Consider the following 144,179-nt stretch of genomic DNA (forward strand, 5'->3'; position numbering starts at 1 on the left):
AGCTCCCCTGTGCTCCCCCCATAGTATATAGCCCCCCTGTGCCCCCCATAGTATATAGCTCCCCTGTGCTCCCCCATAGTATATAGCCCCCTGTGCTTCCCCAATAGTATATAGCCCCCTGTGCTCCCCATAGTATATAGCTCCCACTGTGCTCCCCCTAGTATATAGCCCCCCTGTGCTCCCCATAGGTATATAGCCCCCTGTGCTCCCCAATAGTATATAGCTTTCGCCTCCCATATAACAGTGAAAAAAACAAACACTGTTACTCACCTAGGTCCACGCGTTCCTCTTCTCTTCCCTCTTGAGGCCGCACTTCCTGCGGTCACAAGAGGCTGCACTCCCCTTACCCTCGCGCCGACGCTCCAGTGACGTCGGGGCTGCATAGAGGGAGAGTGCGGCCTCTTGTGACCGCAGGAAGTGCGGCCACAAGAGTGACTGACAGGGAGGGAGCCAATGGCTCTCTCTCTGTCAGTGTCGCTGCTGCTGCAGCGCTGAAGCGCCGCAGCGGCAGCAGGCGGGCGGGGGCAGCGGCGGACGTGGGGGGCCCTGCAGGGGGCGCCATGGAGGGGTAAGTAGATTACCCATCCATGGCGCTCCCCCCTGACAGGCTGGTGGCCGGAGCCCTGTGCGACCGCACTGGTCGCACATATCAACGGCCGGCCTGCTCGGGGGGGCCCCTTTAACCAGTGGGCCCGGTGCACGTGCACCATGTGCCCTCTGGTTAAAGCGGCCCTGCCTAGAGTGTGTGTGCCCAAGCCTTGCACCACCTCTACATCCCTCCTCCCCACCCTCCTCACCATTAGGAATGCCCCTGGGCAATTTATTTTCTATTCATCATTTGTCTGAACACTGCACAGGTGCCTTAACAATCAAGCACCTGTGCAGTGTTCAGACAGGTGATGAATAGGCAAAATTCTGCCTGGGGCATTCCTAATGGTGAGGAGGGCAGTGAGGAGGGATGGAGGGGTGGTGCAAGTCTAATCCTCAGATACCCTAGGCCACGCCAATTTGAGACAGGGCTGCGAGTTTAAAAGTGGTTTTTAATACAATAACTGCATCACCTGCCAAGCGGACCCCAGGACAGATCTTGGATTAAAAGCAGCTATCTGAAGGTACAAGTGGTTTGTGGGGGACAGACTGTGGGTACAGAGTCGCTTTAAGCTGTCATGATTATATTCAAGCTCTAAAGCCATTTTCTCTTATTCACAGCACTGAGGAAAAGTTAAAAAAAAAACATTAATAAAAACATATACAAATAAACAACTTTTCATTTTTATTTTTTATTGCAGTTTCATGGTTGCATGAAAAAGTAAAGAAACCATTTGGCGGAGAGCATAACAAACAAGCTATTCTTACCTTCCCGTGCTCCCCTGGTGCCCTCCTACATCATCTTTGGGTCCCTGGCTGAATGATCCTGTCTCCTCTTCCAAGACAGACTTGTCTGGGCACAGCGACAGCCTGCTCTGCCAATCACTGGCGGCAGCACTGTCCCGTTGCAGTGATTGCCTTAGTGGGCTGTCACTGCCAGAAAAGTCGGTTTCAGTAGTGGAAGCATGATTTTTCAGAAGGGGACCCGAAGATGCGGTATGAGGACATCGTGGGAGAACAGAAATGAAAGAAGAGCGTGTTTTTATGTTCTCCACCAGGGCAGCAACATATTAAAAGTTTACAATAAGTGGAATATTCCTGTACATCCCTGGTTTTAGCTTCAAAATTTTAAAAACTTGAATATGTAAGAGCATAATAATTGACTTCTTCAATAGCTAATTGGTAATTGGTGTTTCAATAGGGAGATGAGATGAGAAATGCAGGTTTTACTAGTTCTTTGCCTATTAAATAAAGGTACACAAAGCCTGGCTACTGACAAGTCTGTTCTAATGTGTACCATGCCTCAGGGTGGATTCAAACACAGCTTTTGTGTGCATTTTCCTGGACTACAAAAAAAACACCAGAATAACTGACACATTTTATTTTGGCATTTTTATTTTGACAAATTGTGGGCCCCTTGCTAACCATGCCCCCTGTAGTAGTAGTAGTAGTAGTAGTAGTACTGCAAATCTATAACTCACATCATGAACTGTTAGCAGGACATGAAGGGGTGCTGTAGTTCTAGCGGGTAATCTCACCTCTCCAGGCTTTTCCTCTGGTCAGGTCTGGGTGCTGGTTGAGTACTGTCTGCTCCTAATGGGGGAAGGGCTAATCGCTCTACTCCCATTACACTGTGTGAACCTGGCCTAAGTCTGCAACTGTGACTTAGTAGCCCTGGATCTACCTAGACCCCAAACACGAGTGAAACTGCTACATTGGAAAAGCTCCAAAAATACATAATTATCTCATTTATGGAGTGCAGAGATTTCTCATGTATACAAGTCTAGGGAAGACTACTTCTGTACTTGTATGAATCTAATATAACATGCCCTGATTCTTTATTTCCTGTCTTTGCCCCACAAACCTTACTATCAGCCCCAATACAGTCTTGTACCTGAGGATCGATCTAGTTTTCTCCCAGTTGTAGTATATATTATGTACCTAGAGGTGGCAGTGCAGTCAAGTTAACTGAAGTGATGTATGCACCAATCTCTTCCATAGACTGTTGAAAGGACAGATGACTTCCATGGTAAATTAGACATTAAACTACTTCCTCTACACACCCACTTACAATGGTCACTTAATCTGTCCACCCACCTCTTTTATTTTTGATACTCCAACTATACAGCCACTAAAATGAAGACCTGGTAAGACATTTTAGTTTTTGTGAGGATTTTGCAACCAGTACTCCCCTCGGTGTGGTCAACTGATTGTTACGTGGCCTTGATTATAATATCTGCCTGTAATGGTAAATTATAGGACACCAGGGCAGGTTTGTCTTAACATGGAGGGAGGAGCTGTGACCAGAACACTGTTTATAGTATACTTTGAGTCTCTGACCTAATTTCTCTAGTTTTTAAAGGATACCTATCACTAGATTTCAGAACTCGGCTTAACTTATAGCTCTCGCCTTTTAGGTCCTATGAATAGTTCCAACCCCAGGACTTAAAGGGGTAGTGTGGTGCTACGCATTTATTCACTAAATGCCACACATTACAAAGTTATACAACTTTGTAATGTGTGTTATTTAAGTCAACGGCCCCCTTCCCTGTTTTCCCCCCACCCCCGGAAATGTGGTGCATTATACTCTCCGAATTACTGTCGACCCTGGCCGCCATCTTGGGACAACAACGTAATCTTCAGGAGGCCGGCTGGACCGCTCCAGCCCTCCCTCATGCCGGCCACCCTCCAGCGTGTCAGCTGCTCAGTTGCGATTGGTTATGCTCAGCCAATTGCGGCTGAGCAGCTGATGATGTGCTGGAGGGGGGCCAGCATGAGGGAGGGCCACACTTCCACTGGTGGGGGGAACACAGGGAAGGGGGCCATTCACTTAAATAACACACATTACACAGTTTTATAACTTTGTAATGTGTGTTATTTAGTCAATAAATGTGTAGCACCGCACTACCCCTTTAATAGGATAAAATAGGAAGACCGTCAAGCAGTTTCAAATAAAATCATACAAGCACGTATTAATACCATAAGTAACAAGGATGAAATGGTAACTCATCATTAGATGACTGGAACTGGAGATGATGGTATGAATGATGATGCAAATGTGTGAATAGCCAGAAATAGAACATAAGACGACAATCAACACTGGAATGACCAAACTGACATTTCTAATCTTTCCCTCTCTCTTTCCCTAACCTAAATGGACAATAAACTGAGCTAGCTGTTCCTGTAATATACCTGCTGTAGCCCTAGACTAAAACATGGAAAAGAAACAAACAGAAAAAACAAAGACACAGAAAAACACAACTGAAGCAAAACACAGAAAGTTGAAAGTTAGAGAAAAACACTAAGGGTATGTTCACACTGAGTAAAAGAGGCAGAATTTCATGGCGGAACTTTACGCCACGGAATCCCGCCTGCCTCAGTGTGCCATAACCTGTCTATGGGAGGGCTCGCGCACCTCTGCTGCTGCCAAAGAATTGACAGGTTATTGAAAGGACGATTTGACAGGTTATTGCTTTGTGTAATAAAGGTGCACATTCGAAGAAATGGCCATCAGCTGATCGCTGTCTTTATGCAGCCGGCAGAGGAATGCATAATGTAAAATAATAAACTTTTCTCTATGCCCACCGCAGCTGCCGCTGGCACGCCTGAAGCCTGCGGAGGCAGACTGCACTTTACTATATAGTGGGCCAACACAAGAAAACATATACCACATGGTATCCATCTTTTTTTGGCATTGTGGCCAATGATGTCACTATATGACTATACAGAGTTGTTGGAAAGCTTTGTAAAATATTACTGACATAAACCTAAATCTATTTCACCCACAAAACTAAACTTAGCACCAGAAAAACGTATGTTGAGTTTAGTTTGGCTCAGCACATCTGTGAGGGGTCTGAGTTCTATAAGGATTGCATAGTGCAAGATTGTTATTCATTCATTATAAAATTGAAAATTGTTTGGCTGTAACAAAGAATGGTTTTCAAGCCTGTTCTGCTGACAGTATCACAAACACTAGTGTGTGTAATTGCTACTTTTACAGAATAAGAACTAAGACGTTGTGTACCTTGACTCCAGCTGAGATCAAAGGGAAAAGGGATAGAAAGGTGGGAGAAAGGGAAAAGAATTACTTGAAGTGATCTGAATTTCTTAAGTTGAGCACCAAAAACAATATATGTTTAGGGAGGTATTCAGGGAAGCCGGAGCAAATTCATACTCCAGCATTTCATTTATTAAAACACTGAAATGTTCTTGCAGCACCTATGGGAGCAGGTCTCTCCTGTCTGCTGTGTTCCTGAACAGCAGGCAACTGAGAAAGCTCTGACCCTGGATGTAGACATCATTAGAATGCAAGGTCAGTAACACACGTAACATCTACAGTATTGGAGTGAAATAAAGTGGGGGATATTTTTCCCTTTTCTTCATCCCTGATCATAAAGATTACAGTTTTATATCATGATCTGACATCTAACCACAGTCCCCAGTGACTGTCCAGTGAAAACATTTTTTGTGCAGCGACAATAGTGTATATGATAAAATTTTTATTTTGAGCCCTAAAAAGACAACAAAGACACAGCAAAAGTTTTGTTAGGTTGAGGACTGGGTGTTCAGATCCTCCCCAATTGTTATATAAAACCTGGACAAACAAGTGGCTTAGTGTTCCTTTTCCCATCTCAGGGCAGGAGACTAACTCTTTAATAAGTTTATGGCACCCAAGCTCTTCTTCTGGGTCGCTCCAACAATCGGTGGGAGTCTGAACACCCAGATTTGACTGATCCAAACGTTTGACGTGTCTCTCTCTGACAGTAAGGGGTCATTCACAGATTCGTAGAAATTTTGTCTGTACATGGACGGTGTTCTGCAGACTGGACCTGTTAGTTCCCCTCATCATGATTATGTAAACAAACAGTTTAAAAGTTTGTGCTAGTGTGCTGTGCAGCTGTGTCAGTACACTAGTGTGAACTTTTAAACTGTTTAGGAGCTCCCAACATCATATTTAATCATGATATTGGGAACTCCCAGGTCCAGTCCGCAGGACACCATCCATGTACAGACGCAATTCTACGGACGTGTGAATGACCTCTAACACTTCAAGGAAGCTTGTGTCTTCACAGGAAATGATTCCCCAGTTTCCAGCTTGTTTTATTTTTCTTTAACCTTCATATATTTTATTTGGAATTAGTATTTTGGGGGCTTGGTACTTGCTATTAGCTTTCCATAGAGTTATGCTGGAATGAATTCATACTGTAATGTGTGTGGGAGCACTGTAATGAGAAAATAATGTATAGCAAAAGATGAGTCAAACATTTCCTGTAAGTCGAGCTGCTGTCCCATCAATGGAAACTATTCAGTAGACTTCAGATAATATTGCTAACTTTACAGTGTGAACTATGTACCTATAAGTGGGGATTTACTCTTTGCGGTCAGCTGATCATGATGTCCCTGCAACAAGTACTTATTTCTACACAAACTTCCTCCCACATGGGTAGTAGAAGTATTCTTCCTGCTTCCTGTGAATGAGTGCTGTGTAGGAGTTCACAGACCACTCTACTTCCTACATGCAACTAAACTGCTGTATCAGCCGGGAACCTAAGCATAGGTGAGTGAGATGAATGGCCTACAGAATTAGCTTGCTTATAGGTACCACATTACAGTAACCATATCCTGTGACGGATGGTGTGATTATAATATGTTTTCTTCTTGTATAGAAACTGCACAGTTCCACAATACTACTTAGTGTAAAACACTGGAGTCTGTGATCAGGACTGGTTTTAAAGAAAACAGACCCAGGGCAAAACTGTGAGAGGAGCCCCTACTCAGTCTTGCATGCACAAATACATTGCATGCACATGAACATATACATATACCTGAATGTGTGAATTTGCTTGTCTAGCATTTGCTGAAGGTAGAGATTCAGATATTTTTACTGTCGGCTGGTTTATTTACAGCCCCTGCTGATTATGGTATTTTGCTGTTCTTATGCCAGTAAAATTGCCCAACCCCTGGCCATAGTTTCAAAACTTATCCACAGCTCCGCTACCAAACTGTTGCCTCCTGCTGTAAAAACGTACATTTAGCCTTAACATTTAGTAAATACTGATATATACACTGATCCGCCATAACATTAAAACCACTGACATTGATTATCTTAGGCAGCACCAGGATCTTGACAGCTTTGACAATGACCAAACAGTCTGAGTCCGAGCCTCTCCAAAACAGCAGGTCTGTGGGGTGTTGTAGTTGTGCAGTGATTAGTATTTATCAAAAATGGTCTAAGTTACGCTATTAAATAGTGACTACAAATTTCTAGCAAAAATTTTAGCAACTCGTTTACAGCAAATTCTCCCCTTTCTCATACACCCCCTTCAGCGCGGTTTCATTAGAAACAGCCAGGCTGTCCGTAATATTAGAACTGCAATCTCTTGCTTTGTGGAGGCAGTGACCCTGGACGTGGAAAAGGCCTTTGACAAGGTCTCCTGGCCTTTTCTTTACTCTACACTCCATCGTAGACAAATTGGCCCGATTTTTTTAAATTATATTTCGTACACACAAACAGATGCCACCTCTAAATTGACGATCAATGGACTTAACACCCTACCCTTTGATATTTTCACTTACAGACACTAGACAGGGCTGCCCCCTTTCCCCTCTCCTCTTTAACTTCGCCCTTGACCCTTTACTGTATCACATATCCCCTGTAACTCCCTCAGTAGAGTCCCTATCCTATTGTCAGGACCTTACCATGACTGCATTTGCGGACGACATCCTTCTCATTATCAAAAATTCATTGTGCTCGCTCTCCCCATTGATAGATGACCTCAAGGCTCTAGGTATACTTTTGGGCTACCATAAAAAACTGGATAAATCAGAAGTCCTACTGCTTCGAGGTCCTACTTGTCCCATTAGATGTATGTTTATCCGTTTCGCTGGTGTTCCTGCGAGATCACATATCTGGCCATAACCCTGACAAAATATCCTAACCATCTCTATAAAGCCAATATTAGACCATATATTTCCTCATTGGAAGTCTCTAACTGGCATAATTTGCCGCTGTCTTATGTTGGCAGGGCACACCTTCTTAAAATTATCGAATTCCCACGCCTTCTCTACATCTTACACTGCCTTCCTATATATCTACGTCCTAAGGAAGAACACAAAATTAATTTTCTGTTTTGCTCTTTTATTTGGAAGGGTGGAAGATGCAGAATCCCGTTTCACATCCAAAATTTAACTTCCCAGATGTTCGGGCATACAATATAGCCATTTTGCGTATAGCTATTGACTGGCTATATCAGACTAATCAGTTTACTGATTCAAAACGAGACCAACAGTTCCTTTCACGCCTTTCCTTGGCTTGTTCCCTCCACCAACCTTTTCGCTCTATGCTTGAGTACTGCAGGCTCAACTCTTTGTTAGGGTAGCTTCACACGTACCGACTCGCAGCGTTAATAACGCTCCGAGTCGGCTAGGTACTGGCAGATCACTTTCACTACATACACACAGCGGTCTGAACGCTCACATAAGATAATCAGGTATTTACCTTACAGCCAATACCTGGAAATGCAACTACAAATACTCCATAGATCATACTTGTCATCAGGGGACACAAAATGGGTATTTATCAATCTGACAACTGTTTTAGGTGCCGAGAGGGAGGGACGGGCATCTACCCCTGTCTGTGGGATTGTCCTGTGGTCCGCTCCTTTTGGATTCGCATTCACACATTTGCTACTACTCACTTGATTAATTACATCCCTATAGGCCCGATATAGGCAATATTTGGTTTCATAGACACCTGTGACTTTCCTTGCTCTGCGGGGGACAGAAAACTCTTATATATGCTCTCGGCTGCAAGTGTGAAAACTATACTACACACTTGGAATCACCCATCTGCTCCTCAATTTCAACTATTCTTAGAAAAACTTTCCTTTATTATGAAAATGGATTGGGTGGAGGCCTTGCAGAGGAAGAAGACTCACGTGGACTGTTGGGGGAGTTACATTGTTATATTACCTTTACCGATACAACGTTCCATTAAGGAATGTTTCTACTTAACCATGTGGTATCAGAAAAGGATATTGGCTGAGGATCCTCCTATTGACCTGGGGTGAGCCGGAGTGTCCCGTGCACTTCATCTGGAGGTCCAAACTGGACCTCTTGCGAGAGCTCCAGTTGTTCTGTTTGTTACGTTTATGTATGAGTTTTAACTGAACACTCTGAATATTCTTTATCTACTTGCAATTTGACAGGTATTTTTCCATGTCATAGACAATACCCAGTTTAACAACTGCTTTTCTTATACCTGTTTATATAAAAAGCGATCACTGTTTGATTGCTGTTATATGTTTTGTATGTTTTGGAAAAACTAATAAAAACATAAAAAAAAAAAATGGTCCAAGGAACCAGGTGAACCAGGTTGAGGGGGCACAAGTGCCCAAAGGTCACTGATGCAGAGTGGATGCAAAGCTTAGCTTGTCTAGTCCAGTATAACAGAACTATTGTAGCTTGAGGCGCTAAAATAATTTTAAAAAATGACGGTACACAGCTGGATTGTAGAGCAATGGAGGAAGGTGGCCTGTTTTGATGAATCAGATTTTCTTTTACATCATGGGGGTGGCCAGTACATAGAAGCTGCTTACCTGGGGATGTAATAGCATCAGATCCATTATGGGAAAAAGGCAAGCTGATGGAAGACTGATAGTCAACCGAGCATTCATGTGAATGTGGATTTTATACACACTACTTACCTAGACATTCTTGTACACCAAGTTCTTGACATTTCCTAATGGCAGTGGATTCCACGGCAGAGCTCTCCACCACAGAATCCTGCTGTGTCAGTGTCCTGCAGTATCTGAACAGGAGGGCGTGCGCGCCTGCGCTTCTTTCCCTCTCCGCTCAAAGAATTGACATGTAAATTCTTTGAGCAGAGAGCGACGGGAGCGGAGACAAACGCGCTCTCCCATTCAGACACTGCAGGACACTAAGCACGGCGGTATTCCGCCGTGAAATTCTGCTGTTTTTTCTCAGTGTGTACTGGGCCTTAGAGTATATTCACATGTGGCAAATGCCAAGAGTTTGGCCACATTCACCCATCCTTGATCCTGTCTGTAGCTGTACACAGACAGCTACAGACAAGACTGCAGCAACGTAGATTACAAAATGAACACAACTGCATTGATTTCAGACACGCTGAAAAGTTTTTGGGCATGAACTGCTGGTTATAGCAGGGGTCTGCCACAAGGGTTGAAGGTTGAGAGCCCATATTAGATAGACCTGCAATCTTTGAAAGGGGTTGGCCATTTGTTCATTGTACAGTATTACTGCACTTACTGACAGCAGCTCCCTGTGTAACTCAGAGCTAAACTCATACACCCCTCCTCCAGGCTGGGCATAAGATGAGAGAAGCATGGAGAAGCATGTGACTATGCCCGTTCTCAGTTTCCTTCATAGGCAGGCTCAGTGGTGGACACAGAAGGTGGAGCAGTGTTTCATGCTTCTCCATGTGGGCCATCTTAAAGACAGAATCACCACAGAGCAGAAGGACACTGCCTTAAGGCCCTATTCCACGGGTCGTTTAGAGCAGTGATTTTCAACCTTTTTTGAGCCGCGGCACACTTTTTATACTTAAAAAATCCAGGGGCACACCACCAACCAAAATGGCACAAAATGGCACTAAAACAGTACATATTATGCATTTAGTTAATAATATAGATTCTAAATGTATTTATACTCACTCAGTGTGAAACCTGGGCCTGTTTTCTTCTCCCCCCTGTGCTTCTCTCCACCATACTTCTCCCCCCTACTTCTCTCCTGTGCTTCTCTCCACCATACTTCTCCCCCCTGCTTCTCTCCTGTGCTTATCTTTACCATACTTCTCCCCCCTGCTTCTCTCCTGTGCTTCTCTCCCCCATGCTTCTCTGCACCATACTTCTCCCCACCATACTTCTCCTCCTGCTTCTCTCCTGTGCTTCTCTCCACCATACTTCTCCCCCCTGCTTCTCTCCTGTGCTTCTCTCCACCATACTTCTCCCCCATACTTCTCCCCCCTGCTTCTCTCCACCATACTTCTCCCCTGTGCTTCTCTCCCCCATGCTTCTCTCCACCATACTTCTCCCCCCTGCCACTCTCCACAATACCTCTCCCCCCTGCTTCTCTCCCCCATGCTTCTCTCCATCATACTCCCCCCTGCTTCTCTCCCCAATGCTTCTCTCCCCTATGCTTCTCTCCTGTGCTTCTCTCCACCATACTTCTCCCCCCTGCTTCTGTTCTGTGCTTCTCTCCCCCATGTTTCGCTGCGCATTGCCGGGGAACAAAACACAGGGGCACCATAGTTTGGGGAACTTTCCCCGCGGCACACCCGACCATGTGTCGCGGCACACTAGTGTGCCACGGCACACTGGTTGAAAATCACTGGTTTAGAGGAGCAATATCGTTCGTATTCGGCCGATAACGGCCGCTACGAACGATATTCGTCCCGTGGACATCGTTCATGTCGGCTGATCGTTGCAGTCGCTTGTTTTTCAACATGTTGAAAAACAAGCGACTGATATAGCAGCGATCTGCTGCCGTCGCTCCGTTGAATAGGGCCGTCGGCAGCAGATGCTGCTATATCCTATGGGCTGCCCGGACGATCAGCGATCCCCCGGGCAGCCCCCCCAGCAAATCCCCGCCGCCCCTCCCGCACTCACCCGCTCGCTGACGCCGCGTTGAATAGCGGCGGCAGCAAGCGGGGAACGAGGAGCAAACGAGCGCTAATAGCGCTCGTTTGCTCCTACAAACGACTCGTGGAATAGGGGCATGAAGGAGGGGCCCCAACCCTGCGTATACTTACATCTGTGCTGCTTATGATCTGGGACATTTCCTCCAGTCCAGCTGCCAGCTATATCTTCGGGCCCATTAATTTGTCATTTGCCATTCAAAGGCTAATCAGTGAGATCAGCGCTTATTTGCGGCCCCCACGACCAACAAAACACCACACCTAAAAGTACCCTTAAAATCTAAGAACTTCTGTGGCTGGGTTCACACTACGTATATTTCAGGCAGTATTTGGTCCTCATGTCAGGTCCTCATAGCAATCAAAACCAGGAGTGGATTAAAAACACAGAAAGGATCTGTTCACACGATGTTGAAATTGAGTGGATGGCCGCCATATAACAGTAAATAACTGCCATTATTTCAATATAACAGCCGTTGTTTTCAGATAATAGCAAATATTTGCCATTAAATGGCGGCCATCCACTCAATTACAACATTATGTGAACAGAGCCTTTCTGTGTTTTCAATCCACTCTTGGTTTTGGTTGCTATGAGGACCCGACATGAGGACCAAATACTGCCTGAAATATACTGTGTGTGAACCCAGCCTAAAGGTAATGATTCACATAGCAGGAGCTAGTTGGCCATAAAGTGACCACAATGCAGCTAAACTGTGCCAACATGCACCACCATGGCTGTGTGATTTTTTTAAAAAGCTTTTTACCTGCAAAAGTGTGATTACAGGGTCATAATTATTTAGGATAACAACTTGCAAAACCACACAGCCATCAACCATCAACAGAAAACTACAATGAACAGAATGTCTGCATGGGTTCTTCTACTGCCCCCTGGCCGCATACAACTTGAGACATTACCCATCGCCACTAGTTACGGTGAGGGCTCATCACTCTGCAGCCAGTATCATACGTCTGCTAGTCCAACGTGCAGTCAGGACAATAAGAAGTACAGTATAGCTTGTGTCGCTGCCACTTAATTTAGCAATTAGTATGGTCACACCAGTCAGAACCTGCCCATTAGACATCAGGGTCATTCTGAGAAAACTGCAATTATGGTATAACACATAAACAGATCCTGTGGGAATGTACTCTATAAGTGCCAAAAACAGCAACTTTATTTCACTGCTATATGATGTAACCACAAGATTACATAAAGGTTTACAAGCAGGCGCAACTAATCATGCAGTAGCATGAGTCAATGGAACATTCTAATTAGAATATAAAGTACAGATTATACATGAGAACTGTAAATATTTTTACCTTTATAGACTGTTACATAACCTGTGTATTAGCAGAAGAACAGTTTCTCCAAGGTCAGAGGACAATATTATCTTCTTACAGGACAGAGCTGGACATGAATGGATAATATGAGGATGTACCAATTTGGTCAATCTAGTTATTATTATCTCAGGATAGATATACTGTATGTTTATCCCAGGAATGTTTAAATTGTCTTAATGTGGACTTCCAAGTATATTCCAAGCATCTACTACTATTTCAGTAAAATTACATTTTCTCATGTTGCTTCTTCTTCTCCTCTGTAAAATGTGTATACTCCCTGAAGTCATTACAAGTGAAAGTTCGCATATAATATGTAAGCCAATTGTACAAGAAGATTTTATTTAAAAATATCTATGAATTAATATATCTGTTATAAAACAGGTATTTTTTAGTAGCAGATACAGTTAGTTTTACAACAGCCTCTACTGTTTCCTAGGCAGACTGCTGGCTTTTAAAACTGTTACCTATAACACAAAAATATTTATGGACACACCACCTTTTACAAAGCTACACCTTACCACTATAATTAAAAGTGGATATCACTATTAATACATAGCTTTGAAAAAGAGAGAGGGAGAGAGAATGAGAATGTCAAGCTCACAGTATTAGGCTAGGTTCACACAGCCGTAGTTCTCGCCGCAGAACTACGGCCGTAGTTTTGCGGTGTGTAACATAGCCTTATGTGCAATGGGATCCCGGCCGGAGCGTACGCACATCGTCATGCGGCGCCGAAAAAAACTGACAGGTCAGTTTTATGCGGCCGGAATTCAGTGAATTCCAGCCGCAGAAAGACCTGTTAGTGCACACAGTGAAGCGAGCGGCTCCGGACGCTCGCTTCACTGTGTGCTATGGGAAGCTCTGATGCGGGCGCGCGCTAATGTGCCCGCATCAGAGCTCCACGGCCGGACGGATCATCCGGCCGGTGCTTAAGTACCGGCCGCGATGATCCGGGCACAGAACGGACGGTCTAATAAGCCGTGTGAACATAGCCTTACGGCATTGTTCATTTAGTTGACCTGTCCTTACACTGACATTGCCTGAAGACTGCAGGACCCTTGTGACCAGTAACTTGCATAGCCTTCTGTACTGATGTCATACCAGTCCGCATTTGAGAGGATGGCTGCAAACAGATAAGACCCTATTAGACTAGATTGATCTAGCGATCGTTCCTCCAGCCCTAGATGCAGAATTACAGAGCTGTGTAATAGGCTCAGTAAATAAGCCCTGATTAAACAGATTTGCATTCATTTACCGGGCAGTTCAGGTCATATGACTCTTACAGCTCTGGCAGGCATGGACCCCGCTATTACACCTCAATTTTTAGCTCCATACATTGCTATCAGAAGCTCATAGCAAGGAATATTGCAATGCACCACTTCCCTCAATCAAGTCCCAATTGGACTTCAGGTGCCGCACAATTAAATCAAAACATTTAAATTTCCCAGGTGTGGCAACTGTACAGTAGCGAGGGTTAGGTTGTATTGTTTTAGCACAGAAAGTACAGACCCATGGTACGTCATAACATAGTTACCAATGCATTGAAGAAAAAAAAAACTGTGCTCTGCAAAGGACTCAGTAACATTTAACCAAAAAGTAATTCACATAATGCAGCAATATCAAGTTTTTTTTTGAAAATACATATCAAAACTATTGATGGATTTTTTCTTTAGTACACATGGTCAGACTGTGGAATTTTGCCACTATTTTGGCAACATGGCAGTGTAAACTGGGATTTGATGCACCATGGAAATAGGCTAGTGCTGTCGTATCAGGATGTTATGTGACCCACACAAACTTATCATCCCATTTCTCTAGCACTGCATATCTATCTATCTATCTATCTATCTATCTATCTATCTATCTATCTATCTATCTATCTATCCATACATACATATACATTTATTAAGTCTAGTGCAAGTGGCGCAAAGGGGCCCAATACCAATGAAATATTCGCCAAACAGACGTTTGCATAAATTTATGTGCATCAGCTCCCCTTGGTGGCTATACCAGATAATATGTGTCCCCCTATACATATATACAGATATATTTATATGTGTGTGTGTGTGTGTGTGTACACTATTGAATTTACTTTTTCCAGCTGCTTGGTCTAAGAAGTCTTATTTGTACTAAAATGATCCATTACAGTCCCCAGTTACTATTTAACGGGTTACACATAGATTCCTTTTAGTTTTCTGTACACACATAGGCAGACTTAAATTGCCAGTTTACTAGAAAATTGTTGATGACAAATATAATGTGTAACCGGTTGCTTTTGATAATAGTCTGAGAAGGCTATAACCACACAGATTTATAGAAAAATAAGAGATTTATTACATAGAATTATACTTAGCTGCAGTTACAGATGGTACAGATGCATGGTTGTTCCTTCCACAATGAAATGGGGAGCCCCATTGTATATTATGGACTAATATACACCCATTTTGCTCGATGACAGGGTGCTGGGCACCTTCCATCCATGGTCCCAGCTGAGGCTGACTAGAAGCTACATACCCCCGATCTTTATAGTAAGTTTGGGTGGGGGGTGATGTGCTTCCAGAAATGTCTATGTAGACCACTGATGACCATGAATGGAAGTTTCCCAGGCCCTGTACATGTTTACCAAGCAAAATGTGGTTGTACAATTACAGCTACATGCATTCGGGCAATAACAACAACTGTGTCCTCCAATGTTGACACTACTGGGGAGGTTTATGGCCGAACAGTTGACATAACAATACATCTACCTATTCCCATGCACATAGCTAAATACAAACCAATCCCACTTACACAGCCAGCTAAGATAGATAGATAGATAGATAGATAGATAGATAGATAGATAGATAGATAGATAGATAGATAGATACAAATAAGACATGAAAACACTACATTCCTTCCTATCACATGAATAAGACACTTTAGCAATCTGAAATAAACCCATCCGGTTACACTCCACCCCTTGTCTTATTGATGTGATTTAAGGAAGTTACAAAACATTATTTGTGATGTCATAGATTTGGTATCATCCTCATTTGAACATGTAATTATTCACATACTATTCTCTTCATTTTATACTTCCCCTCCTGTTTCTAAACCTTTGTGTAATAAACTAAATTTGAGACCATGACAAGTACATATAAGTAATGACACTTCCCACCCCTTGGTCCATAATGGACATGAGGTTGCTGTAGGACAATATTTCACTATTTCTTATTTGTCTATCACAGAAATTACCTTGGCACTGACTGGGCTAAAAACCAAAACTGGAAAAGACTGGTGTGCTGGATTATCAGTCATAGCAATGAAAAAATGTCTCTTTAGTTCGTAAATGTCTCTCTTTATAGATGTCTTTGCAAGTTGATTGGTCTGTCTCAGTCCTTCCCCCTCCTCTCTCTCAGGTCAGGGGGGTTGCAGATATGGCTGGAGGTGCAGACTCTAGAGCCCCTTTCTGTGGCAGTGCTGTGCCTGGTGAGGGTCATTTTTCTCCATCATCTTGGCACCTCGGCAGACAGTCATCTCAGGTTGTCGCCTCTTCAGGCTCATCTGCACTTTGCACTTTGCTGAAGATGGAGTTAGAGACAGACCATAGCAGATAAACATTCAAGCTGTATGGGGTGGGCTCAGCAACTCAGTCTCAGTCACACAAGAGCAGAATATCATGACTTGCAGCGTCCTTGATGGCTCTTGTATCTCTTTATGGTGTTTGTTCTTCACCACCCCTTCATTACATGAATGAAACCACAGTAACAAATGTCACACTCTAATTTTGTCAATCCAACACCTTCCTCTAGTAACATTGGCCAGTCAGCACCTGAGGATTTCTGTTATAGAACAAACAAGACAAACACATATTGTCCTCCTATATGTAACGCCTGGAGTAGTGGATCCACTGGACCGACAGCAGCGATGGCACTAACCTCACCAGGGGGCGGAGTCTAAGGGGCCGCTGGTTTTCACCAGAGCCCGCCGCAAGGCGGGATGGACTTGCTGCGGCAGGCGACCCCCAGGTCGCTACCCCTGGCTTGGTTGCTGATGTCGGCAGGCGAGGCGTGGCAGGAGATGGCACAGGCAATGGTCTGCAGGTGAGAGCGCACGTGACAGGCTGACCACGGGAACAGATGGAGTGACAGGGGAACAGGAACCAGGAACAGGGACTTGGGACCAGGTAACGGATAGGACTCAGGAACAGGGACTTGGGACCAGGTAGCGGAATAGGACACAGGAACAACAGGGGGCTGGGCCAACGCTATGGGAAGCATGTAGAGGCTCCAACACTAAGGACAGGGCATGCTGGGATTTATAGGGGAGTGATTGGTGCCACTAACCAATTAGGAGCGCACTGCCCCTTTAAATCTGAGACAGCCGGCGCGCGCGCGCCCTAGGAGGCGGGGACGCGCGCGCCGGCCGGCACAGACCGCGACATGCACGGAGGAGAGGTGAGGTGCCCCAGGGGCCGAAGCAGCAGCAGCGCCGGGTCCCTACACAAGGACCCCGGCGGCTGCACGGGACAGGAGGCGGTCGCGGCGGCCACCCGGGACGCGGGAAGCCGCCGCGGCCGTGACAGTACCCCCCCCTTTGGCCTCCCCCTCTTTCTTGCCTGCAAATGGCACAGGAAGCCACAAAGTCTTTGACATCTTGGGATAGACTGGGCCACCAGTAGTGGCGAGCGATCCGTTGGCCGGTCTTACGGACTCCAGGGTGGCCGGCCTCCAACGAGGAATGTCCCCACTTCAAAATACCTCTTCGAAGCGCAGGGTGAACAAGAGTCTTTCCGGGGGGTACTCTCCGAAGAGTGGAGGTGACGACTGGTACTAGGCGATCAGGCGGTAAAACGTGGCAAGGGAATGTGAGTCTGTGGACGAGGTCCTTCTGTAAGTTCTCCCGGTGGTGAGAGGACATGACCTCAGTCTTGGGTACGGAGAGAGGGTACACCTCGGCAGAGAAGGCATCCGCCGTGTCCTGGTCTTCTGCCGGTAGGCCGGATAGAGGCTTGGCTGGGACAGAAAACGACATAGTACACTTGATCTGAGGTGACTTGAGACACTGGTTGGAACAGTCCTGACCCCAACTGAGAATCTCCCCGGTTCTCCAGTCCAGCTGAGGGGCATTTTCTTGCAGCCACGGGAGTCCCAGGAGGACCGCGGGGGAAGAATGGGGCAGGACGTAGAAGGATATCTCTTCTTGATGTAAAGGACCCACCTGGAGGACTAAAGGTGCGGTCTGGTAGTACACACGGTCGGTAAGAATTTCGCCCGTGACCGAGGAGATAGTCAGGGGCCTGGCTAGTCGGGTCACGGGTAGCCGCCATCTTTGGACCAATGTTGCCGCAATAAAAATGCCTGCTGACCCAGAATCGAGGAAGGCAGTAGTCTGATGATTTTGTCCTGAGGGAGTCTTGATGGAAACTGGCATAGACAGACTTGGAAAGGTGGCATTCACACCTAGGGACACCTGTCCCACCGGACCTAGGTGCGAGCATTTTCCGGATGTTTGGGGACGTAGGGGACATCCCAGCCGGAAGTGATCGGAACCACCGCAATAGAGACAGAGATTCCGCTCCAGGCGCCGGATTCTTTCATCAGGCGTCAGGTGAGCCCGTTCCACCTGCATAGGAATCTCAGGAGAGGGCTGGGACATCGAAAGGTCAGGATTCTGGAAAACCGGCGCCAGCTGGGGATGGCGACGGGAACGGCTTAGTAAATGTTCATGCCGAACCTCCTCCTCCCTCTCCGAAAAACGAGTATCAACTCGGGTGGCCAGTAGAATGAGTTCGTTCAGGGAGGTAGGCAGGTCTCGGGCAGCGAGCACGTCTCTCACTCGACTAGACAGACCCTTCTTGAAGGTGGCCAATAGGGCGGCCTCGTTCCAGTCCAATTCAGCTGCCAGGGTGCGGAACTGGATGGCGTAGTCACCAACAGAGGAGCTGCCTTGAGAGAGGTTGAGGAGAGCAGTCTCAGCTGAAGAAGCACGGGCAGGTTCCTCAAAGACGGAGCAAAACTCGAATAGGAAGGCCCGGAGATTGGCAGCAACAGGATCATCACGGTCCCACAGTGGCGTGGCCCAGGCCAGGGCTCTACCTTCCAATAGGCTGATGATGAAAGCCACTTTAGAGCGCTCGGTGGAAAACTGACTACTCAAAAGTTCAATGTGCATGGTGCACTGAGTCAAGAATCCTCTGCACAACTTAGAGTCCCCAGAGTACTTGCTTGGGAGAGCCAGTCGGAGTGAAGAAGAAGCGTCAGGAGGTGGTGTGCGCTGGGCAGTAGTCTGCTGCTGTAAGGCGGTAGTGAGTTGCTGGATCTGCTGCGACTGTTTCTGGATTTGTTGCACCTGCTGAGTGACCACTCTGGCGACGTCACGGAGATCAGGCACCTCGCCGGGATCCATGGTTGGAGCCTACTGTAACGCCTGGAGTAGTGGATCCACTGGACCGACAGCAGCGATGGCACTAACCTCACCAGGGGGCGGAGTCTAAGGGGCCGCTGGTTTTCACCAGAGCCCGCCGCAAGGCGGGATGGACTTGCTGCGGCAGTCCCCAGAGTACTTGCTTGGGAGAGCCAGTCGGAGTGAAGAAGAAGCGTCAGGAGGTGGTGTGCGCTGGGCAGTAGTCTGCTGCTGTAAGGCGGTAGTGAGTTGCTGGATCTGCTGCGACTGTTTCTGGATTTGTTGCGCCTGCTGAGTGACCACTCTGGCGACGTCACGGAGATCAGGCACCTCGCCGGGATCCATGGTTGGAGCCTACTGTAACGCCTGGAGTAGTGGATCCACTGGACCGACAGCAGCGATGGCACTAACCTCACCAGGGGGCGGAGTCTAAGGGGCCGCTGGTTTTCACCAGAGCCCGCCGCAAGGCGGGATGGACTTGCTGCGGCAGGCGACCCCCAGGTCGCTACCCCTGGCTTGGTTGCTGATGTCGGCAGGCGAGGCGTGGCAGGAGATGGCACAGGCAATGGTCTGCAGGTGAGAGCGCACGTGACAGGCTGACCACGGGAACAGATGGAGTGACAGGGGAACAGGAACCAGGAACAGGGACTTGGGACCAGGTAACGGATAGGACTCAGGAACAGGGACTTGGGACCAGGTAGCGGAATAGGACACAGGAACAACAGGGGGCTGGGCCAACGCTATGGGAAGCATGTAGAGGCTCCAACACTAAGGACAGGGCATGCTGGGATTTATAGGGGAGTGATTGGTGCCACTAACCAATTAGGAGCGCACTGCCCCTTTAAATCTGAGACAGCCGGCGCGCGCGCGCGCCCTAGGAGGCGGGGACGCGCGCGCCGGCCGGCACAGACCGCGACATGCACGGAGGAGAGGTGAGGCGCCCCAGGGGCCGAAGCAGCAGCAGCGCCGGGTCCCTACACAAGGACCCCGGCGGCTGCACGGGACAGGAGGCGGTCGCGGCGGCCACCCGGGACGCGGGAAGCCGCCGCGGCCGTGACACTATATGTCTCTAATCATTCTACCGTTATTGCTAAATACTTTAAGGCTCTCAGGTATCTCATTAATATCAATAAAAGTACATATTTCTGTTATAGCAAGAGGGAGTATAAAACATGTCAACTTTCCTTTACCATCTGTAAAATTTGATAAAATTTAGTACATCACATTTTAGATCGTATCATGTATAAATTTTCACAATGCAGGCAGGTTACTTTTACATTTTATCTGTCATATAACCCCAACATACGACTCATAGAACTATTCATCAGTCTGAGCCATCTATACATACAGGTAATACAACTATACATACAGCTCATAGAATGATCTAAATAGATCACTCTATTGCTTTCAGCTGAGTTTAAAATCGCTGCGCAAACGTTTAGAAACATATAACATATGGCAGTACAGACAAACAATAGACATACATGGGCCCATTCACAACAGTCTCACAGGAAGTGCAAAGTCACTTCCAAAAAACAAAAAAAAAAACAAAAACAAGAGTTCTTATCAACTCTAACTGGAGCTCCAAACAAAAACCAAAAACCTAAATGCGCATTTTTATTCAGTCTGGTGACTCACTGAACTACAATCCCCAGTATAACCAAACAACACATGTGGATAGCACTACAAAAAAAGAACATTAAGTTTTACTCTGGCCAGGACTCAACAGGTGATACCAAACCTGGCTTCTCTGCTAGGATGGCCACTTACTCCTGCAAACAAACAAATCATTAGTTGTAATTAGGGGAAGAAAAACATTAGCAGGAGGTGTCTCTTTACTTCTGTTCTTCTCTCAACAGCTGCAGAATACAAAACAATAAGGAAAACATAACATGTACACAATACAAAAGTACTGACATTTGGCCAATTTGTTACCACGTGGATTTAAATTAATGTTAAAGGATATCCATTACATCCCAGGTTATACACATACTATATATAGCAATACTCCAAGAACCTGCAGATAAAACACAGACATATTAGTTATATCATAGATTAAATAATCCCATGAAGTCATCATGTTCCATCAGATTAACCTTTATCTGACTGGTCCACATACAGAAAATACAAACACTAAAACAATGGACAACACTTTGCACAGGGATTAAGTCTATAAATCTCACCACCAGATATCCATCAACTTTCCTTCAAATGACAAACAGAGTCCCCAACTTATATCATTCTAGCCAATATATTCATGATCTTCATTAGTTTCAAATGTGAATATCTAGTAATATTAGACTTGTTGTCAAAACTCCACCAACTCCATGCTACTAATATAATCCATAGATCAGCTTCAGAGACTGAACAAAGACTTTTACCTGACAAGCTGCTGCTCACTCTGCTCTTCTAGATACAGAGAGAAAAACTTTTCTGCAGTGCAAATACACATGCAACGTCATATACAGGCCATTACAACACAAATATACAAGCCTTCATTTAAGGCTGGAAGTTACACTTCACTATCGCACTGTTACCTTCTACACATTCGCCGTTCCAATACCGGTAATACAATAACATCCATTCTTACCTGCCAATAACACACAACTTCTACTCATCCTCTTTGCAAACACATTACTACAGGTTTCACATCTCTCTTAACTCTTAACATGAGTTACTTCAAACCTATAAAGCAACACACTGCGGCCACTCATTGGCCAAAACCTGGTGAGGAGCCTGCTCCCACCCTACAATCTCCACATCCATGAAGCCCACTTGCTTCACTTCTTTTTCTTGTATGTCTCTCTCAATTCGCGCCAGCAGACAGATCCATCCCACATCTGCTGCGGTCTTCTGCCATTCAAAAGACATAACAAGGCACCACCAGCCGACTGGGGTCTGTCAGCTGAAATGGTGTCACCATCTCGAGTGCTGGGTGCCCAGGGTCGCGAACTATACACCCACCAGGGGACTGGACTCGCTTTGTCATCTACCCCACAACTACACATCTCAGCTAACACATACATTATATTTCTATTATATAGTTATAGCAATTCCTGGACTATTATCCCACTTCTGACACCATTATGTAACCGGTTGCTTTTGATAATAGTCTGAGAAGGCTATAACCACACAGATTTATAGAAAAATAAGAGATTAATTACATAGAATTATACTTAGCTGCAGTTACAGATGGTACAGATGCATGGTTGTTCCTTCCACAATGAAATGGGGAGCCCCATTGTATATTATGGACTAATATACACCCATCTTGCTCGATGACAGGGTGCTGGGCACCTTCCATCCATGGTCCCAGCTGAGGCTGACTAGAAGCTACATACCCCCGATCTTTATAGTAAGTTTGGGTGGGGGGTGATGTGCTTCCAGAAATGTCTATGTAGACCACTGATGACCATGAATGGAAGTTTCCCAGGCCCTGTACATGTTTACCAAGCAAAATGTGGTTGTACAATTACAGCTACATGCATTCGGGCAATAACAACAACTGTGTCCTCCAATGTTGACACTACTGGGGAGGTTTATGGCCGAACAGTTGACATAACAATACATCTACCTATTCCCATGCACATAGCTAAATACAAACCAATCCCACTTACACAGCCAGCTAAGATAGATAGATAGATAGATAGATAGATAGATAGATAGATAGATAGATACAAATAAGACATGAAAACACTACATTCCTTCCTATCACATGAATAAGACACTTTAGCAATCTGAAATAAACCCATCCGGTTACATAATGGTATTCCCATAAGTGTACAACCTGTATGATGAAGGTATTGCATTGTTTAAGTTGATGTGTGAAACAGGTCATAAATATTACTATGAAATTTAGCTATGTTTATGTATCCTGTCTATGAAAATGTAATATAAATTATAATAAAATAAATGTGCTGTGGTGCCAAAAGGCAACTCCCTTGGCAAAGACCAGGAACCCCTTTCATGGGGTAAAAATTAAAAGATTAAGGTCGTATGTATGGAGGCTATATGAAAAAGTTCTTCCGGCCTCTAAGACATAAATTGGTTGCATTCCTAAGTGGTTAAATCATAGAGCAAAGGGAAAAATATATATAAAAATACAAATTGTGGAGTGCTAAAGGGGTGTTACAGCCAAAACATACTGATAAGCTATTCCCAGCATAGCTCATTGGTCACTGATCGGCACCCACACTACACAGTGAACTGGGCAAGTTGCAGTTTGCCTCCATTTACTGTGTGGCAACCAGTAACTACAGGTAGCCTATGCCATACAATGAACAAAGACAAACTCCAAAGATTGTTTTTAATTATTTCCTCACATAGAGGAATGGGAGCTTAAAGTGTACCTCCAATTTATTTTTTAATAAATGACTATTGTTCAGCACTGTGCATGTTGCCCAGAGAACATCACCTGGTACTCTATTCTGGCACCAAATTCAAAATAGATGTACATTACAAAATCGTGTCATTTCTAAAAAATACCCATATCATAACGGTGGTCTCTCACATATTTGGAGGGTACTCTTAATATCAGGAACACCAACTTAAAGCGTAACTATAAAATATTTTGACCATTTAGTTTTAGTTAACTTAGGCCATGATAAGAATCTTTGCAATATACATTAATAAGCTAAAATAAACAGTTTTTTTTAAATACATGAAGCTGAATGTCCTGTCAGCTCTGTGTCTGCTCCTGTGTTATTTCTGCAATCCTGCTGGACACGCCACTCCCTGGAAATCTGTACTGTGCAGCAGCTAGGTACCGACTCTGACAGGAGGATCAGATAACAGCCCTGACAGACAGAAACAAAACCTCCTCCCCTCCTTCTAGCAGCACGTTCTCCACCCTCCCCTCACAGAGGTGACTAAGCAGAGCTGAGGGTGTTGTGTGTGAGGAGCAGCGCAGGGGAAGAGCTGGATGGAAGGACAAGTACTCAGTGCTTCACCCAGGGGGGGCATCCCAGCCATGACTCCAATGTACTGCATGAGGGAGAGTGGGTGAGTCACTGAGGGGAGGACTACAAGTACCAGCACAACACAGCTGTAGTCCTTCCATAGTACATATAACATTCTCTATCAGAGGTCTGCAGCAGGTGCCGCCACCTCCATGGCTGACATTATCCTACAGTGTTATGAGAGCAAATGACTGTATCTAATCCCACTGTGTGTGATACCATCTGCTGGGGCTCTGTATCTAATCTTACATTGTGATACTGTATGCTGGGGCTGTATCTAATCCTGCTATGTGTGATACCATCTGCTGGGGCTCTGTATCTAATCTTACTGTGTCATACTGTATGTTGTGGCTCTGTATTTGATCCCACTGTCCTGCTGCTCAGTGAATGGAAGGACTTTGTCTTATACCAGGGTCTCAAAGACTTGCGCCATGAATCCTCACAGTCCTATTATAAGTCTCTGGGGACTAGCTACACCTTACCACCATTTGCCCCACTTATTTTGTGTTGTTGAACCAGCCTATTCAATACAATGCCCTCATGTCTCCATGAGTGATCACTGCTAGGTCTCATCAGCACAATGGCCCTTGTTGACTGACTCGTAGAGTTCCTGCATCCAGAACCCTAGTTCCTGGTGTTATCAACTTACAACAGTGTACTGCACAACATAACCCAGGACTACTTTTCACACTGCTCTACACACTGCTCTACAGTAGTTCTCATGGTTTTCATCTGAGCTGCATCTCACAGGGGCTGGAGTAAAGACTACTACAGTCATTCCCCCAATATCTCTTTGTAGCTTCATCTGCCCCAAGGCTCCCCCTTTATCTTTTCTGAGATAGTTTCATACTTTAACCCTTCGAGGACCAAGCCCAAAATGACCCAGTGGACCGGGCCAATTCTCAGTTTTGCGCTTTCGTTTTTTCCTCCTCCCCTTCTAGCTCTAGCACTTTCATTTTTCTATCTACAGGGCCACGTAAGGGCTTGTTTTTTTCAGGAATACTTTGTACTTTGTAATGGCGTCTTTTATTCTAACATAACATGCATGACAAAACCCCCAAAATATTATGTATGGAAATATAAATTGGTGATATTGGAAAAAAATGCAATATTGTAACTTTTGGGAGGTTCCTGTGTCTACGTAATGCACTATAGGGTAAAAGTGACATAATACCACTATTCTATAGGTCAGTCCGAACACAACCATATGCTGGTTTACACAGATTCTCTTTTTTTTTTTTGTTTTGTTTATGAAATCCTTTTTTTTTTGCAATTAATTATTAATAAAATGGTCCTATTGTGACTGATAACAGTTTTTGTTTTTCACCTATGGGGCTGTATGGGGTGTCATTTTTTGCACCATGATCTCTAGTTTTTATTAATACCATAATTGTGTAGATCAGACGTTTTGATTACTTTTTATAATTAAAAAAAAATCGGTAATCCTGACGCTTTTTCCCTCTTTTCGTTTACGCTGTTCACTGTACAGGATGACTTTAGTTATATTTTAATAGATCGGACAATAACTCACGTCACGGCATGTAATATGTTTATTTTTATATGTTATATTTATATTATGGGATAGGGGGTGATTTTCATTTTTATTGGGGGAGGGGCTTTGGGGTATATTTTAAAAACCTTTTTACTTTTTTTTTTTACACATTTTAAGTCCCCCTGGAGGACTTTTACATGCAATCATTAGATTGCAAGCACTGTTTCATGCTATGCCATAGTATTGATCAGTGTCATAGGCACTCTGCTCGTTGAGCCTGCCTTTGGCCGATCGGACTGCACAGAGGAAGGTAAGAGAGCTCTAGCGGTCCGGGAGAACGATCGGGACCCCCGCATTCACACTGCTCTTGTCACTTACACTTAAATGGGTTTAAGGGGTTAATGACCACGCGGTCGGTCGCGGTCCAAGCAGCCTTTCATTAACGGTGCGGGCCCGGCTGCTGATTAAAGCCAGCCCCCACCTGCTATAAAGCATGCTCTGCTCAGGAGCGCACTTCATAGCAGGATATACATCCAGAACATACCTGTACGCCCAGGGTTGTATGGTGACAGGCGGCCAGGGCATACAGATATGTCAAGGGTCGTCTAGGGGTTAAGCCTACTTTTTTTTGCTGTACTCTGCCTTACATGTGGCTCAGCCACAGTCTTTCCTTTCAGCTGCCTTTTTATAGCCTTCTCTGCCAGTTAATTATTAGGCCGGTATACATTTAATACATTGAATTACATACCATGTTTCTGACAATCTTTTTTTGGGCTACTAAAGTATTGAAAATGGTATATATTCTGAGCAGAGAGTGGTTACAAGTGGTGGCCACAAGGGTCTGTTCTGGGTCCTATTCTTTTTGTTATGTCTGTAAGTGACATAGGAGAAGGCTTGGTAAGTAGCTTGGTAAGTAAGGTTTGTCTGTTTGTTGATGACACAAAAGTGTGCAATAGGGTTGATATTCCTAAAGGTGTCAGTAATATGGAAAATGATAAAATGGTTTAGCTTTGCTAGATAAGTTGTCCAAACAATGGAAATTGCAGTTTATTGTTTCCAAATGTAAAATAATACACTAAAATGAAAGACTTGAGATTTTTTTTTATTAGAAGTAAATTACAAATCTCTGGCAATTTCCAGCAACTATCACTCCAGTGTTCTAATGGTACAATGTGTTTGCTCATTGTCTCAGAAGGCTAATTGATGATTAGAAAACCCTTGTGCAATCATGTTCACACATCTGAAAACTGTCTAGCTCGTTACAGAAGCTACAAAACTGACCTTCCTTCAGGGTACAAACCCACACACCGTATACACAGCAGATACGCAACAAATACGTAGCAAATACGCAGCAGATTTGTAGGTACAGATTTGATGCTGTGTTCAGTTATTTAGATATAATCTGCTGCGTTTTTGCTGCGTATTTGCTGCGTGTTTGCTGCGTATTTGCTGCGTATCGCAGCAGTAAATACGCTGCTTATACGGTGTGTGGGTTTATACCCTCAAGCAGATTGTGTTTCTGGAGCATCACATTTGTGGGGTCAATTAAACGCTCAAAAGGGCCAGAAAAGAGAACTTTCATCTGAAACTCGACAGTCTATTCTTGTTTTTAGAAATGAAGGCTATTCCATGGGAGAAATTGCTAAGAAATTGAAGATTTCCTACAATGGTGTGTACTACTCCCTTCAGAGGACAGCATAAACAGGCTTTAACCAGAGTAGAAAAAGAAGTGGGAGGCCGCGTTGCACAACTAAGCAAGAAGATAAGCACATTAGAGTCTCTAGTTTGAGAAACAGGCGCCTCACAGGTCCCCAACTGGCATTTTCATTAAATAGTACCCGCAAAACACCACTGTCAACATCTACAGTGAAGAGGTGGCTGCAGGATTTTGGCCTTCAGGGCAGAGTGGCAAAGAAAAAGCCATATCTGAGACTGGCCAATAAAAGAAAAAGATTAAGATGGGCAAAAGAACAGACATTGGACAGAGGAAGACTGGAAAAAAGTGTTGTGGACGCATGAATCCAAGTTTGAGGTGTTTGGATCACAAAGAAGAACGTTTGTGAGACGCAGAACAAATGAAGAGATGCTGGAAGAATGCCTGACGCCATCTGTTAAGCATGGTGGAGGTAATGTGATGGTCTGGGGTTGCTTTGGTGCTGGTAAGGTGGGAGATTTGTACAGGGTAAAAGGGATTCTGAATAAGGAAGGCTATCATTCAATTTTGCAACGCCATGCCATACCCAGTGGCATGATTGGTGCCAATTTCATCCTACAACAGGACAATGACCCTAAACACACCTCCAAATTGTGCAAGAACTATTTACAGCAGAAGCAGGCAGCTGGTATTCTATCGGTAATGGAGTGGCCAGCGCAGTCACCAGATCTGAACCCCATTGAGCTGTTGTGGGAGCAGCTTGACCGTATGGTACGCCAGAAGTGCCCATCCAACCAATCCAACTTGTGGGAGCTTCTTCTAGAAGCTTGGGGTGCAATTTCTCCAGCTTACCTCAACAGATTAATAGCTAGAATGCCAAAGGTGTGCAATGCTGTAATTGCTGCAAAAGGTGGATTCTTTGACGAAAGCAAAGTTTGATGTAAAAACAATGTTATTTCAAATACAAATCATTATTTCTAACCTTGTCAATGTCTTGACTCTATTTTCTATTCATTTCACAACGTATCGTGGTGAATAAGTGTGACTTTTCATGGAAAACACAAAATTGTTTGGGTGACCCCAAACTTTTGAACGGTAATGTATACATGTATATATATATATATATATATATATATATATATACATATACATTTCCTAAGATACTAAGAAAGAAAATACTGGTCTTTTTGTGCCGACAGTCTTCTGTATTTCTATGAAAATTACAGAAATGTATACATAATGGTTGTTGCCAATATAACAATAATATGCATTGTTCTGTTTTCTATTCAGGATTGCAATTAGCGTTGATGCTGATAATGTCTGAGATCAATGAGACTGAAGATGGGGATATATTTTATAAGTTTGTCATCTTACATGCGGCAACTGATGAATTAGAAGCAATACGAGTGAAGAACATGCTACAAGATGAATTTAACATCAAACCAGGCCTAATATTTGCAGAAATGCCCGCAGGTCAACAAATTCTGAAAAACCTTGACGATGCAGTAAATGGGTCTGCTTGGACAATACTATTACTGACCGAAAACTTCCTCAGAGAAACTTGGTGTGAGTTTCAGTCCCACGCAACGTTAATTAATTCCATTCACATGTGCCATAAATATAACTCTGTGATTCCTGTGAGACCAAGAGACAATTACCTTCCGAGAGAGAAGACACCTTTCGCACTGAAGCTCATTAACGCATTAGAAGAAAAGAATCCTGAATTCTCAAAGCAAGTAGAGAGAACCTTCCGAGATAGCTTGTATAAGAAACAATATGACATATGGAAGGCTGAGAAGGAAGGTACGGGACATCAAAGCTACTGAATAGAACTGGACTCTCAAAAGTACTTTGATATGTTAGGCACATTTCACTGCTCCTTTAAAAACTAATGTCATGCCACTAGTGTAAACAGTGCCTTATGTGTATGGTGTAATTTATGTACAAACATACAATACATGGTACATATGTAAGATCCCATTCACATCACGTTTAAGGGTACAGAATTGGTATACATGGGATACTGGCAAAAGGTCTCTACACATATACTGTGGTATACCCATTGACTTAAAGAGAAACCAACAGCAGGTTACATAGTAACCTAGTTAAAGGGACTATCCAGTGCTATAAAAACATGGCCACTTTTGCACCACTCTTGTCTCCAGTTCAGGTCTGGTTTGCAATTAAGCCTAATTTACTTCAAAGAGACTGAGTTTCAAATCCCACCCAATCTGGAGCCATGACAACATCATGTGGCAGAGAGTTCCATAGTCCCACTGCTCTTACAGTAAAGAATCCGCGTCTGTGCTGGTGGTGAAATCTTCTTTCCTCTAGACGTAGAGGATGCCCCCTTGTCATGGTTACAGACCTAGGAGTAAAAAGATTGCTACTAAGATCTCTGTACTGTCCATTCATATATTTTCACATTGTAATAGGATCGCCCCTAAAACATATTTTTTCTAGAGTAAATAACCCCAAGCGTGATAACCTATCCTGGTACTGTAACCCACCCATTCCCTTAATGACCTTTGTTACCCTCCTCTGCACCAGCTCCAGTTCAGCTGTGTCCTTCTTATATACCAGTGCCCAAAACTGTACACAGTATTCCATATGTGGTCTGACCAGTGATTTATAAAAAGGAAAAACTATGTTCTCATCTATAGCATCTATCCCTCTTTTGATGCCTCCCATTATTTTATTAGCCTTGGCAGCTGCTGCCTGGCACTGATCACTAAAGTTGAGTTTACTGTCCACCAATATCCCCAGGTCCTTTTCAGAAGCAGTTTTACCCAGTGTTTTATTATTTAGCACATAACTGTTATTATTTCTACGGCCCAAATGCATAACCTTACATTTATCCACATTATCCTTAATTTTCCATTCTCTGCCCAAGCCTCCAGCTTCTTCAAATCCCTCTGTAATATATTATCCTCCTTTGTGCTGATTTCCTTACCCAGTTTAGTATCATCTGCAAAAATGGAGATTCTACTCTGTAGCCCCTCTACAAGGTCATTAATAAAAATATTAAAAATAAGTGGACCTAACGTTAACCCCTGTGGTATCACACTAGTAACTTAAACCCAATATGTCCCATCAATGACCACCCTCTGTTTTCTATCACTCAACCAGTTATCCATTTGCATATGTTTTCCCCTAGTCCCAGCATCCAAATTTTATAAACCAACCCTTTAAGTGGCACAGTATCAAATGCCTTTGAAAAATCCAGATAAACCACAGCTTCCCCTAGGTCCAGTCCAATACTTTAATAAAAATTTTCACTGGACTTCTCCTTTAATTCCTGCAAAACTCTAGGATGGATACCTTCTGGGCCCGGTTACTTATGGATTTTAATGTTTTTAAGGCGTCACCCAACTTCTTGTTGTGTTAGGCAGGTGAGATTTATGGGAGTATTTACATTATCTCTAGTCATGTCGTCTGTTATGGGATTCCCCCTGTGAATACAATAAAGAAGAATGTATTTAGTAGACTGGCCTTTTCCTCATACTCCTTCACTATTACACCCAGATTAGCAGGTTAGAAGACTGTTATGTTCCTATAATGTAACATTGATCCTCAGCACTGTTTTTGGGAATTCCTTACTTTATTCAATAAGCAAATTAGGTGCTTTGGTGCATTGGTGATGGGACTACCACCCGCTCCGCCGGCCAACCCTTATTATAAATGTTCATCTTGCCATGTTGAGTGCTTTAATGATGTTACTGAGAGTGCCGCCTCTAGAAAGAAAAGATTTTCCAAAATTTCCTTGATCCTCAGCATTCTGTGCCCCATAGGAACATAACAGCAGGTTAGAGTCTTGTAAACCACAATCTTCACTTTTATATATATATATATATATATATATATATATTTTTTTTTTTCCTCACACCTGTTGTAACCCTAAGCAAATCCAAGAAGGTGTCCTGACACTTTTTGTACACTTGATCAACCATATGTACTTAAAACAAATGCAGTATGGAGCTAAAGTGACACAGCAGTTTGCTAGTACCCCAGTAACTTGCTTCTGGCAATGGTCATTGTGATATGTCTTGAATGCCTTTCATGAAACATCCCTTGAAACCATCCAATAAAATATTACACAGCTTTTTAGGGCTCAATTTTCATACAAATGTCTAATAATGAATACAATCTTATTACTGTAATTAGCTTCCCACACTGTATGTCTCCTGTGCTGTCGCCTGGACATGTTACAGATTGTTCCTGAGATATCATTTGGACATTGCATGCATTGCTAAATAATACAGCCAAACTGGTTTCAAACATGTAGTAAGAACCTAGAATGCAGTTTGTATTTGTTCTCATGTCTTGAGATCTGAACCTTACTGGTTTCTATGCAACATCTTATATGAGAATTGTAATATTAAGCAACACATATGCCTTCATCACAAGAGGTAGTTCAGCAAAAAAAAAAAAAAAAATTAATCAAATGGTGCCAGAAAAAGCCAGAGATTTGTAATTTACTTCCTTTAAAAAAAATTTCAAATCGTCCAGTACTTATCAGCTGCTGTATGTCCTACAGACAGTGGTTTTCTTTCCAGTCTGGAGAGCAGGAGAGGTTCTGTATGGTGATTTTCTACTCCTGTGTACAGTTTCTGTCCCGGACAGAGGTGGCATCAGAGAGCACTGTGTCAGACTGCAAAGAATACACCACTTCCTGCAGGACATCCAGCAGCTGATAAGTACTGGAAGATATGACCGTTTTTAACAGAAGTAAATAAGAAATCTGTGGCCCTTTCTAGCACCAGTTGATTTGAAAGAACTTTTTTTTTGCTAATCTACCTTTTCAAAGGGTTTGTACAGAGACATTTATTTTTTTAATAGTTTGCTGATGGGTGTTATTTGACCCCTAGACGACCTTGGACGTACCCGTACGTCCGGGGCCACCTCCACACGTACAGAGCGGGGCTGCGCGGCGGCCGCGCTCTGAACCGCCACGGTCCCCGGTGCCGCTCGCAGCGGTCCGATCGCCGTGCCCGCTAATAAAGTAATCGGATGCAGCTGTCAAAGTTGACAGCTGCATCCGATTACCGAATGCAGCCGTTCCCTAGTGTCTAGTGGGGAGGATCACTCCTCTGGGACGTTGTCTCGGAGGAGCGATCCACACATCTTACACCGGAAGCAATCGATGTGTCTCATCGATGTATGTTGCATATCAGTGCACTTATACTAGAAGTCCCCCAGGGGGGCTTCTAGTATAAGTGTAAAGGTAAAAATGAAAGTGTTATTATTAATAAAAAGCCCTCTCCCCTAATAAAAGTCAGAATCACCCCCCCTTTTCCCATGTTATAAATAAAAATAAATAAATAAACATGTTTGGTATCGCCGCCTGCGTAATCGCCCGAACAATTAATTTATCACATTCCCGATCTCGCACGGTAAATGGCGTAAGCGCCAAAAAATCCCAAAGTGCTAAATTGCACATTTTTGGTGGCATCAAATCCAGAAAAATTTTAATAAAAAGCGATCAAAAAGTCGCATATGCGCAATCAAGATACCGATAGAAAGAACACTTCATGGCGCAAAAAATGACACCTCGCACAGCCCCATAGACCAAAGGATAAAGCGTTATAAGCCTGGGAATGGAGCAATTTTTAGGAACATATATTTGTTAACAATGGTTTGAATTTTTTACAGGCCATCAGATACAATAAAAGTTATACATGTTACATATCGTTGTAATCATAACAACTTGAGGAACATATATAACAAGTCGGTTTTACCCCAGGGCAAACGGCGTAAAAACGAAAAATTTCACACTTTGAATTTTCTAGGTGAAAAAAATGCAAGTGCTATGGCCTTTTAAGCACAAGGAGGAAAAAACGAAAACGCAAAAATTGAAATTGGCCAGGTCCTCTAAGGGTTAAAAAGAAAAGCTATACTCAATTATACCGTGAGCAGTGAAGCTGCGCTGTGAGGACATGGAGATAGGTAAGTAAGTAGAGCGGACAATTGCTCAGCCGCACCGTAACGCTGCTGTAGGAGCTGGGTACGTGATGTACAAAATGCAGGATGACGTCCGGCGGCAGCAAACGGGACCCCGGTGTTAGCACTGCGAGGCACGGGGGACAGGTAAGTTAACTTCTTAGTTATTTTCATACCCACCCCTGCCTGCTTGCAAATTTCAAAGTTGTATTTCCATCTCAACTAATATAGACATATACTTTTACAGTACATTGGCTCTAAAAGCAGTGGCCTGTCTAGTATAAACATAGATATAGTATAGATGTATGCAAAAAGTATTGCAAGCAGCACAGCTTGGAGCTTAAACGTCTTGTGGGTGCCGGCTGGATGATCCTGACCTAGGATCCTGGAGGATATATTCAAAAAATTCTAACAGCACTTCCCGATATCTTCAAAAATGTGAAATATTTATTCAATCACATCAAAAAAACGAACAGTGTGGCATAGCAAAAAATCAAGCGACGTTTCCCCCGTCTCACACGGGCATTTTCAAGCATTTTCGAGCTTGAAAATGCCCGTGTGAGACAGGAGAAAGGTCGCTTGATTTTTTGCTATGCCACACTGTTTGTTTTTTTGATGTGATTGAATAAATATTTCACGTTTTTGAAGATATCGGGAAGTGCTGTTAGAATTTTTTGAATATAGTATAGATGTAGAGATATAGGGGGACTATACTAAGACCAGGGTCTCATGGCCCACACACCGCACGTTGAAATGTACACCAGCTCCCAAGTTCACTATATTTAAATATTTATACTATACCACTGCTTTTAGAGCAGAGCGGTGGTCGGTAACCTGGACAAAAAGCTGTTAACAATGGGAGGAAAAGAGCAGACTATCAGGAGGAGGTAAGTATGCTAAATGAATGTATTTGCAAAAAAAATTAACTTGGCATGCCCTACAGGTTTAACTGTGTTATTTGACATTGACATACCCCTTTAACAAAATAAGGGAGTGTCTGAAGCTTCATGCAAACATCAACACTGTAAAGGTGTCATCATAATTGCTACTGCATTGCACACAGTAGAATTAATATGTGCAAATATGATCGCACCTTTCCTTGTTTCCTCACCAATTACCAAGTAGTAGAACATACCTGGGGGAAAAATAACACCTAATCTGGTCCAAAATGAATACTAGGTAAACAATATAAATTCTATTTATTTGCAGTCACAACAGAATGGAGCAGAATTCTCTTTACAGTATCATCATCTTACAACCAGAATGGAGAAGGGTGACAAAGATCTTTGTCTCTTGCCTTGGAGGATGTGTTCTGTATTTCATTTCATCTGTATTAGATGCGCGGGGAGCTAGAACTCTTATTGCTAGGTTTCCATAAAAAATGACTGCTCATCACTAGGGGTCCAAGCATTGAAGCCAGCATGGAATCTTCTAGCAAGAAGTTTTTTTTTAAACTTAGAACCCTTTTTAAGAATTTAGTAAGGCTAATCTGAACAAGCAAGGCAGACTTTATCTAGATATATGTCTTCTTTGTGACAATTAAATAAGAGCAGTGTCATTTCATTACCTATTTGTTCATTATTGAAACTGTAAACTACAATGTCTGTAGAATCTTGGCAATATGTGCCCTGGTTAATCTGCTATGTTTGTCACTGTTCCAAACCGTCAGCTCATGTTCATCTGGTTGCTTGGCAGTTAGTGTTTTGTTTTTCTGCTTCGCTCTCCAGGCTTGCACTAGGTGTACCCAGCCCAAGCTGGAGCCTATGACTATTTCTGGACAGCTAAAAATATTGTACAGCTTCCCTCTTCAAAACTATGCTTACTGGCCTTATAGCAACCTTTAACCTATGAATAATATACTCCATATAAAAAGGCGTTTATGACATATACTTTGAAGGACAAAGAGAGCCAGAGAAGCAAGTGGGAGTGCAGCCAGGTAATGTATTAGCCCGGCAGCGGTGGGTTAAATGGCAAGGAGCTACAATCTTGCTGCGGAACGAAAAATCCGCTGTGAGAATGTAAAGCAATTTACAGAAATTTACAGTGCCAAGTATAGCAGTAGATTTTGCGATGTGAAATCCACTGCAATGAGGTACATGTGAAGGTACCCTAAGGGGCCTATTCCACGGAGCGATAATCGGCCGAATCGGATCGATAATCGGCCCGATCTGGCCGATTTTCGCTCCGTGGAATAGAGAGAACGATCAGTCGATGATTGTGTCATCAGCTAATCGTTAATTAGGTTCAGACCTAAAATCATCGTTCACCACCAGCGAATAGCGGTGCGCAGCGACCGACGATTTCAGCAGCATCATACATTACCTGTCCGGGCTGCAGGTCTTATTCTTCTCCCAGCGTGGCTGTCTGAACTGACAGACCGCTCAGCCAATCACTGTCTGGGACCGCTGCGGTCAGTGATTGGCTGAGCGGTCTGTCAGTTCAGACAGCCCCGCTCCGAAGCTGCTGCGGCACGGGACCAGGAGAAGGAGAAGACCTGCAGCCCGGAGAGGTAATGTATGAAACAAGGGCTGCAAGGACATCGGTAACGATGTCCCTGCAGCCCTGGCTTAACGATCATCGGGCTGTGGAATAGGCCCAGTAAACGAGCGCCAATCTAGCAGAACGGCGCTCGTTTACATCTTTGATCGAGCCCCCATCGGCCCGTGGAATAGGACCCTAATAAGCCTGTTTTGAAGCCCTCCAATGTTTTTGTGGAGACTGGTCCACATATTAACTGTTCTTAATGTAAAGAAATGCATCTAGGATTTCACTGTATTGAGCGGTTAAGGGGTTTAATTGTATTAAGCGCGTTAGCTGGCAGCCGACAGTGTTATCTTTGTCTGGTCTCCCTGAGATCAGTGATCAATGTAAAGAAGGCTTCTCCCCTCCTGAGATTGAACCTTTTTTTCTCCAGGCGGAGGCAATGCCCCCTTGTCCTTTGAGGTTTTACCTGGAACATCTTTTCCCCATATTTCTTGTAGGGGCCATTTATATATTTAAATAAATTAATCATATCTCCCCTTAAACGTCTCTTCTTGAGACTAAACAAATTTTATTATTTTAATCTCTCCTCATAACTAAGATGTTCCATTCCCCTTATTAGTTTAGTTGTCGTCTTTGTACCTTTTCCATCTTTAGGACATCCTTTTATGGACCAGTGTCCAAAACTGAACAGCATACTCCAGATGAGGCGCACCAAAGCTTTATAAAGCGGCAATACTATAGTTCTGTCCCGAGGGTCCATTCGGTAGTCTATTATCTATAAGTACATCCAAATCCTTTGCTACCGATGACTCTCCCAGTGTAACTGCCCCAAGGACATATGATGCATGTGGGTTATTAGTACCCAGATACATATTTTTACATTTATCCACAACTGCCAGGAAAATTGTTAGGTATACAATATATATATATATATATATATATATATATATATATATATATATATAAAAATATATATAAAAAAAAATATATATATATATATACACTGTATACATATTCCCTGAAAAAAGGACAAGAAAGCAAAAATTCTGCTGGGGGTATGTAAACTTTTGAGCACAACTGTATTGCTGTTAATCAATCCTCAATATCGTTAATAAACAAGTTAAACAAAAGCGGGCCCAGTACTGAACCTTGGAGTACACCACTAATTACAGGGGACCAGAGTAGGAATCATAGACCACCACTCTCTGTGAACAATCATTAACCCCTTCCCGACCAAGAACATAACTGTATGTCGGTCGGGGCCGCGCGGCAACAGCTGGCTGACAGCTGCATCTAAACAGCTACTTATCCCCTGTCCCTGGTGTCTAGTGGCCACAACTAGGCCAAGGGGGACCAGGGAGCCCTAAATCTCAAGAAAGTCATGTTTCACTAATGAACAAGTGCGGTCTCAGTCTCCCACTAGACCAATTTCTGGCTTGGGAGGCCATAATATCAGCATATTTGTATTGATACTGCCTTATTTATTGTGCCCTTTGTATGCCTCATTTTATTTTATCAGGTTGATACCGCACATTTGTATTTTCTCTCAGGTTAATTGAGAATTTTTTTTGAATAGTGAGAATTCATTTTGTGAGGTTAATGGGAGTTATCTTATCTTGGACTGTTGAAGTTACTTTGTTATGCTTTGATGTGCAGCCATTTTTTGCAGGTACTTTGTAGGTGTTTTTTTTGCACAGTATATAGCTCTTATGTGGTACTTATTCTGCAATGAATTTTGTGAATGCTGACAGATTTCCTACTTTTTTTTATTTATTAAGCAATAGGATCTCTTTTAGGCAAGAAGTAGTGCATCAAATATACAATTACAGGGAGAGCAGAAATTGTAGCTATGACAACTGTAAAATCAAAATGTCCTCAAAGAAAAGGTCGCTAAAACTGACAATGAATAAAGGTTTATGTATGGAAGCAGAACTGTATGCACTGAAGCGGAACAGTACTTCATTGCCAGTTTTACTTTTTATATTCTCTTCTTTGAATAAATACAAAATGCCCCACATTTTCACATTAGGGCTTCATTTTAATGTATTTTATCTAATTAGGGGTTTGTATGAACTGGAAAGAAGCTAAAGGGCTGCCATACTTCATGACCAACTACACACTAGAGTACACTACAGTGGATTTTTCTAAATCAGTGCATTTATTATAACATTGTGAGTGAAAACTCCATACATCCACGACTCCCATTGTCCTACATAACTACTGCATTTATTAATATATTAAAGGAGAACTCCGGAAAGGGAGGAACATAATAAACAAGCTCTACTAACCTCTCCCCTGGATCTACTTCTGAAGGGATGTCATGACATGCAGGTGATGGATTGCCTGCTCAGCCAGCCAGTGACTGGGGCGGGACACTGCTGGGAAAAGAGTTCTGGTGTTAGTCTTGAAACCAATATCGGGCGCAGTGGGGGCACAGGGAAAGGTAAGTAGCACTTGTTTATTATGTTTCCTCCCACCTCCAGAAAAAATTATGATTTTCTTCGGAGTTCTCCTTTAAGGGAACCTGCCCCAGGGAAGACCCATGTATGTTTAGAATTAAATGTCCTATCATAGTGTTCATGAGCTCCATTGAACCTAAGTAAGATAATTTCACTACAGGCAGGTCAGCTATGGATTTCTTGTGTGGATCTTCATAGAAAAAATCTCCAGCTGATACAAAGATTGCTTAAAAAAAAAGGATACTCACCTACCAAATTTTCCACTGCGGTGGAAGGGATCACCTGGTGCCTTGGTTTACTTCCACGTTTTGATGATGATGAGATAACACATGACTACTGCAGCCAATCTAAGGCTATAGCTGTCCCATTTATTAATATATCATCGCTGGAGCCACGAGGACAGGAGCCAGGCCGCAGATCAGGAAAACCACAGTGATGTACCTTCACAAACCAAGTATGCTGATTTTTTTTTTATCAGATCATCTTTTTGGTGTTTGCTTTGGCAAATCTGCAACACAATCCACAGTAAGGTTAGCACAATTTGGTGTCGATTTTCTGGGGGATTTGAAGAGAAATGACGCACAGTAATTCAGACCTATAAGCATTACGTAGCATGTGCTTTTATGGCGGAATCAGGGGTAGCTATAGGGTGTGCAGAGCGGTTTCATCTGGGCTCAGAAGCCCGAGGGAGCCATAAAGTCTCTCCTCCCTATATAAGGAGGCTAGTGCTGAAAAGTGGGTCCATATAGATTTAGCACTGGAGCCCACTGGCTGGGCTACATAAAAAAAATCTGCATGAGTTACATATGAAATTACTGATGTAATGGGAATTATATTGGTGTGAAAATCTGCAGTGTACATCATGCAAATGGGTTCTGAAAATCCATTTCACTAGTAATGTACTGTATAAAGCGTTTTCTAATCTACCAAATATGAATGTAGTCTATAGGCTAATACATTCAGCAGTATACACTGAGACTGTCCAGGGCACGGCATGGATCTATATTGGTCGCTGTATCTCATGACATATCAGGCAATCATTATGGGACAAGCTCGGCATTTGTGTCCCACATATAAAACCAATAAACACCCTGTGGTGGACTGAATAGTCACTATTACCTATGTTCTATTTACATTGAGGATGGGGAACCTTTGGCCCTCCAGCTGTTGCTGTTCCATCATGTCGAAGAGTGGCTGTCCATATTGGGAATTGTAGTTCTGCAACAGCTGGATGGCCCAAGATTCCTCATCTCACAATGGAGCTGCACAGGGGCGGAAGTACTGCTGTAGCAGCTGCTGCGGGGCCCGCCACATCAGGGGGCCCAGTACCCTGCAATGCCCATGGTTAGCCATTAAGGACCTTTGTCCTGAATCTGGCTTACCACTACAATGTGTCTGTGTCAGTAGTGCCTGTGTATTTATGTCAGCAGTGTCTCAAGTGATTGACACTTCAGAAGCCACATTCAAAAGTTGGCTAAGGGGCCCAGCCAATTCTAGTTACACCCCTGGATCTGGAGGACACCCCTGGATCGACCCCGATCCACACCTAGACTGCTGAGGCCTGTGTGTGGTTCTGGCGGCCTATCTGTAATACCAGCGCCCGTCTGTAGGTATCCGGCAGGCGGGACGACCACTACTTTACTAGAAGTTTCTCACATTCCGCGTCCCCACATTCCAACACTGTTGTCTCACCGACTCCCCGTGACGTCACTCACAGCAAGCCACGCCCTCCTCACCCCTCCCTTCCCACACCATTGTCCTCTCCCTCCGCCCATCCGCTCGACGCTGTTTGTTCGTTCAACCAAACCTTAGACGCCTCAACGTCATGATGCGAAGGGACAAGAACACGTTTGTCATAGTTCCTCCCCGCCCCTTACTTGTGATTGGCTGAGCTCCGTCTTGTTGATGACTAACGGGCTCTAGCAGGCTAGGTGGAGTTCCTATCAGACGGAGGAGAGCCCCGCCTGCCCCGTCACACCGGCAGCTCGGCTGCGGCGGCTTCTGCGGAGCACCTACCGTCCCGGAAGGAGACCAGGGACAGCCAGCTGTAACCATGGCCGTGGTAAAGATTCAGTCCTGTGCTCAGTCAGTGTGAGGAAGGATACATGTAGGGACGGCTGCGCCCGGCCACATAGTGATTCCTTACGGCGTGATGAATGTGTGTAGTCCCGGTGTGCGGTTGGGCGAGTAACCTAATGCGACACTTGTGTACGTGACCTTCCTTGTTGTGTGCGACTGTTCTTCCTCTTCCTGGGTTCCTCATTTTCACGTCCTGCCTTGTAGTCGTGTGTGGCTGTAGTCTCCATGGCTGTGTGTCAGGTCAATGTCCGCCAGCTCCTGGCTCTAGTGTTCCTGCTGTCCTGGGTACTGTCCTCTCTATGGTTATTATAGCGTAACCCGGCATATAGTCCTCTCTATGGTTATTATAGTGTAACCCTGCATATAGTCCTCTCTATGGTTATAGATATAACCCTGCATATAGTCCTCTCTATGGTTATAGTGTAACCCTGCATGTAGTCCTCTCTATGGTTATAGATATAACCTTGCATGTAGTCCTCTCTATGGTTATAGATATAACCCTGCATGTAGCCCTCTCTATGGTTATAGATATAACCCTGCATATAGTCCTCTCTATGGTTATAGATATGACCCTGCATATAGTCCTCTCTATGGTTATAGCCTAACCCGGCATATAGTCCTCTCTATGGTTATAGTGTAACCCTGCATATAGTCCTCTCTATGGTTATAGTGTAACCCGGCATATAGTCCTCTCTATGGTTATAGATATAACCCTGCATATAGTCCTCTCTATGGTTATAGATATAACCCTGCATATAGTCCTCTCTATGGTTATAGATATAACCCTGCATATAGTCCTCTCTATGGTTATAGTGTAACCCTGCATGTAGTCCTCTCTATGGTTATAGTGTAACCCTGCATGTAGTCCTCTCTATGGTTATAGTGTAACCCTGCATGTAGTCCTCTCTATGGTTATAGATATAACCCTGCATGTAGTCCTCTCTATGGTTATAGATATAACCCTGCATATAGTCCTCTCTATGGTTATAGATATAATATAGGTATAATCTGTCTATTGATATAATCCTTTATATAGCCCTGGATATAATCCTCTCTATGGTTTTAGATATTCTCTGTATTCTCCTGGATATAGACCTCTCTGTAGTTATAGATATAACCTTTTCCATAGTCCTGGGTATTGTCCTCTCTATAGTTATAGAGATAATTTATCATTATAATCCGTTCTATAGTTTTAGATATAAGCCTTTATATAGTCCTGAATATAGTCCTCTCTATAGTCATAGATACAGTATAAACCTTTCTGGAGTCCTGAATATAGTCCTCTCTATAGTCATAGATACAGTATAAACCTTTCTGTAGTCCTGGGTATTGTCCTCTCTATAGTCTTAGATACAGTACAACCCTTTCTGTAGTCCTGGGTATTGTCCTCTCTATAGTCTTAGATACAGTACAACCCTTTCTGTAGTCCTGGGTATTGTCATAGATATTATCTGTATTCTACTGGATGTAGTCATCACTGTAGTTATGGATATAGTTATCTCTGTATTTATGGATATAGTCCTTTCTATATTGTCCTGGATATAGTTCACTCTGTAGGTAGTTTCTCTGTTGTCCATGATATAGTCCTCTCTGTAGTTCTGAATATAGTTTTGTGTTACCGCAATGGAGGTAAGCACTGTACCGCTGCTAACAGGGATATGTGATTAGTATAGCGTTAGCTTTTTTTAACAGATGCTAAGAAGGGGGCATATTTTATTGTCACATAAATAAAAAAAATTGTGAGGACACTTGGCCTTAAACCAGCCCTTCTCAAGGAACCCATGCAGGTCCTGTCCCTTGGATTCCCCTTGGAGAAAGCCACCTGACATTTCTAAAAGGGAATATGTCAGATGTAATACACATTTTATACTGCTGGTATTGTTACATAGTGGTTAGGTTGAGACACATGGTACCTTTCATATATCTGTCTTTGCTTCCATAACATGGAAAAATGTTGTTATTCTCTGGACCAAAATATCAGTGAGGCTTTCCCAAGCCCCTAAAGTGCTAAAGGCCGCCATAGAGAGTCCTGGAAAACATGGATGCAGCCAAAGGCTACATATTCGTGTTCTCCTGGCATCCCTAGAGCCACATACATCTTCTGCAGCCACAGGGATTTGAACGCAGAATGGTCAGTTTTGGATAATGTTGCTGAACCCGATCATTTTGACATATTCGCTCAGTGTTACTTATACATGCTCTGCACTAGAGAATAAAAGCATTTGGGCACAGACAGATTTATGAAAGGTACCATTTGTCTCCTTGACCTAACAGCTATCTAACTGTCAGCAGTTTAAAAAATAAATTGCAGCTGACAGGTTAACTTAAAATTTTCTATAAAATTCTCTATGTTGAGGATATCCTTAAAGGGAACCAATCAGCCCGGTTGGGCTGATATGGTTCCCTTGAGCATTGTATAAAGCACCTGGAGTGGCCCCGGCACGTACCGGCCGCGGCCGCAGCAGGTGCTTTATAACGGAGAAAATGACTTTTATTCCCCGGCTCGTGACTAGATACGAGCGGGGAAGTAGTCATGGTGGGCGGCTCCCCGCTCGTATCTAGTCACTGCGCTCTGCCTGTCAGCGCGCTCAGAGGGGATAATTGACAGGTCCTTTACTGGCCTCTCTGCCTGTCAATCATCCCGCCGCTCCAGGTGCTTTATACAATGCTCAAGGGAACCATATCAGCCCAAACGGGCTGATTGGTTCCCTTTAAAGGACAACTTTGAGTTCCTATAGGGCTAGGGCCCCACACTGCTGTTATTGGGGACTTCATTAATTTCCCATGTGGAGAAATGTCTTGCAGCAATATCTGGATATGGTTGGCGAACTTGCCTGAGAACTCCCTACTCAATTTAGGCAGGAGGGTTAAAGGGCTATTCCTATCTCATGGTGGGGGACCAGTAACGGGCATTGGGGATACTTGAAAGTGTTAGTCATTTATAGTAACTTTGAAGTGAACCAGGTCTTATTGCTAAGTCCAGTGCAATCTGGAGATACAGCAAGGGGTAGTGTGCTCCACTCCCCAGCCGATCAAACAATCGATACCTTTGCCTTGTGATCCTGCTCTATAGAGCTCTAGTGAAACTATATCTGGTAGAAATGTATCAAGCTGTGGCACAGACACAGGGAAAATATTAAATCAGAGTGGTGTGTAAAGTACTGTTACGGCTCCACTTTCATTTTACTGGAGCAAAAAGAGTTGGGCTGTGATTGGTTGCTATGGGCACTGTAAGGCTATGTTCCCACCCAGTAGTTTTGCTCAGTATTTCAGTATTTTTCAGTGTAAACCGGGAGTGGATTGAAAACACAAAGGCTATGTTCACACACTGTTGAAAGTGAGTGGATGACCGTCCTTGAATGGCAAATAATTGTTATTTTAAAACAACGGCCATTATTTGCCATTAAATGGTGGTCATCCCCTCAATTTCAACAGTGTGGAAACAGTCTTTCTGTGTTTTCAATGTACTCCTTTTTAGTTGAAAAATTCTGAGAAAAACTACTGTGTGGGAACATAGCCTAAGGCCATGTTCAAAAGCTTTGAAAACATTGGCCATTTTACAGGGCCGTGTGAAACAGCTGATGTCTGACATACTGCAGTATCGGCCGGATGAACATCACTTTTATTTGAAATGGAATGCGGCACATTCGGGTGTGCCCATGTTTCTATTTGCCATAGACCATACTTTACACTGTGAGTACAGGCTATCTTGTACGGCCACTGTTCACTGAATAGCGAATGCACAAAATAGACCTGTCAATTATTTTGTGCTGCTGCAGAAAAGACCGACCATAGTGTATACAGTGTGTATACACTACGGCTGTGGTTCCATAGACTGCTATTCAATGAAGCATTGCTGTTAAACAATGGCAGTTGTTTAATGGCCAGATACACTGTGTGAATATGGCCTAAACCTGTTTCTATGTGAGACAGTTTGAGAAATCTGGGCCACTATCAAACAGTAGTATTTTATTAAATACATAGTAGATGCTTTAACCCAACTTTGCTGGAAAACCCCAGCAGAGTGAGTTTAAGTGCCTGGGATAAACGCATATATTTTTATTGTGTTTTTTCCCTTTCATTTGTTTCTGTCATCAACCGTCTGTGTTTGTATTGTGGTATCATAACTATTTTTAGTGCCAGGTTGTGCTATTACATAACCTATGACTATAATAAATGTAACAAGTGTATTAATAGCTTTTTTTTTTTTTTTTCCCTTCTCGTTTCAGCTTTATGCATTTGTGAGTCCTTATTTATGCTTCTCCTGAGACATTGGACAGGATCTTGTTCATTCTTTTTGTGTGCCTTTACTGGAAAATTCTGGCTGTCATTGAAACCTATTTGGTCTTTCTTAACACAAACAAGTCTTTCACAGTAGAGCAACCATGGATCTGAAGACAGCAGTGTTTAATGCTGCTCGTGATGGCAAGCTTCGCCTTCTTTCCAAGTTGCTGGAAAACAAGGCCAAAGATGAAGTAGTTATGTTAATGTCAGAGAAAACCAATGGGGCGACACCACTTTTAATGGCGGCTCGATATGGCCACCTGGATATGGTGGATTACCTGCTGGATCAATGCAGTGCCTCTGTGGAAATTGGTGGATCTGTCAATTTTGATGGTGAGACAATAGAAGGAGCACCACCTCTTTGGGCCGCATCTGCAGCCGGTCACCTAAAAGTTGTTCAGTCTCTTCTGGAGCACGGCGCTTCCGTGAACAACACAACCCTTACTAATTCTACTCCGCTAAGGGCAGCTTGCTTTGATGGTCATTTGGAGATTGTGAAGTATTTAGTAGAGCACAAAGCTGACTTGGAAGTAGCCAACCGTCATGGTCACACGTGTCTGATGATCTCCTGCTACAAAGGTCATAAAGAAATAGCTCAATTCCTACTTGAAAAAGGAGCCGATGTTAACAGGAAGAGTGTGAAAGGTAAATGTTACAAACAGCTGTGTAATATATGTGATGTAAATATATGCAGCACCTATAGGGTTATGGTTGTATTATTCTGATATTTGTTCTTTGGGTGAGTGTATCAGTTGTGATTTACTTACAACCACACACCGTTTTTTGCTCTCTTCTTATATTGCTATAATTTGCATGTAATGTGCTCAAATAGCCTGTGGCATCTATGAGTTCTCTATTTTTCTGAAGAATGTCTGGGGGATTCCTGACTTTACACCAACAGATGATGTTGATGCAGGGTTATTTTTTTCTGTGATGTCATTTCTATAGCTGTTTGGCTGCAGCTACTCCCCCCCCCCCCCCCCCCACCCCCCCACCCCATAAAGAAGTTCTGAACATTCGGCTGTCCTCAAAGTTCATGTGTATAAGAAAGCCAGGAGGGACAACTGTTGGCCAAACTGTTGTTATTGCAAGTGTTTGGTCACCTTTAAAGGGAACCTGATATCGCTTTCCTGGTGTTTGAACCGTAGTTCGTCAGGGTGGCCCCCAGTGGCTTCTGCCTGACCAATGGGGTGTTTACACAGACAGATTTATCTGACAGATTATTGAAGCCACAGCCAGGAATGGATTTGAAAAGAGGAGTAATGTCAGTCTTTCCTTTATGACCTGTTTATAACCTGTTCCTAATCTGGCAGATAAATCTTTCCGTGTAAACACACCATTATAGATCACTCTTTATTCCCAATCAAAGCTGGTGGGGCCGGATCTGCTAGTGGCCATCTTTGTGACTTGTGGTTCAGGCAGTATTAAGGTGATGACGGGGTTCTTTTTACAGAAAGACACCGCCTTGAACTCTGTCTTGTGACTGATAACTGGTCAAACAACTAATGTGCAAGGAACACAGAGGAACAAGTTACTATAGTAACAAAACCTAATGTAGATCTGAACCTGTATATACATCTGTGTTTTACCCTTTCTGTTGAACCTCCTGAATGCCAGGGTCCTACACAGGGACATTCCATGGTGTATTGTGCGGCAGGCACAATTGGTCATTGTGTAGTTCTTTTAATTATGGGGTTGGTGGAAGTGGCGATTTGCTGGCATTTCGTAATCTAAAAACTGTGGCGCTCAGGACATTACATTTTTCCTCTTGATGCTTCATTGAAAGATCCAATATAAATATAATAGCGTAGTACCATGCACACAACAGGTGTTTCCATCTAAGAAACCTGTTGTGTACTAAATTTGACACTTTTTTTACTCTGTAGATTTTGACATGACTTCTGATTAAATCTGCCTTTTTTAAGGGCTGTATTACACGGCCCGACGTGGTGGGTAAGTGAGTGCCAATCTGTTAGATCAATGCTTGCTTACAGAGCTTAATATGTGGCTCAGTTATTGTGCAGCAAAGGCTGCACGGACATAGTTAGCAATGTCCATGCAACCCTTCTTTTAAAGGTCTAAAATAATAAAGATGTACTTACCTGCCCACATTCCCCTGGTGCCCTCCAGCCTTGCCTGTAGGATTCCCTGGTCACTGCAACTGCAGCTCACACTCCTGGTCCTGTCTCTAAAGTGAATGGCCGTTCAGCCAATCACAGCCCAAGATGGGACAGTGCCATGGCCAGTGATTGGCTGAGCAGCTTGTCACTTCAGAGACTGGTTTGGAGGTGCAGGAGGCAGCTGTGGTGAATGGGGAATTTTTTTTTGACCCTTAAACAAACCATCACCGATACAGCATTGGTGTCTCTTCCCAAACAACCCATTCTGTACAAGTACACCATAGGGTCCAAAGGGCTCTATGAAGCAAGCTGAGGAGCTGATCAGCAGCCTGCTCTTCACCGTTAATGACGGATCACAGTGATTGTGGCACAATACATCATTAATCCCTTACATGATGTTATTGCTGCATTTAAGTGTGAGTGAAATAAGTCGCCTCTGGCCCGATTTGCTTTCCATGACTGCTGGAGGTATAGTATGTAACTCTGTGCAGTTTTTAAAAAAAATATGCCAAAGCTCCTTCCCCAATAAGTTTAAGTTGCCCCCTTTCCCTTGTTGTCCAAATAAATATAAATGTGTAAAAAAAAAAAAAAATTAAAATATAAGAATATTCCGTACAGTTAGCAGCATAAAGCATAAGGTAGAAAAATGCCAGGATTCTTTTACCATAAAGTGTATCATGCAAACTAGGGAACCCCCAAAAGTTTTCTAAATTTTTACCCCATAAATATTTTAACAAGTAGACGTATAAGCAATATAGGTCTTAGGAGGAAAAAATGGAAATGCAAAAATAAAAATTAGCCTGCTTATTTAGGCCATTTTTGGCTTTGTTATTAGAGGTTTTATATAAGGTTTTACTATTCCACATTGATCTATAGTAACAGCTTTGTGAATGAGATATAAAGAAACCTATCGCTGCAGGAAAAAATCTGCACAAACTTACTACGGAGGCAATATTTAATCCGCAGTATGTCAATTTATGATGCAGACACCTTAACACCCCCCCCCCCCCATCTGCCTGATTCGGCCGATTATCGCTCCGCGTAATAAATACAACGATCAGCCGATGACAACGTTATACATTACCTATCCACGCTCCAGGGCTGCTCCTGCGGTCCACTTCTCCCCGGGTCCTGCGCGCTCTTGCTTTAGTACCGCCCCAGCCAGTGATTGGCTGAGTGGCCTGTCGGCTGACGGGCCGCTCTGAAGCTAGAGTGCGCGGGACCCGGGGAGAAGTGGACCGCAGGAGCAGCCCTGGAGCGTGGATAGGTAATGTATACAGTTTAAGCAAGGGCTGCAAGGATATCGGTTACTATGTCCTTGTAGCCCTTGTTAAACGATTATCGGACCATGTAATAGGCCCAGTAAACAGGTCCAGTTTACACTTGTTATCGGGCCCCTATCGGCCCGTCTAATAGTACCCTAAAGTGGAAAGAGAATACCCCTGTGTTGTTTTATCTTTGAAGTTTAAGAACTTCCTTGCTTGTTGTATAACTGCCTGCAGCTGTATAAGCCTAAAAAATGCCGAGATCACTAAAATTCATGAGCTTTTACCTAGTGCCAGGACTTGTCTCTAACAGTATTGAGAAATCTACCCAGTGTGATGTCCTGCATTCCTGCCTGGTTGGCTGTGGGCTACCTGCCCAACTCCTCCCATAAATACTTAGACATTTCTGAAGTGTCAGAATCCATTTGTAAGAATGGTCTTTGAAACAAGCTTTGGTTTGTTACATATTTAAGATGTTGTTACCCTGCCAGAGGGTAAACTGCTTACAATAAAGCAAGAATTTGTTGCCAACTAGACTCTTTGTGTTCCCCAAAGTCTCTAAGGGTGTGTTTACATACTGAGAATTTACTGCAGAAAATGTGCAGTGTTTCTGCATTTAAACAAAACAATGTATTTAAAATCCATTGCAGATTAACAAAAAATCTGCAGCACATTCATTGTATGTGAGGGTACCCTAAGGCTACATTAACATTTATGCAGATGGTAATGCAAATGTGCCGTGGTTTTTACCCTTTCATACATGTAGAGCATACTGCTGGCCTAAAAAGGCATCCTCATTTCAACAAACTTTGCATGGATCAATAGCACAAAAGTATATAGGAAACTTTGTAATATATCTTATCAGACAAAAACTTCATTTTTCTAATCTCAGGCATGTTCCCTCTCCTCCCTGCCAAACTGCCCTCCACTATGAAAAATTTGTGTTGAGCGGACATGTTGAGCTGTTCAGGGTCGGTAACGTTCTCCGAACCCGACTGCTTGACAGTTGACACCCGTCGGCTGGTGAAGTTGGATGCCCTCGGGCTGCCAGGAAAACATAGATAGTTTTTAATTTATTTTTAATATATATGAATCTGTTGCTTTTAGGTGTGTTTGTATTAGACACAATATGGTAGCACATTAAATCTCACAGGCACTGTATATAAAAAATGATGTTCCATTTATGCTTATCTGCTGTGTGTAGGATTACAGGGATTTTTAGCCAAAATACACTACACCAAGTGCCTGGACTGCACATTGGTCATTGCAGAGAATTTCTAGGAGGAGGATGTTGCGAGTGAGTGGCATACAGCTTGGCTGCTCTGTTACATTGTACTCCAGGGCAGTGATGTCATAAAACACAACTTTTTCCTCTTTCTGATGCTTGCAGGGCCTGTGTTGTGCAGACAGGGGCTGGCTTCAGCTGTCTAGCTTTAGTAGGGAGGTAACTTTCAGAGCTGCAGTGAAATGTCTTCAGGGAGAAGCCAAGATAACATTTATTAAGAGTCCTGTGTTGTAAACGTACGGGCAGCTGCCTGTGCTCACCTGCTCTTTCTGTAGTGCATTGCACACTTGGGTAGTGTAGTGTTTTCCGTAGCACAGAGTCAGAGGCTGGAAGTCGCTGGAAGTTTGAAGGGAATCCAGCAGGGATCAGCTTTTTCTTTTTTTGCATTTTGTTACCAGACATGGATGTCTTCCTTGCATGGTAGCGACCACCTTAAAATAACTACTGACCAGGCATCTATGGATCCTACAAGTTATTTATTTCTGTCCAGCTGGAAGATAGTGACACCTGTAATGTGTGTAACTCTGTGTTCCTATTTCTAAACTGTACAGTTGTCTCACACATCTGTACATGTAGAAGACTGTACAAGATCACACCATATTTTGTCTTACAGTTGATTTTTATTTTATTTTTTTTATTTTTTGTAAGTTCATATATCACATAATTTTGCTGTTGAATCCAGCCTGACAATCTGTCTAAAAAATTAAACAAAAAACAAGACTACATATACAGTATGGAAGTCCAATACACAGAAAACAATAGGGGTCTGTGAACCCTGAATAGGGGTGACCCAGTGGAAGTTTATCGCGTAAATATCACCGAGGAAGAAAATCCACCGTAGGTCAAATAATATTAAAACTTAACAGTTATTTGGTTAAAACTAAAAGAGGTACAAGCCTCAAAAAATCAGATAGCCAATACTTAATGAAAAAGAGACACACACAGACACACACACACACACACACACACACACACACACAGTGCTATACAGAGAAATTAGCGGTGTATGTGGTGTCTACAGATATATTAGGTGGATGGAATGAGACGTAGGGGATGTGTGCCCTGTTCTCATAGGGTATAGTCTTTCCCTACCTTTTGGGGTGCCCACCTCCTTAATAGGGTGGCCCCAATCACGTAGACAGTCCCTACTCTATTTAAAGTACCCAGGAGAAAAAAATAATAAACTGACAGAGAAGGGAAAATACTGTCAAAAATACCAAAACACAAAATATATACACACCTACCAAAGATACTACCATAGTACTATATACAAAAATGCTATACATAAAACATAAGGGATATGTGGATGTCATGTCTGTTGTACCACAATTGCGCTCTTGATACAGTAAAAAAACTGCTACTGTTCCAACGCGTTTCCCCTGAGAAAAGATGCCCCAGGTTCATCAGGGAACATTACATAAATAATGCCAAGGTAGAGCACTATAAGCGTATATGGTAAGTGGGTGCTCGAAATTAGAGGCAGTACCCCAAATAATACAGGCAGATAGTAGTATGATACACTACATACCGGCTGAAAGTATATCTGTTTATGTCACAACACCTGTACTATATCACAGAAAATACACAAATATATATAGCATTAAGTGTAAGGGTGAACTTGACCACACCAAATGTCCTGAACGGCTCAATGGGTCACAATAGACCCTGTATTAATTGAGAAGCCAACTGTCATAATAGACCTACTGTGTGGTCGCTAGCATAACCACATTGCAAATCAATAAGGTAAGTATATCGCAGGTGTCCGCATAGATAGGCAGATCACTTAGCTTTAGTAGTATAAGGACAGATGGCGTCTGTTTAAAGATGAGACTTCAGTAGGTCACATTGCACAATACAGAGGATGAAACCTCCAAGTGACCGACTGTAGGTGGATCCAGGGGCATCTTTTCTCAGGGGAAACGCGTTGGAACAGTAGCAGTTTTTTTACTGTATCAAGAGCGCAATTGTGGTACAACAGACATGACATCCACATATCCATTATGTTTTATGTATAGCATTTTTGTATATAGCACTAATCTTTGGTAGGTGTGTATATATTTTGTGTTTTGGTATTTTTGACACAGTATTTTCCCTTCTCTGTCCGTTTATTATTTTTTTTCTCCTGGGCACTTTAAATAGAGTAGGGACTGTCTACGTGATTGGGGCCACCCTATTAAGGAGGTGGGCACCCCAAAAGGTAGGGAAAGACTATACCCTATGAGAACAGGGCACACATCCTCTACGTCTCATTCCATCCACCTAATATATCTGTAGACACCACATACACCCCTAATTTCTCTGTATAGCACCGTTGTGTGTGTGTGTGTGTGTGTCTCTTTTTCATTGAGTATTGGCTATCTGTGATTTTTTGAGGCTTGTACCTCTTTTAGTTTTAACCAAATAACTGTTCAGTTTTAATATTACATAGTTACATAGTTAATACGGTTGAAAAAAGACACATGTCACAAGTTCAACCAAGGAGGGGATGGATACAGGGAAGGGGGATGGATACAGAGAAGGGGGAGGGGTGATAAGTTCTATACATATGCATTTATATTATTTTGCTCTAAGAACCTGTCTAGCCCTGTTTTGAAGCCCTCTACTGTTGTTGTTGTGACCAGATCCTGTGGTAGACTGTTCCACAGATTCACAGTTCTCATTGTAAAGAAGGCTTGTCGCCTCCGGAGATTAAACCTTTTTTTCTCCAGGCGGAGGCAGTGCCCTCTTGTCCTTTGAGGAGGTTTTACCTGGAACATCTTTTCCCCATATTTCTTGTAGGGGCCATTTATATATTTAAATAAATTAATCATATCTCCCCTTAAACGTCTCTTCTCCAGACTAAACAAATGTAATTCTTTTAATCTCTCCTCATAACTAAGATATTATTTGACATACGGTGGATTTTCTTCCTCGGTGATATTTACATGTACAGTATGCAACAACTTGGACAATTGTTTTTTGGGGGGACTATTTAGGGGCCTATTCCACGGAGCAATAATCGGCCGAATTGGTGTGCTTACCACGCATTGTTTGCTGACTACGCATCGCTACGTGTAATAGCAGTGTGCGGCCGGCGACTAACGATTTACATTACCTATCCATGCTGCAGAGCTCCTCTTGCGGTCTTCTTCTCCCGGGTCCCGCACGCTCTAGCTTCAGAGCGTCCTGTCTGAGCTGACAGGCCACTCAGCCAATCACAGGCCAGGACCGCCGCGGCCAGTGATTGGCTGGGACAGGGCGTTCTGAAGCTGGAGCACATGGGATCCGGGGAGAAGACCACAAGAGGAGCCCTGCAGCCTGGATAGGTAATGTATAAAGTTTAAGCAAGGGCTGCAAGGACATCGGTAACTAATGACATATGAATATACTAATATATATAATATATATATATAATTATTATTTTATTTTTTATTTTTTTTTTTTTTCCATTCTGCCCTGATAAAAAAATAAAAATACACAAATGGTGCGGATAACAGCTTCAACCTCTGTAGCTAAAAAAGGGAGGCCCTATAGAGTCCTGTTATGAGTTAAAATGTTTAAGTTTAACTCGGACACTACTTTTGCGCTGCTTTTATTAGTTATTTTATTTTTTTTTAGGGGGGGGGCATAGGCTAAAAAAGAGCACCACAGAAAACTGCCAGCATTTCCAGTGCCAGTGTAAATTAATCTAGGTGTTTTTCTAACCCCCTTTTTTTTCAGCACCAGTTACATGACTCTTTATCATATCATACCAGGTTTTTACTGGGAGAAATGTGTGGTAGCATGCTTTGCTCCCTGGCCTATCACTATCTCCATCCAGCTGCACTAAATGTCTTCCATTTTAAGTCTTTAGAAATTACGATATCTAGAGGTCAGTCTGGGCCTGAATACTTATTGACAGGGACATGTCAAGTATTTTTATTGTGCAAAACTTATATATTCATATTGAGCCAGATAATATAATTCTCAGGTTATTTCTACCATGAATGTTGTAAATTTTGGAATGCAAACAGTTATATGTAGTTTCCATAAAAAAAAAAAAAAAACATAACTGCAATAAGATATAAACTCATTTGTTGGTTATTTTTAAAAGTCTGGTCAATAAGAGGTTTATTCAGTGTCTGTCTTGAAGTCCCTTGAAATTCAAGGGACTTTTGCCAATTTGTAGGTAACTATTTTTCCTAGATACTAATGCAAGCTACAGGGGTTATGGACTATAAAATACTTGGCAAGATTATGTCATTATCCATGGTACTGCACATTGGGTTCTGGCTTAAGGACAGGCACATTCCTCCGCTGGGCGTATCTGTACAGAGAACATGGAAAGCTTGTACTGTATGTAAGTGTATGCTCGGCAGCAGAGAGTGATCTGGTTGGGGTTAGATGTTTTACTGTAGGCTGTGAGCTACATCAGGGAAAACTGAGAGGACCCCCAAGAATTAGGTGCTAGTAGCTAGCTCTGGGGTGCATTGCTTTAAGTTGTTTTACAAAACCTGGGCCAGTCCTTGCGAATTTTTTTATTTTTTTTTTTAATTCTACATTAAAACAAAATCAAACCTTTTTATATATAGGTCAGTCTGAACACAGCGATATGCTGGTTTACTAGGTTTTCGAACGTTTTACTATTTTTATTAGCAGTAAAACTTTTTTTTTTTTTTGCAAATAGGTGTATTTAAAATGGCCCTATTGTGACTCTTACAGCGCTTTTATTTTTTCACCCACGGGGTTGTATGGGGCATAATTTTTGCGCCATGATCTCTAGCTTTTATTAGTAACATTTTTTTTCTAGATCAAATGTATCGATCACTTTTTTTTTTTTTTTTTTTTTTTTTTTTTTACTTTTTTAATACCTAAAATGTAATTTAAAAAAAGCAATCCTTGCGGGGGTTTTTTACCGCTTTTTGTTCACGTCGTTCACCATGCAGGAACAATATTTTATTTTATTAGATCAGACGATTACACATGCTACGGTATATTATATGTTGATTAACGTTAATATTTTTATGTGTTTTATGTATAAAAAGGAAAGGGGGGGAAATTTTCACTTTTATTAAAATTTTTATTGATTTTTTTTTATTTATTTTACACTTTAAGTCTCTTTAGATCAGTAACACTAATCACTGCTATGCCATAGCATAGCAGGGATCAGTGTTATCTGTGATCTTCTGATACAGCCTGACTGTGGCAGACTGAATCAGGAGATTGAAGACCTGACTGCACGAAGGAAGGTAAGGGACCTCCGGCAGTCAGGCCATGCAATTGGGACCCCTGCAGACACCGGAGATGTTCCGGTCACCTACACTTAAACGCCATAGCAGCTGGTCCTCACCCGCTATGGGGTGAGCTCAGCTTGTGAGCCCGCTCCATAGCCTGGGACCACGCCAGGGCGTACATTTACGCCCTACTGCGTTAAGGCCCAGGCAGTGGGGGCGTACGCCCACAGTCGTTAAGGGGTTAATTTCTCATAGATATCTATCTCACACACACACTGCTGCTGCAGCCATAGCACAATGAAGAAAAGCACACCACATTGAGGACAGAGTTTACCAATTACTGCTACACTACTTATGTCTTCGCCTCCACCTTCTCTATGTTACACAGGATATCTTCATATTACATTGCTGCTTATATACAATTATGCAACATCCAGAAAGAGAAAAGCACAGATCTCCTCAAGCTGCCAACTGTGACTCCAACCAAAACTAGCTCCGAATCCACAGCCCTGAAAAAAATGGTGGCCAGAAATGCAGTGTGAACCCAGCCTAAGGCTGGCTGTATGCATTAATGTTAGCCGCACTTGGGTTTTAGCAGGACTGGCCAACAATTTAATATGAATGGGGTTCCCAACAGATGATGATGGAGTAGGGATGGATTGAGCTGTTGGAGTTCTACATGCACAATCCAAATAATAAGAAATTTCTGCCAGAAGGGTCTGGCAGCAGCTTTTTTTCTCACTCCCTATTCAGATTGCATGCTCTGCCGAGAATACATGTGTATAGAGGGGAGGGGGAGCCATGTTTCTCTTACAGCTATCTAATGTAAAGTGCCAACATTTCTATGTAATAACTGAGCACAGGGTGTGACAGTATGCAGGAAAGTGATAGGTTCCCAGAACACGACTACATATTTCTCTCTAAACAATCAGTAACTAGTCCCAGCAACATGCATGACTATTGGTGAGCGTGTGAGGAGAAGGTTTTAACCACCTGCGTTCATTGGTAGAGATGAGTCAACCAGATTTGTTTTGCTTTATACGATACAAAATGAATCTTTGCTCGTATCCCTGAGGTTGCCTGCTCCGTGCAGGAGGATACTTCCCGGGGACCATCTAGAAAATGCCTGGCAAACATAGATACGGCTTGGGTTGTATCCATGTTTTCCCAGATGGTTCCAGAGCAGTATCCTTCCTCTGCACGGAGTAGGCAGCCTCAGGGATACGAGCACAGATTGGTTTTGCTTTAAAGCAAAACCAATCAGGTTTGCTCATCTCTATTCATAGCTATGTGAAGTCCGTGGCCTAACATTGATAACCTGTTGACAGTGGCACCTGTCAAAGCAAGTGAACAGGTAGGTAGTTTCTTGTGTTGGAACCAGGAGTGGGCCGGTGTAAGGATCCTAGTGACTGAGAGGGACCAAATTGTAATGGCAGTAAGACTAGGTCAGTGTCAAAACAACAAATCTCATGGGATGTTCTCAGTTCGTTGCATTTGGGAAGCAAAGACTTACTGCTCTGCTGGTTACTAAAAGTTAATGCTTACAACTTGCTATATCAGGGTACACATGCTGACCCCAGTGCACTTCCAAAAGTGCTTACAGTGCACATGTGAACACCAGAACTGCTAATAAAGGACCTAGTGTAGTCTATTAGGGCAATATGTTTTATGACCTATATTCAGAAAGCTTGGTAGAGTACTTGGATATATTAGTCAATATCTAAGAATGCACTTGGAAAACAGGTCCATTGTGACATAAACTAGTTAGAAGGATTGAATCATAGTGTGAACCTGTTGCAGCACTCTGTACAGCGACTAGAAACTAGTCACTAAATGGACAGGGCAGTATAAACTGTATACACCCATCCCTCCCTGCCTAACAGTGGAGAAACCACCCTGAGAAGAGTTCCTCTACCTAGAGAATCAACTGGCCCATCTGGTCTCCCTGGTTTATCCTTAGATTCATGTATGAATTTGATATTGGAGCCAGGATTGAAAAGCTTCTCAGTATCCAAGTATAGTCAGTCTCCATACCATTCACCCTATACTCCTCTGCAAGGTTTCTCAGGAGACTGCTTATAGCAATAAGCCGCAGCAAAGTGATCTTTTCTCTGCTAATCGATCTCTGTATGCACTGGTGAAGTGGCATGTGTTCTTAGTGATTGTATATACCCGTACGCAGGGGGAGTAGTCACGAGTCCTATTTCATTGGTTCAAAAGCTAATAAACAGAAGCACTTAGAAAACGTTATGGTCCCAAGATAGCAGATCGGTATAGGCTCTGATGTAAAGGACACAAAGAGATTTCTTTGGAAAGAATTATTAGATGGATAGTATGAATGGCGATTGTATGTCGAGGCTTTCAGGACTGTCTGTGTACTGGGACATTGTGCTGACACATTAGTACATAAAGGGTCTTCATAAGATGCTTAGAAGCATTAAAATGCACATGGTCATATTGTGGATATGTTATTCTCTAAATACTGGGCCTATACTGTATGTTTGTCCCTTTTTCGTTTCAAATTCCTGCTCCATCACAAGACACCGTATAGCAGAACCATGGAGCTGTGTTCAGTCACTTGCAGAGAACTTGAATTTGATCGGTATCCTATTACAGCTTATAGAAGCAACCCAACATCTTGCCTGAGCTGTCTTAGTGGCATTCAGAGCGATGCTTAATAGCAGGGATGGGAAACCTGTGGCCCTCCAGTTGTTACAAATCTACAATTCCATCATGCCTGGACAGTCAAAGCTTTGTAGTTTTGCATCAGTTGGATCCCTACCATTACTTTAAAGCAAGCCCCATGGACATCGACAACGACAAACAAGACCTATCTCATTGACATGAATGGGAGACCTTAATGAGCATACTCCACAGAGACTAGGGGGCTGAGCTATAAGCTTTGGATAATGTCTTCTTTGTCTACTAGTGTTACCTTTCACTGTAATGCTGTACAAACCACTTTATAGCTTTCTCCTCATCACCACAGACAGAAAGGGAAATATCAGCTTAGGGCCAAATTACACAGCCTGACCCTGCACTGTAAGTGAGTGTTCTGATAAATCGGCCCTCACTTACTGAGCCTATTGTACAGCTTGATAAGTGTGCCATGGGGCTGCACGGACATTGTTAGCGATGTCCGTGCAGCCCTTGCTGTAATCAGCAGTCGGCACCTCCCTATTACAAGGGGAGATGTGTGGATGACTGATGATTTCAAAACCTGTTTAAAGACTGCGATCACCTTCACTTACACAGGGCAAAATTGGCCTGATTCAGCAGTTAACCGCTCCGTGCCTTAGTTTTAGGCCTAGTACTAACAATAAAAAGTGCAATCTTTCATAATTAATTTATGGTAAATTGGAAAATGTGGGGAAAAAATCACCAAAAATAAAATGTATTTAGCAAGCCTTGATACAATAGATCAATCTCTGATGACATTCCCTATAGACTATAAAGTCCTGTAGAAGCTCTTTCAATACGGTCATGACTTGTGCTGTCTGTGCTTAAAGGGTTTTTCCTCCTATGAAGTAGTGCATTTCACTAGGATTAGTTATCACTTTGCGATATGTCAAACCACTGGGACTCCTACTGATCCTGAGAATAAACCCTGAATTATTGCTGTGGCCCTTTATTCCATTTCTGTACAGGTGGACAGAAATGTGCGAGTAGTCGGACCCTTACTTTTATTACAGTGATGGCGTATGCTAGCGCTATGTGATGACTTCATGAAGCAGTAATTCTCCTTTAAGTATTTATCCTCTTCGTTAATCAGGATTCTCCTGCTTAGTTCTATTTACAGCATTGGTGTGAAACATGGAGGCGCAAGGTTAGCAATGAATGGAAGAAGAAATGCTTAAGATCATATAATTAGGGAAAGATTTTAGTTCTCGTGGCATTCAGGGTTAACACCTTCTATTCCATTTACGTGGAAAAATATATGGAGTCAATATATCACGTTTATCTTGGTGCTTGCTTGCATAGTGACCATCAATAAAACAAGTGACATTTTCAGTATGCAGAAGGAAATCTTTTGAGTTTCTATAGGTTTTGCAGGAAAAACTTTTAAAGTGATAAAAAATGCATATGGAACTGGCTTGGACACAGTAAGTGGATCTTTGAACATGAAGGCACTATGGGAGCTGCTTGAAAGACACATTGGCCTAGATTTACTATAGTTGTCTACGTGTAATTGGGCTTTGCGTAAGTCTGTCTTTTGTTCAGTGGTTGTGGATTTGCTGTTGTGGTACGTGGGCTATGGTGATTTTGGTGCTACCTTACGGATCTTACTAGTATGAAGTGACACTTGTTTATACCATTTTCAAAGTGTAAGAGTGAGCACACAAATCTGTTGCATATGATGCTCTTGTTTCATATATCTGACCAAAAAGTTGCAGAAAGAAAATACACTTAGAATGCGAGTTATGGCAAGAGGCGGCAGCTGGCCAGAATGACGTTCCTTTTGCCTGTTTCTATTCTTTTCAATGCATTCATTTGTAATTGAGTGTCATGGCAGAAATGAAAAAATAAAATATAATCATTTTTTGATGTCTGTCGTCTTGTATGTCATGCAGCTTTTGCTTTCCACATCCCTTGACTTTCAGTTTAACTTAAGTTGCTCTTCTCTTTTCAGGAAATACTGCTTTGCATGATTGTGCTGAATCGGGAAGCTTGGAAATAATGAAAATGCTTCTAAAGTATGGAGCTCGAATGGAAAAAGATGGATACGGCATGACTCCACTGCTTTCTGCCAGTGTGACAGGCCACACAAATATTGTTGATTTCCTTACTCAACACCCACAGACCAGTAAAACTGAGCGTATCAATGCACTCGAACTACTTGGAGCTACATTTGTTGATAAAAAGCGGGACCTTCTTGGTGCCTTAAAGTATTGGAAGAGAGCTATGGATATGAGATACAGTGATAGGACTAATATCATCAACAAGCCCGTACCGCAGGCATTAATAATGGCTTATGATTACGCCAAGGAGGTTAATACGGCTGAAGAGTTAGACAACCTTATTGCCGACCCCGATGAGATGAGGATGCAAGCACTTTTAATAAGAGAGCGAATCTTGGGCCCATCACATCCAGATACATCCTACTATATTCGGTACCGCGGTGCAGTTTATGCAGACTCTGGGAACTTTAAGCGTTGCATTAATTTATGGAAGTATGCCTTGGACATGCAGCAGAACAACTTGGATCCTTTAAGTCCTATGACAGCTAGTAGTTTGTTATCTTTTGCAGAGCTGTTTTCCTTCATGCTTCAGGACCGAGCTAAAGGCTTGTTTGACACTACAGTTACTTTTGATGACCTTATGGGTGTATTGTGCAAAAGCGTGTTAGAAATAGACAGAGCAGTCAGACATGCAACAACACCGCCTGACCAAATCCAATTGAACAAAGCCCTTTCTATTATTTTGCACTTGATCTGTTTGCTGGAAAAGGTACCCTGCAGCTCAGACCAAGAGCACTTCAAAAAACAGAATATCTATAGATTCCTTAAGCTGCATCCCAAAGGAAAAAACAACTTTAGTCCTCTGCACCTGGCTGTAGACAAAAACACCACGTGTGTTGGCCGCTACCCTGTTTGCAAATTTCCCTCTCTTCAGGTGACCGCTATTTTATTGGAGTGTGGTGCTGATGTTAATGTCAGAGACTCTGAAGAGAACAGCCCGCTACACATCGCAGCGCTCAACAATCATCCAGATATCATGAATCTGCTTGTAAAATCTGGGGCACACTTTGACTCTACAAACGCGCACAACCAAACTGCCTGTGATTTGCTGGATGAGAAGGAAATGGCCAAGAACTTGATCCAGCCCATTAATCACACCACTTTACAGTGTCTGGCTGCACGTGTGATTGTAAAACACAATCTACAGTACAGAAAACAGATCCCCGAAAAGCTGGAAAGCTTTGTGTTGCTTCATAGATGATGCTTTTATGGGACTTGTAGTACAACTGAAGGGTGTGTGCTTGGACTGTTGGTTTCTTACAAAAGCACTGTTAGGGTAAATTCACACAGGATGGAAATGCTGCAGTAAAATACACAGCAGATTGCAGGACCAGATGTGTGGATGAGACTTAACAAATCTCATCCACATGGTGTGAAAATTCCACGTGAAATAACTGACCAGTGGTGCACCGTTTCAGTTCTGTCAGAACATGGATTTTTGGCAAATTTCATTATTAATTTCAATGGGGAGGGGGGAAAATTCACTTTTTTCAGGATTAAAAGAAGCTGCAAATCTGTGCTATTTGGTGCGGAAATTCTGCAGCATATCCGGACTGTGTTGACTTTCCCTTAATTGTAAACCTTAGTTATGCATCGGCTGGTAATGTCACAATCCAAATGTCTAATCTCGCTCCATCAGCATTGAAAGGAATTGTTGCCCATATTTGAAAAATGAAAATTCTATATAAAATTTGTTTTTCGTCATCATAAATTTGAACCCTCTGCACCTTCACCTGTAAAATGTGCTTGATTCTGTCTCCATATGGGTTTGTTTTTGCCTGTTGGGTAGGGGAGAGTGGCAATTTTCTTCTGTTTTCCATCCCTGCTCATGCTGATTTAGTGGATTTTCTTTTTCTCACACATGTCTAAGGTCGTTTTTCTGCTCTTGTAATCTCCAGACCTTTCACTTCCAGTGTGTGGCTGGGTATCTTTTTCTATGGACCATTTTGCTGAGTTGTAAAAGCTTTATGAACATGTTAATGTTTGCAATTACCATAAGTGCTTTATCTCCTCTATGCACTGGCTTAGACATGACTGTTGTGTGTGTTAGCATACTTCTATGCAGCATTTTGCCAGCCCAATTAAAACACAATTTGTAGTTGGTTGAAATCTCAATTTTCTGTTCTGCACCAATCAGCATGGCTATTATTACTGGCGTTCTGCTGTATTTCTGCAGGCAAAACGGCTTCTTTCAATATTGCCTTTCTTTTACCTAATGTTACTGGAGATCTCTATAGGTTGAGAATATTCTGGCTAGTTAAGTGTGTAGAATGAAATTTAACACATAACATGCCTGCGCAGGATGCCTCTTATTCTTTTATGGCTTTTACCTAATAATTTGCTTTAAAGGGACACCATGATACCAAGTTCTTTTCTGGGTTATTCGCTCTAGTCAAGTTATTTATTTTAATAACTTAAAACAGCCCTTTTTGTCTCTAATTGAGCCATACACCATAGTTCAACTTGATACACGTTACTATTAGATTGCAATGTTAAATGGCATCAACTTTTCTCGGTAGGGTCCCTTTTCATGAACCTTTCAACACATGCAGATAGTTGCCTGCGTGGCATGCTGCATCTTCAGTAAGTACTAATACATATTTAGAGTGATTATGAAAAAAAAAAAAAAAAAGGTAGCAAGTTTTGTTTACCAGGGCTTCTCATATATTTTGCATTTAATGTCCTTTCTGTTTTCAAGTAATCAGTGTAGGTAACACGCGCCTTGGTATGGCTTTGCAGAAGCCACAACTTTCATAATTTACATTGCAGTCCATACACTTATTGGATTTTTTGAGTTCACCCATTATATACCCCCATTTTTGATAGGAAGGGCTTGATGTGTTCATAAAGAGTGTAGAGCGCACAAACAAGATTCAGGTGATTACGTTAACAGCACTTTATTGTTCCGGAATAACATTTATATTGGCCCTGCAAATGTCTTACAATAAAACTATTCAATGAAAAAAAAAATGTGCATTGCTTGAAGAAAATGCTTAAACACTTTGGATTTATATATTTAAAGAGGGTTTTCATTCATTTGTTAAAGAGAATCTAGGTTAACTATAAAATTGCACTTTCCCTTTATCTTATATAAAAAAAAAAAGTAAAGTAAAAAAAAAAAAAATGATCAGGAATACCACCAGATTAAAACTTAGAGGACCTGTCACCACTTGAACAGCTGCAAACTAGGAAACTCACCTGCTGCTGCCACCGCCACCGCCTCCTGGTTTCTAATGATTCTGGTCGCATGGTTGTAGGTAGGTCTTATAGATGTCTTTCTGATCTCTAAAATATGGCATACCTACATTTAGTTTCCTCCATGAGGGTGGGTTCAGACTAGGGAATTCTCGCGGATAAATTCCGCGGAATTCTTGCGCCTGTAGGCGCTCACGGCCGTGCGCCTTTCCACCGGCTCCATAGACACTATTGGTGTCTACGGAGCCAGCGGAAAGGCACGTGGCCGTGAGCGCGTACAGGCGACAGAATTCCGCTTTATCCGCAAGAATTCCGTAGTCTGAACCCACCCTATTTCAGTAAGCACTGGCCCTATTAGATAAGGGTGGTCGGGAGAAAGCAGAGGTATAATATGAAGTTATCCTGTGTAATACACAGAAGGAGGGGAAGCCATAAGTAGTGCAGCAGTAGCCTCTGTTATCAGTGTGGTGTTTTTTCCCTGGGAGAACATTATGGGGGAGATTTATCAAAGGGTGTAAAATTTAGACTGGTGCAAACTGTCCACAACAACCAATTACAGCTCAGCTTTCAGCTCTGGTGAAAGGAAAAGAGAAGCTGTGATTGGTTATTGTGGACAGTTCGCACCAGTCTAAATTTCACACCCTTTGAAAAATCTCCCCCCATGTGTTTTTCTTTAGCGTGCTGTGGCTGCAGCAGGCTGTGTGTGTGCGCATGCGCTGTGGCTGCAGCAGGCTGTGTATGTGTGTTTGAGAGGCAGACATTAAAGGAGTATTCTAGGTAACAGTGAGAAATCTAGGAGGGATAGGAGGTGGTGGGATCATAAAAAAAGTGTTCTTTACCTGTCTCCATGCCTCCTGCAGTGGAGGGTCACAGCTCATGGTCCTCCGCCAGGCTCCCCGTCCTGTAAAATGTCCACTCAGCCAATCAGTGGGTGAGGCGAACACAGCATGCGGTCACTGACTGGCTAAGCGGGTGGTTCCTGTGGGGCTGTGATGATTCAGGAGTGCAGATGCTGATATCTGGGCCTATGTTTGACCTCAATATTATAGGTATCTGGCATTTGTTAGCAGTTTTTAAAGTTGCAGTTTTTTTTCTGTCTTTTTTCCGGATTCTCCATAACCATGCAGGAAGAGGAAACTAATGCTACGTTTACACAGACAGATTTATCTGACAGATCTTTGAAGCCAAAGCCAGGAACAGACTATAAACAGAATGGATCATAAAGGAAAGCCTGAGATTTCTCCTATTTTCAAATCCATTCCTGGCTTTGGCTTCCAAAATTTGTCAGATAAATCTCTGTGTAAACACACCATAAGTGGTGGTTTGTACAATGAAACTGCCCTTATCTCATGTTTGATTTTTATGTCACCAGAATTTGGAAAAGGTGGTTATGGAGGAGTAATTATAGTGCTTGAAAAGCACTATATTGTAATCCGTATTCTTCTTCTTCCGTTTCTTCTTCTTCCAACCATTTTTCTGCGCATAATACAGCCCGAACCGCTTTGCACACATACTCCGTTCAAACTGCGTTTTGAAGCCCTCGGCGGTGTGTGGTGTGCTATCTATTTTTTGTTTCGATCAGATTTGTAGTTTTTAAGAAATTTTAGTTTAAAGACCCCAAATTTCCCATAGAAAATAATGGCCCATTGCAAATAGTGGCCACACTCTAATCGCTAACAGCCAATCACAGCACATATGCAAATAGCTGAAATATAGCAGCCAATAGGAACTCTAAGGTCTCGTCAGGCAATGTATCACACCATCCACAGTCACATGTCCACTATTGGCCAATAGAAGATGTAATATATGGAAGGTTCTTAACGATTTTGTCTCACTGACATGAGTAAGATTGTCATGGTAACCGAGCAATGATCTTTACCATTATAAGTACCCAGATCGCCCTTAAAGGAACGCAAGTCGCTCTTAAAGGGACCCAAGTTGCTCTTAAAGGGATGGGAGCCATGTCGCTCTTAAAGGTACCCAAGTCGTTTTTAAAGGGATCTAAGTTGCTCTTAAGCGGACGGGTCGCGTGTTGCTCTTAAAGGGACCCAAGTCACTCCAAAAGGTATGGGAGCCATGTCGCTCTTAAAGAGACCCATGTCACTAGAGCTACCCGGGTCCCTTTAAGAGCGACCTGGGCCCTTTCAAGAGCAAAATATGTCCCTTTAAGAGCGAAATGGGTCCTTTTAAGAGCGACCTGGGACAATTTAAGAGCGAAATGGGTCCCTTTAAGTGTGAAATTGGTCCCTTTTATGAGTGAAATTTGTCCCTTTTAAGAGCGACCTGGGTCCCTTTAAGAGCGACCTGGGTCCCTTTAAGAGCGACCTGGGTCCCTTTAAGATCGTCTTGGGTCCCTTTAAGATAGTCTTGGGTCCCTTTAAGAGTGAAATGGGTCCCTTTAAGAGCAAAATGGGTCCCTTTTAAGCATGAAATGGGTCCCTTTAGAAGTGAAATTGGTCTGTTTAAGAGCAAAATGGGTCCCTTTAAGAGTTACCTGGGTCCCTTTAAGAGCGAAATTTGTCCCTTTTAAGAGCAACCTGGGTCCCTTTAAGAGCAAAATGGGTCTTTATAAGAGCGACCTGGGTCCCTTTAAGAGCAAAATGGGTCCCTTTTAAAAGGCTACCTGGGTCCCTTTAAGAGCGACCTGGGTCCCTTTAAGAGCAAAATGGGTCCCTTTTAAAAGGCTACCTGGGTCCCTTTAAGAGCGAAATGGGTCCCTTGTAAGCGTGAAATTTGGTCCCTTTAACCCCTTAGTGACCGCCGATACGGCTTTCTACGGCGGTCACTAATGGGCCTTATTCTGCTGCCATCAGCTTTTTACGGCGATGGCAGAGAATAAGGCTGCGGGGCCGGGACGGCCCCCACCCCATCCCCCCGGCTACCGGAGGTAGCTGAGGGGTTGGGGCAGTGTGTGAGGTCCGTCCCGGCCCCCCCCCTTACCGACGATCGCCGCTATTAACGTTATAGCGGCGACCGTCGGTAAAGAGGATTACCGGTGCCGCCGCCACCTTTCATCTCCCCCCGCCGTGAATCTACGGCGGGGGGAGATGAAATAAGTGTATATCAGACCCCAGATCAGACCCCCCTAGTGCCCCGATAACTAACCCCCCTCCCCCGGCGGCCATCATTTCCAAGATGGCCGCCGCAATCGCTGTGAACCGACTAACGTCGGTTCACAGCGATTAAAAAGTTAAAATGAATTAAAGCCCCATGCTCTCCGCCACCGGAGGTAGCGGAGAGCATGGGGCAGTCATCGGGGACCCCCCTGTGGGGTCCCGGTACAAGCGATCAGCGGTATATACTATATACCGCTGATCGCTTGTACCATGTGCTCCTGGCACTTTTTATCCCCTGTCACCATAAATGATTGGTGACAGGGGATAAAAAGTGATGTCCCCCCACCCCCCAAGTCGCCCCCCACCCCCCCTGTCACCCCCATCCCCGAGTCACCCTCCCTTCCCCATATACTCACCGGATCCACGGAGCTCCTTCCTCCTCGACGTCCTGGCTGGTTATGAAGTGCGCATGCGCTTCACAACCAGCCAAGCTCTGAAAATTTAAAGTGACAGAGACCAATTTGGTCTCTGTCACTGAACTATGATTACTGTGATAGAAAATATCACAGTAATCATAGTAATACAGTGAAAATGAATGTATAAAGTACAAAAAGTGACAAACATACAAAAAGATAAAACACACACTTTTTATTATAGTAATAATTGCAGTTTACTCCCAAATTACCCCTAACCCCTCCCCAGATTACCCGTAACCACCGCACGTTGCCCGTAACCACCGCACGTTGCCCGTAACCACCGCACGTTGCCCGTAACCACCGCACGTTGCCCGTAACCACCGCACGTTGCCCGTAACCACCGCAAATTGCCAGTGACCCCCTCCAGATTGCCCGTAACCACCCCAAATTACATGTACCCACCCCAGATTACCTATAAGCACTTCAGTTTATCAGTAACAATCCCAGATTGTCTGTAACCCTTCCAGGTTGCACATAACCCCCCCAGGTTCCCCGTAATCATGCCAGATTACATGTAACCCCCCCCCAGATTGCACGTAACCACCGCGCGTTGCCTCTGACCACGCCACGATGCCTCTGACCACGCCACGATGCCTCTGACCACGCCACGATGCCTCTGACCACGCCACGATGCCTCTGACCACCGCACGTCGCCTCTGACCACCGCACGTCGCCTCTGACCACCGCACGTCGCCTCTGACCACCGCACGTCGCCTCTGACCACCGCACGTCGCCTCTGACCACCGCACGTCGCCTCTGACCACCGCACGTCGCCTCTGACCACCGCACGTCGCCTCTGACCACCACACGTCGCCTCTGACCACCCCAAATTGCCAATGACCCCCTCCAGATTGCGGTGCCCATGTCAGATTACAGGTACCCACCCCAGATTGCCTATAAGAACTTCAGTTTATCCATAACCACCCCACATTGCCCGTAACCACCCCACGTTGCCTGTAACCACCCCAGATTGTCTGTAAGCACAGCAGGTTGCCCGTAACCACCCCACGTTGCCCGTATCCACCCCAGATTGTCTGTAAGCACTGCAGGTTGCCCGTAACCACCCCACGTTTCCCGTAACCATCCCAGATTGTCTGTAAGCACAGCAGGTTGCCCGTAACCAGCCCACGTTTCCCGTAACCATCCCAGATTGTCTGTAAGCACAGCAGGTTGCCCGTAACCAGCCCACGTTGCCCGTTACCAGCCCACGTTGCCTGTAACCAGCCCACGTTGCCTGTAACCACCCCACGTTGCCGTAACCACAGCAGGTTGCCCGTGACCACCACACGTTGCCCATAACCACCACACGTTGCCCGTAACCACCCCGCGTTGCCTGTAACCACCCCACGTTGCCTGTAACCACAGCAGGTTGCCCGTGACCACCCCATGTTGTCCGTAACCACCCCAGATTACCTGTAACCACCTCAGGTTGCCCATAACCACCCCTGGTTGCCCGTAACCACCCCACATTACCTGTAATTTCATTTTTTTTATTTTATTTTAGTAACTGCGCTATTCTAATAACCATTACTAGCTGCGGTTTTGCTCCTGTAAATTGGCGCTCCTTCCCTTCTGAGCCCTGCTGTGTGCCCATACAGTGGTTTATGCCCACATATGGGGTACCGTTTTACTCAGGAGAACCTGCGTTACAGATTTTGGGGTGCCTTTTCTCTCCTGTTCCTCGTCAAATTGAGAAATTTCAAACTAAACCAACATATTATTGGAAAAATTCGAGTTTTTCATTTTTACTGGCCAATTTTGAATACTTTCCTCTAATACCTGTGGGGTAAAAATGGTCACCACACACCAAGATGAATTCTTTGAGGGGTGCTCTTTCCAAAATGTGGTGACTTTTGGGGGGGAATCTATTCTGCTGACACTACAGGGGCTCAGCAAACGCACCTGGCGCTCAGAAACTTCTTCAGAAAAATCTGCACTGAAAATGCTAATTGGCGCTCCTTCCCTTCTGAGCCCGGCTGTGTGCCCATGCAGTGGTTTATGCCCACATATGGGGTACCGTTCTACTCAGGAGAACCTGCTTTACATATATTGGGGTGACATTTCTCTCCTGTTCCTCGTGAAATTGAGAAATTTCAAACTAAAGGAACATATTATTGGAAAAATTCGAGTTTTTCATTTTTACTGTCTACTTTTGAATATTTTCCTCAAACACCTGTGGGGTCAAAATGCTCACCACACCCCAAAATAAATTCTTTGAGGGGTGCACTTTCCAAAATGGAGTGACTTATTGGGAGATTTTACTCTGTGGACACTACAGGGGCTCTGCAAACGCACCTGGCACTCGGAAACTTCTTCAGCAAAATCTGCATTGAAAAAGCTAATTGGCGCTCCTTCCCTTTTGAGCCCTCCTGTGTGCCCATACAGTGGTTTACGCCCACATATGGGGTACCATTGTACTCAGGAGAACCTGCGTTACAAATTTTGTGGTACGTTTTTCCTCTTGTTCCTCGTGAAATTGAGAAATTTCAAACTAAAAGAACATAATATTGGAAAAATTTGAGTTTTTCATTTTTACTGTCTACTTTTGAATACTTTCCTCTAATACCTGTGGGGTCAAAATGGTCACCACACACCAAGATGAATACTTTGAGGGGTGCACTTTCCAAAATGGAGTGACTTATGGCGAGATTTTACTCCGCTGGCACTACAGGGGCACTGCAAACGCACCTGGCGCTCGGAAACTTCTGCAGCAAAATCTGCATTGAAAAAGCTAATTGGCGCTCCTTCCCTTCTGAGCCCTCCTGTGTGCCCATGCAGTGGTTTATGCCCACATATGGGGTACCATTGTACTCAGGAGAACCTGCGTTACAAATTTTGGGGTACTTTTTTCCTCTTGTTCCTCGTGAAATTGAGAAATTTCAAACTAAACGAACATATTATTGGAAGAATTCGAGTTTTTCATTTTTACTGTCTTCTTTTGAATACTTTCCTGTAATACCTGTGGGGTCAAAATGGTCACCACACACCAAGATGAATTCTTTGAGGGGTGTACTTTCCAAAATGGGGTGACTTATGGGGGGTTTTCTCTCTGCTGACACTACAGGGGCACTACAAACGCACCTGGCGCTCAGAAACTTCTTCAGCAAAATCTGCATTGGAAAAGCTAATTGGCGCTCCCTTCCTTCTGAGCCCTGCTGTGTGCCCATACAGTGGTTTACGCCCACATATGGGGTACCGTTGTACTCAAGAGAACCTGCATTACAAATTTTGGGGTGCTTTTTGTCTCATATTCCTTTTGAAAATGAGAAACTTTAATCTAAACGTATATATTATTGGAAAATTAAAATTTTCAATTTTTTTACTGCCTAATTGTGAATACTTTCCTCCAGCCCCTGTAGGGTTAAAATGCTCATTATACCCCTAGATTAATTCTTTAAGGTGTTTAGTTTCCAAAATGGGGTCACTTATGGGGGTTTTCAGGATACCAGACTTCTAAATCCATTTAAAAAAAGAACTGGTCCCTAAAAAAATCAGTTTCACGAAAATGTGATAATTTGCTGATAAATTTCTAAGCCCCATAACACCCTAAAAAAGTAAAATATGTTTACCAAATTATGCCAGAATAAAGAAGACATATTGGTAATGTGACTTAGTAACTAATTTATGTGCTACGACTTTCTTTTTTTAGAAGCAGAGAATTTAAAAGTTCATAAAATGCAAATTTTTTTAATTTTTCATGATATTTTGATGTTTTTCACAAAAAACACACAAAGTAGTGACCAAATTTTGCCACTAACATAAAGTGCCATATGTCACGAAAAAACAATCTCAGAATCGCTAGCATACGTTAAAGCATCACTGAGCTATAAGAGCATAAAGTGAGACAGGTCAGATTTTGAAAAATTAGCCTGGTCATTAAGGCCCAAACTAGCTGCAGCACAAAGGGGTTAAGAGGGAAATTGGTCCCTTTAAGAGCGACCTGGGTCCTTTTAAGAGTGAACTGGGTCCCTTTAAGAGCTAAATGGGTGCCTTTAAGAGCGACCTGGGTCCCCTTAAGAGCGAAATATGTCCCTTTAAGAGCAACCCAGGAAGTCACTGGTAAAGGGGCGCTCTTTTCAAGCACTATGTATTTCCCTGGAAATGCAAGTCTAGTTACTAATTGAGAGTATTAATTTAATTAAGGAGCATTCTCATTAGAGATGAGCAAACCTCGAGCATGCTCTAATCCATCTGAACCCGAACTTTCGGCATTTGATTAGCAGTGGCTGCTGAAGTTGGATAAAGCCCTAAGGCTATGTGGAAATCGTGGATATAGTCATTGGCTGTATCCATGTTTTCCAGACAACCTTAGAGCTTTATCCAAGTTCAGCAGCCCCGGGCCCAAATGCCGGCATGCCACTGTGGACTCTCCCCCCGTCGCTGCTGCTAACAACCCTTCTCCCCCCCACCCCCCCCACCCCCGGCCCGCTTGCCGCTGCTGCTGCTCTCCCTTACCGGCCCAGCATAACCATCTCCATCCGACCCCACAGCGCCCGTCCGTCCTCCCGCCAGTCCGCTCACCCGTCCTCTCAACTGTGCGCTCTCCCGTCCGTCCGCCCACTCACCCGGTCCGATTGCCTATCCATCTACATCTGTGACCTGATATATTGTGATGTGGATGGATAGCAGCTTGCTGGGACCTCTAGTTCTACACAATATATCAGGTCCTAGAACTTCTGTAGAACTACAGATTCCAGCAAGCTGCTATCCATCCACATCCCAATATATGAGGTCACAGAGTTCTGATGTGGATGGAAAGCAGATTGCTGGGACCTGATATATTGTGTAGAACTACAGGTCCCAATAAGCTGCTATCCATCCACATCACAATATATCAGGTCCCAGCAAGAAGCACTGCATGCTGGGAAATGTAGTTTCCTGTCCAACGCTATATTGGATATAGACGTCTTTTAGAAAAAAAACATTTTGCCCATAGCAATATACAGCTGTAACTGCAGTTTAGTTCCTATTCACTTGAATGGGAGCTGAGCTGCAGATAAATATCATCACCGCAACAAAATGAATGGAGACAAACTCCCTTCCTTGTGTAGTATGGCACTGAACAGCTTTTCCCCATGTTTCCTGCTCTAAAACCTAGGTGCGTCTTATAAAGCGAAAAATACGGTAATTGATGTCACAATAAGAAATAATAAGACCTCATATGGGTCTGTAGGTAAAAAAAAAAATGTGCAACTATGTGCAAAAGGAAAATTAGCTTGGTCATTAAAGGAGTACTCCAGCGGGGGGGGGTCTTTTTCACTGGGACCGGGGAGGAGGTGGCTGAGAGAGAAGCGACGGTTCCTGCATCGCGGCGCTCTGGTTCCCAGTTCCCGCCCGCTTCCAGGTGTTTGACGCGGGGCCGAGACGTGACGTCTCAGGTCCGCTCAGCCAGTCAGTGACAGAGGCAGGATCTGAGCGAACTTGAAATGGATCCTGCCTCCTTCACTGACTGGCTGAGCGGACCTGAGACGTCACGTCTTGGGCCCACGTCAGACACCAGGAAGCGGACGGGCACTGGAGCGCCGCAATGCGGGACCTGCCGCTGGAATCGGGGAGGTGAGTGGACGTCTTTTCCCTCAGCCACCTCGTCCCCGGTCCCAGCGAAAAAGTGCCCCCCCGCTGGAGTACCCCTTTAAGGGGTCAAAGGAGTTGTCCAGGCACATGCACTCTCCTTCCTGGGCTGTGTACCGCTGCTGGTATATGACTCTAGGGTTCCTGCTGAGCTCCAGCATCCAGGTTAGGGTCCCGAGGTTAGAATCAGTGGCTGAGGTGGGACGTCAAACCTATAAGTGGCCAGAAAGGGGAGTGAGTGTGCATGTGTTTTCCCCCTCCCTGAGCATAAGCAAAAAAAAAGGTTGATGGACAATAAAACTTCTTAGCTGTCAGTATGATTATTTTATTACTTTCTGTGGCCTTGCATAGTTCTGGTGCAAACAGTCTGCTCTGTTGTGCAAATGTCCTGTCTGGTGTACATCCTGTAGTGCACGCTCTGTTCCTCATTATGCTCTAGCCAGGAATTCAGCCAACAATATCTCTCTCCCGTTAGCCTCTGCAATAAAGGTTGTCCCACAACAAATTTCATATGACATAAATTCTTAGTGTGTTAGTACAGCAGCGTAAAGATACAAAGTAAGGGTGGGTTCAGACTACGGAACTCGTGTGGATAAAACCTGGCGGATTCTGTTTCTTGTACGCGCTCACGGCCCCGCCTCCTCCCGCCGGCTCCATAGACACCATTCTATGGGCCAGCCGATTCCGCTATCCACCGAAAGAATTGACGTGTAAATTTTCACGGCGGAATGCGTAATCCGTCTGTGCATAGAATGGTGTCTATGGCACGGGGGGAGAGGCGTGCGTACAAGCAACGAAATCTGCCGGATTTTATCAGCTCGAATTCCATAGTCTGAACTTGCCCTTACACAGCTCACAGCATCACACTGAAAGGCAGCCGCACAAAATACATGTGAGTGTTTTGTGCAGCTGTATATAACAATGGTGGTACTGTATATAGTGTCTATACACGTTGCTCTATTGAAACTGTTATTTCACACTTCAGTAAATAGCCGGTGTTGCAATCTTCAACAATGGCCGTTATATGTTGAAAATATTGTGTGAACATGGCCCAAGGATGCATCCTGTCATGTTTCTTTTAATTCCTAACTCTCAAAAATCTTCAAGGGTAGCAGCAGTAGTATCAGGCACTCCCATTTGCAGTGTCTCAAGATCCCCTTATTTTTACCAAGATAGTTGCCAATTACCATCTGGTGGCACAAACAGAGCCCACTCTCCAGGTTTGTGTAGACATGACTATAGATATTCTAGTAAATCTGTGGTGGTAGATAAATGAAGTGAAATCCTGGGCACCTAGGAATTCTTTTTTATCTGATAGTTCTCCTGTCCTGATTTGGTGCATACTGTACTGCAGTGCCTATGTTTATCAAATTTGATAAAATTACACTTTTTTCCATACACCAATGACGGCATTTGATTTGTTCCCCCCCTCCATCCTGGGCCCATGGAAAACATTATAATTACATCTAATAATGATTTCTGGAATGTTTCTTTTTGAACGTGTAATTTTATGTAAACCTTTCACATTTTTTAATTTCCAAACCTGAGCATGCAGCATTTGCTCGCCAGTGGCTGAAGAAATTGGATGCCGCTCTAGGGAGTTCTGGAAAACACGGATACAACCTATGGCTGTCCAGGCTGTCCTAGGGCTGTTTCCAACTTCTTTAGCTGCCAGTAATCAAATGCCGCATGCTAGGGTTCGGATGTATTGGAGGTTCTCTCATCTCTAATAGACATCTGTTTTTGGCTCCCTTTGCAGTGTACATTCTGCTATATCTTGTCGGGTGCTGGATGTTGCCACTCTGCTGATCAGATATTAGTGGCCTATGTTGACGATAGGGAACTATATTTAAAGTGGTTCTCCAATTCTATATAGTTATGGTCTCATGCCCATCACCTTGTATTCACTCACAGTATTAAATATTAAAGGACAACTCCCACGGGACCTGAAAAAAAAACAAAACACAGACACACACACCATATTCACCATCCCTCCGGAGACAATCGCCACTTGAATCGCCCACCATCCGCGTCTCCGTCATCTCCGGCCTCTGTCTTCGGAACTCCCTCGCTTCCGGGCCCATGGGAGAGAAAAGGCGCAGCGGCAGCCTTTTCATTGGCTGGAGCATATCACATGGCTTCCAGCAAGCTCAGCCAATCAGCAGCCTTTTCTCTCCCATTCACTTTACATGAAGACGGCGAGGAGGAAGAAGACCTGGCCCGCCCCCCGGCTCTGACGTCGTCGTCACAAGATGGCGCCTGGGAAAAGAGGCCGGTGACTACCCTAATTGGTAATGTATATGTCAGGACTGGCAGGCGTAGACAAGACAAGAGACAGTGACCCTAGATCTGAACCCACCCACTGTCACCTGCCTACTTGCCTCGGTCGACCCTAAACGGTCGCGGACAACCACGGAGTCGGTCCCTACACTGCGTAGGTGAATACACAAAACGTAGACAGACAAACAAAACACAATGGAGGATAGTCAACTAGCAGGGTCAAAACCAAACAGACAACGCAGTACAAAATCAGAAGGAGAGCGGATAGTCAAATGTCAAGCAAGAGGTCAGAACACGGGCAGAGCAATAGCAAGGGGATTAGGACAGGGAACGCTGGGAAAGGAGTAGGGGAGCTGGGACTAGTGACAACTAATAGCCAGCGGGGAACTGAGGATCTGACGGCTTTTTATCCAGGGTAAGAGCTTAGGTCCAGCAGCTGATTGGAGCAGCCCTGATTCCAGCACCAAGCTCAGCTGAACAGACCTAGCAGTGCAGTAACCCCTGCACTGCCAGAAGTCTCACAGGCAAGGCAGGTGTGGCTGAAGTAAAACACAGTTCAGACACAATTCATATGAAAACACAGACAAAAATTCAGCGCTTCCTCGGCCGCCTGGCACAGACTGAGGAGCGCAAAGTCACATTCCTAACAGTACCCCCCCTCTTATGAGGGGCCTCCGGACCCTCTTTCAAAGGACTCGGCTTAGAGGGATTGCGAGCATGGAACTGGCGTATGAGGCGAGGAGCATGAATATCTTTGCTCGCCACCCAAGTTCGCTCTTCTGGGCCGAACCCCTTCCAATGGATGAGGTATTGGACAGAGTTCTGCACCCGACGAGAGTCCAGAATCTTTTCCACTTCAAACTCAAGATCCCCCTGAACGATCAGAGGGGCAGGGGGAGTAGATGGCAACACCGGAGTAACATACATCTTTAATAAAGATTTGTGAAACACATTATGAATGCGCATGGTTCTTGGCAGTTGTAACCTGAAAGAAACAGGGTTAATGATTTCAGTAATGGCATATGGACCAATATATTTAGGTGCTAGCTTTCCGGACGGAACCCTAAGCTTCAAGTTTTTGGTGGAAAGCCACACTTTGTCACCCACACAATACTCTGGGCCAGATATGCGTCTTTTGTTGGCTTGTCTTTTAGAAGATTCTTGGGCTTTAACCAAGCTCTCAAGAGCTCGAGCCCAGACTGTGCACAGTCTACTATAGGTCTTTTCAGCGGACGGGTTAACAGATTCAGAAGCATGCGCAGATGAATACCTTGGATGAAAACCATAATTACAGAAAAACGGCGACATTTTGATAGATTGATTTTCCCTATTATTGAGGGCAAATTCTGCCAAGGACAAATACTCCTTCCATTTGTCCTGGGCACCAGAAACAAAGCATCTGAGAAATTGTTCCAATGACTGGTTCACTCTTTCAGTTTGCCCATTGCTCTGAGGGTGAAAGGCAGATGAAAATGATAATAAAGTGCCCAATCGACCACAGAACTCCCTCCAGAACTTAGACACAAACTGCACCCCTCTATCAGATACAATGTTCTCTGGCACCCCATGTAGCCGTAGAATATGATTGATAAACAAAGATGCTAAAGCACGTGAATTAGGGAGTTTCTTAAGGGGAATGAGATGGCACATTTTGGAGAATCTATCAACAACAACCCAGATGACAGTCTTTCCTTTTGATGGCGGCAAGTCAGTGATGAAGTCCATTGAAAGGTGAGTCCAAGGTCTCTCAGGTAAAGGTAGAGGATGTAAAAGACCTTCGGGTAATCTGCGAGGGACCTTGGACCTGGCACAGACCTCACAGGCCTCAACAAACAGTTTAACATCTCTGGCCCAAGTAGGCCACCAATAACAACGTGAGAGCAAATACTTTGTGCCAGCAATGCCCGGGTGACCTGCTAATACAGAACAATGGGTCTCTTCAAGAACCCTGAGTCTAAGATTAGGAGGTACAAAGAGTTTCCCATCTGGAGTATTCCTGGGTGCTAGGGACTGTGAGTTTACCACCTGAGCTGCAAGTTCAGGTTGGAGAGTGGCAATGACCACTCCTGGTGTTAAAATAGTCTCAGGTTCTTCCCTGGGGGCACTGCTGACATCAAAGCTGCGAGACAGGGCATCAGCTCGGACATTTTTAGAACCAGGATGAAAGGTAATCTCAAAATTAAACCGGGTAAAAGAATAATGCCCACCTGGCTTGCCGGGGGGTAAGGCGTTTAGCCTTGTCCAGGTATAATAGGTTCTTATGGTCAGTTAAAACCTTAATCTTATGCTTAGCCCCTTCAAGAAAATGTCTCCATTCATCAAAGGCCCACTTAATGGCCAGTAGTTCTCTGTTGCCGATATCATAATTACACTCTGTTTTAGAGAATTTTCTTGAAAAGTAGGCTACAGGGCTTAAGTTAGTCAGTGTCACAGGACCCTGTGAGAGAACTGCTCCAACCCCTACCTCCGAAGCATCCACCTCAATGATAAATGGTTGCTCAGGATCAGGCTGAATAAGGATTGGAGCTTCAGAGAAACACCTCTTCAACTGTCCAAATGCCTGTACGGCTTCGGGGCTCCAGTTCACCAGATCTGCCCCTTTTCTGGTCAAATCAGTTAATGGTTTAGCAATGACAGAGAACCCCTTAATAAATTTTCTATAGTAATTGGCAAACCCCAAAAACCGTTGCAGGGCCTTGAGGTTAGTTGGGCGTTCCCATTTCTCAATAGCGGTCACTTTAAGGGGGTCCATACAAAAAGAGTTAGGGGTGATAATATAACCAAGAAAAGAGACTTTCTGGATCCCGAACTGGCACTTGGACAATTTAGCGTAGAGGTGATTCTGTCGGAGTAACTCCAATACCTTACGGACGTGACAAACATGAGAGGACCAATCTGGTGAAAAAATTAAGATGTCGTCCAGGTATACTACCAGAAACTGACCAAGATATTTACGAAACACATCATTTACAAAGTGCTGAAAAACTGCCGGCGCGTTACTTAACCCAAAGGGCATGACTAGGTATTCAAAATGCCCTTCAGGGGTATTGAAGGCAGTTTTCCATTCATCCCCTTCTCTTATTCGAATCAGATTGTAGGCCCCACGAAGATCAATCTTGGAGAACCACTGAGCACCCACAATCTGATTAAACAGATCCGGAATAAGAGGAAGGGGGTGCTGATTCTTAATGGTGATCTTATTAAGTTCACGGTAATCTATGCAGGGTCTAAGTCCACCATCTTTCTTCCCCACAAAAAAGAAACCAGCACCTAATGGAGAGCAAGAGGGACGAATATGACCTTTGCGAAGACTATCCTGGATGTATTCTCGCATGGCCTCCCTCTCAGGTCTGCACAAATTAAAAATTCTCCCCTTAGGATATTTGGACCCTGGAATCAAATCAATAGCACAATCGTACGGACGGTGCGGTGGCAGAACTTCCACAGATTTTTCATCAAACACATCGGCAAAGTCAGCTACAAACTCAGGAATCTCTCCCTCCATAGTAGAGTCTGTGACATTTAATGCAATACAGTGAGAAGAACACTTAGAACCCCATTTAATCAACTCCTTAGTGGACCAATCAAATACAGGATTATGTTGTTCCAACCAGGGCAAACCCAAAATTATGTCAGAAGACAAGTTATCTATGACCAGAAAATCAAGAATCTCCTTGTGTACTGACCCAACCTGCACCTCCATAGAAGGAGTAATGTACCTGACTTTACCCTGGGCCAGGGGTGTAAAATCAGCACCAGTAATAGTCAACGGACATCTAAGCTGAAGAGCTGACCAGAATGCAGAGTTAATGAAGTTGGCCGAGGCCCCCGAATCCACATGAGCATAACCAGAAACAGATTTGTCTCCCAAAAACAAAGAAATAGGCAACATTAATTTGTTTTTCTTTTCAAGAGGTACCTGGGCACCTGAGTGACCCCCTCGATCGTCACTCAGGCGCTGGAGTTTTTCCGGAGGTGGTTCTGGTCTGGAGGTACATTCCCTCACCCGGTGTCCGGCCTTTCCACAGTACAAGCAGAGATTATGTTGTAGGCGGTAAGCCCGTCTAATCTTGGCATCCGCAACCCCGAGTTGCATGGGTTCATCTTGCAATCGGGGAACAGAAGGACTTAACTTAGGAGTAGAAACAGCAGAGGACAGGGTTTTAGAAGATTCAGGGGTGTCTTTCTCTCTGCGTCTGTCTCTGAGTCGTCTGTCCACCCGTATGGCTAATGTCATGGTCCCCTCTAAAGTATCAGGGGTAGGGTACACTACCAATAGATCTTTAAGCTGATCCGACAACCCCATCCGGAACTGGCAACGCAGAGCTGGATCGTTCCAGCCGGATGGTACACACCACTGCCAGAACTCAGCACAATATTCTTCTACAGGTCTCTTACCCTGTCTCAGAGAAGTAAGCTGATGCTCTGCTACTGCCACCTGGTCTGGGTCATCATATAATAGCCCTAGGGCAGCAAAAAATTGATTCACGGAGGTCAACTCCATGGATCCAGGGGACAATGAAAAAGCCCACTCCTGAGGAGGACCCTGCAAGAGGGACATAATAATGCCCACCCTTTGGTCCTCGCCCCCAGAGGAGCAGGGGCGCAAACGAAAAAACAACTTGCATCCCTCTCTAAATGTTCGGAAACTCCTCCTGTCTCCCTTAAACTTTTCAGGGAGCTGCACAGGAGGTTCCAGAGGTAGAGGGGTGGTCATGGTCACCTGTAGTGGTGCATTCTCTTGCTCCTGGACGCGCTCAGCAAGGTTCTGAACCAGCGTGTTCAGACCTTGCATCTGGTTAACCAGAGCCTCCATGGCGTCCATGATGCAAGGTGACTGCAAAAAAAATTTTTTTTTTTTTTTTTTTTTTTTTTTTTTAAGGCTGGCTATTCTGTCAGGACTGGCAGGCGTAGACAAGACAAGAGACAGTGACCCTAGATCTGAACCCACCCACTGTCACCTGCCTACTTGCCTCGGTCGACCCTAAACGGTCGCGGACAACCACGGAGTCGGTCCCTACACTGCGTAGGTGAATACACAAAACGTAGACAGACAAACAAAACACAATGGAGGATAGTCAACTAGCAGGGTCAAAACCAAACAGACAACGCAGTACAAAATCAGAAGGAGAGCGGATAGTCAAATGTCAAGCAAGAGGTCAGAACACGGGCAGAGCAATAGCAAGGGTATTAGGACAGGGAACGCTGGGAAAGGAGTAGGGGAGCTGGGACTAGTGACAACTAATAGCCAGCGGGGAACTGAGGATCTGACTGCTTTTTATCCAGGGTAAGAGCTTAGGTCCAGCAGCTGATTGGAGCAGCCCTGATTCCAGCACCAAGCTCAGCTGAACAGACCTAGCAGTGCAGTAACCCCTGCACTGCCAGAAGTCTCACAGGCAAGGCAGGTGTGGCTGAAGTAAAACACAGTTCAGACACAATTCATATGAAAACACAGACAAAAATTCAGCGCTTCCTCGGCCGCCTGGCACAGACCGAGGAGCGCAAAGTCACATTCCTAACAGTATACTTAATTTAACTTCCAGAAGGGGGGGGGCAGACCGCTTATTTAAACACATTACAAAGTTATATAACTTTGTAGTCTGTTAAATAAGCTAAAAAATATTTTGTGGGAGTTGTCCTTTAGGTTTACGCCCCTTTTGATCCTCCAACAGAATTTTCAGACAAACTAGAAACCCACATATATTGGAAATTGAAGGGTGTATTAAGCCGGTGGTGTAATCAGGGCACCTCAGGGCAGCTATTTCATATATAATTTGGGGGGTAGCTACACGTCCAATTTTTCAATGTAACACTTGAACTTACTGAGAACAGCATAAACTTGTTGCAGAGACATTCAATACAGGGCTGTATTACCTACAGGTTTCCTTCATCTGTACAAAGAATTAACATGTTCGTTCTTTGGATGGACGACGGAATCCGCCCATGCATAGAATGGAGTCTATGACACGGGCAGAGACATGCGCGCGCGCCTTAGTCCGCCGGCGGGTGTGAGCTGTGGAATGCGTGACGAGTTATTCGTCGCTATTCCGCAGTGTGCAAGTACTCTAAAACAAAAAAATGGCGCTTCGGTATATTACTTGTATTCTATGCAGTTCAAGAAAAATGACCTTTTCAAGGTAACAATAGCATTCAAAAGCAACTGCATAATAAAACGGAGGTTGTATGTACAGTACTTAACATCATAGACTGTTGCTTAGATACAAGTCATTTCTATTGTAATAGATATGCAGGCAGTAAACCTGGTTCATTGAAATGTTTCCTTTTTTTAATATGTAAAGAGAACAGGCAGTACACAGATTCATGTAGTTATGGTGGACTGTAATTTCTGTACTGATACAATGTATAGTAAATTATTCAGTTAGAGTATTATATGTCCATAGCATAAAAACACCTAATCTGATGAAACAGGGAAGTGAGAATTTTGAGCACTGTCTCCACCCATGTAATTATATGAGGATTATCTAGCTTGTTTAGTGAATGCTGGATGGGACTGACCTATGCAAGGTCCTCCCTATAGTCTTGTAAACCATGGTTTAATTACCTATGTAAAAGGAACAGGTGTAGGATTATGCAAAATGCAATGATCACTTCAATATGTCTTAATCCTCTTCCTCTGACCTCTTCTTGTGTGTGCCGTTTTTTTTTTGTTTGTTTTTTTCATAAATTTTTCCAAGGCACTTCCAGCTGGTTCTTATATTTCTTGTCTAAAATGTAAAACATTATTTGGAACAGTGTGATAACTTGGCCCATAAGCTCATTTACTCCTTCAAGGGAGGGTCCAGCATTGGGTTGTGTTTTTCCTGGTATATTTATGGTCGTCACAGACGGAGTCAGCAGTTAATGAGGTCAGAAGGAAACTATAACTACAAAATTGACTGCCTTACCACCACGGTAGCAAACTAAACTTACCCCATAAGGTTGATAATCGAAAACCGGGTAGGGGGCCATAGTACAGTCTGATTGATTACCAGGTTGTATGCCCATTTGGGCAGGAAGGAAGCATGGGGACATGCCTGCTTCCTACTGGTCAACTCACAACAATTCAACATGAATTTTATTTCTGACATATTAAATAACAGAGTATCTCCCAAAGTAAATAATGGAAATTAAGAAGAGTCCCAACCATTTACCAGGAATTTTTTCAAGCTTCGAGTGCACCGCGTGAGAAATGCACATCGTATCCTGCTTTATAAACATGAATTCCTTATTCTCCAGAGAGGCAGCTACATTGTGCTCGAGTTTTGCTCTAAGTGTGAAGGATGTTGCTAAGAAACTGATTGCTAAGTGTGATCGAGAAATGCTTGCAAAGTTTTTTTTATGGCAGACGCTAAAGATGAGATAAATGAACACAAACAAAGCAATTTCAAAGTCAAGGTGAAAATAGATTTTGGAAGCAGCACAAAGGGCTTTAAAGCCACTAGAGAGTGAAGAAGGCTCACACAGCATTTTCTATTTTAACCAGTGAGCAAACAGGTTTTCCCACCTCCTCCCGCTGGCAACCTTTTGACATTTATTGCAACCAAAATAGAATATGTACCTTACAAATGCTTGAGTAAATGGGTGACAGCTTATGCAACATTTTCCAAAATGATTTTGCCAGTGGCACTATCCATTATCTACCATCCTTGCCTTCTCTATAAGAAGTTTGTTTGATACATTGCTTTCTTATTATTATTAAAACATGAAAATTGTCTTGCCCTGACTATCTTTTGCCTTATTCTATACCTTCCAGCAGCCTACAACTGAAACGGTGAACAGTTAATTGGAGCATAGTTTTTATATAGTTCTCTAAACTTTATTCTTTTGCATTTCCACCTTCCTGTCAGTTATTTCCTTTAGGTCCAAAAACAATAATTGTTGCAATTTTTAACCCACAAAAAAGTCTATTCAACATTAAGTAGGGCCTAGGAAAATTATATACATTATCTCTGATGCTGGGCTTAAAATGGAAAGATAAAACACATTTTATTGCCTTTTTCAGTTCTTAATGTGGAAATAATGGATGAACATAAGATAATGAAAAATAAAAATTGGTAGGTTGGGTTTACACTGGCTTTTCCATCCATCTCACATTTTCTGTTTCAGTATGTGTTGGTTATGTTCCCCCTACGGTAATGTGCTGTGCCGTCTTATTTTGGGGAAAGATAAGATAAGATAATCCTTTAATAGTCCCACCATAGGCAAATTCAGTGTGTTACAGCAGCATAGATATTATACATACAAAAAGCTAAAAAGGTAAAGTAAAGGTATTACGATTAAAGTAGACAAAGAGAAGAAAAAGGTAAAAATTATACAATAAAAATATTAGACTATTTTAGTTCTGGGTAGGTTGTCTGGGTAGGTTGTACAGCCTAACCGCTGCAGGAAGGAAGGACTTCCGATATCACTTCTTCTTGCACTTTGAGTGAATTAAACAGTCACTGATAGTACTGCCCAGTGCTGTCACGGTCTCATGCATAGGATGGGAGTCATTCTCCCATATGGAGCTGACCACTGACAAAATCCTTCGCTCCCCCACCACCTGCACCGGTTCCAGGGGGCTTCCAAGGACAGAGCTGGCCCTTCTGATCAGCTTGTCCAGTTTGTTCCTATCGCTGGTTGATATGCCGCTCCCTCAGCAGGCCACTTCAAAGAAGATGGCTGATGCCACTACAGAGTTAAAGAAGGTCCCAAGAAGTGCCCTCTGGACTCCAAAGGCCCTCAGCCTCTTGAGCAGGTAGAGCCTGCTGTGACCCTTTCTGTACAGTGTGTCCATTTGATCAGCCCAGTCCAGCATATTATTGAGGACCACACCCAGATATTTATACGTGTACACTGTGTCAATGTCCGTCCCCTGGATGTCCACTGGACTTAGAGGAAATTTGCGGTTGCGGAAATCCACCACCATCTCCTTTGTCTTTCCAGCATTAATCCTCAGGTGGTTCCGCTGACACCAATCAATAAAATCCCAGTTTACCTCTCTCTACTCCCTGTCGTCTTCACCTGTGATGAGGCCTACTATTGCAGAGTCATCAGAGTACTTTTGTAAGTAGCAGGTAGGTGAGTTGTACCTGAAGTATGCAGTGTACAGTGTGAAGAGGAAGGGAGCAAGAACTGTACCCTGTGGTGCCCCCGTATTACAGATGACAGAATCTGACACGCAGTCCCAGGCTCTCACATACTGAGGTCGATTTGAGAGGTAGTCTAGGATCCAGTTTGAGAGATAGAGAGCCACTCCAACAAAGGCCAGCTTGTCTCTTAGTAGCCTCGGCTGTATGGTGTTAAAAGCACTGGAGAAATTGAAGAACATTATTCTCACAGTGTTCCCTGGTTTCTCCAGGTGAGAAAGGGCTCTGTGTAGAAGGTGGATGATGGCATCATCCACCCCAATGCCCGGCCGATAAGCAAACTGGAGAGGGTCCATGGCTGGGCTCACTACAGGGCGGAGATGTGTGAGAACAAATCTCTCCAAGACCTTCATCAAGTGGGATGTCAGTGGTACAGGCCTATAGCCATTCAGTTCCCTTGGATGTGGTGTCTTTGGAACTGGTACCACACATGATTGTGATTTCCACAGTTGTGGTACAATTTCTGGCTTTAGGCTCATATTAACCCCTAGACGACCCTGGACGTACAGTTACGCCATGGAAGTCTGTCACCAGACGACCCTGGACGTAACTGTACGTCCTGGGTGTTTTTCCTGCTATGAAGCACGCTCCGGAGCGGAGCGCGCTTCATAGGAGGTGGGGGCCGGCTGCAGTAAGTAGCCGGCACCTCACCGCTAATGAAAGGCTGCAGCGATCGCGCTGCAGCGTGTCATTAACTCCTTAAACGCCGCACGTTTAAGTGTAAGTGACAGGGGGAATCCCCTGTCACTTACCGATGGGAACCCCCGCAGTGTGACAGTGGGGGTCCTGATCATTAAAACGGACCCCCTGGACAGGCAGGCTCAGTGAGCAGATCGCCTAATACACTGATCAATGCTATGCCTATGGCATAGCAATGATAAGTGTATGTAAAAGTCCCCCAAAGGGACTTCAAATGTGTAAAAAAAAAAGTAAAAATCACTATTACACTACCCCAAAGCCCCTCCCCCAATAAAAGTTTAAATCATCCCCCTTTCCCATTATATAAATAAAACATATAAAAATAAATAACTAAACATATAATATACCGTAGCGTGCATAATTGTCCGATCTATTAAAATATAACAAGCGTCATTGAAAACGTCGAACGGCGTACACGAAAAGAGGAAAAAAAGTGCATGGATTACCGATTTTATGTTACATTATATATATATAAAAATAATAAAAAGTGATCAGATCGTCTGATCTTTACAAATATGGTATTAATAAAAACTAGAGATCATGGCAGAAAAAATGACACCCATATATCCCCGTAGGTGAAAAAATAAAACTGTTATAAGCGTCACAATAGGGCTATTTTATTTATAATTAATTGCCAAAAAAAGGATTTCATAAAAAAAAATATATATAACATTAGAGAATCTGTGTAAACCTGCATATGGTTGTGTTCGGGCTGACCTATAGAATAATGGCATCATGTCACTGTTACCATATAGTGCATTACGTAGACACAGGAACCCCCCAAACGTTACCATATTGCATTCTTTTTTACGATTTCACCTATTTATATCTTCATAAATAATAACTTTGGGAATCCGTCATACATGTTATGGTAAAATGAAAGGCGCCATTACACAGTACAACTATTCCTGTAAAAAACAAGCACTTACATGGCCCTGTAGATAGAAAACTGAAAGTGTTAGAACTCTTAGAAGGGGGGGAGGGAAAAACGAAAACACTAAGATCAAAATTTGCGCGGTCCACTGGGTCCTTTTGGGCCTGGTCCTCAAAGGGTTAAACATATATGTAATAATACCACACAGCTGGTCCCCACAAGTCTTAAGTAGCTGGACACTGATGCCATCTGGCCCTGCAGCCTTTCCAACCTTGATCTTTCTGAGTTCCTTTCTCGCCTGGGCACTTGTGAAGATCAGCCTGAAGTCAATGACATTCATTGATCTGGAGGTGAGAGCTCCCAGCAGGATGTGAAGTCCCTGTTGAGGTCCTATTTCACGGGCCGATGGGGGCCCGATCAACGATGTAAACGAGCGCTGATCTGCTAGATCAGCGCTCATTTACTGGGCCTATTCCACGGCCCAATAATCATTGAGCGAGGGCTGCAGGGACATCGTTACCAAAGTCCTTGCAGCCCTTGCACCATACATTACCCGGCAGGACTCCTCCTCGGCTCCGTCTTCTTCCTCGGGTCCCGCAGCATAGCAGCTCAGGAGCGACCTGACTGAGCTGTCAGACCGCTCAGCCAATCACTGGCCGCGGTGGTCCTGGCCTGTGATTGGCTGAGCGGTCTGACTGCTCAGTCAGGCCGCTTCGGAGCTTCTGATGCTGTGCCGCGGGACCCAGGGAGGAAGACGGAGCGGGGAAGAAGTCCTGCCAGGTAATGTATGCTGCTGCTTCTCAAATCGTCGGTCGCCCGCTGCACACCGCTATTCCACCGTAGCGATGCGTGGTGGGGGATCGATGATTTGAGATCTGGCCCTAAATAAACGATCAGCCGTTGACACGATCATTGGCTGATCATTTTCTCTATTCCACCGAGCAATAATCGCCCGAATCGGGCCGATTCGGCCGCTTATCGCGCCCGTGGAATAGACCCCTTAGTGCAGGAGAGGGGACTGATGCTGGGGTGGGAGGTGATGGTATGTGATCAAACCTATTGAAGAATAGATTGCGCTCATTAAGCAACTTTGTATCGCCTTCTACCTGGGAGACAGGCTTTCTGTGTCCAGAAATTGACTTAAGACTTTTCCAGACCTCACTAATGTTTCTGTGTTCCATTTGTTCTTCCATCTTTCTCTTATAATTGGCCTTTCCCTCCCGGATACTGTGTTGTCCACAAAAAAATTAATGTAGTCTTTTATACAGTGTGTGAGGCCTTCCATGTCCCCCCATAGGAATCCTGCAGCTCCTCCCATTCAGTTCTTTCAAAGCAATCCCTCAGAGCCTCATCACTCTCTTCGGTCCATATCCTCACTGTGCGGGTGACAGCTGGTTCTTTACGTACAAGTGGCTTGTATACAGGTTGAAGATGCACCAGGTTGTGATCTGATCTTCCCAGGGGTAGTAGGACTGATGAGTTATATGCCTCCCAAAGAACAAGTCCAATGTCTTGTTGTCTCTTGTGTGGCAGGTTACATACTGTGTAAAACTGGATAGTCTGGATGAAGGAGAAGCATGGTTGAAGTCTCCAGATACCAGAAGGAGGGCTTGGGGGTGTAGCGTCTGCAACTGTCTCACAGTGGGTTGTAGGACCTCACAGGCAGCCTCAGCTTTTGCAGAAGGGGGAACATATGCAGCTATCACAATGGCATGCGATAGTTCCCTTGGTAAATAGAATGGTCTCATGCTCACAGCTAACAGTTCAATATCCATACAGCAAGTTTGCTCCTTTATCACAATGTGCCCCGGGTTACACCATCTATCATTCACAAATATCGCAAGCCCTCCTCCTTTTCTCTTACCGCCTTCCCTTGTCCTGTCCGCCCAAAGGAGTTTGAAGCCATCAAAGGAGATAAGAGGGTCCGGAGTGACCTCGGTAAGCCAAGTTTTTGTAAACAGCATTGTGCTGCACTCCCGAAACTCACGATGATGCCTGGCCAGCACCGCCAGTTCGTCCATCTAAAGGCCCTATTCCACGGAACGATTATCGTCCGTATTCGGCTGATATCGGCAGCTACGGACGATAATCGTCCCGTGGAATAGTGTGCAACGATCAGCCGACATCGTTCATGATGGCTGAACGTTGCAGTCGCTTGTTTTTCAACATGTTGAAAAACAAGCGACTGATATAGCAGCGATCTGCTGCCGTCGCTCCGTTGAATAGGAACATCGGCAGCAGACGCTGCTGTATCCTATGGGCTGCCCGGACGATCAGAGATCACCCGGGCAGTCCCTCCGCCGCCCCTCCCGCACTCACCCGCTCACTGCTGCCGCGGTGAATAGCGGTGGCAGAGAGCGGGGAACGAGGAGCAAATGAGCGCTGAGAGCGCTCGTTTGCTCCTCTAGACGACCCGTGAAATAGGGGCTTAATTCACAAGACATCTGACATTGCCCATAATGATAGAGGGGAGAACAGGTCTATAACATCTCCTCCTAGCCCTGTAAAGGGCTCCAGCTCTACAACCTCTTCTTTTCTTCCTTATTTCCTGGGGGATGTCTGGTCTCGTAGTATGCAGCCCTGCTGTGTTCCTCAGCTGCAGCAGCTGCTCCCTGGTGTAGACAATAGACCCCTGGCTCCATACAGGGTCACTGGACACAATAGTTCCCAGTGAAACCACAATATAAAGTACTGCAAAGGTCCAAGTCCAAGTCCTCATGTAGTTGTTCATAGTAGTAAGACAAAATAAAGAAAGAAAGAAAAAGAAAAAGAAAAGGTATCACCTTCCGAGATTTACTATACAAGGATGGCTTAAAACCATTGGCTGATCTCCCCTACAAGGAAAATAGAGAGGCAGAAGACACTAAATTAATACAAACTCAATACTCTATATTGCAATCATTCATCGACAGACAAACCACAAACCTAAAACTGAACAGAAAATTGATGCCTTTCGAAAGACTCTGCGCCTCTGATTCTCCCATTTCGAAGCCAGTATCGACAATTTATAATTTACTCACGGCTGACGTAGAAGAATCTCCCCCGGACTTTATAAAAAGCTGGGAACAAGAGATAAACACGTCCTTCACTAAAGAAGAGATAGAAACTGCATTTTACCTAACGCACAAAACTTCGGTATCATGCAGTTTACAGGAGAAAAATTACAAAGTTCTATCTAGATGGTACATGGTCCCAGCTAAACTGAAACTCATGTACCTTGATAGAGATGATGCTTGCTGGAGATGTGGAGAATCAGGAGGCACAATGTTACATATTTGGTGGAACTGTCCACGAATCCTTTCTTTCTGGACCCATGTAGTTGGTATCTGTAACCAAATAATGGAACAAAAAATACATAATAGCCCTCAACAAGCCCTACTTATGATGCTGCCTTTTCCTAAACACCATTATAAAAACTCCATAATAGGCTTCCTACTAACCGCAGCAAAAGCAATGATAGCTAAAAAATGGAGGTCCTCATCTTCCCCGACGTTACAAGAATGGATGGAGGAAATTGACACATACGCTAGACTTGAGGAATTAATTTCTGACGACACAAAAACTAGACAAAAACATGCGAATAGATGGGCTGTTTGGTCCACGCTAAAAGAGAACAATCAACTCATGAAAGACATCATCAACAACCCCACAACTGACTAGACGGAAACTGACTTTAACATTTTCCTCAGTCACTTCTCTTTTTCATCTGCTCTTCCAAACACCCATACACCAAAATTCTCACTGTATGCAAGGTTACGGAGGTGCACCCGTGTCGCCAACATATAGAATATGCAGGTAAGCAACAACAAGAACAACAATAAAGACTTTATAAATAAAGTGACTTCGGTCCCAACATATCCTCACTCGACTGCCTAATAGCAATTCTTATATGGATTGAGATGCTCAGCCGTACCCTTCCCTACCACTTTCCTCTAACCCATCCCCTCATTCTTCTTCTTCCCTTCTTTTTCCATTACTTTAGTTATGTTCTTATTTTGTTATTGCTGTTTTCAATAAAATAAAATAATAATAATTATATTTATATAAAAAGAGAAGGTGACGAAGCGTTGTCATAGCCACTTTCATTTTCTCCGAGAACCGTCATAAACCAAATATATATGAAGTTATTCATTTTGTGAACAGGCAAACACACTATCTTCAAGTGGCAATATGACATCTAGTATTAATATGTTATGTTATCTGAAATTATCTTCTCTTCTTCAATAACCTTTAAATTTGTGAGAAAAAGAAAAGAAAGCTCATGGTGAGCAGGAGCTGCTGCAACAGGCTGCCACTCCAGCGGAGCCATCTTGATATCTATAGGTGGTCGTCTGTTCATAATGACAGCCGCTAAGAATGATCATGATCCCTAATAGCGACTATCATTATAAATAGACTGTCGCCTTTTCCTGATATTGTACAAAACTTTTCCGTAGTGGGAACATAACCTTAAACTGTTAACTCTGCATCCAGTGTCAGACTGGGGTACCTTGGGCCCACCAGGGAATTTAATCCTAGTGGCCCACCCTACATATACCAGATATAACCAACATCAAACCTTTCACATTACTCTAGTGACTTTGCACAGAGCTGTGGATGTGACCAGCGATATTAGCTCACTGCTAGTAACTTTTCAGTCACTCTATGCAAACAGCATAGTGTGCCACTTAATTTTCTTGAAAGTAGAAGTGTCATGAAACTAACAAATCTGAGGCAGCAAGGGGGGTGCGGGAACATAATAACGAAAGTATACTTACCTGTCCCCGTGCCCTCATAGCGCTTCCTTAACAATATCCGACAGACGCAGGCCTCCTTCAGCCCCTCCAGCTGCAACGCCACATATTCGGCTGATGGATCATCCACTCAATTTGTGACTGTGACGGGACACCGCTGCAGCCACTGACTGGCTGAGCAGGCAATCCATCAGCCGCCCCGTGACATTGCAGCTGGAGGAGCCAGGGCTGAGATGTACACCGAACCCCGGCAAAAATGACTTCTGGCAGCTGTGAGAGAGACCCGAGAGCAGTGCTATGGGGGCACAGAGACTGGTAAGTATACCTTCTTTATGATCTTCACACACCCTACTGCCTGCCTGTCATTTGTTAGTTTCACAAGACTTATCCTTTAGGGAATCTGTCAGCTGTAATTTATGTTCCAAACTGCTGACACTGTTAGATGCTGTTACATCAAGAAGACACATGGTACCTTACATATATTTGTCTGTGCCTCCATTGCATACAAAATGTTTTTATTCTAAGGTAGAAAGAGTCAAAGAGGCTTCTCCCTGCTTAATTGACAGTTGGACGCTGAGTCCCCAGCAGGTTTGGTTATGGGAGGGCGAGTTACAAATTAGTGAACATAACGTGTACATACATATTACATACAAATATGCACAATATATACACACATCATACACAGATATAAAGAAATGCACATTACCTATATGCATACGTAGTACACAAACACACACGATACGTACATCAAATCCTTAGGGATATTATCAAATCCCTGATTTTATAATTTCCCTGCAAAACATATATATGATGTATATTTATGGAGGTGTCCATGTTACTATAGTATGCTATGATTGGTGTGACCCTGTCACTTGAAAAAACCTTTTGACAAGTGCAGATATATGTATGTTTTTTCTTCAAGATTTGTGTGCCCCTTTAGTCCAGGGATACGCACATACATGCAGGAGTTCTACTATCCACTGCTCCATCCTACTTACGCTCATTGTGCAGGTGATAGATCTGGGTGGATCCCCAACTCCTAAGCATAATAAGTTACACCAAAGAACGCAAAATAAAGACACAACACATTGTAATCAGGTGTCAAAGGGTCCCAATTTTATTTAAAATTACATGACACTGAAAATGGCAGACCCCCGACTCACGAAGAGTCACCCTCCAGCACTCAGGCGAGGAAAAAACCCCTGTGGGGAAAACCTCGAGGGAGCCATGGCTGGAGAATTGCCCCTCCCCTGGGCTTAGAGGGTAATACCATACTGGAAGTGGATATAAACTGGATGAAAGAGAGATCTGGCGGCAATATCTGTCACCTTATTGGCTAGGCGGCTGTATCTCTTCTCCTTCACAGATCCAGGTCCACTCCTCAAAAAGATGGAGACTTGATGAAGTGGTAGTCTAAAGCAGACTACCCCTTTTCCCCTGCTAGAACCTCCAAATTGCATTAAGGGTGGGGGGCAGTAAAGTTGTCAAGCTCAAGGTCCTCTGGGGCATCCAAGATGGCACTGATCAGGGCGCGGTGCATTGCTTTATGGAACCTTCTTTATGACGTAAGCGCTTGTCATCACAGTGCACGGTTGCCATGGTTACTGCAGGCAAACACATCTGAAGCATTAACCCATTAATGGCTGGCAATGTGCTTACTGGCAATACTGCAGAGGTCACTAAACACACTTGTGACCAAGCAAACAGCTTATGGTTAGGCCACACAAAGAACATGGTTTAATGTTGCCCATAGCAACCAATCACAGCCCAGCTTTCATTTCTGAAATTACTCTGGTAAAATAAAAGCTGAACTGTAATTGGTTGCAATGCGCAACTTAGACAGTCTAACTTGCCCATAGCAACCAATCACAGCTCAGCTTTAATTTTTTATAAGAGCTTGTTAACATATGAAAGGTGATTGGTTGCTATATGCGAATGAGACTGTGTTTTGTCTGTGGCAGATTGATAAAGCTGCTCCAGTGCTGTAAAGCTTATGATGATGATGGTGATGATGATGAAAGGCAGTAAGTCACCAGGTGAAAGGCATGTGCAGCAGTGTTGGATGATTATATGTCATCCTGGAGCTGCCAAACAGGGAGGCCGACCTCCTGTTTGGGGGCCCACCAAAGGGCAGGGCCCACCAGGGGATTCCCCTGCTCCCCTGTGAGCCAGTCCGAGCCTGACTGCATCAACTTTTGGCACTAAGGGATGAGACCTATTTTCAAATCTGATTGGTCTCATTTTATATGTTAATACATTTGTGCAACTTAAATGTATTCTGAAATTGTTTTCTCATAACAAAATGTTTGAAATTCTCTGCAACACAAATGAGACAATAATTCACAATTACAATATGTCTTCTCAGTGTTAACATTATTTGGTACTGGTCCTTTTACTTTTTAGGATGTTATTGGGTTTATAAGTTAAGTAGAATTTTTTCTATTTTCAGGTTGTTCATGGAAGTTGCCCAAAAGCAAATGATATTCGTTTATGCCTTTAGAAAAAAGTGTCGATTGCGTACTGAGCCTATTATCCTGCCTGATAATTGTGCAGCAAGGGCTGCACGGACATCATTAATGACATCTGTGAAGCCCTAGTTGTATATAATATATAATAAAGTATATACTTTACCTCTCAACGCTCCCTGGTGTTCTCACTTCTGCCCGCAGCTGCATCTGGAACTTCACAGACTGTCTCTGAAGTGACAGGCCGCTCAGCCAATCTCTGGCTGAGACAGTGATTGGCTGAGCGGCCTGTCATTTTAAAGACCGGTGTAGAAACTTCAGCAGCGTTTAGTGGTAAAAGCGAGAAGAACACCAGGGGGCATGGACTGGTATGTATAACGTTTTATTATGTCTTTTATTTACACAGTAATAAGCTGTCGGCAGCACATCGCTATTACACATAGCAATGCACAGACGGTGACTGATGATTTTTAGGCAGGACCAAAAGATGCAATCAGCTGATAATCGTTGTCATCGGCTGATTGTTATCTTTATTACACAGAAGGATGATCTGTTGAATCGTCCTGAGTCATAATTGGCAGATCATCCCTCCAGAGCAGAGCTGATCACTCGTAAGCAGAGCTGATCACTTGAAGGCTTTTTGCAAAAGTTGGAACCAAGTTGCTGTTGAATATTGTTTATCATTAGTGAAGTGTAGGGGAGCAATGACATACTGAGTCCAAATTTTCTCATTATGATATAATTCAGTGTTCAATGAATTTCCACTCTGAAAAACAATGGAGAGGAGGAACATTCTATATCATTTCTATATAAAAAGAGATTGGTACAACCCCTTTTAATAACCTGCAGTTGCAGACTGTAGTAAATAAGGTATTAATCACCATTAATTTTCCTTTTTGCCACACCACTTCTCATGTGTGAACCTGCACCAATATAAGACACAGTACTTCACACTGTTGCATGTTTGCAGAGTTCTGCTATTTACCTACATTCCTGTATAAGCCAAGAACACGCCTTCCATGGACTGAAACAGATGTCATCTACAGAAAAAAGCACAACACCTGCCCGCATTGGATTATATTGGGAATTTTAAATTACACAACAGCATTAAAATTCCGTCTTGCTGGTCTTTAAAGTGGCATGGATTAACATATAGAAACTAGAGCAAAGTAAATTGGTTTAGGCGGATTAACTTCATATTCCTGATAGTAATCTGTACAGTAAAGTACCTAAGAGAACAAGATTTACAATAGCACTTGACAAGTTTATCCCACTAGCTCATAATAATGTGAAATTGGAATGATTTACTGAATAACATTCTAAAGATTAAAACCAGCATTGGGGACAATTTCCTATGTAAAAGATGGACATTGTTGTGACAGGTATTAACTTCCTTCCAGATGTTGCTTTATGTGACATTTTAACAAAACACAATATGTAAGAAACTAAGTTATTCAATGGTCACATAGGCCATCTAGATAATAAACTCCCACCTTAAATACAATTACAGGTAGTGTGCTGGTATTACAGATCCATACTACGCTGATCATATAATTTTTTGGACCATTCTGGACCACCATATTCCTCTGATACTACAGGTGACATTCTATGTGACCAACAAAAAAGCCAAAAGTCCACTTGGAGCACATTCATTCTCACCTCTGTGTCACATGACCTAGACGGGCTTTCCATGTAAGCCTATGGGGTCCCTCTAGGTTGCAGACACAGAGAGGGGAGAGGGGCAGTGGCAGCAGGGCTGTCTCCCCTCTCGTTCTACTGATCGGTCAGAATGTCAATGATTAAAAAAAAGTTAGACACTGACTCTTTAAATCTAAACCTCAATGTATATTGAACTTTACCATTAGGGCATATAATAATATACTAGATGCTGCTTCATACTCAGGATACATATAACACCAGTCATTTATAAAGCTGCATGCATGAGGCTTTTACAGTTAGCATGTACTAAAAGAAAATTTCAATACAATTTAAAGGGCTATTCCACTCATGTTGAATCACCCCACTCCTGGAGACTAACAATTCATGTCATACATGTCATTACCTTTTCTGTCTCCTTTCCCCAGTTATGAGCCTGCTGCTTTCTGCTGAAGACACAAAAAACTGTGTGTGAGCTGTTCACTCCATCTCCCCCCTCCTCCCTTCCAAGTCAGCTCAGTTTGCCTGGCCGACTGTCTCTGCACTGTGTAATGCATGCGGGAGAGTTAATCTAAGGTCAAGTTACTTGTGACCTTACTGTCATTTACCCTTCTTGTCTCACAGAATGCAGAAACATCTGGCCAGGGCAACTGTTAACTTGAGCCATCTCGGAGTGAACGGCTCACAGTTTTCTGTGTCTTCAGCAATAAGCAGCAGCTTAGAACTGGGGGAAGGAGACAGAAAACTTAATGACATGTATGGAATGAATTGTTAGTGTCCAGGAGGGGGGATGATTTACCATGTATTTTACCTGAGTGGAATACCCCTTTAACTTTACATAAATACATTGCAGGACATTTGATGTAAAATATTTGTAAACCATTATCTATCAAACAGTAATTATATAAATATATATATAAAAAAAAAGACAATGAGGATAATCATTATTAGTGTTTAAAACATGTAACCTTAATACACTGACATATGGCTAAAATCAGTTTGTACAAGGATAGCATTTAAGAAATACAGTTACCTTGGCAGCGGTCTTCTTCTCACAATTGTGATCCCCATGTTGTGAACAACATAAATATCTTGCATGTGTTTCTATGAGTTTTTGCTCATTACTGTTATTAGTTTTATTTTTAAACGTTGAAGAACATTTTACCCGAAAAAGCCAAATGTTAAAATTTGCTCAGTTCTGGGCAATAACCTGATATTTTAGGGGAAGTATTTAGCAGGGGTTAGGAGTACCTATAACATACATGTGACCAAAGGTAGGAAACATTGGGAGAAGGAATAGCACTTACCTTTTTTAACAGGCTTTATGATTTTGCAAGTATGTGTGTCGTCAATACATAAGAGTATGACAGGGAATATAGCATGTCTTCATGCAACATGACACTATGTTCACACTACGTATCTTTCCGGCCATAGTGCGAACCGCGAATATACGCACGTAGTTTTGAGGTTGATGTGTTTGCTTGAAAGTATACGATATACGGCCGCACAATGCACACTACGTATGAGCTTACGGCCGGATCGTATACGGCGCCGTGAAAAATGAACAAGACCATTGTTTAAGGACGGAAATGTTCCAACTCACGGCTGTGGATTTCCATGCGGTCCCGTACGAAGTACTTATTTCACCAAATTGAACGTGATTTTTAGATCCAAAAGGTTCTGTGTGTCTTATTGGGCTGGGCGAAGATTTCCAAGTAAATGACCTGCCTCAGATCGCTTCGAAACAAGCTAGGAAGCATAACTGTACTTCGGGCGTATGTACGCGGTTCGCCCGCATGTTCGCAATCCGGCCGCATGTCTATTTTTCCCACGGCCGTAGTTTCAGCCGCACATGTATGGCTGTATGAACTGCGGCCGGACTCATACGTAGTGTGAACATAGCCTAAATTTGTACAACAAGACAGCAACTTACAGGGAAGCACAAAAAAAAGAAAGAAATGGAGGTTTAAATTTAATAGAAGTAGTAGAGGGGGGCTAACTATGCCCTTTGAGGAACAGACACTTCAACAGTCAGCAGCACACCCACGCATACATACATCATACATACATACATACATACATACATACACCCAGCCTAAACCCTCCTATTCCCAAACCAGGAGCAAAAACCTTTAGGAAAAAAGCATATGCAAAATAGCTCTCACATGTCTTGAGCAAAGAGATGTCCCTTCAAGTCATGTCTCAATCTAGGAGTCTTATGATGCGTTTACACAGGCAGATTTATCTGACCAATTGTGGAAGCCAAAGTCAGGAATGGACTTGAAAAGACAGGGAATCTCAGTCTTCCCTTTATGACCTGCAACCTGTTTATAGTCTGTTCCTGGCTTTGGCTTCAAAAATCTGTCAGATAAATCTCTCTGTGTAAACGCACCATTAGACCATTGACTGGGGATTTTATGCCAAGAAAACAATATGTCCAGAAGGAAAGACTTCCCTTCTGCAGACAGGTGTTTTGGGGTTGTTGCCCTTTTTCAGTGCAGAGTAGGGTGTTGGCTGCATCAGATGGGGCGTCTATCGACTTGGGTCCAAGGCAGGGCCGCTTTAACCAGAGGGCACATGGTGCACGTGCACCGGGCCCCCTGGTTAAAGGGGCCCCCCCGAGCAGGCCGGCCATTGCTATGTGCGACCAGTGCGGTCGCACAGGGCTCCGGCCACCAGCCTGTCAGGGGGGAGCGCCATGGATGGGTAATCTACTTACCCCTCCATGGCGCCCCCTGCAGGGCCCCCCCGTCCGCCGCTGCCCCCGTCCGCTGCTGCTGCGGCGCTTCAGCGCTGCAGCAGCAGCGACACTGACAGAGAGAGAGCCATTGGCTCCCTCCCTGTCAGTCACTCACTCTTGTGGCCGCACTTCCTGCGGTCACAAGAGGCCGCGCTCTCCCTCTAGCGCCCGACGTCACTGGAGCGTCGGCGCGAGGGTAAGGGGAGTGCAGCCTCTTGTGACCGGAGGAAGTGCGGCCACAGGAGGGAAGAGAAGAGGATCGCCTGGACCCAGGTGAGTAACAGTGTTTGTTTTTTTCAATGTTATATGGGAGGGGGAGCTATATACTACGGGGGGGGGGGGGGCACAGGGGGCTATATACTATTGGGGAGCACAGGGGGCTATATACTATGGGGGAGAACAGGGGGCTATATACTATGGGGGAGAACGGGGGCTATATACTATTGGGGAGCACAGGGGAGCTATATACTATGGGGGAGCACAGGGGGCTATATACTATTGGGGAGCACAGGGGAGCTATATACTATGGGGGAGAACAGGGGGCTATATACTATGGGGGAGAACGGGGGCTATATACTATGGGGGAGAACGGGGGCTATATACTATTGGGGAGCACAGGGGGGCTATATACTATGGGGGAGAACGGGGGCTATATACTATTGGGGAGCACAGGGGGCTATATACTATGGGGGAGCACAGGGGAGCTATATACTATGGGGGAGCACAGGGGAGCTATATACTATGGGGAGCACAGGGGGCTATATACTATGGGGGAGAACAGGGGGCTATATACTATGGGGGAGAACGGGGGCTATATACTATTGGGGAGCACAGGGGGGCTATATACTATGGGGGAGAACGGGGGCTATATACTATTGGGGAGCACAGGGGGGCTATATACTATGGGGGAGAACGGGGGCTATATACTATTGGGGAGCACAGGGGAGCTATATACTATTGGGGAGCACAGGGGTCTATATACTATGGGGGAGAGCACAGGGGGCTATATATTATGGAGAGCACAGGGGGGCTATATACTATTGAGGGGGAGCACAGGGGGGCTATATACTATTGGGGGAGAGCACAGGGGGGCTATATACTATTGTGGGAGAGCACAGGGGGGCTATATACTATTGGGGGAGAGCACAGGGGGCTATATACTATTGTGGGAGAGCACAGGGGGGCTATATACTATTGTGGGAGAGCACAGGGGGGCTATATACTATTGTGGGAGAGCATAGGGGGGCTATATACTATTGGGGGAGAGCACAGGGGGGCTATATACTATTGTGGGTGAGCACAGGGGGCTATATACTACTGGGGAGAGTGCACAGGGAGGCTATATACTAATGGGGGAGCGCACAGGAGGGCTGTATATAACTGGAGGAGCACATGAGGGTCTATATACTACAGGGACACCTTAAAACTATGGAGGCACAGAGGGGTGTAACTATGTAGGAGTACAGAGGGGTGTAACTACTGTATAGGGGTACAAGGGACCTAACTACTGTATGTGTTGGAGCCTAAAATATTTGTCTGGCAGATTCTGGAGAGAAGATTCACAGCCAGGAGAAGACTTCAAGGTGGCCCACGCTGGATGGAGAGAAAAAGAAAAGGTGACAGACTCTGATCGGAGAAGACGCCTCCGGTGAGTCACTGGATGTAACTTCACTCTGTTATAGGCTTGTACTGATAGGGGTCATGGTATGGCGGTATTATGTAATGGTATCAATGGTGATATCTTTCTGTTTTGTTTAGTGCAGTTTTTATGTAATATGTAATCACTGAATGGTGGAAATAGTGTTATAAGGTAACTACTGTATGTATTGGGGCTCTTGATACAGTGTGGGGGCAAATTCAGTACATTATACAATGTGCAGAAAGGTAAGGGGGGGCCCACTCTTGAGGGCTGTGCACTGGGCCCACCAATGTATTAAAACGGCCCTGGGAATACTAATTCTCCTGAAGAAGAGTATGTTCTAAAGATGTTTGGAAACTAATGCTGCGTTTACACAGACAGATTTATCTGACAGATTTCTAAAGCCAAAACTAGGAACAGACTATAAACAGAGAACAGGTCATAAAGGAAAGACTGATTTCTCCTCCTTTTCAGATCCATTCCTGGCTTTGGCTTCAAGAATCTGTCAGATAAATCTGTCTGTGTAAATGCACCATTAGGACCCTATTCCACCGAACGATTATCGTTCAAATTATCGTTAAATCGTTCGAATCTAAAAAATAATCGTTCGGTTGAAATGCAGTTAACGATTAACGACCGAACGAGAAATCGTTGATCGCTTTATAAGACCTGAACCTATTTTTATTGTTGCTCGTTCGCAAAACGTTCGCAAATCGTTCGCATTGAATAAGACGTCGTTTGGTCGTTCGCAGTAGATACGAACACAATAGTGAAGAAAAAACTATCGCAAATACAATCATAAGTAACGATTATCGTTCCATGGAAATGAGTGAACGTTTGCAGGTCTTTCGCAATAGCGCTCGTTTGAGTTTGTTAATCGTTAACGATTATGCGAACGATAATTGTCTGGTGGGCCCTTACAGACCATTGCTACTCTACTGGGATGAAAGGATATATCAAATAGCTTTCACACCTCTGGAGCAAAGCGATGTCCCTTCAATTTAAGTCTTATATAATCTAGGAGTCTTCTAAGAATTCCCAGTGGAGCAGCAATGGTCTGTAAGTCACCTTACATCTTTATGATGAAGAAGAATAAGGGTATGTTCACACTAAGAAAATTTGGCGGAATTGTCATGACATGTCAATTCTTTAAGTGGAGAGCGGAGGCATGTGAGCCCTCCCAAAGAGACGCCGTTTGACACCGAGGCAGGTGGGATTCCACGGGTTGGAGCTCTCCACCATGGAATTCCGCCAAATTTGCTCAGTGTGAACATACCCTTAGTATCCCCTGGACCCACATTAGGGGTAATCAGCCAAGTCCCAGGTAGAGGCAGTGGCTGCAAGACCACACCTTATAAAATTTGTGCTGAAATTTCCTGAACATATACAACATCTTATATAAAGGGATTTACTTGTTAGCCAGACTGAGCCAAAAAGAGAGGACAGGTACATTAGGTGGTTTCCATGCTTTAGTAACTATATTTCTAGGTCTTAATATAATGGAAGATGCAAAATAAGAATCTCCTGTGATACCTTGAATTATTTAGTCCAGAATGCCCAAGAGACAGACGTGGTGAAAGGATACTGGAGAAATCTAAATAGGAGTTCATAAACTCCATAATTGTAAAAGTAGTATCTGTGGGTACTTCCATAGATAGGAAAGATACAACCATGGCCACTTCAGTTTATTAACATTGCTCTTTATGAACATGATCAAAGCAATACACACCCTAACAAGCAAAGTAACCCTGGAATCTGGCTTTAGAGTAAATACATGAGGGCCATGGGCAGCCCACAGACCACCCGCTGGCTGCAGCCCTTTCAGTAAACCTCTTCCCTGAATGTAGCCTCATTTGTACTAAAGTTTTTCCTAACCTATCATAGCTGAAAATGGTTCATTAAATTCTACCAAAGGACATAAGCGTGTCATAAAAAAGAAAATAACATACAGTAAGTTGTAAGGATGCTTAAGAAAGCATACTAAATGATTATCATGTTTTGTTTAACATGCAAGCAGACTTAAGTGTTTTTTTTTTTTAATGCAAAATGAAGCAACTTTCTAAATAATCTTTATTAATAAGATGCTGCTACTCAGAGAAAGGTAAGATAAATGTATGGGGTGGGCTTTATGCTCCATTAGTGTTAAATATAGCAGCAGAAGGGGGGCGAGGTTATATACTAGCTCAGGTTGTGGACAGGGGAGACAGAATCCTAGGAGGGCAGCTCACACTGGAGACTGGAGAGCATACATAAGGTAGTTTGCAGGGAAGAATCCTATTAATTGTGTAGAAGTGTAAAGGAAACATAGAGGTCACATACCAAGCTGCAGAGGCGTATAGGCAAAAGAAAGAAACATTTTAATAAAGGCCTATGGAGAAAATGTTCTATGCACCATGTTCTATGTTCTATTCCGCCACGGAATCCCGCTTTTCTCAGTGTGACATAGCCTGACTATGGGAGAGTATGCGCTCCTCCACTGTCATCGCTGTCTGCTCAAAGAAGTGACATAGGAGAAGTGCCGCTCTCCCATAGACAGGCTATGTCACACTGAGACAGGAAATTTCTGCCACGGAATTCCACCTGATTTACTCTGTGTGAACATACCCTAATAAGTACAAAGCAGGAATAATAAATTATTTTGAAACATGTCCATAGACATTAAAGACTATTTTGACCTGATTACCTGTGTCTACTAAAGAACGTTCCTAAGATGCACTGCTCTATGGGTTTACAGCTCTTAAAGTAATTCCTGGACTTGTTCCGCTGAATTTACACATGGAACCAAAGTTCAAATATATTTAAGCTACTTAAATGTTTATGTTGGTTTCAGCATTCCTTCGAAGAACAGGAGCCTTATAGTGTGAAAGCTCATCAGTAGGGAAATGTATGCAGTGAAGGCTGCGAAGCAAGCAAAGGGATGCTCTCTTATCTGAAAGGGGAAGGAACTATAATGCAAGGAACAATACACATCAGTATATTAGGCTTGGCAGACTTTCAAGGAATTTACAGTACTATCAAATATAAACTTTTGTTTAAAAATAGGATCAATAAATCTTTCTGCAGACAACTACTTGAAACCAAGATGGCGGCTAAGGGAAACATTCATCTAGGTCTGCGGCTAGCGCAGACTGTTTGAAGTCGCACGCAAGGGCTTTGTGCGACTTTTCAACAGTAGCCAAGTTGAAGGCTATAGTGGGCAGCAATAAGTAGGAGAAGGCATGTCCCCACCCCATGCACAAGATTTATTACAATTAATGCCTTCACTGGTGCACAGGATTTATCAAGAGGTGAACGCTTCTTCATAAATCCAGTGGAGACAATGGGAATATCAGATTAGAGTATTAAACAACGCTCTTGATCAATTATCCCTAGGTTTTTTCTATGATGTCTTTCACAGGTTGAAAAGTCTAATCCAGGGTGCATGTGGATGCACCCTAAAGTCCCAATTTCACAGCTCGATGTTAAGGATGTTGGCCTGTCAGATAAGCAATCCCTTTCTCATGGTTCCCCACGCACTGTCTGTGCTATTACACGGCCAGACATTAAGCAGGGAAAGGGGCGAGGTAAGCTGTGGGGGGCTGTCGTGACGTCCAGGTGGCCCATAGGAGAGTAGACCACCACTTCTATTATATGGATTAATGTGCATCAGACCATCGCTGTGCTGATCCTTTTGTTTTAGGATTTTGTAAGGTAACGAACAGCTGAGATTGTGCATGTCAGATATAGTAAAAACATAGTCCTTTATTCCATCACCAAACAGGTTACAAGTATCAGATGAAATGAATAGGCATTATATATAGCCATTATATTAGTATATGAGTCATTCATTTTTGATCACACCATTAACTGCATTTACGTACATTTATGTCAAAATGCATATATTGCCTCCGACTTATAATACAAGAAAAAGGTTAAAGCTATATTGTTAAAAACCAGAAAGTTATTCAGTGATGCTAGTAACAGTGGTGGGGCTATAGCAACCAGTGGTGCTTGACAATATTACATAGGTTGACAGTAATACAGATTCACCAACAGTAAGACCTAGTAGGGAGCGTGATAGCACCTTCTGTTATAAGGTACATTGTGCCGAGGTGTTTTTTTAGACTCTAATCCATAAAACTTTAAAGAATCCTACATATTAACTAAAGATTAGATTATGTCTCCATTCTAAGTAGCTTTTGGATTAGTTTATGGCAATAATCCATTTTTCTCTTCGTCAAATCTGATAATAGCCGCTTATAAATCCATCTTAGCAGCGATGAACAGCTGTGGTGGGATCTGCCTGTTGCTGGTGACACTTTTGTAATGTGAAGATTAGGGATGGCATTAAGGCATTCTTAGTCCGTATAAAGAGGAAGTACATGGAGCGGGCCTCATAAACCTCTTTAAGCTACAGTAGTTTATTATATTATATTACTGAGTTTTTGTTTGCTCTTTGTATATAGTGCTTTGTGCCGTATGCAAGGGGATTCACTCTTGGTATTTCATTCTCTCTTTTCAATTAAGGATTTCCCTTAGTTATATTATACTTATTACACTAATTACAACCTGACTTCTACCCAAGAGTTATCCTTTGCCCTGTTCATACAGGACTGGCCTACGTTCAGCCTCTGTCCTCTTTTGAACCCATGTGCTGGTTAGACATCACTAACCAACACATGTTTCTCAATGATTTTCTGTACACAAAAAAGAAAATGAATCTTGTCACAAAGATTTCCCTCTATCACACAAATCGAAGCTTGGTTCACACTACGTATATTTCAGTCAGTATTGTGGTCCTCATATTGCAACCAAAACCAGGAGTGGATTAAAAACACAGAAAGGCTCTGTTCACACAATGTTGAAATTGAGTGGATGGCCGCCATTTAATGGCAAATATTTGCTGTTATTTTAAAACAACGGCTGTTATATTGAAATAATGGCAGTTATTTACTGTTATATGGCGGCCATCCACTCAATTTCACCATTGTGTGAACAGATCCTTTCTGTGTTTTTAATCCACTCCTGGTTTTGGTTGCAATATGAGGACCACAATACTGACTGAAATATACGTAGTGTGAACCAAGCCTTTACTGTAAATGTTATAGATATTAATTGTAAGTGCAAATATTTCTACATATAACCATGTCTCACAGAGTTCTTATGATAATGTTATAACTGGAGCATGGTTGGATCATAGAGAGGGCAAAGTTGCAAATGCCTAGGGTGACCACTATCTAGGAGCATCTGTCACCCAGTTCCCTCAGTGTATTTCTAAATAAGACATAGGGGAGAGGGGAATTCATTTTAACTGTATTGAATATAAAAGTTTTAAGATGTGGCAGTGTATGAATGTTTCCTGCCATAGACAAAAAATTTAAGGTGCAACAGCAACCGCTGCAAGGGCACAGGTGCAAGGGCCTACCGTATATACTCCCCCCGGTACACACGATAAACATTTGATCAAACAGAGCGCACCATGTTAAGGCGTTCTCGAGACATGGTCCTACTCTAGCATTTTCACACTAGCAATGGCCTCTCCTGGGCTGAATAAGGGGCCTATTCCACGTAGTGCTAATTATTGCTCCATGGAATAGAGAAAACGATCAGCCGATGATCGTGTCATCGGCTGATCGTTTATTTAGGTCCAAACCTAAAATCATCGGTCACTTACTGCGCATCGCTGTGTGGAATAGCATTGCACGGCGGGCGACCGACGATTCAAACAGCATACATTACCTAGCAGGGCTTCTCCTCCGCTCCGTCTTCATTAGAGATGAGCAAACCGGCCGAGGTTCGGGTTTGTATGAACCTAAACTCTCGGCTTCTGATTGCTGCTGTCTGCCCGCTCCGTGGAGAGGGTGGATACAGCCGGAGGACCACCTGGAAAACTGGGATACAGCCATAGCCATAGGTTGTATCCCAGTCCCACGTGCAGCAGCAGCTTCGGTGCCGCCTGACTGAGCTGTCAGACCGCTCAGCCAATCACAGGCCGGGACCTTCGTGACCAGTGATTGGCTGAGTGGTTTGACAGCTCAGTCAGGCCGCTCCGGAGTTGATGCTGCGAGCGGGACTGGGATGAAGACGGAGCGGAGGAGAAGCCCTGTTAGGTAATGTATGCTGCAAGGGCTGCAAGGACATCGGTAACGATGTCCCTGCAGCCCTCGCTAAACGATCATCGGGCCGTAAAATAGGCCCAGTAAACCAGCGCCGATCTAGCAGATCGGTGCTCGTTTACATTATTAATCGGTCATGGAATAGGGCCCTAAGTCTACAACTGGGCAGATAGGAGCCACATTATCTCTTTTTATAGCACCCTTGGGACATGGGTGGAGGGCCAGCCAACAGGAGGCAGCTACACCCCCAACATTCAACAGAAAAAAAAGAAAGATTGGCAGCACATCTATGACTGTTCACACTGCAGGTTGCACGCTGCTTATGGCTAAAGTACAGACACTTTCTGTTTTTTTGTTGTTTTTTTTTGTCTGTACTTTAGCCACAAGGAGGGTGCAACCTGCAGTGTGAACAGAGTCATAGGTGTGCTGCCAATCTTTCCTTTTTTTCTGTTTTCTGCCATAGGCATCATTGAGACCTTGAATGAATGAATGATTGCTTGGTTAGGTGATATGGAACAGGTGTTCCATTATAGACAAGGAACATAGGGACAGAGGACACGGGAGATAAGGGAAGAGATGTATCTGCTAATAATTCATGGTGATTATAGGATTCTAATAGAGATGAGCGAACCTCGAGCATGCTCGAGTCCATCCGAACCCAAACGTTCAGCATTTGATTAGCGGTATATATATATATATATTAGCGATATAGTCATTGGCTGTATCCATGTTTTCCAGACAACCTTAGAGCTTTATCCAAGTTCAGCAGCCCCCGCTAATCAAATGGCAAAAGTTTGGGTTCGGATGGACTCGAACCCGAACCCGGTTTGCTCATACTAAATTCTAATAAAGTTTATTTGTTCTGTTTTAAGTGGGAAAATGCCGAGGCCAATGTTGACAGCAAAAATATAAGGATAGCGAAATGCTGTGGCGGGATTAATTTTACTCATCCATTAGAGGAAAATGCCACAGTTTAGTACACAGGATACGGGGCCGGAAACAGTTGACTCCATTCACTGTGTAGTGGTGATGACTTTAACTGCAGCTCAGCTCCTGTTCACATGAGGCTTCTACTGACCAGAGCTGACTGCTTCCAGCCTTGCTCACTGTGTAGTGTGGGTGCCGAACAGCCTATAGGTGGGGGTGCTGAGTGTCAGCACCCCACTGATAACCTATCCCATGGATATTAATGGATATAATTATTTTGACATAGAAAACCCCTTTAGGGTGCGTTCACACCTACAGGATCTGCAGCAGATCTGCAGCAGATTTGATGCTGTGTTCAGTTATTTAACTGAAATCTGCTGCAGAAAATCAGCTGCAGATCCTGTAGGTGTGAACGCACCATTAAAGTGAATCTACCACTAGATACATTGCTTTGTGTTTTTTACATGAACAGACCAACGCCGGGTTGGGGATGCCAGTGCCACTGTACTTTTTTTTAACCGCTCCATTGCCCACATGGCAGGACTAGAACACATCTGTGCATGCTCATCCTGCAAAATAGGAACTACAACAGGACACAAATAGCGGCAATTCTATCCAAACAATGGATTGTTGAAAGATGATGTATTTGTTGAAAGATGATGTATTATGAATGATGCAAAATATGGATAATTGATGTAAATTAGATATATTAATTATTCATGATCTCTATACTAAGACAACATTGCAGGAATGTCCTTTGAAATGCTATCTACAGTGCAGTGACATTTACTTTTTTAATGTATTGTACGTATAATGATTTAAATGCCCATAAATAATGATGATACTGTGTATATAAAAGTTCCTATTTTTCAGCTATATATCTGTAGCATTCAGGCTCTTCTCTACTCTGTATATTAGATGCCTATTTGGTATATACAGTATACATACTGTATATCTTGAAGAATAATGTTGTTGTCACTTTATAATACCATTGTTACTTATTATTTAAAGAATTTTGCAGATCTTAAACCTGTTTTGCTTCCGTCTACTAGTAGAATAACTAATTTAAGGATAAAACACCATGGTACGTGGGCTGTAAATTACACGTTTTCTTTAGATAAGAATACAGAACAGCCTGTACCGCTAAGCTGGTTCCTCAGACTTGCCAGTCACAACCTACTCTTCATATTCCATCTGACCAAACATAGATGAAGTAACAAACATGAACGCTTTTCTCACTACTTTTGCAAGATATGACAAGGATCTTCATATGATTAAATGCAGGCCTCTTTTACACGATCCATGCCGCAATTCGCGCCACAATGACCAGAGTAAGATAGTGACACGGATCCCCTAATAAAAGTGCAGCTCCCCCGCCAACCCACAGCAGAGATGACTGGAGCGCATATTGTGCGCTCCTGTCATCACATCTGACAACTACTCACCTAATCTGCCGGTGCCAGCCAGCTTACACAGGCTCTCCGGAAGTGACGTGGACTACACTGGTTCATGCTGGTGCCAGGAAAAGGAAGCAGCGTAGTCCACTTCTGGTGAACATGTAAGGCGGCCGGCACAGGGGGAGTAGGTGAGTAGTTGTCAGATGGTGCCAGGCAGCACGGATCATGTGATTGGCTGCATTCTCTTAAATGGTACCTAAAATTGTCCATGGTCCCGGATCTGCGGCCATGTACAATTTTACGGGTCGTGTGAATGCAGCCTAAGGCTATGTTCACACTGCGTATATGTCCGGCCGCATATTTTCGCGGCCGGACATATACTCGGTAAACTCCGGCCGGAGATTTACGCTACTTGCGGCCGGCTACGTACGGACCGAGAACTTACGCCCGAAGTCTACTTACGCTTGCCGAGCTCCCTACGTAGCGATCTGACAGCGGTCTTTTACTTGAAAAGCTTCTCCTAGCCCCGGACACCCCACAGAACCTTTTGGATCGGCACAAAATGCTGCAAAAATGAAGAAATCACCACTACGTACGGGACCGCATGTAACGCTACGGGCGTAAGTTCCGGCATTTTCGTACGCAAACAATGGTCTGGTTCATTTTTTACGTCGCCGCGTACGATCCGGGCATAAGTTCGTACGTAGTGTGAACTGTGCAACCGTACTTCTTATACTTTCCATTATGCGCAAACTACGTAAGTCTCCGGACGCTTATTCACAGAACGCGCTACGGCCGGAAACTTACATAGTGTGAACATAGCCTAATGCTGCAGTGTATGAGCCCAAACTTAGGGCACCACCCTGTCTTGGCAACAGTGTCTCCTGTGAAGCCAGCCCTATACTTTTAGGGAAGAGCTAGTGCACATGCAAGGGACTGTAAAGCTGCCCACAGGACATAATTCTTGGGGGACAATTCACCTCTGTTCTTTGATCCCTAATGATCAGCTAGTTGTTTCCCACCCTGTAGACTGGAAGCAGCTTTTAAGCTATATAAGTAAAATAATACTAAAATACAAATGTATTTTTAATGTTGACATCAATAGGAAAATTTTCAATCAGTGCACACACTCTATAGACTATTGGCTGCAACTGACTACAAACATCCAAATAATGGTGAAGAATAGCAACAAAGTATGAGACTAGCCTGTAGCAGTCCAAGTTTCTAATTTATGACACCATTGCAAACAAAGGCAATTGTGGCTGGCTGTCAATGGCGGGACATGTAATGGGTGCTGTGCTAATTGCTCAGAAATGGTTCGGGCAGAGATAGGGGTAGGTGTAATGAAGGTGCTGTCAGTCTCTGGATGGTAGACAAGAAAACTGCAGGAGCTGCATATGCTTGATGGTGGATCAAACAATCCTCTCTACTGTTGGCCTGCCTGGGCCATCCTAAGCCTGCTCACCATGTATGCACTCTCATAACCACTGCTTCCAACATCACCTAATAGCTTAAACTGGATGGTGCATGATGGCAGGCAAGTCATTTAAAGGACCATCCTGCATCTATTAGTCCAATAATGCACACTAAATGTCTATAAGTGCATCATAGAGACATGTCTAGCACCGATCTCTCACCAAGAAGTACACTACCCAAAATGCATCATTTACATATCTACCTGACACATTACTGCATACAGAGTTTTGTAGCAATTTGACATTTCTTTCTAGATGCTTCCATTTTTCGTCATTGAATGATGTAATGCATACAATGCAGTTTTCTTGTGTAAAGAGATTGCCAGCACCTACATTACGCCCCCTGTCTCTGCCGGAACCATTTACAAGCACATAGTAGAAGGAAATTTTGTGACACAGCACCCGTTACATGTAATGCATTCAGGCTGCATTCACACGTCTGTAGATCTTGTGGCCCTATGAATGGTGAATGCCTGTCCTGGATTGTATCCCAGCCCAGCATGATGTATCAACATCATGCTGTCAGCGGGGAAACTCTTTGAATGACCATAGCACTGTGATGACAGAGCCACGTAGCTCTATCACTTCAGTGCCACAGCAATTTTAAAGAGTTTGCTCACACACTGTAGCAGGGATTTTGTCCCACTCCTTCAGATCTTTCAGATTTCAAGGCAGTATCTGGGCAACATTAAGTTTCAGCTCCCTCCAAAGATTTTCTATTGGGTTAATTTTTGGAGACTGGCTAGGCCACTCGAGGACCTTTAGATGCTTCTTTTGGTGCCACTCCTTAGTTGCCCCAGCTGTGTGTTTCAGGTCACTGACATGCTGAAAGACCCAGCCACAATCCATTTTCAATGCTCTTACTGAGGGGAGGAGGTTGTTGGCCAAAATGGCACATGGCCCCATCCATCATCTCTTCAATACGGTGCAATCATCCTGTCCCCTTTACATAAAAGTTGACCCAGGGGCGGATTAACTTTACCATAGGCCCCAGGCTGTTCACCAAGCCTGGGCCCCCCACCCCACTGTAACTATGGCGGCACTAGCCTGGCGTTCATAGTACAGTATAGATAATGTCATGATGTCCTGATTTGTGCAAAATTGCCATAAAAAAAACTGATTTTTTGCAAATCATGGCGGAAGTGTAGCCAGGAGACAGGTCAACTCAATCTTCATGGTTGGAACTGTGTTCTTGGGGTTGTACCCATCCTTTCTCCTACAAACACGGTGAGTGGATAGTTCAGATGGTCATTGGCGAGCTGGGAGACCTTGGGTGCCCTGCAGAATTTTAATCCATGATGACGTACTGTGTTGTAATGGTAATCTGTGAGGTTGTAGGCCAAGCTTTCTTCAGGTCATTGACCAGGTGCTACTGCATAGCTATGGGCAGATTCCTGACATCCTGAATAATTTTCCAAGACTTGAGTGCACTATTCGCGTAACAAACACCATTAAAGTCATTGGAGACTCAAGCATTTTTTCAGGGGCCTCCTATTCAAAAGAGGGGAGAGTGTCTGGTGCACCTGAAAATCTCAGAAAATGATGGAAACACCACGAAAATGGAACTGGCTCAGCAAGGGGAGCATGCATGGATGCATTAAAGACTCCCAGATCCTTGAATTATGCCGCTTTTACAGACTGACAATATTTCGCACCCACCCTAAGATAAAGTCCAATTTAAAATGAGGGAAAAAGTTAAGAAACACTCATTCCTGTGCCTTTACTTAGAGAAACAAAAAAGGAAAAAATCCTCCTACAACCCTTAAAGGAGAAATCCGGGCACAGACTTTTTTTTAAGTTGCTCAGGAGGAGGTGGGTAAACAAAACAACATGCACTTCTGTCCGCTGTCCTCCGTTACAGTCCCTGGCACTTCCTGGTCTAAAACGGGGGCTTGGAACATAATGTTTCAAGTCAGTTCAGCCAGTCAGTGGTTTTAGTGGGATCTCACCTTGAAGCAGCTGGAGACTGGAGCAGAGGACAGTGGACCCCAGCGCTGGGGAGGTAAGCGCATGTTGTGTTGTTCACATTGTGACCCTCCTTATAAATGTGGGCGAAAGCATGTTGTGACCCTCCTAATAATTGTGAATAAGAGCTTATTGTGACATCCTTATAATTTTGCATAAGCGCCTGGTGTGATCCTCTCAAAAATTGTGGGAGAGAGCCTTTTGTGACCCTCTTTATAATTGTGGGTAAGAGCCTGGTGTGACCCTGTTAAAAATTGTGGGCGAGAGCCTGTTGGGGCCCCGCTACTTATAATTGTAAGAGTCTGGTGTGATCTTAAAAATTGTAGGTGAGATCCTGGTGTAACCCTCTTAAAAATTGTGGGCGAGAGCCTGTTTTGACCCTCCTTATAATTGTGTGTAAGAGCCTGGTGTGATCTTCTCAAAAATTGTAGGTGAGATCCTGGTGTGACCCTCTTAAAAATTGTGGGGACAAGAGCCTGGTGTGACCCTTCTTATAATTGTGTGTAAGAGCCTGGTGTGACCCTCTTAAAAATTGTGGGGACAAGAGCCTGGTGTGACCCTTCTTATAATTGTGGGTAAGAGCCTGGTGTGACCCTTCTTATAATTGTGGGTAAAAGCCTGGTGTGACCAAATCAAAAATTGTGGACGAGAGCTTGGTGTGAACCTCTCAGAAATTTAGAGATGAGAGTCTTGTTGTGACGATCTCAAAAATTGTGGCTGAGAGGGGCGGGCAGGGAGGAATTTACCACTAGGCACCCGTGGTCCGGTTCCTAGGGCAGCACCTTTCAGGGGAGCAGCATCATTGAGCAGGGGGAAGGAAACAACTTTTTTTTTTTTTTTTTTTTAAATCTCCCACCTTCCTTTCAGACTTGTCAGTAAATCTGGTGTCTTTTTGAGAGGGGTGGGGGGGTATGGTGGAATTATTCAGGTCACAGTATGTGTGTATTGTTTAGGTGTAGTATGGCGGTGTTAAATGTAATGCCTAAAGCTATTACCTACCAATCCTGTGGTGAGAATTCCTTCAGACAATACGCAGACGGTTCTAAACATTGACTCAATGTGGAAATTTGTTTATGTTTTAAGCAGTTAAAAACCATGAAGGGTACAAACCCACTTGACGTATTAAGCAGGCAAAACGCAGGTTGGCTTTATACGATTGTTCTGCGTTAAAATACGCAATTGCGTATTTTTGAAGCGTGAAGCTTGTTGTTAGCAAAGCATCAGTTGTTAACAACCTGTGCGAAAAACGCATGTAGCTTCACGCTTCAAAAATACGCAATTGCATATTTTAACGCAGAACAATTGTATAAAGCCAACCTGCGTTTTGCCTGCTTATTTTTAAGACTGATTCACGCAGCAAATACGTCAAGTGGGTTTGTACCCGAAAAACGCAATTCTGAAACCATTCTCCCCCGCACTCCTCAGGATGGGGCTTCTTCAGTTTCAGTGCCTAGGGCAGCAGCAGCTGTTAATACGGCCCTAGGGGCGGGTACAAGGCCAGAGGCAGTGTTGTGACCTGCACACCACTGCAGAGCACAGCCTTTATTCCAGCCATTAGGTGCTTTGCTAACATGTCCCTGTGCATGCTGGTGGTGGTCAGCCTGATAGTAGTGACTCCTCTGCTGACCTTCGCACGGCATAGATCTTCCCACAGCACTATTTGCATAAGACAAATCATTTGTCTTCGGCACTTTCTGCTAAATAACACCAGGCGGCAAAAGACCTCTCCCCACCCTGATTGGGTGTCTTGGTGAACACTTGCAGGACCACCTGGTATGGCCTGCCTTCACCCTCTGGCCACACCACTGCCTCTTGTAGTCGATGTTGCAGATCCCTCCCCCTCTGAAACACTGTGTCCAGCTGGCTCACCAGTAGGACCAGTCACTTTGTTGTCCACCCCCTCCTCACTACCCTGAGATAGCAGGAGGTGAACGCTTGAGGCCTTGATGGAAACAGTCTCCTCTGGTGCCTCCTGAACCATTATTTCAGACTGTGTGATGGCAAACAATACACACAGTATACAACGGCGTATCCTGAGAGGGATAACACTAGTCAGAAAATGAACAGTTTTGAACTTTTTGGCGGTAGTGCGTATACTACTGTCAGCAAACAATTGTAGCACAGTATACAATTGCGTATACTTAGTGACCACCACTAGTCGCACTATGACATTGATTAGACTGTATAATTTTGGTACTAAACTGTACAGCAGATGATTTTTTTTTGTCATAAAAAAGACCTTAGTTGTGCATATAACTGATTTTTACTAGTTATATACCAGTATACTATTCCATAAAATAAAATACTGGTATGTTGTATGGAATTCTTTTTTTTGTCAGTCACAGACAAACTACTAGTCCTTATAAAGACTGCTGGTTGTTTGGTAAACCTAATGGCCTACCTGACTAACCACACTAAGCCCTATACTACCTCTCTCCCTGCTCCAGCAGCTCTCCTTGACAGCTAAAAGACCGCAAGTGAATAGAGCATCAGGATACCTATATACACCCTGACCTGATGTGGCTGGCCAATCATTGCTATTCTTGCAGCCAACATGGCTGTGGGATAGCAGGATATGCTAGCCCTTTCTTCATAAGTTTATTAACCCCTTCCCACATGAGAACGTAACTGTACGTCCTGATGCGGAAGGGGGCGGTTCAGAGGGGCCCGTGCGGTGATTCCGCTCTGAACCACCACGATCCCAGGTGCTATTTGTAGCCTGGCACCGCAGTTATTAGCGGGCGCGGTCCGAACACTGCGTCCGCTAATTATACATTTGAATGCAGCTGTCAAAACTGACAGCTGCATTTTAATGTACTATGTTCTCCTCTCCCTTCTCCTTACCGGGCTGGGTCTCAGTGTTGCACTGACGCAGATCCTGGCTCAGCAATCGATGTATCTGGTCTGCTGCAGACTAGAGTAATACAGCAATGATCTAATGAATTATTGCTGTATTAAGTATACAGCAGTGATCTCTATGGGAGATCACTGCAGTAGTAATAAAAGTCCCCCAGAGGGACTAAAAGTGAAAGAAAAAAAAAACTCCCCTAAAAAATTTAGAATCACCCCCCTTTTCCCTTTTTACAAATAAAAATAAATAAACAAACATGTTTAGTATCGCCACATGCGCAATCGCCTGAATCATTAAATTATCACATTCCTGATCTTGCATGGTAAACAGCATAAGCGCAAAAACCCATCAAAGTGCAAAATTGCGGATTTCTTGTCATATCAAATCCAGAAAAATTGTAATAAAAAGTGACTAGAAAGTCGCATATATGTAATCAAGGTACCGATAGAAAGAACAGATCATGACGCAAAAAAATGACATCTCAGAAAACCCCATAGACCAAAGGATAAAAGCTTTATAAGGCTGGGAATAGAGCAATTTTAAACACATTTAGTTTTTTTTCAAAGGTTTTAACTTTTTAAAAAGCAAAAAGATAAAATAAAAGCTATATAAATTACATATTGTTGTAATTGTACTGACTTTAGGAACATATAGGACATGTGAGTTACTATAAAACAAATGTTGTAAACACGAAACGCCCCAAATTATAACGAATTTTTTTTTTTTTTCAATTTCACTGCTCGAATAATTTTTTTTCTGGTTTGACAGCAAAGAATTAAGTCTGTCATTGCAAAGATTGCAAAGTACAATTAGTGGCGCAAAAAATAAGGGCTTATGTGGGTCTGTAGGTGAAAAAGTGCAAGCGCTATGGCCTTTTTAAACACGAAGGGGGAAAAACGAAAACGCAAAAAGGATAATTAGCCCAGTCCTGAAGGGGGTAAGTAATTAAACCGTAAAACATGAAGGAAGGAGACTATCAATTTTATTCAAGCACCATGTAATATTAGTTTATGTATGGAGTACCCCAATACTCAAGCGAATAGTGAGCTCAAGCAAGCATGTTAGTTCATCTCTTTCATGGAGCCCCAGCCTGGGGAAGATTGACAGTCATCTTGTGTTTTTACCATTTTCTAGTGATTGCGCCAACAGTTGTTGCCTTCTCACCAAGCTGCTTGCCTGTTGTCCTGTAGCCCTTCCAAGCCTTGTGCAGGTATACAGTTTTGTCCCTGGTGTCCCTAGACAGCTCTGTTGTCTTGGCCATGAAGGAGAGGTTAGAGTGTGATTGAGTGTGTGGACAGATGTTTGGTAATGAATTCAAACAGATGCAATTAATACAGGTAATAAGTGCAGAGTAGGAAGGTTTCTTAAAGAAAAACTAACAGGTCTTTGAGAGACAGAATTCTTTTTGGTTGGTAGTTGACCTATTTCATGCAGCAAAAATGCAAACTAATTATTTAAAAATTATACAATGTGATTTTCAGGATTTTTTTATAGATTCTGTCTCTCACAGTTGAAGTGTACTTACTATAAAAATTACATATCTCTCCATCCTTTGTAGGTGAGAAAACTTGTAAATTGTCAGTGTATCACATACTTATTTTCCCCACTGTCTAATAGTACAGGCTTGCTCAGTAACTAATATTATACTGAAATGAAATGGAGGATGGAGGATCCCCAGAGTGGATTTATGACAGAGCTGTGTACAAGTCTAAAATAGGACAGGCTTTAGGCTGGATGACAGAGATAACTACACCTCGCAGAACATACTGGCAATAGGCCAGCTCACTGGTGATTTCTCTTTTTATCCTGACCATTATGCAAGAGGTATATGGTAGAAATGAAACTTGTCCTTGAAGTGTATTTGCTTTGTATAAAAAAATAAAATAGGACTTGAACTATGTTGCTAGGTATCAGCTGAGTAGAAGATACAATAGCCTTTTTACCTATTTGTCAGGGACAAGCATATACTGTGTAACCTACCTTACATGTGGAGGCTTCTAAACATTATGTTTTTTTAATATAATTTAAATATTAATGTTTTTTTAAGTTCAAAGGCACCCCACAATTGTTAGTGAATAACAATTGCTAGTGGTCACAACTATCACTTTAATTATCTCACAATTGAGGGCTGCACCTGAATTTGCCACTGTTTAAAGGGAATCTGTCAGCACCCGACCGGACTCAAGGTGCTGAACAGTGTACTATAAGTGTGTTTCCCCTTGTGTGCACGGTCCGTGTCTGCAAAGCCTCCGTGCAGTAGATTTTTTTTACAAACAAACTGCAACCAAGTGTCAAAGAATAGTGGCTTGGCTTTTGTGCCGCACCTCGGCATGCCTCACCACTTCTTTGTCCTCCCCATTTTCATACATATTTACCCATTAGCCTGCCTCCTGCTCCCGTTGCCATCATATTGCAACCAAAACCAGGAGTGGATTAAAAACACAGAAAGGATCTGTTCACACAATGTTAAAATTGAGTGGATGGCCGCCAAATATTTGCTGGTATTTTAAAACAACGGCTGTTGTATTGAAATAATGGCAGTTATTTACTGTTATATGGCGGCCATCCACTCAATTTCAACATTGTGTGAACAGAGCCTTTCTGTGTTTTTAATCCGCTTCTGGTTTTGGTTGCAATATGAGGACCACAATACTGACTGAAATATACGTAGTGTGAACCCAGCCTCAAGCTGCAAATCCAGGTCCTGTCTGCAATCATTAGAATGGCAAGTGCTAACAATGGCCACTAGCACATTGTGTAATAGCACCATTATTATAAGAACTTGTCTATTAACCTATTATTAGGCCCCAAAGGGAACTTAGTTTGTTTTAAATATATAAGAAATGAGGAAAAAATTATTGTATGGTGTCACACAATGAGCACCACAGTCATTTTACTGCAATTCAACAATGTCCATAAGCATGAGTGTGAACGCCCACCTGGTTTACTTAGCCCTCTTCGTAATAGGAATCCTATGATCATAACCCATCAAAGGAAAAAATCCTGAAAAAGGTACACTCACCTCTGTAGAGAATCAAAGTTTCTTATAGAAAGTTTTCTGTTAGTCTTTCTTATCAGTCCAAGCATAGGCATAGCTAGGCTTCATGAATTCTCCAATGGAGTACACGAGTGACGTCATTTGTGCGCCAGGGAGCTGAGACAGAGGGCGGCCTATTGTGGCTTGAGCAGCAATACTGTCACTGGCCCAAGAAAGCCAGGGCGGAAGGCCAAAATCTTCTTGCTCTGTCAGTCAAAGCGCTGCAGCATTTAATGCTCACAGTGAAAGGGCCATCAGTCTGGAGCACAGGCCTCATAACAGTGGCGTAGTCTGCCTATATGGTAGCTACACCACTGAATCCAGGAATTTGGCTACACCACTGAATCCAGGAATTTTGAAAAAGGCAGAAATTTTTAGCTGGTTATCATAGTTTTACTTGGCCTTTTCGGCTTTTTATAAAATCTCAAATACAGGAGCAGTATCACAAGATACAAACATGTTCTGAAGATGTAATATGAAATATCATCCATAAACTGCAATAGAAAGGCATGATCAAGAGGTCAAGTGAAAATGGCAAAAGTGTTCAAAGGGCAATCTATAAAAGTCCACACAGCCTACCTTTCAGTCACTGGGGCAACTTTTCTGATTACAAATATACATAGATGATATATCACTTGTATTTAATTTTAAAGAAAAGTCAATACTGGATCTATTTCAAAAAGGCCCGAAATGTAAATAGTTAAAAAAATATATAATAATAATAATAATAATAATAATAATAATAATATATATATATATATATATATATATATATATATATATATATATAATATATATATTCAGTGGTGCCTTGAATTACAAGCATAGTTTGTTCTGGGACTGCGCTTGTAATCCAAATCCACTCTTAAACCAGAGCAAAACTTCCCATGAGAAATCACTGAAATTCAGACAATTGGTTCCCCACCCCAAAAATAATGATTTTTTTTTATTATGAATATCATGTTAAACAAATGAAACAAAGATTAAGAAAGTGCTGGATATGTGATATTATAAGTTACTGTAGAATATAGCAATCAGCATGTGGAGTATAATGTATAGTAAGTGCATAAGAATGAAAAAACAGCAGCAGTTTGTAGATATAGGATGGAACTGCAGATTCCCCTAAATGGCTGAGTGTAAGTGCAGGCACAGTATAGCAGCAGTGTGTATAGCTGTGTGTGAGTGCAAGCACATTATAGCAGGAAAGGAGAGGATGGTACACACAAGGGCTGACAGAGACTGCAGGCAGGGCCGCTTTAACCTGGGTGCATATGGTGCACGTGCACCGGGCCCCCTGATCCAGATCACATGACAGGGGCCCCCCGGCTGAGTCACCACAAATTTTCATCCCCCAACCACCTAATGAGCCGGGACGCCTGACTGTGTGTGATGTCACCCAGCCCGGCACCTGATTGGATGCACAGCGCGCGCATCGCACGGCCGGCCGCAGCGGCCCGCCTCCCCTGCAATTCTGTCTGCGCAGTCAGTGAGGAGAAGGGGGAGCTGGTGGTGGTCGGGAAGGAGGAGGAGCCTGTGTGCTGTGGTGCCCGGGCTGTAGCTACTTCCTGTGAGTCCGGGTCACCCTGCACTACATGCTCTGCTGGCCCTGTTTGCGGGGGAGCCCAGGAGGCACTGCAGAAGCATCCAGCCTCTCCCCAGGCAGAGTGTGTGGAGGCAGGGGAGCAGCACCTGCACTATGAATGTAAGTAGCAGCGAGGTGGGGGTGTATGGAGAAGGGGAGGGAAGAATAGAAGCTGGGGGCCCACTGACAGAGGATTTGCCCACCGGACCTGTCCGGGGTATGCCCAGATAAGCCCCGCCCCCTGATTTTAGGCCCCACCCCCAGAAAGGACCGTGGGTATTATTCTGACTGACTGCCATTCAGAAGTCACCCAGCTTTCCTGCATCTTATATTGTTGTGAGTATGACTGAGGCCACCCAGCTTTCCCAGGATTTTATCCTCAGTATGAGGGGGTTCACTGGGGGACACAAGACCTTACAAACTAGGAGGACTGAGTCAGTCCTCCTAGTCTGTAAGCTGCTGTCCCCCCCCAATCCTCCTAGTCTGTAAACTGCTGTGCCCCCCAGTCCTCCTAGTCTGTAAGCTGCTGTGCCCCCCAGTCCTCCTAGTCTGTAAACTGCTGTGTCCCCCCCCCAATCCTCCTAGTCTGTAAGCTCCTGTGTCCCCCAGTCCTCCTCCTAGTCTGTAAGCTCCTGTGTCCCCCAGTCCTCCTAGTCTGTAAGCTCCTGTGTCCCCCCCAATCCTCCTAGTCTGTAAGCTCCTGTGTCCTCCCCAATCCTCCTAGTCTGTAAGCTCCTGTGTCCCCCCAGTCCTCCTAGTCTATAAGCTCCTGTGCCCCCAGTCCTCCTAGTCTGTAAACTCCTGTCCCCCCCCCAATCCTCCAAGTCTGTAAGCTCCTGTTCCCCCCCAATCCTCCTAGTCTGTAAGCTCCTGTGTCCCCCCCAGTCCTCCTAGTCTGTAAGCTGCTGTGCCCCCCCAGTCCTCCTCCTAGTCTGTAAACTGCTGTGCCCCCCAATCCTCCTAGTCTGTAAGCTCGTGTGTCCCCCAGTCCTCCTAGTCTGTAAGCTCCTGTGTCCCCCCCCAGTCCTCCTCCTAGTCTGTAAGCTCCTGTCCCCCCCCCAGTCCTCCTCCTAGTCTGTAAGCTCCTGGGTGCCCCCCAGTCCTCCTCCTAGTCTGTAAACTCCTGTGTCCCTCAGTCCTCCTCCTAGTCTGTAAGCTCCTGTGTCCCCCCAGTCCTCCTCCTAGTCTGTAAGCTCCTGTGTCCCCCCAGTCCTCCTCCTAGGCTGTAAGCTCCTGTATCCCCCCAGTCCTCCTAGTCTGTAAGCTCCTGGGTGCCCCCCAGTCCTCCTCCTAGTCTGTAAGCTCCTGTGTCCCCCAGTCCTCCTAGTCTGTAAGCTCCTGTGTCCCCCCAGTCCTCCTCCTAGTCTGTAAGCTCCTCTGTCCCCCCAGTCCTCCTCCTAGTCTGTAAGCTCTTGTGTCCCCCAGTCCTCCTCCTAGTCTGTAAGCTCCTGTGTCCCCCCAGTCCTCCTCCTAGTCTGTAAGCTCCTATGTCCCCCCCAGTCGTCCTCCTAGTCTGTAAGCTCCTGTGTCCCCCCAGTCCTCCTCCTAGTCTGTAAGCTCCTGTGTCCCCCCAGTCCTCCTCCTAGTCTGTAAGCTCCTGTGTCCCCCCAGTCCTCCTCCTATGCTGTAAGCTCCTGTATCCCCCCAGTCCTCCTAGTCTGTAAGCTCCTGGGTGCCCCCCAGTCCTCCTCCTAGTCTGTAAGCTCCTGTGTCCCCCAGTCCTCCTAGTCTGTAAGCTCCTGTGTCCCCCCAGTCCTCCTCCTAGTCTGTAAGCTCCTCTGTCCCCCCAGTCCTCCTCCTAGTCTGTAAGCTCTTGTGTCCCCCAGTCCTCCTCCTAGTCTGTAAGCTCCTGTGTCCCCCCAGTCCTCCTCCTAGTCTGTAAGCTCCTATGTCCCCCCCAGTCGTCCTCCTAGTCTGTAAGCTCCTGTGTCCCCCCAGTCCTCCTCCTAGTCTGTAAGCTCCTGTGTCCCCCCAGTCCTCCTCCTAGTCTGTAAGCTCCTGTGTCCCCCCCCAGTCCTCCTCCTAGTCTGTAAGCTCCTGTGTCCCCCCAGTCCTCCTCCTAGTCTGTAAGCTCCTGTGTCCCCCCAGTCCTCCTCCTAGTCTGTAAGCTCCTGTGTCCCCCCAGTCCTCCTAGTCTGTAAGCTCCTGTGTCCCCCCAGTCCTCCTAGTCTGTAAGCTCCTGTGTCCCCCCAGTCCTCCTCCTAGTCTGTAAGCTCCTGTGTCCCCCCCAGTCCTCCTAGTCTGTAAGCTCCTGTGTCCCCCCCAGTCCTCCTCCTAGTCTGTAAGCTCCTGTGTCCCCCCAGTCCTCCTCCTAGTCTGTAAGCTCTTGTGTCCCCCATTCCTCCTCCTAGTCTGTAAGCTCCTGTGTCCCCCCAGTCCTCCTAGTCTGTAAGCTCCTGTGCCCCCAGTCCTCCTAGTCTGTAAGCTCCTGTATCCCCCCAGTCCTCCTAGTCTGTAAGATCCTGGGTGCCCCCCAGTCCTCCTCCTAGTCTGTAAGCTCCTGTGTCCCCCAGTCCTCCTAGTCTGTAAGCTCCTGTGTCCCCCAGTCCTCCTCCTAGTCTGTAAGCTCCTGTGTCCCCCCAGTCCTCCTCCTAGTCTGTAAGCTCCTGTGTCCCCCCAGTCCTCCTAGTCTGTAAGCTCCTGTGTCCCCCCAGTCCTCCTAGTCTGTAAGCTCCTGTGTCCCCCCAGTCCTCCTAGTCTGTAAGCTCCTGTGTCCCCCCCAGTCCTCCTAGTCTGTAAGCTCCTGTGCCCCCCCCAGTCCTCCTAGTCTGTAAGCTCCTGTGTCCCCCCCAGTCCTCCTCCTAGTCTGTAAGCTCCTGTGTCCCCCCAGTCCTCCTAGTCTGTAAGCTCCTGTGTCCCCCCAGTCCTCCTAGTCTGTAAGCTCCTGTGTCCCCCCCGTCCTCCTAGTCTGTAAGCTCCTGTGTCCCCCCCAGTCCTCCTAGTCTGTAAGCTCCTGTGCCCCCCCCAGTCCTCCTAGTCTGTAAGCTCCTGTGTCCCCCCAGTCCTCCTAGTCTGTAAGCTCCTGTGTCCCCAGTCCTCCTAGTCTGTAAGCTCCTGTGTCCCCCCCAGTCCTCCTCCTAGTCTGTAAGCTCCTGTGTCCCCCCCAGTCCTCCTCCTAGTCTGTAAGCTCCTGTGTCCCCCCCAGTCCTCCTCCTAGTCTGTAAGCTCCTGTGTCCCCCCAGTCCTCCTCCTAGTCTGTAAGCTCCTGGGTGCCCCCCCCCCAGTCCTCCTCCTACAGACTAGGAGGAGGACTGGGGGTACACAAGAGCTTACACACTAGTAGGACTGAGGGGAAAACAGTAGCTTACACACCCATACTCCCGGGGGGGTCCTTATTAGTTCACCAATCCCTACAGTGGGAACCTGTTATAGCTAGAAACTGTTTCAGTGGTGATATTAGGTGTGTACGTGCCCCCACTAGCTTAACTCTCCATTATTCATAAAGATTTAGGGGTATTGTACCTGACATAGGAATGCTCCCCGACCATACTCCCTTTTTATAACTTGTGATAAAACCTGATGCACTGAGTATAATGCACCAGTGATAATACCTGATAAATATAATTCAGTTAACCTTTATAAGGAGAGAGGGCCCACTCTTGAGGTCTGTGCACTGGGCCCACCAGTGTATTAAAACGGCCCTGACTGCAGGGAGTATGAAGGAATTAGCAAGACATGTGTGGGCACAGTATAGCAAAACTCTCTGTCCAAGGAGAGAGGGGTTACAGCTATGTAGATATTACCCCCACAGTCCTGTCCCCTGAAGCAAGCCCCAGCCTGAAGTGGATCTACTATGATTAGGAAGGTGAGGGAGACTTCTTGGTTTATAGTACAGTGCTGTAGACCAAACTGTTCAGGCCATGTCCCTCCCTCACTCCGCCTCCTACCCAGTACTGGGAGCTCTTAAACCAAAGCAATGCTCTTAAACCAAGTCACAATTTTGAAAAACTGTGAGCTCTTAAACCAAGGTACCACTGTGTGTGTGTATATATATATTTCCTGGACGTCCTACGGCAGCACAATGGGTTAAAGGGGTTATCCAGTGCTGCAAAAACATGGCCACTTTCTTTCAGAGACAACACGACTCCTGTCTCCAGTTCAGGTTCGGTTTGCAATTAAGCTCCATTCATTTCAATGGAACTGAGCAGCAAAACCCTGCCCAAGCTGGAGACAAGAGCCTTGCTTTCTCTGGAAGAAAGTGGCCATGTTTTTGTAGCACTAGATAACCCCTTTAAGTTCAGGATTCCTGGAACAAGTCAGAAGAGACTAATTAGCAGTGATTAATAGATCAATTAAAAGACTATAAAACACTAGCAAGACTAGAGACACACTGAGTTTTATTTCTTCTGCAACAAGAGGAAGAGACTAGTCTCTTCTGAGAGACTCTATGTGTTTCTTTACTAATTTTATTTTCTTTCATTTCAGATTGTTTTCACCTGCACCTAGTATATCCCTGTTTATGGCAGAGAGTGTTACCCTGCTTAGGAATTATACTCATAGTTGTTTTATTTGGCAGCGAGTTCCTACCTATAACTCTTGTGGAAGACTGCAGTCCTCTAAGGTGCATTATGTTTACCTGCCTCCACATGATGTCCCGGCCAGAGTGGGTTCCGGTATCCGCACGCCGCATTCCATGTGTAAAGATGGGGGGGGGGATGTGACAGAGGTTTTCGTCACCGGAAGTGACGTAGGTCTGTTTCCGGATTTTCCCGTCGGGAACTGGAAGTGATGTAGTACGCCGGACGTCCTGTGCACCGCAACGTAAGTGACGTAAACGGATGTGATGTCACACATCAATCTCGGCGCATGCGCTGGTCCCCAAAAGGTATTTAAATCGGCGTCCGGCGCCCTGGCGTGCGGACGCACTTGCTGGGCAGCCGTATACTCAGACGCCAAACGTGGGTATTTCTGTCTTGGACCTGTACTGTAGCCCCTTACCATTTACTCATGCCTGTATTGTGTTCATCTCTCCTTAGATGTCACAGTCTCACCATTCGGGGAAAAGAGGGAGAAAATCAAGGCACAGAGCATGCCACTCTTGTCAGCAGCCAATGCCTGATGATTGCCAGGATGATTTATGTGACAACTGTTCTGCTGATCCTCCTGTGGATTACTTTATGTCACAGGCTAAAGACTTTTTTCATTGGTTCAAGCGCAAGTTGCAACCTATGATGAGCTTTTAGCCCTTATCGAAAAGGTCAAAGTCCACCAAATCTCCCTCTCCTCCTGCTAGATCTTCTAAAACCTCCTCTGATTCCTTTTCAGATGATGATGATGATCAAGGACTGTCAGAGGATTACTACCTCTTTCATAAAGAAGATCTTAGCAAATTAATTAAAACAGTAAAAGCTACGGTTAAATCAGATTCTACTCCTCAAAAGAAATCGAAGAGGGAATCATTATACTACTTTCCTTCAATTGAGGACAAAGTTTTCCCTAGCCATCCGTTATTAAAATCTCTGTTCCAGCTCGATTGGAAAAAAACGGAAAAGCGAGTGGATCCAGGTGCAAGGTTTAAATCTATGTACAAACTAAACCCTGCAGAAACAGAAGCGTGGGAATTACCACCTAAAGTGTATTTGGCAGTTGCAAAGCTGTCAAAAAATGCTGTCTATCCTTCTGATGAAGCTACATTATTGAAGGACCCCATGGATAAGAAGGCGGACTCTCTCGCCAAAAAAGCTTATTCCTCGGCTTCATATTCAGCTAAAGTTTCTTTTGCAGCGGTTCCGGTGGCTAGAGCCCTTCGTACCTGGTTGAGTCAACTTACCAGGGATCTGGAAGAAGGTGTCCAAAGAGAGGATATCCTAAAGAAGATTCCTACGATGAAAAGGGCAGCAGAATTCTTGTGCGACTATCCTTTGGATATGCTTCGCCTCTCGTCTCGTAGTCTGACACTCAACAATGCTATCCGTAGGTCATTATGGATCAAACAGTGGTCAGGTAACCTGTCTTCTAAGAGCAATTTCTGCTCCCTCCCCTTTGATCCGGAAACCCTTTTCGGACCTAAACTTCATACCATTCTTAATGACATCAATGGAGGGAAGGGCCCAGTGTTTCCTTCTACCTCCAAGAAGATAGACACAAGATCTTTCCAGCGAAGGCGTAGTTCCCCAAAATTTAAAGGGGTAGTGCGACGGTAAAGAATTATTGACAGAATAACACACATTACAAAGTTATACAACTTTGTAATGTATGTTATGTCTGTGAATGGCCCCCTTCCCCGTGTCCCACCACCCCCACCCATGTACCCGGAAGTGTGGTGCGCTACACATACCTGTCACGTGCCGACTCGTCTCCGATCTTCAGTCTGCGATGTCGTCTTCGGACGGCCGGGCCGAATCCCTCCGAGCGTCCTGAGTGCCGGCCGCCCTCTTCAGGGTCATCGGTTGCTCAGCCACGATTGGCTGAGCATAACTGTGCTCAGCCAATCGCGGCTGAGCAGCCAATGACGCGGCCGCGTCATCAGCTGCTCAGCCGCGATTGGCTGAGCCAAACTGTGCTCAGCCAATCGTGGCTGAGCATCTGATGACGCTGAAGAGGGGGCCGGCACTCAGGACGCTCGGAGGGATTCGGCCCAGCCTTCAGAAGATGACATCGCAGACTGAAGATCGGAGACGAGTCGGCACGTGACAGGTATGTATAGCGCACCACACTTCCGGGTACACGGGTGGAGGGGGTGGGACACGGGGAAGGGGGCGATTCACAGACATAACATACATTACAAAGTTGTATAACTTTTTAATGTGTGTTATTCTGTCAATAATTCTTTACCGCCGCCCTACCCCTTTAAGAAGAATTACAAGCCATTTCGTTATCGGGTCCAAAAACAAAAAGACTCAGGTTATACGAAGAAAGAAAAGCTTCAGTCCAAAAAATCCTCGGACCATTGACGCCAGGCCTCCGCCCCCCCCTGTCGGTGCAAGGCTGCAGAAATATTCATCCGTTTGGCAAAAATCTACAGAGGACGTATTGGTAAAAAACGTGGTTTCTTCGGGCTATGCTCTCGAGTTCAAAGTCTACCCTCCAGAAAAATTCTTTCTAAATACCTCATCCGACCCTCATCTGCTCACTCTAGTTCAAGAGTTCATTTCAAAAGGTGCTCTGGAAAGAGTCCCTCCCAATCAAAAACATCAAGGAGTCTACTCCAGGCTTTTCACGGTTCCAAAAGCAAATGGAAAATACCGTCTTGTTATAGATCTGACGTATCTCAACAGATATCTCGTCTCAAAACATTTCAACATGGGGAACATCAAGTCCTTGATAGCCGCCCTACAACCAAACGACTTCCTGGCTCTTATAGATCTCACAGATGCATACCTGCATGTACCAATACTTCCAGCACACAGGAAGTTTCTGAGGGTCGCGATTCAAATTCACCATGTCCAATGGCACCTACAGTTCACATGTCTGCCCTTTGGCCTATCATCCGCTCCAAGAGTGTTCACCAAAGTGGCGGTGGTGTTAACAGCCGCACTACGTCTCAAGGGAATATCTATAATACCGTATTTAGACGACTGACTTATAAAAGCAGAGTCCAAGCCTCTTCTACAGACTCATCTTGCTACAACTCTCGAATTTCTTCAAGATCATGGGTTTCTGATCAACTGGAAAAAGTCCCGACTTGTTCCATCTCAGTCGGTACAGTACCTCGGCTTCATCGTGAACTCTCGGCGGATGTCTCTGACTCTTTCCACAGAGAGGATAATGAACATTAATGCAGAGGTCAAATACCTAATCAATCATCCGGAAACCTCAATAAGGAGAGCGATGAGAACTCTGGGGTGTCTAACCTCAGCTATAGATGCGGTGGATTGGGCACGCTTCCACACGAGATGCCTGCAGGAAAACATACTTTCAGTCTGGGATCGAACTACATCCACTCTAGACAGTCGGCTGTGGATCTCTCTTCGAACAAGACAAGATCTTCGCTGGTGGTTGAACCTTGATCGTCTTCAGGCTGGTGTATCTCTTCTTCCTCGGGAGAAGATAACTCTCACGACGGATGCCTCCTCCTGGGCTTGGGGTGCCCATGTCGGGAACAACTGGGTCCAGCATCCTTGGTCCCCTCAAGAGAAATTGATGTCCTCATATTGGAGGGAACTTCGAGCAGTCAGGCTAGCCTTAATCGACTTTCGCCCTCTGGTTCTTCACAAAGAAGTGTTAGTTCAGACCGACAACATGGCAACGGTCTTTTACCTGAAGAAACAGGGAGGCACGCGATCGCCCTCACTGATGTTGGAGTGCAGACGTCTTTTTCAGTGGGCGGAAATGAATCTGGCGACCTTCTCGGCCGTTCACATCAGAGGGGAGCTGAACATCACAGCGGATACGTTGAGCAGACATGCTCTCTTACCGGGGGAATGGAGTCTCAATCCAGAAGTTTTTGCTCAGATCACCCGGAGGTTCGGCAATCCAGTAGTGGATGTGTTCGCCACCAATCTGAACGCCAAGCTCCAAAGATTATATTCCCTGTCAAAATATCACAATCCATGGGCCCTAGACGGGATATTAATTTCTTGGAAGAAGATCTTCATATATGCTTATCCTCTCATTCCTCTGACTCAGAGTCTTGGAGAAGATAAAAAACGAGAATGCCAAAGCATTATTAATTCTCCCATTCTGGCCCCGCAGGGCATGGTTCGCTCTTGCATTGTCACTTTCGAGAAGAAGATTATGGAGACTTCCGCTTTGACCTGACCTATCTCAGAGGGGTGTGTTGCATCCGGATCTCAACCGATTACATCTGACGGCTTGGTTGATGAACTGAACCTGTTATGCCATGAGGGGTTTTCAGATGAAGTGATCACCACACTTTCCAAAGCAAGGAAACCCAATACTCTGAAAACCTATGACAGAATTTGGAGAATCTTCAAATCTAAGCTGGACTCGTCGGCAGCTGTCTCCCTTCCCTCAGTGCTTCATTTCTTACAAGAGGGATTAAAAAAAGGATTGAAGATGAATACACTTAAACTTTAGTTTACGGCGATAATGCTCACTTGAATGGGAAGTTTTCCAACAATCCGGTGGTACGGACATTCTTTAAAGCGGTAAAAAATATTGCTCCTCCGGTCCGCCGCCCCTTGCCATCTTGGGATCTCATTGTGGTCCTGAAACATCTGGTCAAACCCCCGTTTGAACCTTTAGAGGAGGTGGATATTAAATATGTCTCCTGGAAAACTTTATTCCTAGGCGCCATGGCAACAGCTAGGAGAATAAGTGAACTCCAAGCATTATCCTCAAGGGAATCATACCTGAGAGATCTGGGGAATTCGCTAGCAATGCGAACCATGCCTAGTTTCCGTCCAAAAGTGGCTTCATCTTTAAATCTCAATCAAGTGATTTTCCTACCATCTCTGGAATCTGATGATCCATCAGTCGCTCTACTGGATGTAAGAAGGGCGGTCCTGTGCTATCTAGATAGAGTGAAGGCAGTAAGAAAATCGGAACATCTATTTCTCCTGTTTGCAACTTCCTCTGAAGGTCAGAAGGCCTCCAAACCTACCCTTTCAAGGTGGATTTGTGATACTATTTCCTTCTGCTACAATCAGGAAGGTCTCGAAATTCCTCCTCATCTTCGGGCACACTCTACTCGCTCTACAGACGCATCATGGGCAGAATCCAGATGTGTTCCTCTGGAAAAGATATGCCGAGCCGCGACGTGGTCAAGCCCTTCCACCTTCGTGAACAGACTTGACATGTCTGAGTACACAGCCTTTGGCAGACGGGTGCTCCAGTGTGCTGCTGATCAAGTTACCCCCCCTTAGTTTGACTTCTTAAATCCCATTGTGCTGCCGTAGGACATCCAGGAAGGAAAAAAATGTAACCTGTAATTTTCTTTTCCTGGAGTCCGTAGGCAGCACAAGTGCCTTCCCAAATAAATATGTTTTGCTGCATACCACTCAGTGTGTCTCTGGTCTTGCTAGTGTTTTATAGTCTTTTAATTGATCTATTAATCACTGCTAATTAGTCTCTTCTGACTTGTTCCAGGAATCCTGAACTTAACCCATTGTGCTGCCTACGGACTCCAGGAAAAGAAAATTACAGGTTAATTTTTTTTCCATATATATATATATATATATATATATATATATATATATACAGTATATACAGTATATATATATATATATATATATATATATATATATATCATAACTAAATTGAATAAAATACAAGCTTCCAAACATTAGGCTTCTTTATCAGGACCCTAGAAGCTATATTTTGCATCACATATATCAGCAATTTAATGAATACGCTTAAAGCAATTATGAATTATTTTAATCGAGGGTTTAAAATCAGGGAATATGAGTAAATAGGGATTCAGTATCCTGTATTGAAACTGACTCACATATGAATATTGACAGCTCTATTAGACTGTAGGAGTAGGCACATTCACATTGCAGAAGAGATCAAATAATGGAGCCTGTAAACATCCGAATAATGGGGGGGGGGGGGGGGGAGGAATTATCATCCATCCGTCTGGCATACATCAGCAAGAATTTGTAAATCATGGTAAGCCAGCTATACCAGCTATAATTTCTGAGGCTGCCATGCATCCCCATCACATCTTCCTCCTGAGCCCTCCCCTTTCCATAGAGCTATGTGAGCTGCAGGTTAAAGTGACACTGTCACCTTCTTTGTGCATTCTGACATCTCTACACAGGTGTAAATGGTAAATTTAGCGGTTTTCATACCTTATTTTATATCATAAGTCATGGTGCTTGTTCCAGTACAAAGTCATCTTTTATCAACTGCAGATTGTGTTAAGTGGGCGGGGCCTCGCGGCATTAGCGCCAGTTATCCCCGCCCACAACGCCACAGTTTGCCCCTGCCCCCTCGTCGGCCATTGGAACAGGCTGGCCGAAAGGTCTAGACCCCACCCCCATTACATCGGCCAACCAATGGGCGTCAAGGGCGCGGGGCCAACTGTGTCATTGTGGGCGGGGCTAAGTTGCGCGAATGTCGCGAGGCCACGCCTACTTAATACAAAACGCTAAATTTACCCGTTACACCTGTGTAGAGATGTCAGAATGCACAAAGGGGGTGACAGTGTCACTTTAAGTAGTTAAGGTGAATATGTGAGTAGTCCTCTCCATTATGTGCGTGAGCCCAGTAGTCCTGGATATTCATGAGCAGCAGAAAACTGCTGATTGGCAGTATTCTATGATGTGTATAGGCATGTTTTCAACAAAAAAGAAAAAACGCTGAATTTACATAGCAAACAAATCTTTATTAATTACATATAAAACATGATTTAAAAAAAGAACCAAACATTAACAAGAACAGTGGCTATCCTGGAGGCAGTAGCAACAAATTCCTATTATAATCACATGTGCTGAAGATCCCTGGAAAATGTGATTATAATAGGAATTTGTTGTTACTGCCTCCGGGATAGCCACCGTTCTTGTTAATGTTTGGTTCTCTTTTTAAATCATGTTTTTATATGTAGATTTGTTTGCTATGTAAATTCAGGGTTTTTTCTTTTTTGGTGAAAACATTTGTTTTGCTGTAGTAGTGTGATAGCTTCATGCACTAAATATACAATAGACCAATGATACACATATAAACAGGGAGTTGCATGTAGATAGGAGTGTGGACATAGATGTGTATAGGCAGTCAACTGTCAGTCAGCAGCTGGGGGGAGTAGTGCAGCAAGAATCCTATTCTCCTGCATATTAGGAGATTAGCTGAACAGAATGAAGTATATAATACCCTTATCTGTTCAGCATTTCTATCACTAGTTTATGTTGCCCTCATTTATGGCAGCATAAACTTAGTGACAGATTCCCTTTAATAGGAGAAGGAAGCAGTTTAGTCTGATTACATATACAGTGGTACCTCGGTTCTCAAACTTAATTGGTTCCGGAAGGCAGTTTGAAAACCGAGCAGTTTCAGAACCGAGCAGTGTCTTCCTATAGGAAATAATGTAAATGTATTTAATTGGTTTCAGCACCAACCAATAATTGCCTACAGTACCCATATATTACATTGGAAAGTGCCCAGTTTAATCTCTACAGTACAGTATAGAGCAGTACTATACTGTACAGTAAATTATACACAAGAAACATTCAACAAAACCAGCAATTATTGTACAGTAGTCGCTAACTCCTTACTCATCCTTTACTGTATAGAGTCCCCCCATCCCAGCATTGTAACAGATGGGAGATGGTGGTGCATTGACTGTACTACTACTGTACTCTATATACACTCCAGCAGTCTTATACAGTACAGGATTGGAGATGGAGGTGCACTGACTGTACTACTACTGTACTGTATATGCACTCCAGCAGTCTTATACAGTACAGCATGGGAGATGGTGGTGCACTGACTGTACTACTACTGTACTCTATATGCACTCCAGCAGTCTTATACAGTACAGTACAGGATGGGAGATGGTGGTGCACTGACTGTACTACTACTGTACTGTATATACACTCCAGCAGTCTTATACAGTACAGCATGGGAGATGGTGGTGCACTGACTGTACTACTACTGTACTGTATATGCACTCCAGCAATCTTATACAGTACAGGGTGGGAGATGGTGGTGCACTGACTGTACTACTACTGTACTGTATATGCACTCCAGCAGTCTTATACAGTACAGGATGGGAGATGGTGGTGCACTGACTGTACTACTACTGTACTCTATATGCACTCCAGCAGTCTTATACAGTACAGGATTGGAGATGGAGGTGCACTGACTGTACTACTACTGTACTGTATATGCACTCCAGCAGTCTTATACAGTACAGCATGGGAGATGGTGGTGCACTGACTGTACTACTACTGTACTCTATATGCACTCCAGCAGTCTTATACAGTACAGTACAGGATGGGAGATGGTGGTGCACTGACTGTACTACTACTGTACTGTATATACACTCCAGCAGTCTTATACAGTACAGCATGGGAGATGGTGGTGCACTGACTGTACTACTACTGTACTGTATATGCACTCCAGCAATCTTATACAGTACAGGGTGGGAGATGGTGGTGCACTGACTGTACTACTACTGTACTGTATATGCATTCCAGCAGTCTTATACAATGCAGAATGGGAGATGGTGGTGCACTGACTGTACTACTACTGTACTCTGTATGCACTCCAGCAGTCTTATACAATACAGGATGGGAGATGGTGGTGCACTGACTGTACTACTACTGTATTGTATATGCACTCCAGCAATCTTATACAGTACAGGATGGGAGATGGTGGTGCACTGTCTGTACTACTACTGTATTGTATATGTGCGATGCCCTGGCCCCTGGGGGCCACTTCCGCAGTGCTGGTGTTATGAGCGGGCAATGACCGGGGCAGCTGCAGGGGTTATACTTGTCACGGTATAGGCCTGAGGGCGGCACAGCTGTAGGGCCGGTCTGTGGAATCTGCGGGTGATGATGGGCATGCGATTCTTCGCTGCACTTAGTCAGGGCACCAGTTAGTGGACACCAATGCCAGGGTTCAGTAACAGCGGTTTTATTATAGAAAAGGTAACTAGTAGCAACAGTTCTGTCCGGATGCAACCGGGTATATAGCAGGCTTTGACAAATAAAGCAGGAGTGGTGCTGCATAGGCTGTGAGAATACGTGCCGGATGATGGGAGTAGGAGTATGAGAGGAATAGCGTTGCTGGGTGGATTAGCTTGAGAATAATACTTGCTGTGAATCCTTGCAGCGATGAGGAGAGATAACAGAATGACACCCAGATGAGAGAGAAGAATCCGGTCACTTGAGCAGGCAGATACAGCCGAAGACTTGAATACAGCAGCAGAATCAGTCACTCTTCTTATGGTGAAGAGGCTGCAGAGAAAAAGCCCAACTCCTCTGAGGCAGGAGAGGGACGACACACATCCTCCTTGCTTGTAAGCAGGGGGAAGACTAACTTGTTAGGAGGAAGTGGGAGGTCACATGGTTGCTCCTGGCCAGAACTAGTCGGCCATTGGAGGAACCATGGTTACAGGTCACGTGATCAACAGCCTTGCATACCACTGTACACTGTACTAATACACAGGAATACATGACAATACACATGAAAATGCACATTACCAGAGAATACTAGGGGAAAACCAGCAGCAGTTGCAGTGCAAACACTTACCAGAACAGGCATTGACACAGCAATAGAAATGGCCATAATAGGAGTAGTAGTCTGTATGTTCTGGGACACTGCATACCTCCCTAGCAAATTTGAGCTGACCTCGGCGAATCTAGAAGGCAGCAAACATGAATAGACTGGACAATCAAACAACAGGAATGAATGATGAGAGTGAGTGTGATGAGGTGTGTGTTTCCCACGCCCAAGGCACAGGTGAGAAGAGAGAGAAGATGAGAAACCCTAGTGGCAGGACTTCACCTAGGGGTGCCTAACGTACTCTGGCGACCAGGTAGCTAGTGCGTGAACCATCTGACGTGTAAGCCAGGACAACTTAACTGCTGGCGGGTGACCCTCCATATTCCAGCCAGTTAGACAGTAGGTTTTCTGTTAAATGTGTTACCCTACTGGAGGAGAACGTGAAGACCTGTGTACTACCTTGGCGTGTCTGAGTAGTATCTTGGATACCTGGAAGAGAAAAGAGCAAAATAATAAAAGCAAACATACATGGGGGCCCCTTACATACCGGTCAATCATACAACACAATTACTCAATAGGCCAAACACACGAAAGGGTATCCAAGGTGCAATATGTATGGACCAGTGTGAATATTAGGTAAGACTATGTGTGATAACTACTGCGTTGGGACAAGACAGAGGTAAACAAATACTGGAAACAAAAGGAAGGGAAACACAAGGGACAACAAATACTGCGAGGTCTTGAGGAGAACTGGCTCACATGAATCTGAATGAAACCTGAGAGAAATCTGAATGAAAATCTGAGAAAAAATCTGCATACAAACTGGCTCAACTAAATCTTTCCAGCTATAGATATGATAATAATACACAATAATGAGACTGGATGAGAAAATACACTCCTACATAAACTGGACTTTCTCTGAGGTATATGTAAACTGACTTCTCTTACTCAGAGGAGGAGCTATCTGACTTAGACACTGGAAAATATACTGTTTTACAAAAGAGGCACTCTACTCTGAGGCAATCTATGTAACCTTGTGCTTACTCAGAGGAGGAAATACAAAGACTTCGATAACACTGGAATGCCATAGTAGGAAAAGTGCAATAATGAAATAAGTGCAATAATACCCTGTGTGGAACACACAATCACAGGAAAGTGCATTAGGAAGGAATGGGTTAAGTGTCTCTGTGAGGTAGAGTCTCTTTTAGGCAATTAGACATCGTCCATGTAAAAGGCTCTGGGACAGGCACTAGAGAACCTTTTGTTATGGTAAGTGTCCATCAGCTCATGGCTGGTTAGTACAGGGAACTTGGTCAGGAGGACCAGGCACGAACCTTGAACGTTGCATACACTAGAATGGTGAAACAGTTAGACAACAGAAACAGTTAAGGACTCAGCCCTTGGGAGGACATTTAACAGAAATGTCCTGGAGGACCCCAAGTGGCACCCCTCTTTTTCTCCCAGGGATAATACCGGGAGGAAGCCGGAGCAGGAGCATCATCTGCTGCGGTGGTGACCACGAGGCTAGGGGTCACAGGAGAGACAGTAGGGGCTACTGTGGTCACAGGAGAGACAGTAGGGGCCACGTGGTAGGTGGTGGTAGTGGAGGAGACAGCAGCTTTAGCCACGGCAGGGGAAGGAGCGGTGCTAGCAGCCGAAGTAGATGGGCCCGGAACAGGGGGCGCGGCGACAAGTGAGCCCAGGGGCTTGAAATCAGGCCAGTCCTCGTCCCATTGCTCTGATGGAGAAGGCAGGAAGGGCCGTTGCACCGCATGTTTTGGCCTGGTGATAGCGGCTGCCCAGGGGCCTTTCGGGGAACCCACCAGGGTATACTCTACCACCTCCCCGGGACTGAGGTTATTCAGGTAGCCCGGCTGGTACTCGCGCATCACGGCCCTTCTGTTAGCGAGTACCAGTAGGCCGGTGTAGGAATCCATGATGAGGCCATACCCCCGCTGTTTATCAAATTTAGTAACGGTTCCCCGTCTCCGCTCTAGGGGAGCCTCACCTGGCTTAGGCCTCTCCAGCTTCCGGATGAACAGTCGCTCGGAAGCAGCGTTGGATTCAGCAAATGGAGTATATGGATGGTCCCACAGGGGAGCATAGTCTGGATAGGGCACAGTCGGGGGCTCCTCCGGCACTAGGCCAGACTTGGCAGGCAGGCCCCCCTTAGTGGAAGAAGCAGTGGGTGGCTGGGCCGTAGTGGGGCTAACCGTCACGGGGCTAGCCATGGTAGGGGCGGTCTGAGTCACCGGAGGCAAGAGAGAGAGGGCCTGCTGAATCTCCTCGGCTATTCTGCTGATGATGGGGTCATCACCAAACACCCACTGCGGCAAGGAAGGTGTCTCGGGCTCAGGGAGCCGCCAGGGGCTGGTGAAACAGGAGGCCTTCGGCTTTTTCCCTTTACTAGGGCCGGGTAACGGGGTGTCCTGAGGTCCGGTACTCACTATTTCGTCCCGTTCCGGTGAAGTCGATCCTCCGGTGGAGAAGGCCAAGTCGGACTCACTGGAACGGCCGGTCTCCGGGGAAGGACTGGTGCCGGATGATGGTCCCCCGTCCGGGTCAGCGCAGAGTGGAGTGGAAGCCCGGGTGGAACCTATGTCGTCCGACGCAACGGAGCCCCAGCTGGAGTCGCTGTCCGGAGGTAGCGGAGTTAGGAGACAGGCAGGATCTACCTCCGCTAGGCTTGTAGGCCATTCAGGCACAACGGGAGCAGCAGCAGCGAAGATGCACTCCTCAGGGGTCGCCATCTTGTCTCGCTCTGGCCGGAACTTGTAGCAGGAAGGGGAGGAGCGCCAGGCTGGAGGATCAGGCTCCAAAGTCTGCCCAGCAACAATGACGTCAGTAGAAGCGGCCGGCCAATCAGGAGAGACACAGTCATTATTAATGGCGCCAAACAATTCCCACTTCTCGGCCGCATGGCAGTTAACCCCCTCGTCACTGGGGGATGGCGCAGGTAGAAATAACAGCAAGAAGCGGCCATTTTGTGTACAGTCCCAGCCGTGCAGCGACTCAGTTATCAGAACTCCCATGGCAATTTTAGCACAGTCTCTGGAGACAATAGTAAACTGTAGATCTGGTACACCGCGTGGCGGGTATATCCTGTTCGTGACGCCAAATGCGATGCCCTGGCCCCTGGGGGCCACTTCCGCAGTGCTGGTTTTATGAGCGGGCAATGACCGGGGCAGCTGCAGGGGTTATACTTGTCACGGTATAGGCCTGAGGGCGGCACAGCTGTAGGGCCGGTCTGTGGAATCTGCGGGTGATGATGGGCATGCGATTCTTCGCTGCACTTAGTCAGGGCACCAGTTAGTGGACACCAATGCCAGGGTTCAGTAACAGCGGTTTTATTATAGAAAAGGTAACTAGTAGCAACAGTTCTGTCCGGATGCAACCGTTTATATAGCAGGCTTTGACAAATAAAGCAGGAGTGGTGCTGCATAGGCTGTGAGAATACGTGCCGGATGATGGGAGTAGGAGTATGAGAGAAATAGCGTTGCTGGGTGGATTAGCTTGAGAATAATACTTGCTGTGAATCCTTGCAGCGATGAGGAGAGATAACGGAATGACACCCAGATGAGAGAGAAGAATCCGGTCACTTGAGCAGGCAGATACAGCCGAAGACTTGAATACAGCAGCAGAATCAGTCACTCTTCTTATGGTGAAGAAGCTGCAGAGAAAAAGCCCAACTCCTCTGAGGCAGGAGAGGGACGACACACATCCTCCTTGCTTGTAAGCAGGGGGAAGACTAACTTGTTAGGAGGAAGTGGGAGGTCACATGGTTGCTCCTGGCCAGAACTAGTCGGCCATTGGAGGAACCATGGTTACAGGTCACGTGATCAACAGCCTTGCATACCACTGTACACTGTAATAATACACAGGAATACATGACAATACACATGAAAATGCACATTACCAGAGAATACTAGGGGAAAACCAGCAGCAGTTGCAGTGCAAACACTTACCAGAACAGGCATTGACACAGCAATAGAAATGGCCATAATAGGAGTAGTAGTCTGCATGTTCTGGGACACTGCATATGCACTCCAGCAATCTTATACAGTACAGGGTGGGAGATGGTGGTGCACTGACTGTATTACTACTGTACTGTATATGCACTCCAGCAGTCTTATACAGTACAGGATGGAAGATGGTGGTGCACTGACTGTACTACTACTGTACTCTACATGCACTCCAGCATTCTTATACAGTACAGGGTGGGAGATGGTGGTGCACTGACTGTATTACTACTGTACTGTATATGCACTCCAGCAGTCTTATACAGTACAGGATGGAAGATGGTGGTGCACTGACTGTACTACTACTGTACTCTATATGCACTCCAGCATTCTTATACAGTACAGGATGGGAGATGGTGGTGCACTGACTGTACTACTACTGTACTGTATATGCACTCCATCAGTCTTATACAGTGCAGGATGGGAGATGGTGGTGCACATGGTCATTGCTTCCTAAATGTCATAAACAGGGAACTATAAATGAGGATTTCCTCTCTGAAGGATGCTTTAGGCTTAGGTCAATGCTATAAACAACAACCTAGCATTATTTTCCAAGACTTTTTTAAGAAGAGGCAAAAAAAAGTTTAAAGGGATAAATTGATAAATTAGTGATCCTGCCAGGGCTGCGGGGAACATGACAGTAATATACTCTCACGTGTCACGTTCCCTGGCTGCCTGCTTCCCGACACTGTCTGTGTTTCAGCAATGTCTGTCTAGAAAACTTTTCTAAGACTGCTCTGCGCTTGTATAGATTTGCACAAAAAATGTAAGGCTATGTTCACACAATGTACTATTTTTAGAAAAACGACTGTTGTTTCCCATTAAAACAACAGCTATTCTTTTCATAATGCAATGGTAAGCACTGAAGTCATTGGAACAACGGCAGTTGTTTTCACACAATGCATTAAACTGCAGTTGTTCCATTGACTTCAATGCAAATTTTTGCAGTATAATAAGAATGGCCATTGTTTTAATGGAAAACAACGTCAATTCTTTTGAAAAACAGTTTGATGTGTGAACATAGTCTAAAAGTGGCACATAAGTAGCATTTGCTAATTATAGGAACTATAAATATAAGATTTCAGGCTGTTGCACACATTTTTAAGTTGAAAGGTGGACTGTTTTACTGTGCAACTTTTTGATTGTGCAAAAATTTGCGACTTTGTGAAATGAAAACACATGGCAAGACTTTTGATGAATTCCCCCCTTATGTTTTCTTTTGCAGTTTTATGTTTCCTGCTTAAGTAGAAGATTTATTGCAAGGACCTGCTATGTACTCTATGACTACATATTAAGTATGTACTTGTAGTCCTAAGCTGTCTTCTCTATAACCTCTGTACACCCTACTAGGGCACATGGACTTGGCTAAACTCTTATCAGTTCCGGACCACTAATGGTCGTTTCTTAGTTCACCGTCCACCATGATACATGACAAGGTTACATCCTGACATTAAAGGGGTATTCCCACCAAGAGCAAAAAAAAATTTAATGCTTCCAAACCTAGCTGGTCTTACTCACCAAGTCCCCCTGAGTATTTTGAGCCGTCTCCCATCCTTTTTAGCTGCTGGCGTTCCTGAGTTACAAGTTTTTCTAAAAGATGGTCTATTATCAAGATAGAAAACTACATTTCCCATCATGCAATGCTTATGCCTGATGAAGTATCAGAGCTGAGATGGTGATGATGGCATAGCAGAGCTGAGATGGTGATGGTGTAGCAGTGGTGAGATGGTAAGATAGTGTAGCGGAGCTGAGATGGTGAGATGGTGTAGCAGAGCTGAGACTGACTGGTGCCGCAAATGAGCCCGGGGGTGGGTGGGGTTATGGGGGTGCCGCCGGTAAGCACTGCTGCGAGTGGGTGCCAGGGGTGACGGGGGTCCCACGAGTGAGGTGGCACAGTCAGGGGGTGAGCTCTGGGGCTGGGGGGCACACGGTGCGGGTGACGAGGATGGCTGCTGTTAGAGAGGGAGACAGTGACAGCTGCACTAATCACTGTCTCTCTCTCTAACAGCAGCCATCCCGGTCAGTGTCCTCTTTCACTTCAGATTGGTTGGGTTAGAAGCGCTAACCCGGCCCATTGAAGAGAAGGAGGACACGTGATGCCGTCTCGGAGGGTCGGGGCCAGGAGCAGGGAGTGGTGTCGGGTTGGACTGAGGTTAGATGATTCTATGCATTCCGTGGGGGTGAATGCAACTAGATAACAGCAAAACTGTGCAGAATTCATAATACATTGATATTGGAAAGATGGAAAGCTATGGGTGGGCAATGTATTAATGCAAAAATAATTTTGGGGGGAATACCCCTTTAAGGGTCCTATTAGACAAAGTGATTTTTAACAATTAGCAATCACAAACAACATTGTTTATCGTTAATCTGAAATCGTTCACCATATTACACAGAATGATAGTTGTTAGATTTGATCGTTTACTCCATCTTATCCCAGCAATGGAAGGATAGAAGTGTATTGGAATTACACAGAACGATTAGTGAATGAATGCGGAGCTACAGCGAACGATTAACAATGATTTTAGATCTAAATCAACGATCAACAACACACAAACCATTTTTTGATCGTTGCCTGCAATTACACAGAACAATTATTGTTTAAATTTGAACAATATAACAATTTTCTGCACGATAATTGGCCCATGTAATAGGGCCCTAGGGCCTAATCACTTTGTATATGCATTGACTATAAAAATACATTTTTTGTAGATATAAGAAAATAACAACAAGGAAAATGCAGGATCAGATAACAATGATAATGTGAATACAGTCCTGATAACAAATGAGTATAATGACAAAGTGAATACAGCCCTGGTAACCAAGGAATATAAAAATATGGATCGACAATAACTAATGACACTCCCAAGATTTAAATCTTGTGGAGGTTGATCCCAAAAATATATTTAATAATCTATCATTTACTCATAAAAAAAAATGTATCCATTGCAATCCTGTGTAGAATACATGGATATATTCCAGGAATGTATTGAACGTTAGATGGTTCCATTGCATTACTATATAAAAACTAGTGGTGACAATTTATCCTAGGCTCCTAGTGAGCTAACCACATATGAAGACATGATAAGGGGGACTTGTCACCATTATGAACAAAGAGGTATACAGTGGTGCCTTGGATTATGAGCATAATTCGTTTCGGGACTGTGCTTGTAATTCAAATCAACTCTTAAACCAAAGCAAATTTTTCCATGAGAAATTATTGATATGCAGACAATTGGTTCCACATCCCAAAAATAATGAGTTTATATTCTGAATTCTTATATTCTGTAAAACAAATGAAACAAACATTTAGAAACAGCTGAATATGTGATAAAACATCTGAAAAACATCAGCTGTTTGTAGATACAGGAAGGAGCTGCAGATCCCTGCAGAGGTCTGTGTGGTCACATGACAGCAATGGGAAAGGGGGTGTTTGTTCAGCATGGACCAATCAGGGCTGACAGAGTCTGCAGGGAGCATGAAAGAATGAGCAGGACATATGTGGGCACATACATGCAGCACTCTCTGTCCGGGGAGAGGGGTTACAGCTATGAAGAAATTACCTCCACAGTCCTGTCCCCTGATGTAAACCCCAGCCTTAAGTGGATCTGCTATGATTTGGAAGGTGAGGGAGACTTTCTGAGTCAGAGTACAGTGCTGTAGACCCCGCTATGCAGACCATGTCCCTCCCCAATTCGCCCTCCCCCCCAGTACAGGGAGCTCTTAAACCAAAGCAATGCTCTTAACCCCTTAATCCCCCTGTGCTCTATCCCCATAGTAATAATCCCAACAGTGCTCTGCCCCATAGTTATAATCCCCCCTGTGCAGTCCCAATAGTAATAATCCCACCTGTGCTCCCCCCATAGTAATAATCCCCCCTGTGCAGTCCCAATAATAATAATTCCCCTGTGCTCTATCCCCATAGTAATAATCCCCCTGTGCTCCACTCCATAGTAATAATCCCCCTGTGCTCCCCCCATAGTAATAGTCCCCCCTGTGCTCCATCCATAGTAATAATCCCCCCTGTGCTCCCCCCATAGTAATAACCCCCCTGTGCTCCCCTCCATAGTAATAATCCCCTCTTTGCCCCCATAGTAATAATCCCTCTTGTTCCGTCCCCTATAGTAATAATCCCCCTGTGCTCCCCCTTATAGTAATAATCCCCCCAGTGCTCCCCCCTTATAGTAATAATCCCCCTGTGCTCCCCCCCCCATAGTAATAATCCTCCTGTGCAGTCCAGATAGTAATAGCCCCATATAGGATAGCCCTCCCCCCGTGTAGCCCCCCATAGTATAGACCCCCTGTGTAGCCCCCCCATAGTAATGCCCTCCCCTCGTGTAGACCCCCAAAGTATATCTTTCCCCCCGAGTAGCCCCCCATAGTATAGCCCTCCCCCCAAGTAGCCCCCCACAATATAGCCCTCCCCCCGAGTAGCCCCCCAAAGTATAGACTCCCTGTGTAGACCCCCATAGTAATGCCCCTCCCCTCGTGTAGACTCCCAAAGTATATCCCTCCCCCCAAGTAGCCCCCCCATAGTATAGCCCTCCCTCCGAGTAGCCCCCCATAGTATAGCCCTCCCCCTGAGTAGCCCCCATAGCATAGCCCTCCCCCGAGTAGCCCCATCAGAATAGCTCCCATAGTATAGCCCTCCCCCCGTGTAGCCCCTATCTGAATAGCCCCCCATAGTATAGCCCTCTCCCCGTGTAGCCTTCCATACTATTGGCCCCTTTGTAGCCCCCACATTGCAGCAATTATGAGAAAAAAAAATACACTCACCTCTCCTGGATCCTGCAGCAGCGTCCCCTTCTGTCTGGCAGCTGATCCTGCAAGTACAGTGAGCTTCCGGCACAGGCAGTCTGCCACACACCGGCCCGGAAGCTCACCGCTGTAGCCCCGCAGCGCCTCATCACGTCACATGTCCACCACCAAACAGGAGAGGAGAAGTCTGGGCGCCACGGAGCTACAGCAGTGAGCTTCCGGGCCGGTGTGGCAGACTGCCTTTGCCGGAAGTTCACTGTACTTGCAGGAGATCTGGCTGCCTGGAGGGACAGACCCAGGGGGCGCACACCCCCCGACCCAGCCTGACCCTGCCTCCCCGTTCGGTCGCCCGGCCCACCTGCCACTAGAAACGGCCCTGATGTACAGTATATACCTCTCCTGCAGATAAGCCATTTTGTTATGCCCCCAACAACTAGAGCTATGTCTGCTATGTCTTGTCAGAAGTTTTCCATAACTGGAGCTGTCAGGATTCCTTCTAGCGATCCACTTTTCACTTTTGTATTTACCTTCTTCTTTTTAAAAAAATGTAACAGTTTTACGCGCTTTGTCGGAAATGGTCTTCATCAATGTTACCTAATAGCAGATTATATATTTCTGTATAAAACTCAGACATAACGTTAAACAGAGAGAGATATGCTATCATCTCCATGGATACAGCCTGAATGAATGGAATGTATTAGATACAGCGAGACTATATTGTACAAGTATACAGGTATAGGTTACCTGTTGGTACATAAGGACATGAAGAAGGAGCATTAATGTTATATTATTCCAGGTTATTGTAGGTAACCAAATTATATACTGATATTAATCCGTAAATACTTTCTTTCTGTCAAAGGAAAATTTCCTATCACGATCAGTGAGCACTTTGTGAGTATGTTGCTGCCATGGGGACAAATAAAGCATGCACGACTCTCACCAAGATGTAACAAAAAAAGCTCCTACACAACTCATTACTTTTTAACTCCTTGTTATGGTTTAGGAATTATTTAAAGCAACACTGAATTTTAGAGAATCAGATGTGAAGATTTTTTTTTAAATTAGATTTTATTGTGTTTTTCAGATAAAAATTATAGTCATACGTAGTATGATCAGTTACATTGGTATAACTAACCTTGTAGCACATGATTAAAGGGAAGATAAAAGCATTGATATACATACAGTATCTAAGTGCTGTCAGACTCCAGTTACCTATTGAGCCAGCATTGTGTAGGTGTCTTTATCTTGGTTCTGTGATTGCAAACAACACTCTTTTTTTCACAGCGACAGTGTCATAGAGGTATTCTTCATGCTCTCCGACCACAGCTCCATCTCCAGGCTACCCCCACTTCTTCCAAGAATGAATGACAGCTGGCTCATCTTCAGCTATGTTAAAATCCTGCACAGCGGAAGATGATCCAGCTGTAGAATATTACCCATGAAGATTAGCCCCTCAGTAAAGCATATCCCCCATGTAGTTATCCCCCCTGTAGGTAGTCATCTCTATAGTTTGCCAACTTCAATAAATAATATGTAGTCATCATGTAGGTAGCCCCCCTTCCCCATAGGTAGAACCCATGGTAGTTGGCCCTCCCACTAAATAATACCGCCTGGCATTTTACCCCCAGTAAATTATATCTAATTATATCTAAGTATATATATACATATATATGTAATGTATTTGTAGGTAATACCTTCCCCCCCATAAAGTCATTCCCTGTAGGTAATCTCCTAGTAGCCCCACCCCATGTAGGCATTCCCATGTAGGCATTCCCTGGTAGCCCCACCCCATGTAGGCATTCCCATGTAGTTGATTTCCTCATGTAGATATCCCCCATAGGTAATTCCGTTCCTTAAGCACTTGCTCTCCCTGCTCTGTGAGCACACAAGTGAGTGTCTTTAATGTCTTCGTCTATAGCAATATTACTTTTCAATCTTCTGTGTTGTTTTGCCACTGTACCTGGGTGGATATAACCTAAAGCTTAAAGGGCTTAGCCTGGCAGGTGTGCTGTTGGTTCACTGCGGTGCTCGCCCACAGCAGGTGCTGTGTTGCAGCAGCATTTATCACTGTGCAGTTAGAATGAGGTAATTTTTTAGCATTATTTTAATATTTCTTTTTTTTTTTTTTTTACTATGATGGTGCAAGATATGTGTTTTAACTCTCACATTGTACAGAAAATACTACTGACCATATCATATTTTTACAGCACTAACAAGTAGGAAAACACTCTAATCTTTCTTTTATTAATACTAGCTCTTGGAGGTGATAGAGTTTTCTCTTCCCAGGAAAAGACACATGAAAAGCAGATTAGCAGGTTTCATCTCTCACGGTCACTTGATCTGTCCAAATAGGACACACTGGATACGCTAGATGTTTGGTATGTCAATCACATGACAGCTGATAAAGGGAATCCAGCTCTTAGGGTTTCAACTACAGGAGCCAAGTAAACCTAGAGGAAGGTATGTATGGCAATGTGGGATATTTTACAGCCAGCAAGTGTTAGCCATTGTCCTATGTATAGTTCTTTATATATCACTATACAGTATATTGGAAGCATGTCTCTTATGCATTGAGCAAATAATATTCAAAAGTCTGTTTTGATGGTATTACAAAAGTTCAGTCTCATTTAGAGTGGCTATCTAGAGTATCGAAGAAGGTCTGACTGCTGGGATTGCTTCATTCACTCGTGAGTGGTGGGGATCCCAGGGGTTGGACTGCCATCGACCCCCTAGCTATCCAGTGAATCCTGTGAATAAGTAATAACTTTAAATAACTCCTTTAGTGGTTTATCCCATTATTTCTGGGTCCTAAATTGCTTTATTAAGAAACCAAAGCAAATTATAGGGCAAACCTAGTCCCTAAGGGCCGATAATCATATACAGTCTATTCCAGGGATGGGGAACATTCGGCCCTCCAGCTGTTGCAAAACAAGCTAAAGCTAGTCAAAACTAAAGATTTGGTTGTCCAGGCATGATGGGAATTGTAGTTTCGCAACAGCTGGAGGGCCAAAAGTTCCCCATCCCTGGGTCTGAAGTCCAGGCTATTAAGCGCACACTGCATTGCCCACAATAAATTGTTTCCACTTCTCAAATGAGAGTAGGACTTGGTGTCTAGAGGTTTGCTGCCTCTGAATGTTCACAAGAACATGTGTTCTCATTCACAGACAGCAAACAAAACATCTTGAAAAAAGTTATAGAACTTTTATTCTATACAATGGTATAGCATTACTTTTATACTATAGTAATATAATTAATAAGTGTAAACTAGATTTACTATACATTAATACAAAAAAATAGAATACACACAACAATACTACACAATATCAACACCCTGCATTATGTTCGTGGTTAAATAGGAAGCAACTAGACACAGTAGATGTTTGGTCTGCAGATCACATGAGAAGTAACAATAGAAATGGCATTTGCAGAAGCATGTGACAAACATCAGAAATGTAAGGGCTTTTGCTGACAACTTCCACTTTCATGCTTCCAGTACAAACATATCCTCGCCTAAAAGAGTGGAATAAACGGCAGTAGTTTTATGTGAAAGTGGAATCTTAGTTCATAGGCGAACGGCACATATATAACAGTAAAATGGGTAATCATACTTGAACGGTGATTATAGGCAGAAATCATACAGTAAGAAGTCACGCATTTGCCCCTGCATAAAGCATATTACCCTGTATCAGTTGTGGCTGGCGTGTTCCTGTAGAATGAACAAGGAATGTAATGATTTATTCTACATATGTTAGCATGATTTGTGTATACTGGTGTGGTCCATTCTATTAACTATAGGAAGTTAAAGGCTATGGACACATTTTTTCTAAGTGGTCTTTATTAAAAATGTTTTCTCAGTGTTAGAGATGCAGTTTTTTCCACTCAAGGTTAGTGGTTGGGTGAAGCCATTTATTGTCAAACTACTGTGTGTTCTCTTTTTAAATCATAATGACAACCAAAAACATTCAAATGATCCTGATCAAAAGTTTACATACCCCAGTTCTTAATACCATGTATTGCCTCTCTAACATCAATGACAGCTTGAAGCCTTTTGTGATAGTTGTGGATGAGGCTCATTATTTTCTCAGATGGTAAAGCTGCCCATTCTTCTTGGCAAAAAGCCTCCAGTTCCTGGAAATTCCTGGGCTGTCTTGCATGAATAGCCTGCTTGAGATCTCCCCAGACTGGCTCAATGATATCATGATATGAGGTCAGTGGAATGAGATGGCCACTCCAGAAACTTCACTTTGTTCTGATATCCAAGGAATTGATAATGCCAGTCAGCAGTGTTCAAACTGTGATTAACAAATGGAAAATCAGAGGCTCTGCACAAACCAAACCACAGTCAGGAAACCAACAAAATTTTGGCCACAACTGCCAGAAAAATTGTTTGGGATGCAAAGAAAAACCCACAAATATCATCTGAACTACAGGACCCTCTGAAAACTAGCGCTGTGGCTGTTTCAAGATGCACAATAAGGAGGCACTTAAAGGAAAATGGGCTGCATGGTCGAGTCGCCAGAAGAAAGCCATTACTGCACAAATGCCACAAAAGTCCCTCGCC

At 44.1% G+C, this 144,179-nt stretch overlaps 2 protein-coding genes and 1 long non-coding RNA gene across 6 annotated transcripts; 2 read left to right on the plus strand and 1 right to left on the minus strand.

Annotated features, from left to right (window-relative positions):
- The first annotated feature begins 2,715 nt into the window (after positions 1–2,715).
- On the plus strand, positions 2,716–30,568 carry TICAM2 (TIR domain containing adaptor molecule 2). Of its 3 annotated transcripts, none has more exons than XM_069962693.1 (2): positions 2,716–2,735; positions 28,374–30,568. In XM_069962693.1, the coding sequence occupies exon 2, from the start codon at positions 28,391–28,393 to the stop codon at positions 28,907–28,909; it is 519 nt and encodes a 172-aa protein (XP_069818794.1). In that variant the 5' UTR covers positions 2,716–2,735; positions 28,374–28,390; the 3' UTR covers positions 28,910–30,568. The 3 variants fall into 3 exon arrangements, with proteins under 3 accessions (XP_069818794.1, XP_069818792.1, XP_069818793.1); XM_069962691.1 differs by lacking the exon at positions 2,716–2,735 and adding an exon at positions 6,057–6,145; XM_069962692.1 differs by lacking the exon at positions 2,716–2,735 and adding an exon at positions 23,898–23,980.
- Positions 26,516–37,870, minus strand: LOC138786048 (uncharacterized). Its single transcript, XR_011362181.1, has 3 exons — positions 37,796–37,870; positions 30,499–30,535; positions 26,516–29,451 (listed from the first exon to the last, which is right to left on the minus strand). It is a non-coding gene; the product is annotated as an uncharacterized lncRNA (long non-coding RNA).
- Positions 37,871–39,765: 1,895 nt separating this feature from the next.
- On the plus strand, positions 39,766–61,039 carry FEM1C (fem-1 homolog C). 2 transcript variants are annotated; one of them, XM_069962688.1, is made up of 3 exons: positions 39,766–40,028; positions 44,275–44,974; positions 58,822–61,039. In XM_069962688.1, exons 2-3 carry the CDS (start codon positions 44,431–44,433, stop codon positions 60,129–60,131), a joined length of 1,854 nt encoding a protein of 617 aa, XP_069818789.1. In that variant the 5' UTR covers positions 39,766–40,028; positions 44,275–44,430; the 3' UTR covers positions 60,132–61,039. The 2 variants fall into 2 exon arrangements, with proteins under 2 accessions (XP_069818789.1, XP_069818790.1); XM_069962689.1 differs by lacking the exon at positions 39,766–40,028 and adding an exon at positions 40,255–40,330.
- The last annotated feature ends 83,140 nt before the right edge of the window (positions 61,040–144,179 follow it).

This window comes from Dendropsophus ebraccatus, chromosome 3 (genome assembly GCF_027789765.1).
Source record: "Dendropsophus ebraccatus isolate aDenEbr1 chromosome 3, aDenEbr1.pat, whole genome shotgun sequence".
Classification (NCBI taxonomy): Eukaryota; Metazoa; Chordata; class Amphibia; order Anura; family Hylidae; genus Dendropsophus; species Dendropsophus ebraccatus.

Bases quoted from the DNA above. Each gene is read 5' to 3' on its own strand.
- TICAM2 (XM_069962693.1), top strand. From the start codon at position 28,391: ATGCTGATAATGTCTGAGATCAATGAGACTGAAGATGGGGATATATTT.
- FEM1C (XM_069962688.1), top strand. From the start codon at position 44,431: ATGGATCTGAAGACAGCAGTGTTTAATGCTGCTCGTGATGGCAAGCTT. The intron at 44,975-58,821 runs GTAAATGTTACA...TTCTCTTTTCAG, and splicing joins TAACAGGAAGAGTGTGAAAG to GAAATACTGCTTTGCATGAT.